General features: G+C 45.6%; 5 protein-coding genes and 1 pseudogene across 15 annotated transcripts; 1 reads left to right on the top strand and 5 right to left on the bottom strand.

The window, feature by feature from the left end:
- Nucleotides 1-10504: 10504 nt before the first annotated feature.
- On the top strand, nt 10505-61522 carry LOC136549944 (uncharacterized). Of its 2 annotated transcripts, XM_066541377.1 has the most exons (6): nt 29875-30004; nt 30074-30272; nt 30347-30493; nt 60137-60420; nt 60542-60769; nt 60874-61330. In XM_066541377.1, the coding sequence occupies exons 1-6, from the start codon at nt 29927-29929 to the stop codon at nt 61324-61326; spliced, it is 1389 nt and encodes a 462-aa protein (XP_066397474.1). In that variant the 5' UTR covers nt 29875-29926; the 3' UTR covers nt 61327-61330. The 2 variants fall into 2 exon arrangements, with proteins under 2 accessions (XP_066397473.1, XP_066397474.1); XM_066541376.1 differs by lacking the exons at nt 29875-30004; nt 30074-30272; nt 30347-30493 and adding an exon at nt 10505-11447 and having other exon boundaries at nt 60874-61522.
- LOC136549943 (IRK-interacting protein-like) lies at nt 61491-63889 on the bottom strand. 2 transcript variants are annotated; one of them, XR_010782097.1, is made up of 3 exons: nt 63455-63889; nt 61680-63305; nt 61491-61633 (listed from the first exon to the last, which is right to left on the bottom strand). XR_010782097.1 is itself a non-coding variant. In XM_066541375.1 (2 exons), the coding sequence occupies exons 1-2, from the start codon at nt 63722-63724 to the stop codon at nt 61803-61805; spliced, it is 1773 nt and encodes a 590-aa protein (XP_066397472.1). In that variant the 5' UTR covers nt 63725-63889; the 3' UTR covers nt 61626-61802. The 2 variants fall into 2 exon arrangements, 1 of the variants encoding a protein (XP_066397472.1); XM_066541375.1 differs by having other exon boundaries at nt 61626-63305.
- Nucleotides 63890-69361: 5472 nt separating this feature from the next.
- Nucleotides 69362-74179, bottom strand: LOC136552017 (lysine-specific demethylase JMJ30-like). The gene is made up of 6 exons (XM_066543562.1): nt 73503-74179; nt 72532-72741; nt 71395-71526; nt 71174-71317; nt 70605-70697; nt 69362-70074 (listed from the first exon to the last, which is right to left on the bottom strand). The coding sequence occupies exons 1-6, from the start codon at nt 74160-74162 to the stop codon at nt 69886-69888; spliced, it is 1428 nt and encodes a 475-aa protein (XP_066399659.1). The 5' UTR covers nt 74163-74179; the 3' UTR covers nt 69362-69885.
- A 6631-nt stretch (nt 74180-80810) lies between these two features.
- On the bottom strand, nt 80811-91770 carry LOC136552018 (bZIP transcription factor TGA10-like). Of its 4 annotated transcripts, none has more exons than XM_066543567.1 (11): nt 91029-91770; nt 89677-89795; nt 88273-88325; nt 87907-88128; nt 87659-87700; nt 87425-87484; nt 87162-87239; nt 86918-87008; nt 86536-86807; nt 82265-82504; nt 80811-81422 (listed from the first exon to the last, which is right to left on the bottom strand). In XM_066543567.1, exons 1-11 carry the CDS (start codon nt 91163-91165, stop codon nt 81249-81251), a joined length of 1488 nt encoding a protein of 495 aa, XP_066399664.1. In that variant the 5' UTR covers nt 91166-91770; the 3' UTR covers nt 80811-81248. The 4 variants fall into 4 exon arrangements, with proteins under 4 accessions (XP_066399664.1, XP_066399662.1, XP_066399661.1 ...); XM_066543565.1 differs by having other exon boundaries at nt 80815-81422; nt 87659-87703; XM_066543564.1 differs by lacking the exons at nt 89677-89795; nt 91029-91770 and adding an exon at nt 88459-88830 and having other exon boundaries at nt 80821-81422; nt 87659-87703.
- Nucleotides 91771-92954: 1184 nt separating this feature from the next.
- LOC136549945 (ETHYLENE INSENSITIVE 3-like 3 protein) lies at nt 92955-101069 on the bottom strand. Of its 6 annotated transcripts, XR_010782099.1 has the most exons (7): nt 100862-101069; nt 98559-100512; nt 98280-98481; nt 95398-96207; nt 93787-95323; nt 93334-93389; nt 92955-93240 (listed from the first exon to the last, which is right to left on the bottom strand). XR_010782099.1 is itself a non-coding variant. In XM_066541378.1 (3 exons), exon 2 carries the CDS (start codon nt 100392-100394, stop codon nt 98565-98567), a length of 1830 nt encoding a protein of 609 aa, XP_066397475.1. In that variant the 5' UTR covers nt 100395-100512; nt 100862-101069; the 3' UTR covers nt 97210-98481; nt 98559-98564. The 6 variants fall into 6 exon arrangements, 1 of the variants encoding a protein (XP_066397475.1); XR_010782098.1 differs by having other exon boundaries at nt 93787-96207; XR_010782102.1 differs by lacking the exons at nt 92955-93240; nt 93334-93389; nt 93787-95323; nt 95398-96207 and adding an exon at nt 96292-97197 and having other exon boundaries at nt 98413-98481.
- A 19850-nt stretch (nt 101070-120919) lies between these two features.
- Nucleotides 120920-124164, bottom strand: LOC136548772 (uncharacterized; annotated as a pseudogene).
- Nucleotides 124165-144179: the final 20015 nt, after the last annotated feature.

The following is a 144179-nucleotide window of genomic DNA, read 5'->3' on the forward strand; positions in this document are numbered from 1 at the left end:
CTCATGGCAACAAGCAAGAGGAAGATCTCTAGAGATTGGTGCAGTAGAAGGACAGAGCAGTGATAACCCTGCTATGAGCGCCATGTTCATAGTGATGAAGGCTTTCGATGGAGTAGAAGGTAGCCTGAGACGTGTGTCTGGTGCTCTTGGTCAGGCCTACGATGACCGACGTCAGCTTCAGAGGGATCACGATGCCGAGATTGAGAGGCTTAGTGTAGAGATGGCTCAGTTGACTCGTCAGAGGGATCAGGCGACCTAGAGGACTAGAGCCTATGTGGGAGACGTACGTGCACTGAGAGAGCAGGTTGAGCGTCTGACTACCACCAATAGGAGCGCTGAGCGCATGTTGATCCATGTGCTCCACCAGAGGAATGAAGCCTGGTCCGCAGAAGATGTTCTAAGAGCTCGACAGGTTGAGCTGGAGCAGCAGCTGGCTAATGCAGAAGAGTACAACGACAACCTACATGAGGAGGTTCATCAGCGGAATAAACAGCTCCGCCCTTATGTTTCGCCTGGAGCAGCAGAGATGGATCTAGATGAGGACGAGGATCCCGAAGAGCCTGAGGCACCAGCTGATGATGACAACGATGATGTGGATAGTGACAATGTCGACATCTCCGACTTAGACAGCGACCTTGATGAGTAGGCTAGTAGTTGTTGCGCTAGCTACTAGGGTTTCGTTTGCGATGACCTTTTGCATGGTTGACATGTCTGGCATGTAATCATGAGTAGAAAGACTAAGACCTTGATGTAATGTTGGAAAACTTGGATGTGTTTGTGGCGATATCTGAACGTCAAAAGTCCAGTGTATGTATGCTAGCAATTTGGTTGTAATGGACATAATGTGTGCGCTTAAGTAATCTAATTAGTGATGTTGTGTTAATTGGAATGACTTATTGTGCTCCTATTTTATTGTATGAATTTATTCTCTCCAGTGAATTCAGTATGGCATAATTTTTCATTCACCTGCAATTTCTACAACATCGTCTAATAATTACTGTTGCTAAAATATGCAGATGCCGAACACTCGCCGTACCATGTATGATGCTACTAAGGCAGGTGGCAGTGCCGCCGGGAATTAGAACCGTGATCCACCACCACCACCTCCTCCTCCACCATACACCACAGAATAGTTCTTCGCACAGTTCCTTGGAAGTCAACACAACATGGAGGGCATGCAGCAGAACATGGAAGCTGCATTGCACCACATTGCTGACAACACCCGCCGTGGGTTAAACCTAGGTGGACATAAAGCGAATCAGCATAGCAGTTTCAAGGACTTTATGGACACTAGACCACCAATTTTCAAAGAAGCGGCAGAGCCATTGGATGTAGAAGAGTGGGTAAACACCATGGAAGATAAGTTTCATGTTCTAAGGATGACAGAAGTGTTGAAAACTGAGTATGTGGCTCATCAGTTACAAGGCCCAGCAGGAATGTAGTGGAAGCACCACCGCACCACTTTTCCCCCCAATGCCCACATTACTTGGAGGGAATTCACTAAGGCTTTTTGTGGAGTTTACATTCTACCTGGTTTGATAGAAATGAAGTTTGAAGAATTTCTAGCACTGAATCAAGGCACCAAGACTGTGACACAATATCTACATGCATTCAACAATCTAAGTCGCTATGCCTCTGATATGGTGAATACCAATGCCAAAAAGATCACTAGTTTCAAGAGAGGTCTGAATCCCAAGATGATGAAGCACGTGGGTACTAACACCAGAACTAGTTTCAATGACTTTGTTAGTGACTGCTTAAAGTAAGAAAAGAACAACAATGTATATGCTACATCCAAGACTCGCAAGAGGGTTTTTGAGTTAGGTCCGTCCCAGCCAAGGGCTTCAATGGCAAATTGTTCTGTGTATCGTCCACCTGCCCCTGGTGCAAGGTTCAGGCCACCCCAATGGAGGAATTAGAATGCCCAGCAACCTCAGAGGAATCAGAAGCCATTCAAGATGGCGGTGCCACAAGTCAAGACCGGACAAGGCAGTTCATCTAGAGCTGCTACTCAAGTAAGAGGACCATGTTTCAACTGCAATCTACCTGGGCACTTTGCGAAGTTTTGCCCATATCCTAAGAAGCAGCATAATCAGTACCAAGCTCATGTGCACCACACCACCATTGATGACATCCCGGAAGGAGAGCCCATGGCAGCCGGTATGTTTTCTATCAACAATCATCCAGTAGTCGTTTTGTTTGATTCTGGATCATCTCATTCATTCATAAGTCAAGCATTTGTAAGAAAGTATGAGCAAAAGATAGTTGAATTGGAATGTGTTTATCGGATCAGTTCAGTTGGGGCTGATCTGTTAACTAATCAGATAATCTGGGGGGTAACCCTGAGTATAGCAAACAGGCAGTATAAGCTTAACTTGATAGTTATGCTAGGGCTAGTTCTAGATATGATTATGAGAATGAACTGGATGAATAAGATGGGAGTAGTAATTGATGTTGGAGGAAGAAGCATTTCTCTCAAAGAACCTATTGGAGAAGGTACATTTTAAGTACCCTTACCTCAGAGAATAGATCTGGCCAGTACAACGTGTGCAATCCAAACTACTCTTCTAGCCAAGATTCTAGTAGTGTGCGAGTTTCTGGACATGTTTCTAGATGAGTTACCCGGTCTTCCATCGGACTGAGATGTTGAGTTTGCCATTGAGTTAATCCCTGGAACACCACCAATCTCAAGAAGGCTTTATCGGATGCCTCCAAATGAATTAGCCGAGTTGAAGAAACAACTCCAAGATCTATTGACTAAGGGTTTAATTCGCCCAAGTTCATTGGAATGGGGATGTCCCGCCCTGTTCGTAAAGAAGAAGAAGGATAACTCCTTACAGATGTGCGTGGACTACCGACCACTGAATGCGGTGACAATTAAAAATAAGTATCCTCTACCTCGAATTGATATCTTGTTTGATCAATTGTCAAAAGCCAAGGTGTTCTCCAAGATAGATTTGAGATCAGGGTACCATCAGATCAAGATTAGACCACAAGATATACCCAAAACCGCGTTCTCCACCAGATATGGTTTGTACGAGTATCTTGTCATGTCCTTTGGTTTGACAAATGCTTCTGCATACTTTATGTATCTGATGAATTCGGTCTTTATGCCAGAGTTGGATAAGTTCATGATTGTGTTCATTGATGACATTCTAGTATACTCAGAGAATGAATAGGATCATGAAGAGGATCTAAGAATTGTCTTGACTAGACTCAGAGATCACCAGTTGTATGCTAAGTTTAGTAAATGTGAGTTCTGGCTGAAGACAGTTCCTTTTCTCGGTCATGTGTTATCTGAGAACGGAATCTCAGTGGATCCTAGTAAGGTACAAGAGGTTATGGACTGGAAGGCACCAAGCACAGTTCATGAGGTTTTGAGTTTTCTTAGATTAGCCGGTTACTATCGTCGTTTGATACCGGACTTCTCGAAGATTGCGAAGCCAATGACAAGTTTGCTACAGAAGGATCATAAGTTCATTTGGACAGAGGAGTGTGAGGTAGCTTTTTGCACCTTGCAGAATTTGCTAACCACTGCTCCTGTTCTGGCGCAATCGGATATAGAAAAGTCGTTTGATGTGTTTTGCGATGCATCAAAGAATGGTTTAGGATGTGTTCTAATGCAAGATGGAAGGGTCATTGCTTATGCCTCACGTCAGTTGAGGAAGCATGAGGTTAACTATCCTACGCACGATTTAGAGCTTGCGGCCGTTGTGCATGCTCTAAAGATTTGGAGACACTACTTGCTTGGGAATGTGTGCAATATCTTTACCGATTATAAGAGTCTCAAGTACATATTTACTCAGTCAGAGTTGAATATGCGACAGAGAAGATGGTTAGAGCTAATAAAGGATTATAATCTGAATGTGCACTATCATCTGGGAAAGACAAATATAGTAGCAGATGCCTTAAGTAGGAAGTCACATTCTCTTGCTGTGCAACCGTTGTTTGAAGATGGGTTCAATTTGTTGCATCATGCTGTGTTGCATAATATCCAGGTTAGTTGTACCTTGGAGAGCAAGATCATTGAGGGTCAGAAAACAGATAAGGGAATATTCCATATCAAGAAGAAAATGAAGAAAGAACCGCCTAAACACTTTAGAGTGGATGAACAAGGAGTGTTATGGTTTAAGGACCGTCTGGTTGTACCTAAGGATCGAGAGCTCAAGAACAAATTGATGGATGAAGCTCATCACTCTAAGTTGTCTATCCATCCTGGAAGTAACAAAATGTACCAAGAATTGAGACCTCGTTATTGGTGGACGAAGATGAAGGAGATTGCAGTGTATGTTGCTCGTTGCGACATGTGTTGTAGAGTGAAAGCTCTTCACATGAGACCCACAGAAATGTTGCAACCTTTGTCAGTACCAGATTGGAAATGAGATGATATAAGTATGGATTTTATCACCGGTCTTCCCACCACACCAAAGGGGAATGATTTGATTTGGGTGATTGTAGACCACTTTACCAAATCAGCTCACTTTTTACCAGTCAAAACAACATTTCGACCACCTCAGTATGCTGAGAAGTACATTGCAGAGATTGTCTGATTACATGGTATACCAAAGACTATCGTGTCTGACCGTGGGTCATAGTTTACCGCTCATTTTTGGGAGCATCTTCATAAAGGTTTGGGTACTAGCTTGATTCAGAGTACAGCTTACCACCCACAGATAGATGGGCAGACAGAGCGAGTTAATGCTGTTCTTGAAGATATGATTAGAGCTTGTGTGTTATCGTCTAGGGGTTTATGGGAATCATGGTTACCTTTGGTAGAGTTCGCTTACAACAATAGTTACCAAGAGAGTATCAAGATGGCTCTATTTGAAGCATTGTATGGCAGGAAATGTAGGACACCACTGAATTGGGTTGAGCCTAGAGAGAGAAGGTTTTACGGAATTGATTTTGTTGATGAGGCTGAGAAAAAGGTCCATATTATCCAACCAAAAGGTCCATATTATCCAACAAAACATGAAAGCGGCATAGTCACGCCAGAAGAGTTATGTCGATAAGAGAAGGAGACCGCTTGAGTTTGAGGTAGGTGACTATGTTTATCTGAAGGTTACTCCAATGAAGAAAGTACAACAGTTTGGAGTAAAGAGAAAACTTGCTCCTAGGTTTGTAGGACCGTACAAGATCATAGAGAAGAAGGGTCCCGTGGCTTATAAGTTATAGTTACCAGAAGCGATGGGTTCGATCTTCCCAGTCTTCCATGTATCACAGTTGAAGAAGTGCTTGCGTGTTTCGGAAGAGAGAATAGAATCTCAGAGCATTCGGCTCAAATCAGACTTGGAATACCATGAGCAACCGGTTCGAGTTTTGGACACTAAGGACCGAGTCGCTCGGAATAAAGTGGTGAGAACATATAAGATACAGTGGAGTCATCATGATTTTGGTGATGCGACGTGGGAAACAGGAGAATATCTACAAAACGCTTATAAGGATTTTTATAACAAATGGTTCGTAACTCCAAATCTTAGGACAAGATTCTTATAAGGGGGGAGGACTGTAACACCTTGGTGTTAAGCATGCATTAACATTTTGCAAATCATGAGCATAATCCCCACCCTGCATTCATAAGCATGACATGAAATATAGGATTAAACCATGTATGTTGCATTACTGTTTAAATGAACTTGGGTCGTATTTGTGCTTGTAGTGATGTTTAACATGTTTGTTTGGGAGTACAAATGACTTAGAAATGTTTCACATGCATTTTGGAGCAAGGTTGATATTCAAAGTTTTCTCAAATTTTGCTTTTGAAAATAATCTTCCAAAATACGGTTTTGAAATTAAATTGACCTTAATTTTGTAATTCAAAATCTAGTGGGAATTAGCCCTAGCTCCTTTTGACAAAGTTGTAGAGAATAAATTTTAGAGCAACTTTTATTTTTGGGCCAAAGTTTGAAACTGCTTTGAAAAGGTTCAAAATTTCATTTGAATGAATTTGGAGAAGAAATAAAAAGGAAAATCACATTTTTCACCTTAATGGGCCGTCGCCTCCCTTTCGGCCTAGCAGCATAGGCCGGCCCGGCCTGCCTCCGCGCCGCGCCTCCCGTTCGCCCGTGCCCATGCTCTGACCGCGCTAGGGCACGCAAGCCGCGTGGCGGCCATGCGCCGGTGAGCTCGCCACGCGGCACCACCGGCCTGCCCCGTCCCGACCGGCAGCGCTGCCTTCAAGGCCCCGACCAGCCGCACCCTGGCGCCGCACTCCAACCCCCCTACCTCTTGCTCGGACAGCAGCAGCAGCAGCGCACGCGCCCGCCACCGCCCGCACCAGCTTCCTCGCCGGAGTTGGCCGTTCTGGCTGCTCCAGATCGCCTGAGCTATCTCCGTCTCGCCCTGAGCTCCGCCTTCACCTCGCGCACCCCGTGCTCGCGTTGGTTCACCGTGGTAAGCCTTCACCGACCAGGAATCCCTCGCCGGAGTGAGCTCCTCCTCGTCGGAGCTTGGCTCAGCACGGACAGCCCCGCTCTGCTTCCTCTCCCTCCTCCCTTTCTCGCACACGAGCACTGCACTGCGTCACTAAGTCTCCCGAGCACCTCCTCTCACTGTGCCATGGCCAGGGACGCCTCACCGGCGATGACCTGCGCCGCCGCTCCACCATTCACGGCAGCAGCCGGCTTCCCGAGCTCCTTGGCCCATGCCATGGACACCGTTGGGTTTGCACGAGGGTGGGGAGCACGTTGGTCACCTTCACCGGGCCAGAGACCTCGCCGTCGGCGAGATCTCGGCGGTCCGCCGCCTCCTCTGTCCCGTGTGGCTGCCAGGTGGGGCCTGCCTGACGTGGGAGCCCACCTATCTGTCGCTCGGTGTGTGTGTCTGTGTTCAGATCCGGGTGGATCTAGCATTTTTTAGCTGGGATTTTCAGAAAGAAAAAAGAAATGATTTATAGATTTTGTTTAAATGCTTTGGAAATTCATAACTTGCTCAAAACAGCTCCAAATTTGTTGAAACAAATTTTGCTAGGTTTCTTGTGACTAGATCTATCTGTTAAAAATATTGCATGTCAAATTTGTGATACTTTTCTGTGTAGCTTTATTTAAATTGAATAAATACTGATTTCTTAGAAAATGTCTAATAAATAGAATATATATTAGAAAAATATGATTCCAATTTGGTTGATCTATTCTTGAGATGTACTTTCTGTGAAAAATATATGTCATGCATGTTCTGTAGAGAAATATTGATGTGTAGTTCAAGTGCCTTTAATTGATGATTTTTGTTATTTTTAATAGAGAGCAAAAATTGTATAAAACGTGTGTATGATAATTTTTGTGCAGTGATTGTTTACTGTGTAGAACATAGGAAAAATATTAAATCTGTTGTTTGACACTTTTTATAGTACAAAGTATTTTCATGCTTAATTATTAACCATAGCTTGTCATTTTTGTGTAGGCTATTTTACTTATGCAAATGCCATGAACATTTTATTGTAGTCTACTTAGAGTAGTACTATGCTACTGTAATTTTCTTAGATTTTTATGAGCACCAGAAATATATGTTGCTATTGTAGCCCTAGTTTAAAATAAAATAAAATAATATTCTTTAATGCATGTTTAGTTAATGGTGTTTGCTTTGGTGTATCTTTGAAGCATCTTAACTTGCTGTGGTGACTTGATATGTTAGTACAATGGTTGTATTAGTAGTATAGTAGTACATGTTCTTGGATGATGTTGGCTACCTTGTAGAAGAGCTTACTTCTACTATGTCCAATAAAGTTAAATATGTTCATCTACATTTCATGCATCATGATCATTACATGTCATCTCTCCGATGCACCTATGCATTAGCACTTATACATCTACATCATACAGGATCGTAGGAGGAGTTGCTAGTAGTAGTTCAGAAAGAGCAGACCGAGACAGATCCACAAGAAGTCCACGCACAGGAGGTGCCAGAGGAAGAGGAGCAAGGAGAGGACTTGCCCGAGTGCATGGATCATGAACCTAGGTCGTTCGAACGAGGCAAGCCCCGGAGCATTCTAAGTCTCCTACTTTATAAAAGCAAATTCTTTCTATATATGAGTTTATATATTGTTTCATTAAGTTGTAGGAGTTGATTGAAACCGTTGATGCATTTATTACTATCCTTGCCTACCTTATTACCTTTTTACCCTGTTAGGTCAGGATCGAATAACTACTTAGCATTGCTTAGACCGGCAGCGATCGATGATTTCTGGTCACTAACATTATAGGTGGTTACTGGAAGAATTTAGCTATGGAAAGAATGATATCCTGTAATTAACCATGTGTGATGGATAATTGGAGATCGGACGGAAAAAGTTGGAGGCAAGCAGACTGGATTCTGGGGTGCTGTTAGTTTTCCGTCTGTGTCGATTAAGGACCGATCGTTGCTCGTCCCTCTTGTCATGTTGAACGCATGCCTCACATTTAGCTGGCCGAATAAAGTATCTTTCGACCGCGAAGCTAGTGACACTATTTGAGCCGGGATAAACTCAGATTGGTAGACTGGTGCTGAAGGGGGTATAACGGGGACGCGAAGAGTGAGCCCAAGGTGCGTCCTGGCTGTCGGGCGATTCCTGGGTAGTGCGGTCCCTGACTGTTATCCCGCGGCTACTTGGAAAGTGTCATTGGTGATCTGTAGCTCACTTGATCGGTGAGTGTGGTTTGTGTTAGGAATAAATCACCAGCTGGCTAGGAATCGATTCGAATCGCCATCGCTCCTGGATAGTGAGCACTTGACTCGAGCTACAGCATCGTAGTAATTATGATGGAACACTAATGGTTATCTAGATGGTATGGGATATGCTAAATCTAAGTTGGTAACTAGATGTTAATGGTTAATCAAGTGGTTGCTATAGTACAGGTGCTTACCTAGATGGATATGTCATAATAAAGATGATGCAAAATACTTAAAATGGTTTCTTCATGATAGCTTATGCTTTTCGCAAATAAGTCAGCTAGCCCACTAAAGAAAGCCTTACATAATCCTTGGTGTCGCTTTATTTTGATTTGAGACGGGTAAGTCTAGCTGAGTACCTTCTCGTACTCAGGGCGTTGTTCCCATTGTTGTTGCAGATGGTTAAATGTACTATGGTTATTGCATTAGCTGTCTGTACCCGGCGATGGGTGACAACTAGGACCAAGGGCAATGGTCACTCCGTATTTCTCATCTGATGCTTTTGTTGGAGATGACTACCTACTGGCACTGTATCTGAACCAAAAGTGTGTTTGTGGCTTTAAAACTATTTGCTTCTGCTATTTTAGTTTGAAGTTGGGTTGTAATAACTTATGTTCTAAACTCTGATGTATCCAACTGTCATTGCGAACTTTATATAACATGTGACGGTAATTGCTAAACTTGTACGATCTTGGTTTGTATGTCGATTGGTTTGAAATCCTTCGTGGTTTCACGGACTACCAGGTTATACGGGCTTAAGTTTGCTAAATTATCTGCTTCGACGGAAGATTTCCTTATTTAATCTCGTATAATTGGTCGGTTCTGTTACAGCTATGGACCTAAATGATACACCATACTAAATTTATGGACCCAAAAAGTCACTTTGAAAGTTGATGGACCTAACTGAAACCACCTCACAGGTTAATGGATCTCTGGTGCATTTAACCCAAGCTTCAATATAAGGGCACTCCCAATGCAGAAACCACCGTAGTTTTTATGGACATTAATTGTACTGTCACTTAAGCGTTTTGCTGATGTAGCAAGGTAGTTATTAAAGAGAGAGAGTAAAAATCATAGAAATTGGGTCTAAGTTAGAAACCATATCTAGACGAGAACTAGACATGAAGGGATGCGATTGGTAGAGAATGAAGAGAGAATATGTGATTGGATAAAACATTATTCTGTAGAAACTATCCATTAAGACCATGATTTTTATATGTAGTGTCCTGAGACCTGTTTGCAGTTTTTTTTTTGAGCAAAGAGAAATTTTATTAGCTACCCACAGGCGGAATACAATCGGCATCAAGGAAGGTCCAAGCACACGCAGACGCTTGTCCTAACTAGGCCGCAAAATATTTACAACGTCTAGCTAGTAAGGCTAAAATATTTGCTATTTGGTTGCATTCTCTCTTTGCCTGGGAACACTTCCAATCACTCGTCAGCCGAGCCAAACCTCTCGCCTCCTCTATGGTTGGGCCAATTTCTGACCTGTCCACCAATTGGCTGACCTGTTCGCAGCTTGTACGGATCATTGCAGAATTTCAGCGTTAGAAACTAGAGACAGGATCGGTGATTCATATGTACGGAACTACGGATCCGAACAATCAATGCAAAATGGAAACAGAACTCTTGGACCAGCGCTCTGCTCTGCCGGCCAATGCTTTTTTTTGCAAAAAAAAAAAACAAAGTAAAAAGAGGCCTTTGCACGAGCATGAGCACAAGTTCATGAGCGACCTGAAAAGGACCCGAGATGGTAACAAATCCATCAACGAGGCGCTGCATCGCTCACGTAAGTGCTCACCGTTAAGGCCGCGGTCCACACGCCCTGGGCCCCGCATGGCAGCCGGACGACGCGCGCGCGGGGTCGGCTCGTCACCACTCCATCAGATGGAAGCCGCGCGCCACTGGATGCCACGCGATTGGTCGGGTTCGTCCACCGTGACGGGCTGACGGCGATTTGCCCGCCGCCCCCTTCTTTAAACCTCCCGCACCGTGCACCGAGAAAAGAGAAGCTCTCCAGCGGTCCGCCAGCGCCCGTGGAGGCGTGGACCGGAGCGAATAGAGTAGGAGGAGACGAGAGGAGACCGAGGAATCTCGGAGCGTGCGCGCTGCCGAATCGATCGGGGGCTCGAACCCGCCGCGCCGGCGGCGCGTCCGAGATCCCGCCACCACGAGCGGAATCCAGCCTCACTGCCTCAGGTGTGTCACGGGCGGCACGTGGGGGCGCGTCCCCGGCTGCCGTCCATCCACTCGATAAAAGCAACCGAGCCGAGGGCGATCCTTTCTCTGGGCTCTGGCAGGGGGAGGGGAGGGGAGGAGCAGAGCCGCGAGCCGGGACCCGGGAGCCATGACGGAGCCGGGGGACGGGAGTAGGAGGCGGCGGGAGGCGGAGGCGCCGGTGGTGGCGCTGGAGTGCGTGGCTGGGAGCTCCAAGGCGGAGTGGGGCGGCGGCGCGGGCGTCGTGCAGGAGGGGGACGTGGTGGAGGCCGTCCGCGTGGGCCGCGGCTCCGGCGGCGGCGGCGGCGGGGGCACCGCGGCGGTGCTGGAGCTCGAGGCGCCGTTCAAGGGCGGGCGCGCCGGGCTGCACAAGGCGCTGCACGCGGCGTTCAAGCGCGGGGATACCTCCGTGGAGGTGCGCGTGCGGGGCGGCAGGGAGCTGCAGGCCTGCATCGTGCCGCACCATGCCAGTCCCGGCGCCGGCGGCGGAGGGGGCAGGAAGCAGTACGTTCTGCGGTCGCTGCACGACCCCAACTACTTGCTCGGATTCGTCGACCGCCTCGAGAGCGAGTGCCTCGTCTTACAAGGTAACCGACCACGGACTGCTCTGTTCACCGCTCGGAACAACTGCTTCTTCGTAGTTGCTGCATCTGAACGAACATACGTGAGAGGAGGGGCGCCACGGCCATGGCGTTTCCCCCTCTGCGCTGCCTGCACGGCGCCTAGAGCTAGAAGCGCAAGAAAGCGTGTGAGTCCATGCCCTCAGCCGCGCCCATCTCTCTCGTCCCCTTCCATTCTCTCTCGCCTTGACGCCTTCTCTTGTGAAGAATGCTCTGGCTGGTGGTCGTGCGGTGAGCCGGTGGCGCCGTGGCTGCTTCAATTAAGCACAGTATGCATGTCTGGTGCTCCGCACGCGTCACATGCGAAAAGACAAACTTCTTGTTAAAGCTGATCTTTCAGTGCATTGTTGCAGGCGTTATTCCTTTATAAATACAAATGCTGATATGCGTGACTGTGGCCCGTTCGCTTGTCTTAAAAATGACTTGTTCGATTTTTTTTTTCGTCAGAACAGTATTTTTCTATCTTTTGTCTCTCCGAGATAAAACTGAGGAGGTCATGGCCATCAGTGTCAGATTGACAGCTACATAGCAAAAATTAAATGTAGCAAAAGGATAGAAGTATATGTGAACTACGGAGAATGGAAGAAAGACGCTTCCAAAACAATGCCAAGTGCGTTGCTGTCATAGAAATAGGTCGTCGTCTAAATGTCAGTCAATTCTTTCTTATAGACATTATTGTAATTTTCACTCGTTTTCTCGTCTCATCTGGGGACTATTCGACTATTGACCTCACCTAAAGGTCGTTAGACTTACTCATCATTTTATGGCTTCTTGATGTTTTTTTCCTTTCTTCTGTAAAATGAAAGTTTGCATCTACATCAATCATGAATTTGGGACGTAAGAGTTAAGAACAACTAAGAGCATCTTCAACGGATTACCTATCACATCCTTAATAATATAGAAAATTGCAATATAAGCATATCCCCGATGCCTACAAGTTTAAAGTAGTTACTTAAAATCCGCCCCTTCTCTCTCAAATATAGAGGATCCACCTGATAGAGAGTGGATCACCTAGACATAAATCTAGCATGTACAACCTTACATACAGGATAAGACTTCCTAGAACATGATTTAGATAGAGAGAGAGAGAAAAGTAGGTGAGATGTCACCGACCATCCGCGGGCTTGGAGGAAGAGCTCGACGTAGCCATGGTGAAAGTGATGCGGTCCGGGTCGGCGGTGTCGCGGTGATGGTGTTGATGTCAATCGCAGTGCAGTGGTGGCGCAGAGGCGGCGATGAAGATGGCAGTGGAGCTTCCTGTCGCTGTCTACGCCCCTCACTAGATTGGATTGGGTTTATCGGTAGGTGTGGCGGCTCATGGTGAACCTCGTACTTAGAGCCGTCGGCCCCCACCTCTTTTTATAGCGTAGTGCGACGGGGGCCCACCAACCATGTAGGGTTAGGCGTCTCGATCAGGACACGAGGTCAAGGCCCAACTCGGCCGTTGGGCCGAGCTGGAGAGATCAACACTAACAATCTCCCCCTTGATCTCATCGTATTACTTAAACTTAACTTACTTTATCTTTTTCCCATTCCATCACAGATCAGTGCATAAAGCGTGCCTCATCGTCACGGTCAGTGCCATTAGATTAACAACTACAATGCACCTCTCTGTTTTGAAATAGGTTCTCAACTAGGCCCTTATTGTCCAGGAATCATAGGCTTTCCCTTAAACCCATGCCGGCTAAGTGTTCTCGGAACACGTTGGGTGGTAAGCCATTTGTAAACGAATCTGCGAGCATCTTTTCTGTACTGATGTGCTCAAGACTAATTATATGATCCCGGACTTTGTCTTTTACAACATAATACTTTATGTCAATGTGTTTGACAGCACCACTTGACTTATTGTTGTGAGCATAACATACTGCTGGATTATTGTCGCAGTACAACTTGAGTGGCTTATGTATGTCGTCTACCACTTTCAACCTGGGTATAAATTTCTTTAGCCAATTTACCTGCCCCGTGGCCTCATAACACGCTACAAACTCGGCATACATCGTAGACGATGTAGTGACGGTTTACTTAGAGCTTTTCCATGATATAGCTCCTCCTGTGAGAGTAAATATATATCCTAACATGGACTTTCTATCATCTCCCATATAATCTGAATCTCAATACCCCTCTATATGTAGGAAATCAGATCTTTTGTACGTTAACATGAGGCCTTTTATGCCTTACAAGTAACGCAAAACTTTCTTTACTAGTCTCTAATGTTCTATTCCTGGATTACTCTGATATCTGCCAAGTAACCCGATAACAAACGCTAAGTCAGGGCATGTACACACTTGAGCATACTGTAAACTTTCGACAGCTGAAGCATACGAGACCGCTTTCATTTGATCGATCTCATATTGGTTCCTAGGACATTAAAATTCCTCAAATCTATCGCCCTTGACTATGGGAGCAAGTGAAGATTTATAATTTTGCATACTGTATTTCTTTAGAACTGTCAGTGCATAAAGTGACCAACACATAAATATTTGTAGTTTTGCCGTACGTTGTGATCGGATATGGCCTAGCACTCAATGACACAGGGTTTATACTGGTTCAGGCAACGTGCCATACGTCCAGTTTGAATCGGTCAGTGACTTTATTCCTGAGTCTAGGTGCTCGAAGTTTTGAAAGGACCTTGATGTCGCCTAGGAGGCCTAGAGGGGGGTGAATAGGTCTGTAAAAATTCAACTCGAAACTCTGTTAGAACAAAGGGCGGCACTGCCGGCCTTATAGGGCGGCACTGTCGCTCTTCAAAAATAAAGCAGATAGTGTTGAGATTTCACAGATAGTAACCTGACCCTCTCAACTACTCAATCCTGCAACAGAAAGACAAAATCTAGTTCGAAGACTGGATACCACAGAAATCTCATACAAGAGAGGATCGAGCTATGAAACCCTAACAACAGCTAGCAAAGAGTTGAACCAATAAGAACACAAAGTTAAGCATGCGAGACACAAAATTTATCCCATGGTTTAGCTCGCCACCAAGGCTTGCCTAAGTCCATGTTGTTGAGGCATCCACAAAAAGATTGGCTCGCCACCAAGGCTTGCCTTGCCCTCGTTCTCAAATTAAGAGAATGAACTCTTGAAGTGAGGGATAATTTCTTAGCTGCAGGATGAGGTTACAAACCTCCCAAGGCTGCCACACAAGTTGGCAAGCACAAGGGCGATGCCTAGCCGGCTAGGAGCAAGCTCCAAGAGTAACAAACCCTAAAACCACCGGCCAAACGTGAACCAAATGCTCTTAGACTTTGAGAATCAGTTGGTCTTCTCTCCAATCAAGTTTTGCTACCTTTTCTCTCAAGTTTTGATGGTGGGAATCAAGGATTTGCTTGAGGGATGAAGGAGCAACAATGGAGGAGAGAGAGGTGAGCTTTGGTCTGTTTAGTTTTGAACTAAACCATTGGAGAAGAAGGCTCTCCATTGTAAGCCGGCCCAAATAGTATTTATACCTCTTGGGTCCCAATGGTTGTTTATGGGTGGCACTGCCGCCCTAGCCAAAATAAGTAGAATCTGGAGATTTTTGGCTGGCTACTTTGGCTGGGTAAGAGGATATAGATCTATAGTTTTGAGCATCTGGTTGTACAGTTGACCAACTGTACTAGAATCCCTCTTTATAGTACGGCTTTTCCTAAACTCAAATTCAAAGCATAAAAGAATGTAAATGCCTTTGAGCTTGTTGCCACTTTATTTGGCAATTGAAAACTTCTATTATCGAATAGGTTTTCCTTATTCTCATTATACCTTGATTATGTGACTTGAACCATTTCCATACTTATGAGTTCACCTTCACGGCTTCAAGTCACTTCCACTAATGATTTGATCCTCAATACAATATGACTCCTCATAGCTTGATTAGTACCTCGACTCAATGCAAGTACTCTCTTCTTCACCTTAGCCATGGTACCTCGATCGCCAAGCCGTCGCTTGCTCTTCACCTTCGCTTAGTACCTCGAAGCCCTTTCCTTGCTATCTTCACCCTATCAAGCCATACTTAAGTCACATTATATTAAGCATCCATTGAAAAACATTTCTTCAATATTTTGATCCTTGCTTGAATATTTTCTAGATATGAATGTTGAGATCAATCAAGCTTCAGTTTGTCTCACATAGAGACATACATGGATCAACATCAATATGGTCAAGCTAATTCATGATTTCTTATTCCCTTCTTATTTTGGCTTGACATTCCAATTGATCTTTTATATATTTATCCATGTAAGCAAACCAATGTAGAGACCGACTTATATCCACTATACATTATCATTTACCAAGTATGTTTGATTTCACATGATGCTATGATATCCCACAACATAGAAGCCATTTCATTGATTCTATTTACATTGTTGTCTTTTGCTTTAACTAGATTGCTTCCAAAAACTTCCAATACAACAATACACAGTTTGACATTCACTTTAACACAATGTGGCATATCATCAAGTTTGCCTACTAGTTGAACCTTATATATACTTGTTAATACACAACTCACAAGTATATGCAATAGACTCAATTTTCTGTTCAACACTTAGCAAACTTATTAGACCTTTAATTGTGTTGTCATTCAATTTACCAAAACCCACTAAAGGGCTAGATGCACTTACAATTTCCCTCTTTTTGGTGATTAATGACAACACAACTAAAGCTTATAAGAGATTGATAAACATTAAGATTTTGAATCCTATTATATAGTGAGCTCCCCCTAAATATGTGCATTGAAGGAATTCAAATTTTGGCCTCAAATGCCAAATACACATATTTAAGATGAAGTGTGGAAACTCCTCTATATCTTAGCATCCATGGGGTGCAAGGTGTAACATGATAACCGTGATGCTCATGATAGTTCATGCACTCAAAGATTGCTGACTAGCAGAGGGTGGCACTGCAGCACCTGCCTGACCAGCACAGGAGAATACAAGCATCACTCAAGACATGAATGCCACACGCTAGCATAAATGGTCCTTATCAAGAGCATCAATTTAAACTATCCTTGCACACACCACAATTTATTTATTTATATTTTTTAAAAAACCTTATATGTATGCCTCTCCTTTACCCCTTTCCATCCTCATATCAATCTCTCTCCCCTTACATTCTCCCCCAATATTTCTCCCCCTTTGGCATTAATCTCCAAAAAGGATCTCTCCACCAAAAGGAAGAAATGATGGTTGACAAGTGAGGGCAAGAGTAGGTAAAAGTTTAGCATATGAGATTTCTCACCTATTTTCTACCAAACAAAGTATGCAACTTTTAGGTCAAGATTCTTGAGAGGTTAGAATATTTGGCTCATACCTCACTTAGATGACAGTATAACATGAGACAAACTCATGCCATCACCACAAGAGGTATCAACCAAATATCTAAAGAATTCTCTAATCGCCACCACAAGAATAAACTTATGGTGTGACTCAAAAATTGCATACACATGCACACACTAGCATGTAAAGGCCTAGATGCACAAAGGTAACACATGAGTTCGTGGAGCGATATACCTTTGTTCTAAGCCTCATAATCTCCACCATGAAGATGATTTCAATACTTAGATTTAGTGCTTTGATGGGACTAGTACTTCTTTATGCAAGATAATTTCATTTGTGTCCATCTCTCATCATCATTATTTTCAAGGAGATATCATAAACTTGTGCTTGATATCAATTGAAAGTCCATTGCTAGCTCTTGTTGTCATATTGAGATATCAGCTGAAGACATATTTCTTAATATACCAAGTTAAAGATTATCAATCAATACCAATTGAAATATGATCTTCATAATTTTGACACCAATTGAGAGAGTCTTCACAAGGCCTTGTAATGTTTTGGTTGTCAGCAGCTAGCCCAGGGGCCATGGGATGAGTATATATATACCCAAAACCAAAACTGACCATTGGAGTTCAAAAACTAGCCATCAAGACCTGTACAGGTGCGGCACTGCCGCAGCTCTCAGAATCAGCATAGGTCACCTCATGGAAAACGTCATATCTCTTTACTCCGAACTCTATTTTAGTGATCTTGGACTTTCTAGAAAGCTTGTTTCAAGAGCTATCCAGCCCAACCAAGAGAAATCCCAAAGATCAACAATTGCGAGTGTTGTTCAATTGAAAGGATCTTCACTAGTTGATGCCAATTGGGATGAATGCCCGTATCTCATAATGTCACCTAGGAAATGCTCATAAAGACAAGAGATAGCATTAAATTGCACAAAAGAATTTCACAACTAGTGATCATTTTGGATGTGGAAGGCATGTAGATCACTAATTGCAAAACCTTATAACATAGACTAAATTCCCTTTTTTTGATAGTGCATACATATACATGTGGAAGGCAAGAACATAGGCACTTTTGGTCAATTAAGTCCAAACAAGGGAATTTAAGCTATATTATGGAGAGTAGCTACTTAAGAGATAAAAAATACAATCCAAATGAATATGAGAGATAACCAATTTGGATTGAGTCAATATAGCATGCTCATGAGAGACTCATTCTCAGCAAGAGACTACACAAATTCACTAGAAGAAAAGGTTAGTCTTAAAAGACACATGGCATAGGATGGGCTCCCCCTTAATATGTGCATCAAGTGCTTGAATTACTTGTGAAATGCACTAGAATCGGTTTAAGAGTCAAGGGAAGTTCATCCTATATCTTGGTAAAGGCATGATAAATTTGCAACAATTGAAATTATGCCAAGTAAACATACCACCACCAAGGTAGATAGATCACCACATAAATTGTCATCGATATGACCATCATAGGTGAGACTTCAATGATTTGGATGGCTATAGTTCTCACTTGATGAAATGTAGTAAAACTGAGCTCTTGTGATCATCCAAGATCCATATTAGTTTTCTAGTTCTTTCTTTACCTAGAGCAACTCACACAGAGAGCAAGGGTAAAATTCATGAAATTTGCAAGTTATGAACTAGGAGTTACCACTCTTTGTTGATAAGATCATGGGAGATCAATGGGATGGATCATAGGTACTTGATGAGCACTTAGAGAGGAGAAATAGCAATGAAAGCCCACTCTTCAATTATTTTCTCCATCTCATCCAAATCTAGGTCTATTTAAAGGATTAGGACATTCAACATTTAAACTAGGAGCACTTGTTTTATAAAGACCGAGACCTCCTAGAATAATTATGAAACACCTAGAGAGTCCAAAGGAACTACCCATCCTCCTTTTTCCATGTGTGTGACTGCACATCAAACACTTGAAAGAAACCAATAATCCCACAAGATATAGGCTAAGCTCTCCCTAAATTTGTGCTTACAAGAGTACACAAAGTTCACTTAAGCACATTAACAATATGAGGTCAAGGGAGTGACTTGAACTATACTTCAACTGATTTGAACTCCTTGAAACTGCTTGCAATTCAATAGTCTCAGCTGATTACTTCTTGTTCCAACTAGTTGCAATCACTTGTTGCTGCTTGTACTCTGATTGCAACTTATTTGGACCCTTATGTGAGTTCTTTTCTTCCATTGAAACTCCTTTAGGTCAAATTTATATTTCTCATATTTACTGATTCTTCATGACCAACTTGAGAGCTAACTCAATCGTGTTGCCACAATACAATCCAATTCCATTCAGTAAGTTTTCAGATTCTGTCATCCTCAGAAAGGAAAAAGAAATCCGTATCTCTCAGACCACTAGCCCAATATGCATAAAATTTGGTAGAGATCTTCATCTATGAGTCCTCTAACTTCTCTAAAAATTTAGCTCATTTGAACTCCATTTGGTCTGTGAAAATAATTTTCTACCAGAACTGCTCAAATCTAAAACTACACTGTTGAAGCTAACAGAAACCAACTCAAAACTGATTTTTTTCAAAACCAATCTTCATACCAATTGTACAGCAGCAAGTACTAGATGTGTATAGCATGCTCACAAAGTTTTAGGTCAATTTATCAGTATTTGAATCTCCAAATCCATGCTTGAAGGCAGTCAACTCAGATTTGTAATCTTCTGGACAGATTTGATGATCGATGATTCTTCTTCTTTTCCTATCCAATCTTTGAGGTAATTTCAGTTGAGAATACATACAAGATGTTATATCCATTCATTCCTCTCATCAACACTTGTAATCTTGTGAATTCTTCTTATATAGCTTATTCAAATCAACCTCAAACTTGATTCAAGCGAAACTGGAACTTTTGATCTAAATGGCCTTTAGCAGCAACATCTTTCTTTAGGTGAAGAATAACCTTTAAGCTTGTGAATTAAATTAGCACAACATCTTCTTATTGATTTTCTATGAATAAGCTCAATCACAAGAAGACATTAGTAACACAAGCACTAGTTTTCCATTTAGTAACCATTTATATGTGGATGACAAGTGGGTTACCAAAATGGAGAAACCTCATAACATGGACTAAATCTCCCTTAATGTCTCATGCACATTCTTTTGAGTGGAATGGAAATGTAAATGTGCATGGTTGGTCATTTAAGTCCAAAGAGCAGACTTAAGCCATATTATGGTGAGTGGCTAACATAGACAAATCTAATCCAAATTAGCTAGAGAGAAAATACATCACATGGTTTTGGATTGATAGCCTTCATATAATAGCACACTCTATTTGAGAAACACATTCTCATTTAGTGAGACTACATAAATCACTTAGAGAGAAAGATTAGTCTCACAACTCTAGCCATAGATTAAAGTCTCCTTTTATAAGTGCTCTAAGTATTTGAATTTCTCACATAGCACTTTATTCATTTAAGAACTTAAGATTTTCACTCTATGTCTAGGTCATGGCAACAATAGTGTAATCAATTTGAACTATGCCAAGAGATACTCACAACCATTATAGCATGTAGATGCCCATAAGATGAGAATGAGAATTTGACAATCTAACATATGACAAGATTCCATCAAGTAGGAAGTTCTTGACTTGTGAGTAATAAGTCCTTTTACTTTACTTGAGCTTGATTCTTTATTCTTGGCCATTTTGAAATCTATGTTGCTTGATGTGGATGATCAAATCAATATTGATCATATTTCTATTCTATGACCAGCAACCACTGAATATCCTCAAGTGCTTCTATTATCCTAAGTGGCTACACAAGACACAAAGGAGTTTAGTTTTAAATAAATTGCACTTGAGATTTAGATGTTACCACCCTTCTTGATTGTAATGGATGAGGTGGTCTTTTCATCTTCATCTTGCACATATGAAGGTTGTAGATTTGTCCACGAACTAGAGTGGAGTCAGCTGCTACTATGTTGGAGGGACAGCACTGCCGCCCTTGGGTGCGGCACTACCGCCCTACTGATTTGTAGCAGGGGTGTGTTGCACCTCTATATCAGAGTTGTCAGCAAAATTTGGTACATCAGCAACTTGAGGAGCTTCCACTTTTGTAGCATGTACTTCTTGTGGTCTTATATCATCAATGGCCATTTTCTTGATTGCCCCACAAGGTGGTTCCTCATTACCTACAACATGAATAAGATCTTGCTCTACTAGAGAGCCATTAAAAGCATCATATGGCAAATGGTTCATTTAGACTTGAAGTACTCTAGCCACTCTTAATAATTCACAAACACACATATATTTGTGAACTATTAGAGACTACACATGTCAAGTGGCTAGCTAGCAAGGGTTAGGTACTAGTTACCGAGGTGAATATGAAGTTTGAAGTATTTCTATTGATTCATCTTCGGGTCAACCATATAAGAATATGCAATGTGAATTGATTGATAGCTTGAGTGAGTATTTTCAATCAACTTGCTCAAGCACCCCGAAGCTTCATATCACCTTCAAGTACCTACAACACTTACTAAGCATAATTTGGTACCCAAACTATGTTGGGTCCATTATGGTTAGTCACAAGAGACTTAGGCACCCAAATGGCATGTGTGCTAGCACATGGTGAACCAATCACCTTTCTAGCATAAGTGTCATTTTTGGGCATCCTAAGCATATTTAAATTAATTGACAAGTTGAGCTTAGAAGTGTTACGCATGGGACAATCCTTACTTAAATGTCCCTTTCCTTTGCAAGTGTAGCATAGGCGGTTCTTATTCTTTCTAGCCTTCTCTTCTTGCACTTTGCTTGCTATCTTGCTAATGAACCTCTTTGTTGATGATGACAAGCCTTCACTTTTCTTATTAGGACATGAGCCAATTTCATGTCCCTTCTCATGACAACCATAACACTTCCTCTTGCTTCTTCTTGTCTTGTTCTTTGGAAGTGTGGCTTGATCATCGACCGTGTTGGAACACATAGAAGCATTGTGTCCCATGTTGGAGAACTTGACATGAGCCATCTTCTTCTTCTCTTGGATCTTGCTCACGCCCTTCTCTTCTTTCTTCAAGGGGCAATCTCTGACATGGTGACCTTCTTTCTTGCACTTGAAGCAAGTGATGAGAGTCTTCTTTGATTGACGTTGCACCTTGATGGCCTTGGGAACTTTCCTGTTCTGTCCAGATGCGGCACTGTCGCCCTTGGGGTGCGGCACTGCCGCAGTCTGTGCAGCTGGCTGAACTACTGCATTCTGGATAGATTGCACTTCTTTAAGTATCCCCTTCACTTTACCATTGTTGGACTTGTAACCCTTTTGATAAGGCTTGATGCATGCATCGGTTGATCCCTTCTCAAGCTTCTTCACCATGTCTTCATGGTTATCTTGAGAAGGTTGAGCATTGCACTTGCCCTTCCATTGAATCAAATCCCTTTTTAGCATTTCAACTTTTTCCTTGAGCTATTCGTTTTCTTTTGTAATGAAATCATCACAAGTTTCTATAATTACATGCTCAACGGAAGGTTGGCTTGCTTGAGAGCAACACTTGTTAGCACATGATAAAATAGATGAAACTTGTGTATATGTGCATTTGTGAGTGTGAGGTTGGTATAATTTTACCGTTGTTACCACAACCTCATGAGCCACTTCTAGCATGAGATGAGACTCCATAAGCTTCTCATGAGAGCACAAAAGTCCATCATGACTTTCTTGCAAAGTCTCATTTTTGCTAGTAAGCCTTTCCAACTTGTCTTTGAGCATATAATTCTGATATTCTAATTGAGCAACACAAGATAGCGTGTTAATAGTATGAGTTTGCTCAATTAACAAGTTTTCATACCTTTGGACCAAGCTAGCATGAGAGCACTTAAGCTTTTCATGCTTTTTGGTCAACTTCTCCAAGCATTTGATCTTTTCAACGAGAAGCTCTTTTTGCTGGTAGAGATCTTCTTCTTGCTCTTGAATCTTCTCTATGAACTTGATCACTATCAACTTGTCTTTCTTGCTTAGATGTGCAAGGTGTTGATTGATCTCATCATCATCACTACCACTGTCATTGTCACTCTCACTTGCCACTTTCTTCTCTTTCTTTGCCATGAGACCGATATGTGAAGTGGTACAGAGAGCTGAGCTTCTTGGTAAGGTGGATTCATCATTTGGCTTCCACCGATCATAAGCTTCTTCTTCCTTCAAAATGTTAGTCTCACAAGAACTAAAGAAAGTAGAAGTACCACATGTAAAAATATTGTTCTCACCAACTATTTCATTATCATCCAATAAGTCATATGTTGGCGAGGAAGTGGATGTGGCATGATCAAATAGGCCTTTTGAGAGAATCACTTGAGGCTCATCATTTGTCGATGAAGTTGAGCATTCCTCAAGTGGTTTTTCCAATGAGAGGTTGCTCTCTTCACATTTGGAGTTGCCATACATTTCCTTGAGCGTGGTCCAAATGATATGACCATCACCAAGTGGTTTACCATCTCCAAATATGACAACATCAAGTACATCTTCACTCAAAGCACTAAATAAGACATTAGCAGCTTAAGCATTGAGTTGTAAGCATTTCACTTCCTCTCTAGATAAGTAGATCAAATCATCATGAGGAGGTGAAATGCTCACATCTATAATCTGCTCTATTTGAGGACCCATGGTCCTAAAAACATCAAGCACACTAGCAGACCAAGATGTATAATTTGAGCCATCTAAAAGTAAAAGTTCTAGAGATACCTCCTCACTTGTCGACATCTTTCTCTCAAGGCGGTTAAGCCCAAAATTGAGAGCCAGGCTCTAATACCAATTGAAAGGACCTTAATGTCACCTAGGAGGCCTAGAGGGGGGTGAATAGGCCTGTAAAAATTTAACTTGAAACTCTGTTAGAACAGAGGGTGGCACTACCGGCCTTATAGGGCGGCACTGCCGCTTTTCAAAAATAAAGCAGATAGTGCTGAGATTTCATAGATAGTAACCTGACCCTCTCAACTGCTCAATCCTACAACAGAAAGACAAAATCCAGTTTGAAGACTGGATACCACAAAAATCTCACACAAGAGAGGATCGAGCTACGAAACCCTAACAACAGCTAGCAATAAGTTGAACCAGCAAGAACACAAAGTTAAGCACGTGAGACACAAAATTTATCCCGTGGTTCAGCTCGCCACCAAGGCTTGCCTAAGTCCACGTTGTTGAGGCATCCACAAAAGGATTGGCTCGTCACCAAGGCTTGCCTTGCCCTTGTTCTCAAATCAAGAGAATGAACTCTTGAAGTGATGGGTAATTTCTTAGTTGCAGGATGAGGTTACAAACCTCCCAAGGCTGCCACACAAGTTGGCAAGCACAAGGGCGACGCCTAGCCGGCTAGGAGCAAGCTTCAAGAGTAACAAACCCTAGAACCGCCAGCCAAACATGAACCAAATGCTCTTAGACTTTGGGAATTGGTGGGTCTTCTCTCCAATCGAGTTTTGCTGCCTTTTCTCTCAAGTTTTGATGGTGGGAATCAAGGATTTGCTTAAGGGATGAAGGAGCAACAATGGAGGAGAGAGAGGTGAGCTTTGGTCTATTCAGTTTTGAACTGAACCGTTGGAGAAGAAGGCTCTCCGTTGTGGGCCAGCCCAAATGGTATTTATACCTCTTGGGTCCCAATGGTCGTTTATGGGCGACACTGCCACCCTTATAGGACGGCACTGCCGCCCTAGCCAAAATAGGTAGAATCTAGAGATTTTTGGCTGGGTAAGAGGATATAGATCTATAGTTTTGAGCATCTGGTTGCACAGTTGACCAACTGTACTAGAATCCCTCTTTATAGTACAACTTTTCCTAAACTCAAATTCAAAGCATAAAAGAATGTAAATGCCTTTGAGCTGGTTGCCACTTTATTTGGCAATTGAAAACTTCTATTATCGAATAGGTTTTCCTTATTCTCATTATACCTTGATTATGTGACTTGAACCATTTCCATACTTATGAGTTCACCTTCATGGCTTCAAGTCACTTCCACTAATGATTTGATCCTCAATATAATTTGACTCCTTAGAGCCTGATTAGTACCTCGACTCAATACAAGTACTCTCTTCTTCACCTTAGCCATGGTACCTTGGTCGCCAAGCCGTCACTTGCCCTTCACCTTCGCTTAGTACCTCAAAGCCCTTTCCTTGCTATCTTCACCCTATCAAGCCATACTTAAGTCACATTATATTAAGCATCCATTGAAAAACATTTCTTCAATATTTTGATCCTTGCTTGAATATTTTCTAGATATGAATGTTGAAATCAATCAAGCTTCAGTTTGTCTCACATAGAGACATACATGGATCAACATCAATATGGTCAAACTAATTCACGATTCCTTATTCCCTTCTCATTTTGGCTTAACATTCCAATTGATCTTTCATATATTCATCCATGTAAGCAAACCAATGTAGAGACCGACTTATATCCACTATACATTGTCATTTACCAAGTATGTTTGCTTTCACATGATGCTATGATATCCCACAACATAGAAGCCATTTCATTGATTCTATTTGCATTGCTATCTTTTGCTTGAACTAGATTGCTTCCAAAAACTTCCAATACAACAATACACAGTTTGATATTCACTTTAACACAATGTGGCATATCATCAAGTTTGCCTACTAGTTGAACCTTGTATATACTTGTTAATACACAACTCACAAGTATATGCAATAGACTCAATTTCCTATTCAACACTTAGCAAACTTATTAGACCTTTAATTGTGTTGTCATTCAATTTACCAAAACCCACTAAAGGGCTAGATGCACTTACAAGTTTGCAGTGGGGTTACAAATGAGAAGGAGAAAGATGGGGGGTACAAGAGGTCCGGTTGAACTCTGGTCTGAGGGGCCAAAAGTGACGGGAGCTCCGCTATGTGCTAAGTGTTCAAGTATGTGCTCGAGGTATGAACCTGGTGGTTCTATTGTTGTGTACTAGTGAACTCTAGGGGATCGATGTAAGTGAACTGATGTCTTTTTTGGGAGAGATCGCATCCCCTTTTATAGATGAAGGGAGTGGCCTTACAAGAGATAGAGAGAGAGTGTACGTGTGCTAAGTCTTGTTGCATACGCCGTCGGGTACAAGATGATTGTAGACGCCCATAACACTGTTATTATCAAATACATATGGGAGGTTGCGTCGTCTTCTTATAGTATGGCAGACGTCAGTGCCTGCCACACTGTTGATGTCGACGAAATATGGTCGGCAGTGTACCTAGGGGTATGCCCAAGGTAGTAGATTATCGACAGACAGATGTGCAAGCCCCAAACAAGATGGTGACGCAAGACAGACATGAGGTTTTATCTAGGTTCGGCCGCCAAGAAGGTGTAATACCTACGTCCTGCGTCTGATTTGTATTGCTGTATGTCAATGAGAGATGTTTTTTAGAGGGATCCCCTGCCCGCCTTATATGGTCCGGGGGGTAGGGTTATAGATCTGGAAACCAATCCTAGTTAGTTACAATTGCCATATGTAGCCGGATAAGGATTCCTATTCTAACTGACCAGGATCCTGCTTGATCGCCAAATCCGCCTTGACTTCTTGTGTGGGACTCTGATCAGGTTGGCTGGGCCACACGTCGTCTTTCGGGTGGACTAGACCCATTGATCTGGGCCAGCCCAAGCTTAGCCATAAGGGTATAGGGGTTAATACCCCCACAGCTAGTCCTCGAGCATCATGCATTATGCTACGACACGCCATTTTAACCTTCTCCGACAAGTAGAGCTTGAGTCCTTGACGTCTCTGACCACCATCATCACAGGAGAAGTAGGTTGTCCGAAGAATGTATGGTGCTCTTAAGAAAAAAGAAAAATATTTCTGTCCTGAGAAGTGTGCCCACTTGTATTTATGAAAAGAAATGTAAGTGGTCTTGAAACATAGCGTCCTTGAACATCAGAGGCGTAGGGGTCAAAAAAACAAACACATTCACCGCAAGGTGAAGTGTGCCCACTTAGTCCCTGAGCCTAGTAGTAGGTAACGTAGGCACGTGGTGCCAGGGTCTAAAAAGAATTCCCAGTTTAGTTGAAAACCCAATTGCCGTACAGGCAAAACGAGATGCACCGACAGGTGCATCGTACCGACGTAGTCCCCAAGCTTGCTGGAAGGCGAAGTATGAGCCTTGTAGCAAGGTCTTAATAAATGTCTCTCAACTGTATGTGAGTACAAATCACATGTAGCCAAGGAAAACCATTATTCAAGCAGTGGTCGGGACAGTCCCCGAGCACATTAATAATCCTTACAATCATTCAAAGCACAGGGGTCGATTAAACAAACACTTTCACCACAAGGTGAAGTGTGCCCACTTAGTCCCTGAGCCTGGTAGTAGGTGACGCAGGCACGTGGTGCCAGGGTCTAAAAAGAATGTCCGCTGAAGTTAAGAATCCAATTGCCGTACAGGCAAAACGAGATGCACCGGTAGGTGCATCATACCGACATAGTCCCCGAGCTTGCTGGAAGGCGAAATATGAGCCTTGTAGCAAGGTCTAAATAAATGTCTCTCAACTGTATGTGAGTACAAATCACATGTAGCCGAGGAGGACCATTTTCCAAGCAAAGGTCAGTCAGTCCCCGAGCACGACAGTGGTCGAAGCAGTCCCCGAGCACGAAAGTGGTCGGAGCAATCCCCGAGCACGGTAGTGGTCTTGGTAGTCCACGATCACGGCAGTGGTCTGGGCAGTCCCCGAGCATGGCAGTGGTCTTGGCAGTCCACGAGCACGGCAGTGGTCTGATCCATCCTTGAGCACAAGACAAGCACTAAAAATACAAACGCCATTGATGTATTTATTTATCTCCTTTCTCTGCCAAGTCCAGTCTGACACGTCTGGTCAAAAAAGCAAACGGGTATAGTATGTCATTCTGTCTTCTTACTCTTTTCTAGCAAACAGTCGCTTGGCACCTGTATGGAGGTGCGTCAGTGTGGGCCCTCTTACACTATCAATGAAAAGGCGCGTACACTGGTAATGAAGGGGCGCATTTATTGGCGTAGATCTTGAGGTTGTGTGAACAACCGTCTGCGGCGCGCGCGCACGTCTCCCAATAATCTCGGGCGGACGAAACAACGGAGCTCTTTGTTATTTATAATGTAGATCTGGTAAGTTACTCATACCGTTCCCCATTGTCATTCACCGCCGCAACCTTCTTCTTCCTCTTGCTGAACCCTATTCCTCCAAAAATCATCGCCAACCCCCTCGCCACCGCATCCACCCCCTTAGTAAAGACAGACTAATGGTGAAGAGAGACGCCCAGAAGAAAGGCAGAGTCATGGCGAAGGAGTGGTGGAAATCGCGGAGCAATGAGCAGACCATCGAAGACCTCATCGCCATGGGAGTGCTCCACAACAAGGCACTCGCGGGATGGCGTGTGCCGGAAGGAGAAAGCTTTCCCGATCCACAACTAGGTGAGATTGTGGTGTTTGAGGATTTCTTCAAATGGGGTTTCGGGGTTCTAGTGCACCCTTTCCTTTAGGGTCTCTGCTTGTACTACGAGATTGGGATTTGCAATCTGCATCCCAACTCGATTCTTCTTGTCTCCACCTTCATCCATCTCTGTGAGGCTTATGGTGGCTTCCAGCCCCATTTCGACCTCTTTCGCCACCTATTCTATCTGTGAAAGAAAGGGAGCGGCGGCTCGAAGATAGCTGGAGGTGTCTACCTCAATCTTCGTGATGGCATGAAGACCCAGTACCTGCACTGCCCCTGGAACACCTCGCTGGATGAATGGTATAAGAAGTGGTTCTACATCCGTGAAGAGCCAAACACAATCACCCTCTGTGATGTGGGGTTGATTCCGGAGAGGAAGAACAGCTGGTTGGAGAAGCCCGAGAACTTAGAGCAGATCGCAGAGCTGCTCAGGATGATCCCGTGGAGAAAACTGGATGGTCCAAGCGTGGTCGGGAACTTTGTCAGCCGAAGGATCCAACCCTGCCAGAAGAGGGTACATCCTGGCTTCGAGTACCAGGGAAGCGTAGACCCAACAAGGACCAGGAAAGAGGCACTCGACAAGATAGAAGTCAAGGCTAGGATTGGGGAGCTATCCAACCTGGCTGATCCCAATTACGTCAGGTTGAACGACATCGAGCACACCTTCAAGCGGGCCCGACCTCCCCCAAAGGTAAATGATGCTTCCTTTTAACTGTAGAATCATGTTGTAACAAGAAATTGACTGTTGTCTCCGTTATGTGTCTTAGAGTAATGGTCGTGACCGGGCAGCAGTGTTCGTGTCTCCGCCCCCCAGTGTGGATTGGCCACAAGTTGCCGGCCCAGCTGCCCCGACCAGCGCCAGGACCGACGACGTCCACTGGGTGGCACTCAAGGCTATGGAGGATGCATCGACCAGAGCCGCTGGCAAGCGTCCGGCTGCCAACAAACGACGCCAAGCCATCTTCCCCCTTTCGGACAACGAAGCAGAGGATGCGGACATCTTTTGGCTCGTCCCTCGAAAGAGGAGGAGACAAATGGGGTCGATGGAGCAGGGTACCTCCTCTGTGCCAGTAGTGATCGCATCACCGACCACTGCAACACAGAGGACAAGCAAAGGAAATGCCGAGCATCAAGCCCCGACGCCTGTACCGGTGGTGGAAAGAGTTCCGGTGGAACCTGCCGAGCACGCGGAGCAGGGGCGGTCGAGGAGACACTCCTTCGCCACATCATTCCGTGCTTCAAAGCTGTAAGTATCTATAACTTTGATGTAAGCTTGTAATTTGTATTGAATACTATTATCTTCTGAACTTGTCTCTGATAAATTATGTCGACGTCCACCGAGAACCTCGACCAGCTAGCCGGGTGCGGCACAACTTCGCCAGCAATGGCAGAAAAAACTGCCCGGTAGCCAGCCATGGAGGAGCCTATAGAAGGAACTCCATTGGGACCTCAGAAGGCGGACGACCAGAAATTAGTCCCTGAGCGGCTGGTCGAGAAGATAGCCAAGCAGAATACCAGTGCTCCGAGCACGAAACCTGCTGAGGCGGATACCTTGGCGCCAAGGGAGCCGCATCAAACCGAGGAGCAGCAGCCGGAAGTGGCACAGAGCACTCTTGCAGATGCAATGGCTCGTGGAAAAGCCTTGGTGGTCGTGGAGACTACAGACTCTAGACCAGCGTCGCCCCCCAAATAGGAGGCTAAAGAGGACAAAGTAGAAGAGGTCCTGGCCATCCCCAAGATAAACGACAACATGTATATGTGTTGCACCGGTGGAACGACAAATGGGTTATGCACGAAGAAATCCCAGAGGTCGAAGAGACCCTAAGAGTCGAACGGGCGGCAAAGCGTCTGGTGACAGAAGTCCAGGTATGTTTAGCTTGACCACTTGACCCTGTTATGTAGTTGATCTGTCTGACTTAGCTTATTTATGTGCAGGACTTGATGAAGACCGCGAGGTACCGAAAGAGGTGCTTCGATCAGATTGAGGGAATCACGGCGAATAATAAAGAACCAGTGGCTGAGGTGGAACACTTGCGTCGCCAACTTGAAGCTGCCGACCAGAAGACGGCAGAGCTAGAGGCACAGAACCAAAACCTGGTCGGCCAGCTTAATAACAAAGAGCGGGAAAGAATAAGTAAGTTGTCACTTTATCACAGCAAGTGTGTAACACGTATTGTTGTGTTGTTGGTAGTGACAGCTGTAATGCAGGCTTAGAAGCTGAAGTAACCTACCTCCAAGAGGGGAATAGCCGCGTGACCGCAGAGTGTGGTCGTCTGAAGGAAGATAACGAGAAACTGGCACGTGGCCAGTCTCAACTCCAGGACCACACCACCAAAATGAAGGAGGAACTAAAAAGTAAGCATTCCAGACCACCTTTCTCATTCTTTTGCCCGCCTTGTCTTGTCATGCAATAACATTTTGATGTCTCATACGGTGTTCAGTTTTAAAAGTCAATGCCAAGAGGCATTTGGAGGCCGTGATCAAAGAGCGTGACGCCTAGAAAGCACGATGCCTCGTGGCCACCGAGGAGCGGGACACGTGGAAGAACCGGTGCCAAGAAGTGGCAACTGGCATTGTCCCCGTCCTCGACCTTATTGACCTGGCGCTCACAGAGGAAGAGCCAAAGACGCCCCAGCTCGGACTGGTCAAGAGATGCAGACAAGCGTGGGGATGGTTCCAAAAGTTCGTGAAGGAGGCGGGTGAGTACACGGGTGCCCATGTACTAAGCATGGTATGTGCTCACTACCCCCTGATCGATCTCAAGCGCCTAGAGGCTGGGTACCCAAAGGAGGTAGACCCAGACAAGGTGGAGGAGCTTTGGACGGCCTAGCTGGACTTGTCGTCAAAGATAATTGGCGACTTTAACCTGTGTGGAGGTGGGACAGCACCTGTATAGGGTACGCCATCAACAAGTCAGTTGGAAATGCCATCAGCTGCAAGCCAACCAACGAAGCCTACGGTCTCGACCAGCTAGGCACTGGTGGGGCCATCCCCTTCAGCTCGACTAGCACAAGAGTCCTCGAGACTCGAGTAGGATGTCGGAATCGGCGAGCAGTAAGTGCCACGCGCCCCGACCAGCCAATGTAAAAGGCTTAGAGCTGTAGAAGGAGGACATAGTTGTGTTATTGTAAACTTGAGCCTCTTCAGGCAAGCTTGTAATAATGTGACTGTATATCATTATAAGCTTGTTTGCTTTGTATGAAGCGTATTTAAGCTTGAAACTTTATGTTGGTGTAACTAAGTGAGAACATGTTAACGTTCTGTTTAGTTGTACCGTTTTGCTCGACACATCATCCTGAAAAGTTTGTGCGGCCCTAACTTGGCATGTGGTCGGAGTGTGAGGTACAGTGACCTGTGCACACATAGATGCGGACAAGTCAAGCCAAGGGGGACCTATCGATCACCCATAACATAGAGAGCGGATCCCATGCACGCGTTGGGAGGAACCGGAGACAGGGCCTGCTCCGAAAACCATAGAAGGAGTGGTGGTCGGCTTTTACTGGCTAAGTTAGAAAAACCATAAAATTCGAAGTGACACATTAGAGTGGTCGGGTTAATCATACTTTATTGAAGTAAATCGAAAGTACAAGAGGAGTACATATCTCAGTAGTTAAGCGTAGAAACGTCTAAGCTTGTCGATGTGCCATGAGTTTGGTACGTCCGTACCGTCCAGGTGGGCTAACCTATAAGACGTTGGTCGTGTGATTTCTTTGATCATGAAGGGTCCCTCCCATGGGGTTGCGAGTTTATGGACGCCAGCCTGGTTCGTCTTCCACTTCAGGACTAGGTCCCTGACCACGAAAAAACACTCTTTAACGTTCTTGTTGTAATACCTGCGCAAAACAGCAAGGTACTTGGCCGTTCATACACAAGAGTCAAGCCTTTTCTCTTCTGCGCTGTTCACTTCTAGCTCCCGTACTTCATTGACCTTGCCTTCGTCGAAGTTCTCTACCCGTGCTGATCTGAAAGCTATATCTAGTGGGAGGACTGCCTCAGCGCCGTAAACCATAAAGTATGGTGAGACGTCGGTGTTTCGACTGGGCTGAGTTCTGAGGCCCTAGACCACAGCTGGTAACTCTTTGAGCCATCTTCCGGGAGCTTTGTCGTTTTCTCTATACATCCTCTTCTTCAATGCGTCCAAGATCATGCCATTTGCCCGCTCGACTTGTCCATTAGCTCTAGGGTGCGCCACCGAGACATATTTTACTACTATGCTCCTTTCATCGTAGAAATCCCAAAAAGCGTTCCCGGTGAACTGAGTACCCAGATCGGTGATGATGCTGTTGGGTACGCCAATGCAGTGGATGACCTGGTCAAGGAACGTGACAGCCTTCTCTGAGGATGCCTGTACCAGAGGCATGTATTCTATCCACTTAGAAAATTTGTCAATCAACACGAAGACGCATGTAAATTTCCTAGGAGCCGGTTTGAAAGGCCCGATCATATCCAGTCCCCAGCATGCGAAGGGCCAAGAGGCTGAAATCGTCTGTATCTCATGTGCTGGTATGTGGATTCTCTTGGTGAAGAACTGACAACCCTCACAATGGCGGACTAGCTTCTCTGCGTCGGCTACTACTGACGGCCAATGGAACCCTGCTTGGAAAGCCTTACCGACCAGTGTTCTTGAGGCCGCGTGGTTGCCGCAGGAGCCAGAGTGGATTTGGTCTAGGAGATGTTTGCCTTCCTCCTGGGTTATACACTTCATCAAGATTTCCTCCTTTGCGTTTTTGCGCCATAACTTACCATCGACAATCAGATACTGCTTACTGCGATGCATCAGGCGCTCATTTTCTATCCGATCAGTATAACCACTGCCATCTGTTAAGTACTTGATGAAAGGTGTTCTCCAGTCTGGCTCATGAGTGGTCGGAGGCGGCTCGGTTGTGCTCGACGCTAGAACCGCAGCCACCAATTGCTGGTCTAGAGCTTTGTCGACCGTGGAATCTTCCTCTTCGATGGAAGGCGTGAGCAGGTCTTGGACGAATACGCCATGTGGGATTTTGGCTCAGGATGATCCTAACTTTGATAGCGCATCCGCTGCTTGGTTCTTGTCCCGGACCACGTGTATGTACTCGATGCCATAGAACCTGCCTTCCAGCTTTCTTATCGATTTGTAGTATGCGTCCATCTTTTCGCTGGTCGTGTCCTAGTCCTTGTTGAGTTGGTTGATGACCAGAGCCGAGTCTCCGTAGACATAGAGACGTTTAACACCAAGCTCAACCGCAATGCGTAAACCATGCAGGCATGCTTCATATTTGGCGGCGTTATTAGATGCCGAGAAATAAATCCTGAGGATGTACCGGAGCTGCTCCTTGGATGGTGACACGAAAAGAACTCCTGCTCCCGCACCATCAATGTTGAGAGAGCCATCAAAGTACATTGTCCAATATTCGTCGGATCCCGGAGAAGCAGGCGTGCTTAAGTCTGTCCACTCGACGATGAAATCGATGAGTGCCTAAGACTTGATTGTAGTACGGCTTGCAAATTCCAAGGAGAAGGGGCATAGCTCCATTGCCCATTTGACGATGCGCCCATTCGCATCCTTATTGCGAATGATGTCCCCCAAAGGGTACTCAGTCATGACCACCACACGATATCTGTCGAAGTAATATCTCAACTTTCGGGATGTTATCAGTATGGCATAGAGCAATTTCTAAATCTGTGGGTACCTGGTCTTGGATTCGTTGAGTACCTCACTGATGAAATAAATTGGCCGCTGTACCTTATAGGCATGGCCCGGCTCATCGCGCTCGACCACCATGGTAGTGGAGACCACCCGATTGGTTGCCGCAATGTAAAGTAGGAGAGTTTCATCTTCTCTAGGAGCCGTGAGGATCGGAGGTGATGTAAGGTATTGTTTTAGCTGCATGAAGGCAGCGTCTGCTTCCTCCGACCACTCAAACTTCTCGGATGCTTTGAGCAATTTGAAAAACGGTAGCCCTTTTTCTCCTAATCTTGATATGAAATGGCTGAGAGCAGCCATGCATCCGGTAAGCTTCTGGACATCCTTCACCTTTTTGGGGGGCTTCATGTCTAAGACAGCTTTGACTTTCTCTAGATTAGGGCCTATGCCATCATAACTGATGACGTTGCCTAGCAATATACCAGAAGGAACACCAAAGATGCACTTCTTTGGGTTTAACTTCCATTGGAATGTATTGAGGGCTGCAAAGGTGCGCTTTAGGTTGTCAACAAGGGTATGTGCTTCCTTGGTTTTGACAACTACATCATCCACATAGGCCTCTACAAGGTTGTCTTTTATCTCGTCTGTGAGGCAGGCCTGAATGGCGCGTTGGTATGTAGCCCCAGCGTTCTTGAGCCCAAACGACATAGTCGTGTAGCAGTAGGCGCTGAAAGGCATGATAAAAGACATCTTGATCTGATCGTCCTTTTTGAGAGCGATCTGGTGATAACCAGAGTAGCAATCGAGAAAGGAAAGGAGCTCGCAACCGGTGGTTGAATCTACGACCTCGTCTATGTGAGGTAAGCCAAAGGGGTCCTTAGGGCAGTGTTTGTTGAGATCAGTGTAATCAACGCACATTCTCCATTCATTATTCTTTTTGCGTACAAGAATCGGGTTGGCTAACCACTCTGGATGATACACTTCTTTGATAAATCCGGCTACTAAAAGCCGTGTCACTTCTACCCTAATCACCTCCTTTTTGTCGCGAGCGAACCATCGTAGCTTCTGCTTGATAGGTTTGGCCTTGCTGTTGACATTCAAGGAGTGCTCGATCAAGTTCCAAGGTACACCGAGCATGTCGGCAGGTTTCCATGCGAACACGTCCACGTTGCTCCTCAAGAACCCGACGAGCACGTCTTCCTATTTGGGATCCAGGTTGGCCCCGATAAGGGCCATTTTGCTGGAGTCGCCGTCGACCAGCTGGATCACCTTGTGCTCCTTTGACCTGATGTTCTTGCGTGGAGCCTCGAGCTCTAGGATCTCTAGGTGGTCGGCTGAGGTCTTCTTAGCATCGAGCATGGTCTCGGCCATGCGAATAGAGAGGTCGTGGGCCTCTGCTATTTTGAAACTGTCGTCCTCATAGGTATAAGCTGCGTATACGTTGCCCCTGAGGGTTAGGACTCCTTTCTCAGTAGGCATCTTGAGCATCAGATACCTGTAATGAGGTATGGCCATAAACTTGGTGAGCGACGGTAGACAAAGAATAGCATGGTAGATGCCGTCGAAGTCAGCGACCACAAAGTTGACGTAGTCGGTGTGGAAGTGGTCTGGAGTCCCAAATTGCATAGGTAACGTGATCTGCCCGAGAGGTGTAGAGCTCTATCCGGGGAGAACGCCTCAGAACTGTGCCTTGTACGGCTTCAGGTCCGCCTGGGCTATTTTTAGGGCGGGCAGGCTGTTTTTGAATAGTATATCAATGGAGCTGCCGTCGTCGATCAGTACTCTGTCGAACTGAACCTTGTTGATACAAGGGTCGAGGACCAGGGGAAAACGCCCTGGCTCAGGTACGGTGGCCCATTGGTCCTTCCTGCTGAAGTAGATTTCGCGGTGAGACCACGGAGGGAGCCGCGAATCAGTGAGAAGGTTGTCGGTTTTTGCCACGTTCAAGCAAGCGCGGGCGAGCAGCTTGCGTTCTCATTTGGTCTCAATGGACACCTTGCTGCCGATGATGGTGTGCACGCGATCGGTTGGCTTGATGTATTTATGACGAGGGTCTACATCGTCATCGTCGTTATCTTCGTTGCGCTGTCCCCCTACGTCGCTAGGCTTGTCGAATGTATCCGGAGCCTATTGACGCGTGTAGATAGTCTTGAGGACGCGACAATTCTCCATGGTATGGTTCGACTTAGGATGGAGCTGGCAGGGCCCCTTCAATGCTTTGGCATAGTCGTCTTCGTAGTTACGATGTCCGCCGCCCTTTTTCATGGTATTGACCTCGCCGTCGTCTTCCCAAGCACGCTTGCTCCTGTAATCGTCACGGTGGTTGCGCCGCTGATTACGCTGGTCGCGGTGGTCGCGGGAGTCATTGCGCTGGTTGCGGCGGTCAAAATTGTCGTTCCGACCACGATTGCCGCGGTAATCATCGCGGTGTGGAGGGTGGTCAGAGCGTGGAACCCTTGCTGCTACTTCAACGATTATCTTTTTAGCGTCGTCGGCGTCCGCATATTTCTTAGCGGTGGCCAAGAGCGCTGTGACTGATTCAGGTCTCTTCCAGAGGAGCTTGTCTCTTAGGGCGTCATGGAAGCGGAGGCCAGTGATGAAAGCCTCGAATGCCTCGTTGTCGGAGATTGATGGGACCTTGATGCGCATCTCCGAGAAACGCCAAATGTACTCACGCAGTGGTTCATCTTTCCGATCTCGGATCCGTTGTAGATCGTACTTATTGCCAGGTTGTTCGCAAGTAGCGATGAAATTGTCGATGAAGGCTTGCCTAAGCTCCTGCCAAGAAGCAAAGTAGTTCGCCAACAAGCTGACCAGCCATTGGTGACCTGTATGACCAACAGTGACTGGGAAGTAGTTAGACATGACATGCTCGTCAGCCATGGCTGATCTGCATGCAGTTTCATAGAGCATGACCCATAATTTGGGGGTTTTCCTTGCTGTCGTACTTCTGAAGTTTCTCGAGCTTGAAATTCTTGGGCCATATGACTTGGCGAAGGTGTGGGGTAAACTATTTCAGACCCGGCGGACTGTGGGTGGTGTCATACTCCATACAGCGATGGCTTTCGTAGGATGCTTGATCATCGGCTCTCTGGTTAATGCGAGCGCGCAGATCGCGTCCACTGAGGTAATGGCAGAGATCATTATTTCCATCGCGACGATCTCGATTGCCATCTGGATTAGCCCTACGACCGTGGTTATCGTGGCGATTGTCGCGGTTGTCTTGGCGGTCATTGTCCTGACGGCGGTTGTCATTCTGGCCACCATCATGGCCATCGTTGTTGCGCGAGCCACGTTGGTTGAGTGGCTATGAACGACTTGGGTGCTGGCGGCTGTGGCTTGACTCGACTAATACGGATGGAGCCCAAGCTTGGTTTGCAATCTCCGTGGTCTGGGCCATAGCAGCCGTCAGATAGGCTTGTATTTCATCGCGAACTGCTTAGGTTTCTGAGGTGTTTGGTAGCCATTGCATTGTTGCCATGGCGACGGCTACGTTGGCACTTGGAGTCCTGAAGACTTGTTTGTCTCCCACCCTGTCGAAAGCATCGTTGAGGTCACGTGGCTGGACCCTTGTGCGCCGCGCCTCCTGGTCTGCTTCGGCTTTGATTTGCCGATGATTAAACCGGTCAATGTTGCGTGCTTCACGTGCAGTCCTTTCTTATTCTGTTTCGCCAACTGCTGGTGGTTCATTGTTATTGACAACGTTGATCAAACCCCCTTGCCTTGGTGGGAAAGACAGGAATTGCGGGAACCCTGGGGCATGATCTGGGATATCCAGATCGTATTCGACGCCTTCATCTCCATGATGCTAGAGCTTGGTGTGGACAGAGGCATCAGATGCGGTGCCAGACAAGGAGCTAGAGTCACCCTCTTGGACCGTGTGGATGGATCCTTCACGATAATCTTTAATCCGGATCATGTTGATGAAGTTGCGTGGCTTCGGCCGAGGTCAGCGCGTAAAACACGGATCTGAGCAGCGTTGTAAGTTGTACGCATAGCTGGAGGCAGCATTTCATATGTCGTAGGGCTGGACCTGGTGGTTCTCCATTGAGGCTTCGTACTCGGAGAGTCGGAGACCCATTGCGAAGGTCGGCTGGCGATGAGCGGAGCGCCCCTCAGGAGTAGATATGACCACGAGATCTATTCCAAGTCATGTAGGACGACTGGTCCGAGCTGGTCAGGTAGATCTATTGTGGGGAGCGGTTACCTGCTCGTTAGGTTGACTTTGAATCGTACTTACTAGAGCTAGGGTTTCAGCGAGTTTGGCGCTAACCCGATCGATGGAGTTGAGCAGGTCGATGTTGTCGATCTGCTTCCCTTTGTAGCGGGGAAGCAGACGACGAGTCATCGGCGTGGCTGAAGATGATGCAGGCGTGGTCGGAGCTAGATGTACCATGGTCGGAGCTAGATCCATCGTGGTCGGAGCCGTACCCATTGTGGTCGGAGCCATAGCCGATGTAGGTGGAGCAGTGGTCGGCGCAGATTGAATCCACGCCTCCTCCGTGGTCATGGCGATGAAGTCGTTGGAGCTAGTGGTCTAGGTGATCTGGCCAACGGTGAACGTGAGGCCATTCGGCGTAGCCATGGAGGCGAAGACGATGACCATCTTGTTTGCTTGGAGAGTAGTACGCACACCCCTACCTGGCACGCCACTGTCGACGAAATATGGTCGGTAGTCTACCTAGGGGTATGCCCAAGGTAGTAGATTATCGGCAGACAGATACGCAAGCCCCAAACAAGATGGTGACGCAAGATAGACATAAGGTTTTATCTAGGTTCGGCCGCCAAGAAGGCGTAATACCTACGTCCTACGTCTGATTTGTATTGCTGTATGTCAATGAGAGATGTTTTTTAGAGGGATCCCCTGCCCACCTTATATGGTCCGAGGGGCAGGATTACAGATCTAGAAATCAATCCTAGTTAGTTACAATTGCCATATGTAGCCAGATAAGGATTCCTATTCTAACTGACCAGGATCCTACTTGATCGCCAAATCCGCCTTGACTCCTTGTGCGGGACTCCGATCAGGTTGGCTGGGCCGCACATCGTCTTTTGGGTGGACCGGACCCATTGATCCAGGCCGGCCCAAGCTTAGCTGTAAGGGTATAGGGGTTAATACCCCCATAGCGCACACAACACTGTTGATGCCTAGAGGCACATGAGGGGAGCCTTACCGTGTTTGTCTGGTATGGGAGTTGATGGTGCCCATAACACTGTAGGAAAAATGTCGACGCCCGCAACAGTGCTTGGATCCTGACATGCCACGAAGGTTGTAGGGTACTGTCCTGTAGGTGTACAGGGTACGGTCCTTGGTATTGCGGTTGAGTTGAGTACCCTGCCTTACTTATTCCATTCGTTTCCTAGTCCTCACCGAGCGGGCGTCCCTGGTCGGTTGGTCCTAGTTGGCTCTGATTGCGCTAGTCGGAGAAGAACTATAAGCAGGGGTTCGGTGCATTCCCGGTCGGAGATGCGGTGTCAGAGTCAGAGGTGGTGTTTGGCCAGGCCTTCCGGTCAGAGGGGACGTCCAGAGGTGGGCCAGAGTTAGAAGCGAGCGCTCCGATCAGAGAGGCGGGCCGGAGTCAGAAGCGATGCCATTCCTCCTCAGCCAGGCCTTTTGGTCGGAGATTGGATTGCCCCTCTGGCCTGTCGTTTAGGTATTTGAGCTAGCCCAGGAGTTGCGCATCGTTCGCAACGTTGTCTACTAGGCCAAGCCTTTGTTGGAAAGTCGGTCCATAAGGGACCCTAGGTTTATGAACCCGACAAGAACCTTTTCTAAGTATGCCTTTTGTGATGATCCTAAAAACTCATTTCTTCTATCTCGGTGAATCTCTATTCGTAGAATGAACGAAGCTTCTCCGAGATCCTTCATATCAAAATTTGAGGACAAAAACTTCTTCGTTTCTAGTAGTAGATTAACATCACTACTAGCGAGTAAGATGTCATCCACATACAAGATTAGGAAAATGTATTTCCCATTCTTGAACTTTGCATAAACATAATTGTCCTGTATATTTTCTTGAAACCCAAACTTCCTTATTGTACTATCAAACTTTAAATACCATTGTCTTGATGCTTGTTTTAATCCATAAATGGATCTTTTCAGGCGGTATCCCATACGTTCTTTTCCTTCCACAACAAAACCTTTTGGTTGTGCCATGTAAACATTTTCCTCCAAATCTCCGTTTAGGAATGCCGTCTTTACATCCATCTGATGTAATTCTAAATCATAATGTGCTACAAGCGCCATTATAATTCTAAAAGAATCTTTACATGAGATTGGAGAAAATATCTCATTGTAATCTATGCATTCTCTTTGCATGAAGCCTTTCACCACAAGTCGCACTTTAAATCTTTCTACATTCCCTTTGGAGTCATATTTAGTTTTGTAGACCCATTTACAACCTACTATCTTAGCTCCTTTAGGAATTGTTTCTAAGTCCCAAACACCATTGGTATTCATTGATCTCATTTCATCTTGCATGGCTTCAAGCCACTTTGATGAGTGAGCGCTTCTCATGGCTTCTTCAAATGAGGTGAGATCACCCTCCATTTAAGATTCTTCACATTCATAGACTTCGTAGTCATCAAGAATGGCTGGTTTCCTGACTCTTTGAGACCTTCTAGGGGCCTCATTAGTTGACATTTATTCTATATGAGGCTGTTGTTGCTCTTTCTCATGTGTGACAACGGGTTCTACAGGATCCTAAAGGACAGGTTCCTCATGTTTATTCATTATCGCCACGCGAGAACTAACAATAGGTGTTGTTACTACAGTGTCTTGTACTGTTGGTGCAGCAATAATAGGTAGTGTGAAAAATGGCTCCTGAACTGTCGGAGTAGGCACATGTACCCGCTTCTCCTCTAGGTTAATTTCTTGCACTATAATGCTCCCCCTGACCATATCATCCTCCAAGAACACAGCGTGTCTCATTTCTACAAACTTCATCTATCTATCAGGACAATAGAAGCGATAACCTTTTAACTTTTTGGATAGCCAATGAAATGGCAACTGACTATCTTGGAGTCTAGCTTCCCTATGTTTGGGTTAAAGACTATAGCCTCAACTAGATAGCCCCACACACGTAAATAGTTCAGTGAGGGTTCCTTTTCTATCCATAACTCATATGGTGTTTTAGGCACCAACTTGCTTGGCATTCGATTAAGAATATGAATGGCGAGTTTTAACACCTCCATCCATAAACCTATCGATAGAGTAGAGTAACTTATCATACTTCTCACCATATTCATTAAGGTACGGTTGCATCTTTTAGCTACTCCATTCTGCTGAGGCTTGCCCGGTGTAGAGTACTGGGCAACTATGTCATTTTCCTGTAAGAATCTTGCAAAAGGTCCAGAAACTTGGCCATATGGGGTGTGTCAATCATAGTACTCCCCCATGGTCAGATCTTAATATCTTAATCTTTAAATTATGCTGATTTTCTACTTCAACCTTAAATATCTTAAATTTATCCAATGCTTTTGATATTTCCTTAATTGGATAAATATAGCCATAACGAGAATAATCATCTATGAATGTTATAAATGAATCATAACCATCCACACTTTTCATAGGAAAAGGACCATAGATGTCTATGTGAATTATTTCTAAAATTCTTGCACTTCGTTTGGCATCTTTCTTTATTTTCTTAACATACTTTCCTTTTATGCAATCTATGCATTGTTCTAAATCTAAAAATTCTAATAGCAAAAGAATTGATTTCTTAATCAATCGCTCTATTCTCCCTCTCGAAATGTGGACTAAACGACAGTGCCATAATTTCAATGATACATCATGAACTCTCTTCCGCTTATTTCTTGCATTCATAGACGAGGAGACATTCTCATTCTCAGTGCTCACAACATTCACATTCTTACAAAGTGATAACAAATAAAGCTTGTCTTGTCGGAAGGCAAGACCAACACACTTATTATTAAACACAATCTAATATTTTTCATTACCAAAATGGCAATCATATCCATCATCGTCTAGACATGAAACACTTATCAAATTTCTACGCAAAGAGGGTACATAAAAGGACATCTAAAAGCTAAAGTACAAAACCATCATCTAATTCTAGAGAGAGATCTCCAATGGCTTCAGCTTCAGCTTTAACTCCATTTGCTACTTTAATTCTTCTTTCTCCTCTTTGCAGGGCCCTCCTCATATGGAATCCCTATAATGGATTTATAACATGAATAGTTGCACCTGAGTCAATCCACCAAGTAGATTTTGATTAACTTAAATACAAGAACTCATCTATGAATGTAATCATGTCCTCACCTCTCTTCAAAAGGCTCTTAAGGAAATCTGGACAGTCCTTCTGGTAATGTCCATACTTCTAGCACCATTTGCATTGATCCTTGTCAACTTGGATATTGTTGTTCTTCTGATGGTGATCATTCTGAGGGGCTTTTCCTTGAGGTTTCGCATTCTTGTTAAAGTTCTTCTTTTTATAGTCCTTCACATGGTTAGCAGAGTCATCATGTGAGCTTTTAAGTCTCGCATCTTCTTGCACACACATGCCAATGAGCTTCTCAATGTCCCATTTATCGGGCTACATGTTGTAATTAACAACAAAAGTTTCATACTCTTTAGGTAAAGAAGCAAAAACCAAATGAATCAGGAACTCTTCTTTGAGCTCCAAATCCATTGGCTTGAGCTTGGATGTCATGTTTCTCATCTTCAATATGTGCTCTCTTATTCCTCCACCAAAATATTTCTCATTGAATAACTTCTTGATCAGGGTGCTTGCATAAGCCTTTGAAGAGCTAGTAAACTGACTCTTCACTTTCTTGAGATACTCGGTGACGGTGTCACAATCTGGGATTGATCCCCTTATTGCATCTAAATAGTGGACTTAGCCACCATCAAGCACTTGTGGCTCGAAATGTCCCACTTCTTACAATCAAGATCGTATTTCATTCTCACTTCTGTATGATCTCGCTGCCGAGCAGTAAAATTAGCATCATTTTCATTCTCTGCCCTCACCGGGTCCACTGGCTCAAGAGGACACGGAGAGGTAAGTGCTAGGTCATTCTCGGACAGCGCAAGTGCCAACACATACTTCTCTCGCCATACGCGATAGTTGCCCCCTTCAAGAGGCAGAATGTGCGAGATGAATGCCATAGGGTTGAGTCCTGAAAACATCATCAGAGAAAGTGAGAAAACATTACATAATAATTACATCCGTAATTTAATGTTGGTCAAAATTAAAACATACAATATGCTTCTACATTAATTCTATATCACCGTTGGACAGAAATAGAACTAATGCATGGAAAAACTCATGAATAAAAAAATATAATATTGCTATTATCAAAGTTGGTCAGAAAAATAACAATATCATAATTTATAGAATACCATAACTACTCTTCAAAATTAAATCCTCCCGTTAGTTTGAATTTAATTAGAAGATAATAAACATCAACTTTGCAGCGGAGACAGGAAAAAAAACTTTTTCATAAGCATTATTGTGGTAGAACCGCCTAATCTAATGCCTCCCAGGGGTATTTGTCCTCCATTAGACACTAAGTACCCAAGAGAGGACACTAAACTATGCAGTTCCGTCGACCACACCCCATGGGAGAACCCAAAAATCCATATTTTTCAACAGGATCATAAATGGGAGAATAAAGCTTACAATATTTTAGCCATTTCTTACATCACTTTCTATGCAACATTAGAGTATAATATTAATTGTTTATAGCAGAATTTAATCATGTTATTAGAGTTTCAGTGGAAATAAAATCATTTAATGACAAGTTAAACATTAACATGATGATCTGTTATATACATCATAACAGGTTATAAGTTTTTCCATTGTAAAACATTTTGGATGGAAGTTTCAAATAAACTCTATGTCCACAACGTTAAGGAAATCCTCGTTGAACCCACCAGAAGGTTTCCACACACAAGTGTCAGCTCCACATATTCCTGTCACCTACAATAGGGTAGAACAAACCCTGAGTACTCAATTATACTTCGCAAGGCTTACTCGTTAGGAGGAAAGAAAAGACTCCAAGGATATGTAAGGCTATCTAGCTTGTGGGTTATTGCATCTGCAGGAAGCATTACTAAGCGTGTATCCTTATATTCAATTTTATTAGCAGTCACCATTAGTTCATTAACTAACCAGTCTATGTAAGCACATGTACTACTTTCAAGTAGGTGGTAAGCAATCAGAACCATTTTACCATCTTTTATATTCTAGTTCTTACTATGGCTAGATAATAGCCAAATCGTATCGTATCATACGATGATTCATGAACCAATGTATCCCAGCTGGGTATTCTGAAACACACACCTCGCTTATACCCTAGGCACAAGCAAGACTAACCCACCACTATCCTATCAAGGGGTCTAGGTTCCCATCCAAACTTGGACTCTAAGCCCCCACTCCTGAGTCCCGGACTCAGTGTAGTGCTTAGACCTCCACCATCTCCACCTCCAATCAGTTGGTCTAGAAGGAGCCGAAACCCAGGACAAGACAGCAACGAGCCTTCCTGCTCCCATAAGCAAGTATGTGCTTAGGATAATAAGTTTGTGACATGACTAGAATCCACAGCAATGGACGGTCCTCAATCGACACAGGCAGGACAAATGCAACCAGAGCCTCGCTCGGTTACCTAACCAAGTCCGAATCCAAATCCAAAGTATGGACCCACCCGGTCTCCAATTATTATCCACATATATTCCATGTGATAGTAACATGATAATAGTAACAATAATATATTTCCTATCTCTCATGAGTGACAGGCAATGACTCGACTTCTACCGGAGTCCTGTAGCATAGCATTCTACACGATCCTGTCATACTAGTAAGACTCATAGGATAAGGATATATATGCAAGTGGTTTTCATTTAACTCCTTAAAACTTAATGCATAAGCATAAAATAAAGTACAGAATAATAGGGGTTATGCACCGAGGCTTGCCTGGGTAAGATATAACCAAATATTAGCATTCCATCATGGCGACACGATCAATAAGGCACCATCTTTTATGTTACTCTGGTCGACTCTAGATCCATCATTGTTCCTATTATGACATTCGTGGATACACGCGGAAAACGTAATTAATCAACGGCAACCGCAACGCTTAAAATACGATTACACCACTAGGCTAACGGGCTAGCTCTGATGACTAACGTACTAGGCCACATATCCACATTGTCGAACAAGGCGCTAATTTCCCACAATGTTTTAGTTATAAAATCCCTAGGTGTTTCTTTATTTTCTTTTATTTACTATATGTATAAACTAAGGCTCATTAGTTACCTCAGCAAACTAATTATTCAGAAGCTACAAAAACTACAGTGAGCACCTAACAATAAGAGGAACTTACGGTGAAATTTCTAGGGTCAACACTATCACCAATTTATTACAACAATTCTTACAAATTCATATTTAACAATAGTGCGTATCTCAAATTAATTAACTAACTCCTAAAAATATCATGAAATTATGTGAACAAGATATACTAGCAGATAGATCATGATTTTAGGATTCTAACAAAATTAATTTCACAATTTTTGAATCTCTACACAAATTTATATTGAATTTACAAATTTACTCTAGAGACTAAATTGGAAAAGGCTTAGAAAACAAAAAGGGCTGGCGGCGATAATTCCAGCCCAACAACCCAACACGGCCCATGTGGGGCGACCGCGCGCATAACAGGCAGGCCCAGCCAACGGCCCATGGAGGAAGCCCGTGCGCGCCCAACACATTTGCAAAAGAGGGCTCATACTCTCATGATTTTAACTATGCCGTGCTACACTATTCCACCAGTCTCAACTTTTCACAAAACACCCTGGGAAACGCCGTCTTCACAGCGACCGGGTCCCCGTTGCACCCACGCGCGCCGGCGCGACTCCGGTCAGCACCGCATGGCCACGCTAGCCTATAGAGACCCCCATCTACACGCCTGTGAAGCCGACCAAGACATCCAGACCTACGCGTGGCAGTAGAAATCGGTAGCACGTCCAACTATGCACTAATTTCACCTACCCACATCGACAGAGAATCCGTGTGGCGGCGCAACTGGTCTGGTGGGCCTACATGCTAACGGAGGAGTAGCGGTGGCAGAGAAGCATCCGGAGCTTACCGCGGTCCACGCTATGGTGGCGGTTTAAGCCCGGGAGGGTTGAGGTGACCTGGCCACATGAGCCCAAGCACGTCGGCGACGCTCCACAATGGTCTCATCGCATCACCGCATTACCAATGAGGGTCCTAGCCAAGACAATGCAAGCACTAGCTAAAGATGGTCAAGGTGAGCCAAGAAACGCCCCCAATCGAACCCTTACCTCCGAGTTGGGGACTTATCCCTGAGCGGTGCTCTATTCCGGAGATAAGATGACCGGCGGGTTAGCCATTTGTCAAATTGACGGTAGGTAGGTACTTGACCGAGAATGGGGAAGGTTGGGTGTCTAGCTAGCTCCCTAAGCCATGCACGGGTGCAGGCAATCAGGCCAAGGAGCCACGTGCTAGCAGAGCCTACCGGTGGCGGCAAGGAGGTCTAGCCATGGTGGTTGCGTGAAAGAGTAGGTGAACAAACGCAAGAGGGTTAAGACGATGGCCTCGGCCACTAGCTGCCATCAACATGTGCACCCAGGCGATGTGACAGACAGGCTTGGCACGACGTGCATGACTTGAAGCAGCCAGACCCGAGTGGCGCGCCAATGTCGGCTAGCTGATCAAGGCAGGTAGGGAGGTGTCACATAGCCACTAGAGCCAAAACCGATGACCTAGACATGACGAACATAGGACGGCTCGATTGCTCAATGTGGTAGGAGGATTGAAGGGTGAGACGGGCGTCACGTCGGCCAAGTCCAAACTACTAGGGCAACGACATGCGCCGCGCGCGGCACCGTGGCCAGTCGCCTAAGCACAACATGCGCAAAGCAGCAAGCCAAATTTCAGTCGATGTGCGACATCACCCCTGTGCATGAACTAGGCAATGATAGTGGTCCGACCATGGCCTATGTGGCGATAGCGGCGCACGTGGGTGTGTGGTGATCGCACCCATGGGGCTGATCAAGCATAAAAATGATGAGCATGGATTTTAAAGCTAAGCGGAAACGGCTAATTACTTTGCCTAAAGTGCGACCGCTTAAACTCATCGATAGTTCTTGCTGCTTGGTTCCTAATGAGACCATGGTTATGATCAATGAACAGCTACGGAGGGAGGTCAACGAGCGCCACGTTAAGCTTATCACCAAAATGTCGGTTCACGCACAGAGAGCCAAAGACATGTCCTCAACGCGTTCTAGTGAAGTTCAGTCAATTTTTAGAGGGCAACGTGACACCCAGCTCAACCCCAACCTATGCTATGCCAGTGTTTACTGCAATCAGTGGTGCAAAAACACGAAGCTGTTGTTTAGATGCTTTTGCTAGAATTTGAATGGCGAAATCGCATTGTCTACTCTTTTAGACTTAGGAAAAACTAGGGTTCAGTTCGGGATAACAGTCATTAGCACTTTTGTCTTAACTTTTGAATGATCTAAACCCTAATAACTTTAACCATCAATTATTTCATGCAAAATCACATACTCCATACTAACCCATAGGAGCAAAATATTAAATCACTATCTAAGTATGTTTCACAAAATAATTTACCAAAGATAGCATTCTAAACATAAGTCATTAGGTTGCCAACTTAACCATGAAGAGTGGATTACATTTCAATTTGATTTCCCTCCCCATCAAATGAGACACTCAAGTTGGTTATCATCCCCTACGAGTTTAAAATTTTAAAACCCGATAATTTGTTTTTGTTAACTTCTTTTAGACCTTGATTCTAGGTTCTAAACGAGCTCATAACACCAGAGGTGTTACAATTATGTATTGATCTACTCTCTAAACAATATACACGTTGGTGCAAAAAGAATAGAGATTTAAACATCCAAATTTGACTTAAAACCATCAAATAAATGCTTCTGAAAATTCTAAAAGTAAAGCTCTTCTACTACTGTTCATAGGGCCCATTCAGGAATTAGGCCCGCGGCCCTCTCATGCCTCACGCGCTTGTGGCCCAGCAGCCCATGCACGCTGGTGCGCTCCCCCGTGCCTAGGCCACAACCTGAGCTTGGGCTAGGAATTCGTCTTCATGCCTGGGCTAAATCTAGCCCGGCTACTCTCAGCCATTGGATCCAATCAGTGAAAGGTCCTAATGGCTAGAGAGGGGGTGAATAGCCTAATAAAAATTTCTACAACAACACTTAACAAAATGGTTAGACAATTATGAGGCAAAGCAAGAGTTGCGCTAGCCTACTCAAAATGCAAGCCACCTACCATAATTCTAGTTTAGATAGTATCTATTCACACAATAGCTATGACACTACCCTATGTTAGTGTGCTCTCAAAGGCTAACTAAAGAGCCACACCAACCAAGCAAGCAAGCTCTCACAACTTAGCTACACTAAAGAGCTTGACAACTAGTTTGCGGTAATGTAAAGAGAGTGATCAAGAAAGTTATACCACCATGTAGATGAAGGAACCAATCAATCACAAGAGTGAATAACAATGAAGACCAATCACCTCGGAATCAAAGGATAAACACAATGATTTTTACCGAGGTTCACTTGCTTGCCGGCAAGCTACTCCTTGTTGTGGCGATTCACTCACTTGGAGGTTCACGCGCTAATTGGCATCACACGCCAAACCCTCAATACGGTGCCGCACAACCAACACAAGATGAGGATCACACAAGCCACGAGCAATCCACTAGAGTACCTTTTGGCACTCCACTGGGGAAAGGTTAAGAACCCCTCACAATCACCACGATCAGAGCCGGAGACAATCACCACCCTCCGCTCGATGATCCTTGCTGCTCCAAGCCATCTAGGTGGCGGCAACAACCAAGAGTAACAAGCGAATCCCACAGCGAAACACGAATACCAAGTGCCTCTAGATGCAAACACTCAAGCAATGCACTTGGATTCTCTCCCAATCTCACAAAGATGATGAATCAATGATGGAGATGAGTGGGAGGGCTTTGGCTAAGCTCACAAGGTTGCTATATCAATACAAATGGCCAAGAGAGTGAGCTTGAGCGGGCCATGGGGCTTAAATAGAAGCCCCCATGAAATAGAGCCATTGTACCCCTTCACTGGGTACAACGCGGGGTGACCGGATGCTCCGGTCATACTGACCGGACTTAGGACCCAGCGTCCGGTCACTCGATGTCAGCCATGTGTCACTCTGCTTTCAATAGGAGTCATCTGATCTCAATGATCATCTGTTGATCGGACGCTCCGCTACAACTGACCGGATGCTTAGCCTCCAGCATCCGATCGTTTCTAGTAAGGTTCCAGAAACGATATTTCATGACCGGACGCGTCTGATCATGCTTGACTGGACCCTGCTAGCATCCGATCACACTATGACTTCTTACTATGCCACCCAACAACACGACTGGACCCAGACCCTTAGCGTCCGGTCCATCCATGACCCAACGTCCGGTCATTTACCGATGCTGGCGTCTTCACTACCATACATGGCCGGACACGCCGGTCCCCCAGAGATTCAGCGTCCGATCACTGTATAGCCAGTGACACTAACTCCTTTTCACCTTTAACTTCTTCACCCTTGCTCAAATGTGCCAACCACCAAGTGTATCACCTTGTGCACATGTGTTAGCATATTTTCACAAACATTTTCAAGGGTGTTAGCACTCCACTAGATCCTAAATGCATATGCAATGAGTTAGAGCATCTAGTGGCACTTTGATAACCGCATTCCGATAAGAGTTTCACCCCTCTTAATAGTACGGCTATTAAACCTAAATGTGATCACACTCTCTAAGTGTATTGATCACCAAAACAAAATAGCTCCTATGGTTTATACCTTTGCCTTGAGCTTTTTGTTTTTCTCTTTCTTCTATTCCAAGTCCGAGCACTTGATCATCACCATGGCATCATCTTCATCATGCAATGATCTTCATTTGCTTCACCACTTGGAGTGTGCAACCTATCTCATGATCACTTGATAAACTAGGTTAGCACTTAGGGTTTCATCAATTCTCCAAAACCAAACTAGAGCTTTCAATCTCCCCCTTTTTGGTAATTGATGCAACCCTTATACAAAGATATGAATTGAAATTCAATTGAATCCATGTTGCTTGTCCAAGCATATTTACCATGTGTAAAAGAATACGGACAAGTTTTATGAACTCCATATGGTAGCAATTGCTCCCCCTACATATGTGCTAAGAGTTTGGATTGTAGCTTGCACATATACTTAGATAGGAAATATAGGAGACAATATCTACCAAATGATGCTAAGGTATAAGAGATGGACCTTTGAAGCATGATACCAATCGGAGTGCACCATTACACCATCCTTAGCACCATGGTTAGCTAGATAACACTTGAAAAATACTTCAGAAGGATAGCTAGATACCACTTGTAAAAACTTTGTAAAAGATACTACTTGAAAATCTATTTGGAATAGATATCACTTGATAATACTTGGAAATGATACCACTTGTGAATAAACCTATGCATGCTAGATTTTCATTTCATCATTCAAGTTTACAACTATCATTCATCACACAAGCATGGAAATTTAAATAAAAACTTGTGTTATGCAAGCAAACATATGAAATGCACATTCAAATGCATCATACAAGTTCATGAGCTTGCTCCCCCTACTTGTGTGCTCAAAATTTTAATTGATCCCTTTTCTTTATTATATCTCTTCCTTATTTCAAGTTTTTCCCCTATCACTTATATCTTTATTTCTCTCTCCTTTTTCACTATCTTTGTACACTAATTTCTCCCCCTTTGTCATCAATGACCACAAAGGTTCAAAGAGTAGGTAATACCATTTGTAGGGTCGAGATTATCAATGTTAATCCATGGGGTGAGGATCATTTTCCCAAATTTGGTTCAAACTAGAATATTTGTCAAAGATATTTAACTCGGTTTGATCCAAGGACAAGCTTCTTCACACCTCCTAATAAGGGTTATCTTGTACCATGTTGAGTTAAACACTTGGAGCTCATTTTCTAGATTAAACACTAGGTTTACAAGCCTACAAACATGTCATATGCTATCACTAGATCAAGTCAAGCATAGAAGCAATAGTGATACCATATAAACATCAAATTCATCTGATTTTCATGAATGAGCCTAATAAAATGGAGAGATGACTAGATGCACTAAACATGTCCTTAGCAAGAATGTATGCCATGCCAATCAACTTTTACCTTGGATTACTTGAAGGAGAGGTATGTCATATAAGTGGGGGTGCATCAACACATATTTGAGAAATCCAATATGTTCAACTCATTCCTAAGCTTACAAAACCTTTTCTCATCCAATGGCTTGGTGAATATATCGACAAGTTGATCTTCGGTGCCTATAGTCTCAATGCAAATGTCCCCTTTTTGTTGTTGATCTCTTATGAAATGGTGGCGGACATCAATGTGCTTTGTTCTTGCATGTTGAACCGGATTGTTGGTTAACTTGATTGCACTCTCATTGTCACATAGCAATGGCACTTTCTTGAACTTGATTTCAAAGTCATTCAAGGTGGCCTTCATCCAAAAAATTTGTGCACAACAACTATCAGTGGATATGTATTTGGCTTCGGTGGTTGATAATGCAACACTATTTTACTTCTTTGATGACCATAAAATAAGTGATCTTCCCAACAATTGACATGTGCCTGAGGTGCTCTTTCTTTCAACCTTGCATCCCGCATAATCCGAGTCGGAGTAACCAACTAGCTTAAACTTTGCTCCTTTGGGATACCACAAACCAACATTTTATGTATGCTTCAAGTACCTCAATATTCTCTTTGTAGCCTTCAAATGACTTTCTCTTGGTGAGGCTTGAAATCTTGCACACATGCATACACTAAACATGGCATCCGGCCTTGATGCGGTCATATAGAGTAGGCTTCCAATCATAGACCGATACAACTTTTGATCCACCATGTTTCTACTTGCATCACTATCCAAGTTGCTATTGGTTCCCATTGGTGTGCTAATGACTTTGCAATCACTCATGCCAAACTTCTTGATCATGTCCTTGATATACTTGTCTTGACTTACAAATGTACCATTCTTCAATTGCTTGATTTGAAGACCAAGGAAGTAACTTAACTCTCCAATCATGGACATCTTAAACTCATTAGCCATCATCTTTCCAAACTCATCACTAAAGTCTTGATTGGTTGATCCAAATATGATGTCATCAACATAGATTTGCAACATAAACAAATCTTTTCCAATTTTCTTGATGAAAAGAGTGGTGTCAATCTTGCCCATTGTGAACCCTTTAGAGAGTAGGAAGTCCCTCAATCTCTCATACCATGCTCTAGGTGCTTGCTTTAGACCATACAATGCCTTTTTCAACTTGTACACTTGGTTGGGCTTCTTATCATCTTCAAAACCAGGAGGTTGCTCAACATATACTTCTTCATTGATGTAACCATCGAGAAATGCACTCTTAACATCCATTTGATAGAGCTTGATGTTGTGGGCACAAGCATAGGCTAGCAAGATCCTAATTGATTCCAATCTAGCAACCGGGGCATATGTTTCTTCAAAGTCAAGACCTTCAACTTGTGTATAGCCTTGTGCTACTAATCTTGCTTTGTTCTTTACTACTATCCCATCTTGATCTTGCTTGTTTCTAAAGACCCATTTGGTTCCAATCACATTGTGTCCCTTTGGTCTCTCTACTAATTCCCATACTTGATTTCTTGTGAAGTTATTCAATTCTTCATGCATAGCATTCACCCAATCAACACCCTTCAATGCTTTATCTATCTTTTTTGGTTCAATGGATGACATAAAAGAGAAATGCTCATAAAATAATGCCAATCTTGATCTTGTTTGTACACCTCTTAAAATATCACCAATGATAGTGTCTAATGGATGATCTCTTGCAACATTGGTTGATTGGAGGATTGGAACTTGATTGCTTGCACTTGCTTGATCATTGGATTGAGATGATGTACTAGCCACTTGATCTTGTTCATTGTCATGAGAGCCACTTGCACTAGCTTGATTTGTATCATCTTGCACATTTGAGTTAGAGAGCACTTGCACATGATCATCTTCATCATCATTCACTTGTCTAGGCCTCAATTCACCAATATCCATGTTCTTTATGGCATTTGAAAGTTGAATGCCTCTAACATCTTCCAAGTTCTCATTCTCTATTTGTGAACCCCTGGTTTCATCAAATTCAACATCATGAACTTCCTCAAGAGTACCACTATCCAAATTCCAAACTTTATATGCTTTGCTTGTAGTGGAATAACCAAGTAGGAATCATTCATCACATTTCTTGTCAAACTTGCCCAATCTAGTGCCTTTCTTCAAAATATAGCATTTACAACCAAAGACCCAAAAATATACAATGTTGGGCTTTCTACCATTCAAGAGCTCATATAGTGTCTTCTCTTTCAATCGGTGACAATAGAGGCGGTTGCTACAATAGCAAGCCGTGTTGATAGCTTTGGCCCAAAAAGATTGACTCACATTGTACTCACTAAGCATAGATCTTGTCATATCAATAAGTGTTCTATTCTTTCTCTCAACAAGGCCATTTGATTGTAGAGTGTACTTGGCCAAGAATTGATGTCTAATTCTAAATTCATCACACAACTCATCAATTCTAGTATTCTTGAACTCACTACCATTGTCACTTCTAACTCTCTTGATGGTTGTTTCAAACTTATTGTGAATGCCTTTGACAAATGATTTGAATGTTGCAAATACATCACTTTTATCCACTAGAAAGAATACCCAAGTGTATCTAGTGTAATCATCCACTATCACAAAGCCATATTTGTTACCACCAATGCTAGTGTATTGTGTTGGCCCAAACAAATTCATATGCAATAACTCAAATGCTTTACTAGTGCTCATCATGCTTTTCTTAGGATGGATGTTTCCAACTTATTTTCTGGCTTGATAAGAGCTACAAAGCTTATTCTTTTCGAACACAATATCTTTCAAGCCTCTAACCAAGTCATGCTTAACCAATCTATTCAATTGTTTTATTCCAACATGACCAAGCCTTCTATGCCATAACCAATCCATACTAGACTTAGTAAACAAGCATGTAGATAATCTAGCTTCACGAGCATTGAAATCAACCAAGTATAGATTCTCATATCTAAAGCCTTTGAAGATCAAATTAGAGCCATCTATACTTATGATCTCTACATCATCTACCCCAAATATGTATTTGAATCCAAGATCACACAATTGAGCCACAGATAGCAAATTGAAATTCAAGCTCTCTACTAGCAACATATTGAATATGCTCATGTCATTGGATATTGTAATCTTACCAAGCCCTTTGACCTTGCCTTTGCCATTGTCACTAAATGTGATACTATCATAACCATCATTGCTATTGGTGTTGATTGAGTTGAATATCCTTGCATCACTAGTCATGTGTTGAGTGCACCCACTATCAAGAACCCAATGCCTTCCTCCGGCTTTGTAATTGACCTACAAAAGAAGATCAATTCTTTTTAGGTATCCAAACTTGTTTGGGTCCTTGAAGGTTAGTCACTAAGCTCTTTGGTACCCAAATGACTTTCTTCTTTGAGCCCATCCATGGTTTACCAATAAACTTAGCCTTCACACCATTTGTACCCATAATAAGCATATAGCATGAATCAAGCTTAAGGGAGGATACATTAGCATTTTTACTCTTGTTGGTGCATTCATGCTCTTTATGACCCACTTGCTTGCAACTAATGCAAAACCGACCATTGTTCTTCACAAAATTAGTCTTGTGAGGAGCAAAGGCCGTCTTGCCTTTCTTGGGGATATAGCCCAATCACTCTTTGTAGAGAGAAGCTCTTTAGCTATCCAAGCACATAAGCAAGCGGTCCTCACCACCATAGGCTTTAGCCAAACTGTGAGTGATCTTGTTAACCTCCTTCTTGAGATTCTCATTCTCAACCACTAGTGAGGCATCACAAGTGAGACCATCACCACTAGATGAGGTGAAAGTGGAAGTACTACAAGAAGGGTTAGTAAAAGAAACAATGATAGGCATAGATAGTGATTCATCAAGTATATCATAAGTTAAACCTACATTGCAAGTTTCAACATGCTTCTTTTTATTTTGCTCAAGCAAAGAGGAATGAGTCTTTTTAAGCTTTTTGTGAGCTTTGCCAAGCTTCTCATTGGCTTCCTCTAGCCTCTCATGAGATGCATTGAGCTCATCAAAGGCTTGCTTAAGGGCTTTTAGTTCCTTACGCAAGTTTTTGCATTCCCTTCTTTTGATGTCAAAGTGTTCTCTTGCATCTTCTAGCATGTCAATTAATTCATCCTTAGTAGGTTCATCATCATCACTATTACTATCATTTTCATTTTCATTGTCATCATCATGTTCTTCATCACTTTCATCATCACAAGTTTGTACCTTAGTGGCCTTAGCCATGAAGCATGATGAAGAGTCGAAGAGAGAAGGCTTCTCATTGATAGCAATGCTTACAAGAACCTTCTTCTTGGTGGTCTTGTGATCATCACTATCATCATCATCATCACTTGAGGAAGCATCACTATCCCAAGTGACCACATATGAACCACCCTTCTTCTTCTTGAAGGCCATCTTGTCCTTCTTCTCTTTCTTTTCTTTCTTGTCCTTCTTCTTGTTCTTCTTGTTGTCATCATCATTGTCGCTATTGTATGGACATTGAGCAACAAGATGATCTTTGCTTCCATATTTGAGGCACCTTCTTGACTCTTCTTTGTTCTTGGATGAAGACTTCTTTCTTCTAGCATGATAGCCCTTCTTCACCATGAACTTGCCAAATCTCTTGATAAAGAGAGCCATCTTCTCATCATCATCATCATCATCCCATGAATCATCTTCTTCACTTGATGTTTCTTGCTTGGCTTTGCCCTTGGATGATGTGGCCTTGAATGCCATGCTCTTCTTCTTGTCATCCTTCTTCTCATCTTTCTTCTCCCTCTTTTCTTCCTTCTCATCATCATCTCTATATATATCATCGGTCATTATATCTCCCAACACTTGGTTTGGTGTCATGGTGTCCAAACCACTCCTTACTAGAATAGTGACCAATGTGCTAAATCTTGAAGGTAAGCATCTCAAAAACTTGTGAGAGAAGTCCTTGTCCTTCACCTCTTCTCCAAGTGCTTTGAGATCATTGACAAGTACTTGAAGCCTATGAAACATCTCTGGCACACTCTTATCCTCCTTCATCTTGAAGCTTGCAAACTTTTCTTTGAGAATGTATGCCTTTGCACCCTTTATGGCTTGAGTGCCCTCAAATGATTCTTCCAACTTCTTCCAAGCCTCATAAGCCATCTCAATATTCTTGATTTGCTTAAATATTCTCTCATCAATTGCATCATGAATAGCACTTAGAGCAATATCATTGTTTTGGAGAAGCACTTCTTCTGCCGTGGTGGGATTCTCTGGATCTTCAATCTCAATTTTGATTTCTACCACATTCCACACTTTTCTATTGATTGACTTGATATGTGTGGTCATCTTTGACTTCCAATAAGGATAATTTGTGCCATCAAATTGGGGTGGCTTCTTTGTGTTGTTGATTTAAGCCATTTTTACACCGAAGGTTGTTAAGCCTCAAATCATGGTGACCTTAGCTCTGATACCACTTGAAAGGTCCTAATGGCTAGAGGGGGTGAATAGCCTAATAAAAATTTCTACAACAACACTTAACAAAATGGTTAGACAATTATGAGGTGAAGCAAGAGTTGCGCTAGCCTACTCAAAATGCAAGCCACCTACCACAATTTTAGTTTAGATATTATCTATTCACACAATAGCTATGACACTACCCTATGTTAGTGTGCTCTCAAAGGCTAACTAAAGAGCCACACCAACTAAGCAAGCAAGCTCTCACAACTTAGCTATACTAAAGAGCTTGACAACTAGTTTGCGGTAATGTAAAGAGAGTGATCAAGAAAGTTATACCACCGTGTAGATGAAGAAACCAATCAATCACAAGAGTGAATAACAATGAAGACCAATCACCTCAGAATCAAAGGATGAACACAATGATTTTTATCGAGGTTCACTTGCTTGTCGGCAAGCTACTCCTCGTTGTGACGATTCACTCACTTGGAGGTTCACGCGCTAATTGGCATCACACGCCAAACCCTTAATAGGGTGCCGCACAACCAACATAAGATGAGAATCACACAAGCCATGAGCAGTCCACTAGAGTACCTTTTGGCGCTCTGCCGGGGAAAGGTCAAGAACCCCTCACAATCACTACGATCGGAGCCAGAGACAATCACCACCCTCTGCTCGATGATCCTTGTAGCTCCAAGCCGTCTAGGTGGTGGCAACCACCAAGAGTAACAAGCGAATCCCGTAGCGAAACACAAACACCAAGTGCCTCTAGATGCAAACACTCAAGCAATGCACTTGGATTCTCTCTCAATCTCACAAAGATGATGAATCAATGATGGAGATGAGTGGGAGAGCTTTGGCTAAGCTCACAAGGTTGCTATGTCAATGCAAATGGCCAAAAGAGTGAGCTTGAGTCGGCCATGGGGCTTAAATAGAAGCCCCCATGAAATAGAGTCGTTGTACCCCTTCACTGGATACAGCGTGGGGTGACCGGATGCTCCGGTTATACTGACTAGACTCAGGACCCAGCGTCCAGTCACTCGATGTCAGCCACATGACACTCTGCTTTCGACAGGAGTCGTCTGATCTCAACGGTCATCTGTTGACCGGACGCTCCGCTACAACTGACCGGACGCTTAGCCTCCAGCATCCGGTCGTTTCCAGTAAGGTTTTAGAAACGATATTTCACGATCGGACGCGTCTGGTCATGCTTGACCGGACCCTGCCAACGTTCGATCACACTATGACTTCTTACTGTGCCGCCCGACAACACGACCAGACCTAGACCCTTAGCGTCTGGTCTGTCCATGACCCAGCATCTGGTCATTTACCGACGCTGGCGTCTTCACTACCATACATGGCCGGACGCGCCGGTCCCCCAGAGATCTAGCGTTCGGTCACTATATAGCCAGTGACACTAACTCCTTTTCACCTCTAACTTCTTCACCCTTGCTCAAATGTGTCAACCACCAAGTGTATCACCTTGTGCACATGTGTTAGCATATTTTCACAAACATTTTCAAGGGTGTTAGCACTCCACTAGATCCTAAATGCATATGAAATGAGTTAGAGCATCTTGTGGCACTTTGATAACCGTATTCTGATACAAGTTTCACCCCTCTTAATAGTACGGCTATCAAACCTGAATGTGATCACACTCTCTAAGTGTCTTGATCACCAAAACAAAATAGCTCCTATGGTTTATACCTTTGCCTTGAGCTTTTTGTTTTTATCTTTCTTCTATTCCAAGTCCGAGCACTTGATCATCATCATGGCATCATCTTCATCATGCAATGATCTTCATTTGCTTCACCACTTGGAGTGTGCTACCTATCTCACGATCACTTGATAAACTAGGTTAGCACTTAGGGTTTCATCAATTCTCCAAAACCAAACTAGAGCTTTCAATTGGGCGGTCCTCCGTGGCTTTCGGCCGATCAAAAGCGCGACCTGGCCGCTCCCCTGAAACCCTAACGCATTCTCCCCTTTCCTTTTCTCTCTCACCGTCGTAGTCGGAAAAAGGAGGAGCAGCGGTGACGGCCACCTGTGGCGGTCGGAGAAGGGTAGCGGCGCTACAGCTGGTCCCCTCGCCGGCATGCGCGCTCGCCCTGGGCTGAGCGCGTCATTGTCGAGCGGTCTGGGCGACGGTGCCTTAGTCACCCACGCACGCTGCGGCGGGGCTCGCTCGTTCTGCCCGCGCGCCGTCAACGGATGGCTGGTGGTGAGAACTCTTCTTCCCACACGACAGCGGTGGCGACGGCGGTGAGGGAAACCCGGGTAGGTCCGCTCGTACCTCTCCATCCTGTCTTCTATGGTTAGGGTTAGGGTTTGAATCGAAAACGCAAATCGATTCATCTCCTTCTACTTTCTACCCCAATCTAGATCTACACACTAGGTAAGGCTCAACTGATACCAATGATAGAGATAGTGGATCACCTAGACATAAATCTAATAGGTACAACCTTACATACAGGATAAGACTTCCTAGAACATGATCTAGACAGAGAGAGAGAGAGAGAGAGAGAGAGGAAGGGAGGTGAGATGTCACCGACCATCCGTGGGCTTGGAGGAAGAGCTCGACGTAGCCATGGCGAAAGTGATGCGGTCTAGGTCGGTGGTGTCGCGGTGACGGTGTTGAAGTCAGTCGCAGTGCAGTGGTGGCGAAGAGGCGGCAGTGAAGACGACGGTGGAGCTTCCCGTCGCTGGCTGCGCCCCTCACTAGATCGGATTGGGTTTGTCGGTAGGTGTGGCAGCTCACGGTGAACCTCGTACTTAGAGCCGCCCCCCTCTCTTTTATAGCGCAGTGCGACGGGGGCCCACCAACCATGTAGGGTTGGGCACCCCTAATCAGAGCGCGAGGTCAAGGCCCAACTCAGCCGTTGGGCCGAGCTGGAGAGATCAACACTAACACCACCATCTCCCTTATCCACTTTAAATGTATTAGTCATATGTTGGTGGAGAAAGAGAAAAAGATACACTACCCATAATAATAGGAGATCACCTATATAGACTTTTAGGAGATGGAGGATCGATAATCTGCTAGAGATTCTCTAATTGGTTTCAAACTAACCAATCCTCATTTTCATTTGATCTGGAATCTGAAATTTTGTGACTTGCATTTGAATAAAGTTGATACTTGTTAGCATTTTCATGTAATAATGCCTTCTTTCTTACATGCTTCTGACTGCCTTGCTGGCTGTGCTTCTGATCACAGATGATGGTGCTTTAATTCCTGAGTACATTTCACATACAATATGAGCATGCTAGTTTGTGGACTTCGAACTTTCTAATACAGAAATGCTATACAACACACATATGTTTTAGCACTAAAAACACATAAATTTTTTAGCAAAAAAAAAAACACACAGCGAGAGCACGCGGCAGCGCAGCACCAGCAGTGAGACACGACACCGGCAGTGCGCTTTCTGCACCAGCAGTGCGACGCGACACCAGCAGTGCGCTTTCTGCACAGCAGTGCGGCACCAGCAGTGCGACGCGATGACCCATGACGAACGGGCAGACAGTGAAACCAACCGCTTGTAATTTGTCCTTTCATAGAAAAAAATTATTTTCTGTGATATGTGATCTATAATCTGTGATCTTGTGATTGTCTGAAGGTAGAAGAAGGCTAGAGGTGGAAGAAGGGTGGAGGCTGTTAGATCTTAATCTTATAGTGCAAAAAAAATTATGTGTTAAAATTGCATAAAACACATGGTTGTCCAGTAGACATACTCTTCTAATAAATGAAATTTACATCCCTCTCTCCATGAAGGAACGAGGAGCACAAGAGTTGCATCAGCCTTGAGCAAGGCACAACTCCAGGATGGCTACGTCGCATACCCATGGGACAAGAAGATGCGTGACACGCTGCGCGCAACCAACTCCAGCTGCTACTTCTCGATGCTTGTCCTGCCCAAGGCTTGGGACAACAATGCTTGTCACTATGAGTCCTTCGATGATACCCTGGCGCGTGCCAATGCATGGTTCTGCTCTTCGCAGGCCTCGGGGATACCCATCGATCTCATGACTGTGCAGAGTGAAGCTCTTCTCACCAAGGTGCAGACACCAAGCCTAGAAACTGGGCAATCAACTTGTTCAAATCCTCTCACATCGTTTCGTATTTGAAAAATTTTACTCACAGTTTTGTCTTCGCACTGTCACATTCTGAAACATGCAGATATCTGGAGAGACAGCGTCTGCATCTGTGAATTCAAGTTCATTATCTGATCTGTCGAACGTCACTAATGCGACGCTCTACGGTTTTGAAGATTACCATGGAGTGGATATTGGTGTGGTAAAGGCAGCACGGCTTTGGTACAGCTGCATAGGAGGAGAATTGCTGCTGGAAATCCCACTTGAAGATTGTGACACAAGGCTTGGCTTTGCCATCAGCCGAACTGAAGAGGTCTTGTTTTTTACTAGCACTCTACGCAATACTCACAGTTACTATGTACTACTTCAGCAGTTAGAATCATCCATGGAATCTTCTGACATGCTTGTTTTTGTTAGGGTTTTATCTACATATCATCTGTAATCGAAGATGACAAGGAAAGCGAGGCACCATCAACGCGATCTGGGCTCTGTAATCTGTTCAACCTGGCCAACGAGGCGTCGAAACTTCTGATCATCTCAAGGGTGTCCAATGAGAAGGTCCTACCTTGGATGATCTCCAGTTCAGGGGCAGTCCGTTGCTTCGACACCACGTCCCTCAGCCAGAAACTCTCCTTGCACCGCCTCGCAGCGCGCCCCATCCAGCTGCATTTGCTTGCTTGGGAGAAACCTTCTGGTCCAGCAGAGAGGATCATGTGTTCACCGAAACTACCCCCGGCTTCAACATTGCTCCCTCAGCTACACCAAAACCTTGTGGAGACCATTGAAGGTAGAGTAGATGTTGAAGAGGATTATGTTGGGGATTTGTCGTTTCGGCTCGATGATATCTCATTCGAGTGCAGCTGGGTATGATTCCAGGTTTCAGTTTTTTCATATAGGCATCTGATGTGCATATGTATGTTTTGGTCTTGTCTAGTTCTCTACGGTAGTGATGCTCAGTTTTGTGCTGCAGAAATGCAGATGCTGGCTTGAAAATGTTCAGAATATTTCTTGGTTTCTAGCCAAATCAGGGATCAGGCTTTCATAACATCTGAAAAAAATATATTGTAATGGAACATTTTTGTTGATCATAACATAACAATGGAGTAATCCAAATCTATTGGTCAAAGAAAGCTCAGACTTCACTTTGTTAGTTGTTTACTCCAAATCTACAGCAGAGCTCAGACTTCACTTTGTTAGTTGTTTACTCCAAATCTACAGCAGACATGCGGTTCAGCACCTGAAGTTTCTGCACCTTTGGCTCAAGACACACAAAAAAAAAAATGTTACACGTGGAAGTTGACACCACACTAGCTGTTGGTCAAAGGAACCTCAGAAAAGAGACACAATTATGCTGCTGATCTGGTTGTAAGGACCCTGCACTTAAGCACTCTATCTTGGACGTAAAACCCCGGCATCACCATGATCTTTACTTGACAAGGACTCTGCACCTGCTGCCTGTCATGTAGGATGTCTTCCATGTACATCTCATCAAATGTGCGGCCGTCTTGGATGCGCAGGATCGTCAGCGGCGGGCCGAAGGAGAAGGCCAGCAGGTGGAGCAGCCAGACGCACTTGGAGGCGACGAAGAAGCACTGCAGCAGCTGCTCGGGCCACGGTCGGGACCAGCCAAGCGTCGCCACGACGCCGCTCATCTTCCGGTCGCAGAAACGGCTGAAGTCCTCGCTGTAGTACTTGGTGCCCTTCCGCAGAACCTCGTTCCAGCTAAGGTTGCGCAGCGCCACGAAGGCGGCGAAGCTCTGCCGGCGGTCCTCCGCCGGGTCGAGGCACCTCGGCGAGCCGTTCCGCTGGAACGCGGGGTTCTCGAAGTCCTGGAACATGGCCTGGTTCATGATCGCCTCGAGATGGTACAGCACGGCCTTCGAGCAGTGCTTAGCAGTGCTGCCGATGAGCGCGAGTTGGTACGGCCGCAGGAGCAGGTTCAGCTTGTCGGACAGGCCGTCACTGGATTCTTCGTTCACCTGCTGGATCAGCGCCTTGCAGAGCTGCTTCACAGAGAGCCGCGCCTCGGACGCGATCTGCAAGAAGCCTTCCACCATCACCTCGTGGCTCACCGGCATTGGGAGCTCTCGGCTTGCTTCGATTGATCTCGTCGATCTCCGGGAGACGGACGGCGAGTTGGTGGCCTGCCGCAGCGCCTTCTTGAGCTCCGAGCAGTACGCTTCCACGCTCACCAGTTTGGTGGCCAGCTCCCCCAGCGACGACCTCACCTCGGCAGCTTCGCGCAGCGCGGCGTCACGGTGCGCGTTGGCCTCCGCGAGCTCTTTCTTGAGGGACTCGAGTGACAGCGCCCCCCACTCGGTCAGCAGCTGCGGCATGTTGCCGCGCTCGATGGCCGTCGGCGACGTCATCTCCGGTGGCTTGGCTTTCTTCCTCGACTTGGGGAAGAGCCACGAGAGGATCTGCGGCGGCCCTCTTTGCTTCGTCCGCAAGTGCGCCGACGGGGGTGGCACCCTGCTGCTGCTGATCGTGGCGGGCCGGAATGCGTTGCCGCACGTCGCCGGCGGCAGCTTGAGCTCGGAAGTGTAGGCCGCCCGACCAGCGGACGCGAGGAAGCGGTCGGCCGACGGCGCCGAGTGCATGAAGGCGGGGTGGATCTTGTACGCCGCCGTGCCTCTGTTCCGAAGACGGTGGTCGTTGGAGGAAGGGAAGAGCACCTCGCTGTTGGAGGACGAGAAGGTGTGGTGGAGGCCGTCGTAGTCGGACATGGCCGCGTCGTCGCTGCCGCCGTGATCCAGGGCGACCCCGGTCCAGTTTTCCGACCGGCTTCGGTTGTCCTGGCAAATGTGGTTCAGTGTAACGGCAGCTACGCGCTCCTCATCGTCGTAGGCCTAGCCGAGCCCGGTAAGCAAGCAAGTTCGAGACGCCATTGTCAGTTACAGACTTACAGTGAGCACGAGGCCTTAAGGTCGCACACTCGCACAGCACATCCATGATCCATATAGCTAACAGTCTAACACGTGTTAAGAAGCTAGCTCACCGGAGTAAACACGGGGTACTCCTCGTCTGCCGCTGCTCTGGAGCGCGCGGGGGACGCGCCCGGCGGGAGGCGGATGACGGCCGGGCTGCGGCAGGCGCCGACGCCGGCGCGGGCATTGGGCGCGCCGCGCTGGAGGAGGGCGGCGTGGAGCTGGCGCAGCTCGACGCCCTTGGCGATGGCTGCCTGCACGTCCTGGCGCGACGCCGGGGCGCGGGACGGCGAAGGCGCCGCGGGGTCAAAGGCCTCGGCGCTGGCGGCGACCACGGCCATGGCGACGGTGGAGGGTCAAAGGCTGCCTGCCCCTTTGGCTCCAAAGCTGCTGCTGCTGGGAAGGGAGGGGCTTCTTTGCCTTCTTGGGAATCTGAAACGTAGTGGGAGCGGAGGCGGAGCAGGGTGAGAAGGAAGGAAACAAAGGAATGGGCGAACAGTAGCCGAGGCCGAGGGAGGGAGGTGGGTGAAGTGTGAAGTGGTGGAGGGAACAGCACATTTGAAGAGATTGACAGTGCCTGCAGCGTCATTTGAGCAATTCTTTAATAAATCCTTTTTCTCTGGACTACGGCTTGCTGTTGTTGCTTTATTTTTCAAGAGACCAGCGGTAGTAATCCCTCGTTTGAAACACAATTCTTTTATTTGAATAGTACTGTGTAAAAATGGAACTTTTTTTTGTCATTACACAGACAGACTGTTTGCGGATTGGTTTCTAAGCTGATAAGTCTAGCTGATGCTAGTTTATTGTAAGAGAAAAATACTATTGACCGCCTAAAACCAAGCAACGAAGAGTCTGACAGTAACCTTTCGTAATTCTGGAGTAGTAGTTGGCGGTTGGGGGTGGGCCAAACAGTGGTCATGCTTCTCTCTTCCGCATTGAGTTTAATGAACCTGCTGTAGTGATGCCCTGCAGGCTCTCCTGCCTGCCTGGCTGCCTGCCTGCCTGTTTTGTTGATGCAGGGGTCAGCCAAAAGCTCTGGACGTGTTGTCTTAAAAACCTGGATTAAGGTCCCAAAATATATACTCTCTTGCTTACAAAGGGCTTGTTTGGATCAGACTCTGGACTACTTTTGCCTGAATTTGCAGCTGCCTGGAGTCTGCCTGTGAGGTGTTTAGTTGGAGCCCTCAAATGAGGACTGGACCAGGCAAGGGCAACGTGAGACAGGCGACCGAATTCGATTGCCTGGCATGGAAACAGTGATCAAGGTAAAAGGGAACCATATCATATCACCGTGTAGTTTTTGTTTTGTATATTTTATGTTTTCTCTATTCTTTATCCCTTTCGTTGATCATGTTCACGCTAAATTAGCATTGTGAGCAGTGTCAATTATATTCCTTTCTCATCCGTTTTTTCTTGTGATGTTTTTTTAAACAGCTAGCAAATCTATTAAATTTATTTATAATTTGAAATATATTATTAATTGAGAAAATATGTGGACCATTTTTATTTATTTATTTATTTATTTATTTATTGTTTATACATTATAAAATTAACGTATGTTTTAAAGATGGTATTATATCTTTATTAGTCTATCCAGGCACAGGCTTCCAACCAAACAGACCTTCTTCAGACTTGTCTGGCTAGGTAAAAATCATCAACATTCCAGGCAACACTTTTTATCAGGCAAGTCCTGTAGGTCTCCAATCAAACATGCCCAAAATCTGAAAACCATTTGCCTTCAATTTGGCACCTGGTGAAACTCACGATTGAGAGGCCCCTGCAAATTGCAACCACCTGCCACACTACAGAGCGTATTGCAATTCTTTTCTCCATGACCTTCTCCATTTGACAGACATTCTTATTGTTCCTCAAAGACCTCCAAAGTTCACTTTTTCTTGATTTGTCTAATGGATGGGGAGGATCTCAAGGAGCCTGTTCTTCCTGGCACTGTCTTGAGCCTAGTGATTAGTCAAAAAGGTTAACTGCAAAAGGTTAACAAGATCCCAAGCCATCAGTAAGTTAAATTAGAACCTTGGAACAAGGTTACTAGTAGTTCATAGCAGATGCGAAGCTCGAGGTCCTAGCATGCGTGGCCAATAATGCAAAAGAAGTTTCACGGATCACAAGTCTGGATAAGTTAAAGTGGTAGGTTAATCATGGTTACCTTTAGTCCTTTACCACCCAATGCAAAAATCTAAGCAGTTTTAGACAAACATTATCAAAAGATCACCGATTTGGAAAAGCTCGGTTAGAGACAACAGAACCAACAAAAAGGTGATCTATCCTTTCTCTTTCTCTTTGCAACTTTGAGGGCTTTTCCAATGGCCCCTAGCTAGATGCCTAGATGGATCTTACTAGCGTTAGCGTGCGTGGGGAGAGCACGATGGGACGTCTCTTTGCCAAGCCACAGCCCACAGGGCACTGGCACTGGTAAAGCCTAGAGAGGCCCTAAACCAAACACTGGGCGTGAATCTTCATGCATTCTTGCTACATTCGCAATTTTGCATGTAAACAAGTCTGCCCACCATTTCCTTTGTTTTAACTACTCCTATTTTTCTGATTTCAGTTGTTGAGTAAGTTTTTTTGCCCTTAACTGTATAAGTTTTTCCAATAAACATCTACTACACGTGTAGGTATAGCACTGATTTAGCCCCTCTTTGATTTTTTTTTTCCTCACCCAAAGATTTGGAACAGTAATCAACTTCAAGTTGTAGCACCCCGTGGTTATTGGTTAACATGAAGATTTTTCTTCTAAAAATACATGCACATATACTGTGTTAATATTTTGTGCCTGCAAAAGATTATGAGAAAATATGTTTGTATTTACAAAAGCAATAATTCGTCTTTGCGTTAAAAAGAGAGAAGCCTCGTTATAAAGAGAGAGAGAGAGAGAGAGAAGCCTTAGAGGCCTAAACCAAAGACCTTTGATGAGCGTATCTTCCCCCTTTATACTTTGATGTGGACCTCTTTCCTTGTCTTTTTGTCCCTTTTTTTATCTCCATTTTGCTCTTTGTTTAAAGGTATATGCAAAGAGGCCAGTGAGCAAGAAAACGAAACCAGGTAGGCAGCCCCAAGGATGCCTTTGTCTAGGCACAAAGCAAGGAACAAAATAACAGCTTGGAGAGCAGGCAGAGCCATGCGGGTCTGCAGAATGTTCAGAGCATTCATATACCTGGCTGGAAGGATGTCTGTCTGTTCCAGCAGGATGATGCAAAATTGTTTATTAAGCCCTTGTTTACTTTCTACCCAACATTGAATGTTTGATACATACATAGAGTATTAAATATAGACTAAAAAAATAACTAATTGCACAGTTTAAAATTAATTTGCGAGGCGAATCTTTTAAGTCTAATTAGTCCATAATTCGACAATAAAGTCCTACAGTAACACATTTGCTAATGATGGATTAGTTAGGTTTAATAAAATCGTCTCTGGTTTACCGACGAATTTTGTAATTTGTTTTTTTATTAGTATCCGAACACCTCATACAATATCCCCATGTAACATCCGACGTGACACCCCAAAACTTTACCGGCTGGATCTCAACAAGGTCAATTCTGGTGTCCACTCAGGCACGAAGCCAGCGGTGGGGCTACCCCTACCCATCCTGAGCACGTGGAGTTCTCTAAGCTCTTTCTTAAAATTTTATGCATACATATATTAGGTAGGAGGGGCTAAGATTAAGAGAAGATAAAAAAAAGCCTCTATTCTTTCAGCCTCTCCTAAATTTTTTTCTGGCTTCGTCACTGTGTCCACTGTATGCTCGGGATGTGTGTTTGAATTCTTCGTTTCGGAGGATGTAGGTTTTAGAGGGGGTGACGCTTTTGCTAATATTTTACAAATCACAACAGGAGCATATGTATAGTCCAAGATAGGTGGCTACAATGTAGTTTTTGTCTGGGCTGTTGTTCAGGATCACAAGATGTCAGGTGTGGTATTAGAAGGTGGCTTAGCCCTTAAATTAATCGAGCATATCAACAGATGCATGTGAACTCATAGTCCTTTGTGTCCACCCAGGTTGGGTTAGGTTACGTTAACCTAATCATCCCTTGCTCTGATTAATCATCGGTGTGTGTTGCTGGCTGCAGTAGCAACTCCAACGGCTAAGCAAGGGTAAAAAAAAGAGCATCCGTATTGCAGGAGCATGACTCTGGATACAAGAATCCATGAAGCCAAGGGCTGAACCGTCTGCCTAGTAACAGTATACTTGTCCGAAAACGAATGCTAGCGAAAAACATGTTTGGAATGGAGCATGTGGATTTTGCAGCAAGGGATATGAATACAGGCTCAGCAAGCCGCTCTTGCACAAGACGGGAAAACTTGCCGAGCAGCGTGTGACCAGGCCACAGGCCACAGGGGTGACGCCGGCCCTGTTTGTTTCGCTAAAATTTGGTTGACGTTGATGCTTATGCTGATTTATTATGAGAGGGAAGCATTTTTCATTCGCTAAATAGTACTGTTGAAGTAGTTCAAGCCAACAGAGCCAGCTATTGCGCGAGCGATTGCGAAGTCGAGCGGGGAGCTGGAGCCACGGCTGACAGGCACAACTAGGCCGTAGTACCGGCGGAGGCGAAGCTATGCACCCAAAAAAATGTAAAAACAGTGATTAGGTCTAAAATTTCATCATGTATACACCTTTCATGGAAGATGTATATACATCGGCAAGCTAATTGCACCACCCTCTAATTTGCTCTCCGGATGGCGTATGCTCGCACGGATGCGGGCGTCGTATAGATCACACGTCACATCATTAGAATTCAGAATTTCAGATGCAAGAATCAGGCCCTGTTTGGTTACTCCTCCTAAAAGCTTTAGGAGCTAAAATCTGGATAGAATCTGTCTAAAGAACCAAACACCTCCTCCTAAAATCTTCTAAAAGTTTTAGGAGGCTGGTTTTTCTTTAGGAGCTCCACCCCCTCCTAAAACCTCCTAAAGTCCTTCCTGGACCCTCACTACCCCTTATTTATTGCCCCCTCCCTCTCTCCCTCTCCTAAAGAAGGGTAAAAGTGTCTTTGTTCAACAACATTTACTGTTTTTAGTCAGTTTTATGAGGTGCAACCAAACACTCTTTTAGGAGGTTTTAGAATGCTGCCTAAAACTTTTAGGAACTAAAGTTTTAGAAGGTCGAAACCAAACAGGGCCTCAGTCGGGGCGGTGGCGCCGCGCCGTGCGGTAGGCGGTAGGCCGGTAGCGGTGCCATGGCATGGTGGACTGGTGGTCACGCACGCAGCGACGCATCGGCGATCGGCAGGGCAAAGCAGAGGAGGCCGGCGGCCGCGGCCGGGTCTGCGGAGCTTCTTTTCCGTGGCGCCATTCGCGCGGCTAGCTGGTCCAGCAGCGGATGCAGCAGTAGGCACTAGGCACTAGCGGTCCGGGAAGTTGCTCAGAGATTGACGCCAAAACAATTTGACGTAGATGCCTGTCTTTTTGCGGCCACATACGCACGCCTAGGATACTGTTGTGCTGTGCAAAGTAAAGTAGGCTTTTCCTTGGATAGTTGGATGCAACAACATTTTTTGCTTTGCTTGGATTCCACACGCACGGCACGGTCGTGCTCCGCGCCACGCAGCATCCCTCGCGTCCGCTTTCACTTCGCAGTGGTTGTGTGTCTCAAGGATGAAGGTTCAGTGCTTTATTGGAAACCGTGAGGTGATGCAGGTGATGCTGGAGTGTCTTGCCGTTGACTGTTGCCCCTACCCAGTTTCTGAGGTCACCGCATCTGATTGAATGACTTGTGATGCTTCCCAGTTTTTGAGGTCACCAACGTCTGAAAGGAACTGTGCAGCACTGCAGCTTATGGTACAAACCATACTAGTTTAACCTCACTGATCACTTCAATAGTCATACTCTAGTGTAGTACAGACCTGATGACAAAGTGTTGGAGTGCGCCGTAAACTAATATCCTACTGCTCCAGTCAAAAAAGAATGTAATTATAGATTTAAATTGAAACATACTTCCTTAAATTTGACTATATGGAACAGAGAGCAGGAAGGTCCAGATACACTGCGGATAGCCTGCACGGTCCACATGGAACTTCATGTACAGGCCAGGCCGCCTAGCACAAGCAGTGCCAGTGATTCCTGACAAGCAAATGGGCAATGGTATATTCCTCTTGGTACAGAAACGGAATGTGTGGTTGGTGGCCACAACAGTGCGTCTAACTTTACAGTTTCAAGAATATGACATTGTGGCAGTGAGGACGACACCCTCCAACCTCAATTTTGCTTCGCTGATAAGCCAGGCTGAAAAGTATTGTTCGCTGATTTGTTTTGAAAGAAAAACATTGTACCATAACAAATAAGTTAAGCGAACAGGATAGTACAAACGGCATATAAGCAATTTCAATATTTTAATCACTGTGGTAAAAGTAAAACTAACAATGACCATCGGTGATGACATCCATTGAAAAGCGGACGTCACCTGAAACGAAGGGTCCTGTCAGGTTACTTTGGTTTTCTGCAAATTGATTCTGATAATATGGGAGATATATAAGAATTGACGCTATGAGCCGCCTGAGGGTTGAACTGCTGCCCACCAAAAGCTAACCGAGAAACTGGTGGAGAGAGATCTGACGTAGTGCCACCATTTTGGAGGGATGTAAAGCAGGTCACCCTCCTCCAATATACAGTCCATGAATTCCAGGTTTTCAGCCCTTGGAAACTCCTTCAAATCAATGTTGTCAAGATCTACCTGCAAAACAACAGTGCATTCTGACTATATTGAGCAGAGCCCAACGAGATATAGAAATGAGAATTTATCAGCCTATTTGGCAGGCAGTAAACGATCGTATACGATTGTGGATTATAAGTTGGAACAGTATTTTTCTCTCACACCAAACCAGCCAAACCAGCCAGCACCAAATAATCCACGATCCAGCCCAGCCAGCCGAACAGCTGTATGTGGATACATGTACAATAAACTGTAGAAGAATAAGACTCATGAAAGTTCTGAGAAGCAAGATGAAGAAAATAATGACCGAGAGATTGGAAAGTGGAAACCTTTAATACATAAAACCATCAAAATGCACTAGGAAGTAGGTCCAGTCTGGAATGCAAATTATGCAATATAGAGTCACGAGGAGAGTATTGACAATCAAAATCTGGAAATTCGTTATTTCAAACACTTAGCTGCCAAAACTACATGCAACATCATGACGATCCACAATGGTAATTCCGTATATTTGCTTGGAAATATACAACTACCGGAATAGATATATGTACCTGACTGGTATTGCATAGCATAGTCTCTGTGTGTGGATACAAGTCCTCAGATATAAAAGCAGGATAGAGTCTAATATACTTCCTGCCCAAAACCTGTAAAAATATGTGTCAACCATTGCTGATAAAATTTAAGGAACAGATGACATTGTCAGAAAATTTTAAGTAGAACGATGGATACAGGCAGTAAACAGCAAAAGCCATCTGCCAAGATCTTTAACTGATATATTTAATTGACTGTAAGCAGCCATTATGACCAACTTAATAATCTATTTTTATGAGCCCTCATAGATGTCACGTTGAGATAACATCTAATTCAAATTCACAAAAGATCAAATTGGTATAGCTACTACTATACTAACTGAGAACTAAAATAAAGCAGAGTTAACTTGTTAACATAGTCAGATAACAGATCAGTAGAACACTGCATGTTATAATATTTTTTTAACAAAACAAAGTTAATGATTGGAGATATCTCCTTGCAAAACTACAGCTTCAAAATTTAACATTTGTTCATAGCACAAATTCTAAGTTATGGGTACACCAACAAGTTAAATACACACGTGTTTTACCTGAGCGAAGATGTTGTGATGTGGGTCATGATGCAATGGTGTCACTGTCCACTGTGGACCAAACCAAGCATTAAGTGATTGGAGTTCACCTCCACCAGCATAACAGTATTCGGGAACAATTATGTCTTCACTGAGCTCTTTTATCTGCCCAATCCAATGAAGTAAAATGCACAACTGAACAAAGGCAATCTACTGAGAATCAACATTGAAAAATCAGCTACCTGCTCAAACAATGGATGCTGAGCTAGATATGTCAACTTTGATGGGCAGACAGTTGACCACATTCTATCCAGGAACTGAGAAAATGTGACAAGCTCCTGCTTCCACTCACTACACACATAGTTTTTTCCAACCTGACAAGAAATAACTTCATAAGTGGATCAAGAATTATCATAATGCAAAACGAAAAATGCTGCTCAGTATATTCTTCAGCTAACGAGCGGTCCTAAATCAATACAAAGCAACAATCTGTTACAAAATTCAAGACCATGTGGTGCTCGGAGTTGAAATATCTCTGTTTTGCAGTTTAACAAGTAGCATGTCTATCATTTGGATATTGCATTAATGAACTACACAGCTTTGAGACTCGACCCACATTTTTTTGAAGAGTGGTTCCATTGTATGCAACAGCTAGATACTTCATATGGTTAAAGAAAGAGAGCAATATATACTAATAGTAAAGTAAAGCTAATTGAACATGTTGAAATGACATGATATCACATTACCGAATTCTTTCAGCATAATAAGTATTTACAGCTAGAGTTTTAATAACATGGTGTTGAGACTGAAATGTATACACGAAGAGGGCAGTTTAGGAATTGAGCCTATTTCAGTTAGTGAGAGGTTTGCATGTACACCTCCACTTCCCAAGCTCAAGTGCTCTTAGCTCGAATTTGGGTGCCTATTTCTTCTCATTTACAACACCACCTAGTTCCACCTAGGTTAGTAAACTTCTTTTCGAAAAGAGCAATATAAAAGAGTTCCAATTTACCTAGTATTTTGACTGCCAAGGCAAAAGATCAATGTTACACACCTGAATATTAGTACAACCAAGACAAAATACTGTTACTTATTGCTACTTAGACTGATTGAGATAAAATGTCAATTTAAATACCTTATACAAACAATGAAACAAGTAATATTTAGAGACACTTATTTACTTTATATTTATTAGCTTAAAAGAGAAAGGGTGTTGAAATGAGCTGTAATTCTACTATTTATTTCCTTGATCTTTATATTCATTTGTGAAGCTAAAAAATGGCAAACACATACTCAAAGTGACACAGGAATTAAGTTAATGGAATAGAAAAGCCTGTTTCCAAAGTCTTTGAATGTTTAGTGTAAAGAGAAGCATTTACTTCAACAGGAACAGTACGATCTCCAGCGATCTTCTTGAGGTATTTAATGTCCTTCCATTTTGTCCTTGCAGGCCAATGATCGATGGCGCCACTAATTATGACGGGGGAGTCGCGTAAAAAGTAATTACATATAAACTCCTCCAAGGAGATGCATGATCGCCTCTCAACTTTCTTACAGGATAAAGAGTTCGCTGGAAGAACTTTGAGTGCCTGAAACAAATTATTGTTAACAAGTGCAAGATGCAGAACAAGAAATGAAATGCAGGTTTTTCTATCAGCACAACTTCAGGGGAAAAAAACTAAGCATTCATTTAACTAGAGGTGATATTTCATTTTGTTCGACTAGATATTTCCATTCAATGCATACAATACAAACTGCAATTATCTTTCTATGAAGAACAGTGTAGAAATTTGAGTTACCCACAGTACTTTAGCCCCTAATAATTTATGACATGATTCACCCACAGCTATGCCAAAAACAATCAGAATGTAACCTCTCATTTCCAACTCATTCTATGATAGTATTGCTTGATTCGTCTAGTTACACGGGGGTTTTCAAAGAATCAAGTCCATCCAGTACTCTAAGCAAACCCAATTTCATCCCCAATGTTGTAGCTCACGGGTGCTAAGCCTAGTCATACACTAAGCAAATAGTTTTAAAAAGGGCGTAACCAGTGCAGAGAGCTCCCGCGCTGTGCGGGGTCTGGGGAAGGGTGTTAGTGGCAAGCCTTACCCTCGCCTGTGTAATGCGAGGAGACCGCGACTCAAACCCGGGACCTTCCGGTCACAGGCGGTAAGACTCTACCGCTTGCACCGTGCCCGCCCTTCCTACACTAAGCAAATAGTATTAAAAATGGAAAAAAGTAATCATACTTCAGCAAGCCCCTAAAATTTCAGCGCAGTTCTTGTGCACGTTGTCTGGTAAGCACAGAAACAAACACGAATTCTTACGAAGGCAATAGCGATCTCACATCAGCGATGTCTCTGTTCCTGTCGAGCGCCTCCCTCCACCTCTGGTCCTCCTCATCCACGACCCCCGCGCCACCTTCGCTTCTGCCGCACGCTTCCGCGGAGATGCGCGCCAGGGCCGCCTCGAGGTCGGCGCGCAGTAGGTTGCCCCCCATGATGAGCCCCATGTCGAGCGCCCGAAGCGCGGCGGAGCGGTCGCCGTCCCCGCCCCCGCCTCTGGCCCCGCAGCGGATGCGGAGCCGCGCGACGTGGAGGCAGGCGAGCGCGTATGCGTCCCTCCAGGCGGTGCCGACCTCGCTCCAGGGGCCCGAGTGGAGCTGCTCCCACGCCATCTCCCGCGCCGCCTCCGCCGCGCGCAGGTCCCCCGCCCCCGCCTTCTCCGCCGAGGCGACGAAAGCGAACCCGCCCTCCCCCGTTATCTCCCGCAGCAGCGCTGACACCCGCTCAGCCTCGCCGTCGCCGGCGGCGGTCATCAGGGAAGAGCGGCGTGGTGCGCTGGTGGTGCTGGGGTGCGGGGGGAGGAGAAAAAGCGCAAAAGCGCAGGAGCGGCGCAGATATTTCTGGCCCTCGTTGCTCTGCTCCGGATGCGTGTGCGTTTCCCTCTTTTGGCCGCAAATGATGCAGGCGAAACCTTCCCCATTTGGCGTAACCGTGATTTCCATTTCCCCATTGGAGACCGCCTTCGGCTATTTCGCGACTACGAGACTGTCTCCAGATCACGGCTATACGATATTCTTATTTATTATTCTATTTCTATATTTACTCATATTCTAGTTTCGTAAAGCTATACTTTAGCGAAAGACAGAAAGATTCTAGGACCACTTGCCCATAAGAATAAGACCGAACCACTCACTAGTTTACAACATGGAAATAAGCGATTCTTTTTGCAACGTGTCTCTCAGCGTTTTTTCCCTCCTTTTTCATTATCATTTTCCCTCTCAAAAAAAGATCGAAAGGATTCACCCCGGTGCTGCTTGCCTCGAAACTTGACCTCCTCGATTCGATGGGAGAAAAAAAAAAAGGTTATGAGCGACAGAGCGGATATCCAAACCCAAAATGACTGAAATAAAAAATCAGCCTCCAACAGAGTACCTATACGGGAGACCTATTTTGGATTATTCGAGAGGCACAACCCAAATATGAGTATCCTCTCTCATGAAAACCCATTTGCAGAAAGGATTCTCTTTTGGGTCATGTTGTTGGAGAGAATGTCGAATATGTATTGAACCCTTTGACTGTAGCGCTACTCAAACGTTGAATGGGTCTTGTATTTTGGGTGGTGGTGTTGGAGATAGTCTAAGACCATCAGGGTTGGGTTGGGATATGGTTGGGCTGATTTGAGGCCCATTGTCCAGCCTTGATGGCCAACGGTGGGCTTGCTTGATGCTTGGGCCAAACACTTCTGATGGAATTGGGATCAGGCCCGTGAGGACTGAAAGATTTTAGACACATTTGAGTATGCACACAGCACAAGATAGGCTGCTGAAAAAGGTGCAGAGGGTCTGCCAAGGCGGGCTTCTAAGAGGAGTGCCACCAGGAACAATAAGTTGCCTAAGCTGAAATTGTCATGGCTTGGACAACTCCGCGACGGTCAAAGAGCTTTGCAATTTGGCGAAGAAGGTTGCCCTCACCTGTGTTGTTTATCCAAGAAACTCAAGTTTATAAATCACGGGTGGGGAATCTTAGAGAAACATTTGGTTTTGATAATGCTTTTGCCGTAAGCAGTAGTGGCCACAGTAGTGACATTGGTATATATCTTTTGGAATATAATACGACTAAAGTCGATATTTTGTCGTACACCCTGTATCATATAGACATAATTATTACAGAGGGAGGATGTGAGCCATATTGGTTTTGATGAAACGATATGGGCTCAGTGGCCCTGTACGCTTGGAGGAATTTGAAGGAATCTGAAGAAATTTGTGAGAGAGAAATAGTGTTCCAAATGAAAAAAAGAAGCGAATCAAGCCGAGTTTAAGAGCACGATAACGGGGCCAGTGCAGGTTCCACCCTTTTCCCAAGACCTTGGAAACACTGCCCAAACGTTTCATCGCGATGAAACTATTACCACCTCTTTCCTTATAAATACAATGTCACGTCATCAAATTAGTTGATATAGCACTTCATTTAATGCCTATGAAACTCCTATTAAGCCCTTGTTTAGTTCGCGAAAAGTTTTCCCAAAAAGTGCTATAGTACCCATCACATCGAATCTTGTGATACGTGTATGGAGCATTAAATGTAGACGAAACTATTACCACCTCTTTCCTTATAAATACAATGTCACGTCATCAAATTAGTTGATATAGCACTTCATTTAATGCCTATAAAACTTCTATTAAATTGCCATTGAGACTAGCCTTATGTAGGAGTCTCATGCTAACTTTTTGTCTATGCTCAACCGGACGTGGCAGGAAGGAATTAAGGTCGGAACTTTGAAGGAGCTTCATGCGGAAGTTCAAATGATTAGATATGCCGCCATTATATGTTGACTCTCAACCTCCACAGACTTTCATGCCTACTTAACTAGTCTCACTATGTACTTGGATTGATCATAGCTGACGAGAAAGGGTGTTGATACCTTAATTACATGTGCCTAATTTTTTTTTTCAAACTTCAAGGAACCATATTATGAACCACATGATCGTGATGGAATGGTTGAAATGTTTCCTCAACACCTCTAATTCTTAGTTCTATTGTATCCTCTATGGTGTGTTCTTGCCTCCACCTTGTGTCGGTCTATGTCCACCCTATGCAGTTTCTTGACCGCCATAGATCCCATCTTGCTAGTATGGCAAATTGCTACTTTTGCCATCACACTTCCCATATAGAGCTCCCCTCCCTCCTCCTACACCCCACCCACCAAAAAAAAGAAAAGAAAAAAAGGCCTCCTCCCTAAGTCGAGACTCCAATTTTACCCGTAGCCCTAGAAACCATAACCATTGAATCATGAATTCTCAGTACTCAACAACTCCGTTGGCGGTGTTGTGTGTTCTTCCATTCCTAAAATCTCTACGGACATTTCACCAGGCATTCGAAGAATAAGAGATGTGCATGAAAAATGTACTGTCACCAAATTTCCCCCCAAGAAATATGTCAAATTTCTAGATTTCGTATGGAGAGTCACGCTGAACTTTTTTTTTTCCGGGAACACGCATTCACGTGAATTTCATTAAGAAGAAGCAAGAGTGCCGAAGAAACGGCGTACACGACGCGACTATGGGAGAACCCATAGCACAGGATACAAAACCACAGAGCGAGTGGTTTAGAACAAAAAACACAAGTGAAAGCAAGAAGGGTGGCAGGGGAAGGGGCCTCCACCACAACCTAGCTAGCTGGTCCTGCAACTAAAGATAACGACGCGAAGGCTGCCGACAAGGGAGGTGAAGCCTCGGTGACAAAGCATTCACCGAAAAGAATGTGGCAAAATCCACAAGCACAACGCGGCAAAGCATTCGCGGGCTGGTAGTGACTATCGCGGCAAAGCACCCGCCTAGGCAGCAACGACGACAAAGCATCCGTCGAGTATCCGTAAGCGACCAGGTGGCCGCTGCGAAGAAGATGACCAACGATGGAAAAGCATCCGTCGAGACGACTGCAGCAACACCAACATCCAAGGTGGACAGACCAACGCGAAGAGGAAGCTAAAGCATAGGCAGAAACATCACAGCTATGAGCGGCTCCGGCGAGAGGAATAGGACGGCGGCAAAAGTGCTCCAACGAAGCGACTACAGCAACACAAGCAAGGAGCGGCTCGGAACCAACGAATGGCGTGGTGGGAACAAGCGAAGTGCATCAACGAAGCCTTCAAGAAGGTGATGACGTTCGCGGACGCCAACTTCATTGTGAGGATCACCCAAAATGAACTTTTGTCCCCAAACTTGCCCTAGCTACCTCCAACGCCTCCAAGAAGGTGATGACGCTGGCGCGCCTTCATCGTCAGCCCAAGGCACGAAGCCTGGCGGGGTTTTCACCCCTGTCCTTCGTCGGCCCCAGTTGCCGTCGAAGAGTAGCAGGCCGGCTCGGCCAAGAGCAGCTATCGAAGAGGAGTCCAACCACCCCCCCCGGTCGCTCGGCAGGTTCGCCATCGCCCGCCGTCGAGGGTCTAGGACACCTCCAGACGACAGGATGCAGTCGAGGGCCCTGGATCCGGCCAACAGCCACCGGCCAACGTCGTAGGTGAGGCCAACCCTACTGTAGTCCGCCGCCGAGGGAATCTAGCCGCCGGCTCGCTAGATCAGACCCCAAGAGGGGCGAATCCGGCCACCAGAGATGGAGAGGGTGGTGCCACCCAGCCCGGTAGCCAGTACAGGCCTACCCGCCCTCATTCCATCGCCGAGGGAGGAGGGGCGGCCATCGGTGTACCAGATCCGGCCAGCAGCCGCCGCACCCCGCCAGAGGAGGGTGGAGGGGGGGTGACGCCCGCCGCCGCCCTGGCAGTCACCCGGCCCGGCACAACCCCTTCCCAACGCCAAGGGAGGAGTGCCGGCCATCGGCGTGCCAGATCCGGCCCTAGGGGGGTGGATCCGGCCGGCCGCTGCCGTTCCCTACCGGAGGTGGAGAGGGTGGAGGGGGGAAGGTAAAGGAGCGAAGGTGAGGGAGAGGGAGGTGCGAGTGGAACACCTTTGTTCGGGTCTGCTGCTGGCCGCTGCCACTGCGCGCTAGAGGGCGACGACGACGGCTAGAGAGGAGGCCAGGAGGGAAGGGGGGGGGGGCGCTTGGATGGTGGTGAGGTTTTGAAAGGTCCTTGTTTGGTTTTGGTAATTGAGTGACAACTTAGGTGGACTAATTGTGTTTATGTGAGATACACAGGTGATTAGTCCACAGGTACATGTGTTGTGAGCAACATATGCCATGAAGGTGAAAATGGCTTGGAGATGTTGCAAAGCTCACACATGTGATGATGAATGAGCTTAAATGCACATGAGACATGACATTGAGTCATGTGATCAAGGTGGTGAAGATCAAGACAAGACTTGGCTTGATGGACCGGTTGCAAGCGTGAAGGGCAAGTCGAAGGCTTTGGAGTGATGGACCGCGTGGCGGTGAAGCTTGAGCAAGACTTGGCGCCGATGGACGATGGCAACGGTGAAGAGCAAGTAGAGTCAAGATCGATGAACCAATATGATCATGTGATGATATGAAGTGGATCATATCATTGTTGATCGTGTTGGTGCATGTGTTGCATCGACATTGGAGGAGATGGAATGGAATGCGCAAGGCAAAGGTATAACCTAGGGCATTTCATTTCACCGGTCATAGGTGTGTAGAGAAGTTTATGACCGGGTTTAGGATAGATGGCCGTACTATCAAGAGGGGCAAACTTGTTTGCATATCGGTCATCTAGTGCCACTCGAGTGATCTAACTTTGCATTGTCGCTAGGATCGAGTGGCGTGGCAAGTTGAGTGGCTAACATCCTTTGGGAAATGATTGTGAAAATGCTAACACACATACACATGGTGGTGTACACTTGGTGGTGTTGGCACATTTACAAAGGAGGTGGTGTTTGTAGGGTTGAGATGGAATGCCTATTTTCTATTGCGCTGGATGCAAATTCTGGTGGTTAGCACATTGGTGCAAGGGTGAAGAAGTTAAAAGTGAAAACGAGTTGGTCGTGAAGATGCCGGCGTCGGTCAACTGACTGGACGCTGGATCTGAATGCACCGGACGCTGGAAGGCTGCGTTCGGTCAGGCTGACGTACGGTGATGCAGAAGCTGGAGTGTGACCGGACGCTGGCTGCGTCCGATCGCGTTCGACCGGACGCGTCCGGTCATACTCAGGAGCTTACTGGAAACGACCGGACGCTGAGGGTCCAGCGTCCGGTCAGTTATAGCTGCTGCGTCCGGTCAGGTCAAGTGACCATTGGAATCGGGACACGTGGTCGTCTGCGAGCGACCGGACGCTGAGGTCCAGCGTCTGGTCAACACGACCGGAGCGTCCGGTCGGCCCGACCGTTGCCCAGTGAAGGGGTAACGGCTAGTTTAGCCCTTGGGGCTATAAATAGAAGTGGCCCTCGGCCATGGCTGGTGTGGAGCACCTCAAGGGACTTAGTGTCCATGCTTGTGAGTGCTTAGGAGCCCTCCATCACACATATACTTGATAGTGATCATTCGATTGTGTGAGTGAGCGATTCTAGTGCGATTGCATCGTGAGGTTGCATCGAGTGGCACTAGGTGATCGAGTTGCAAGCCGGTGGTGCTTGTTACTCTTGGAGGTTGCCACCTCCTAGACGGCTTGGTGGTGGTCTCCGTCGAAGCGCGCAAGAAGCTTGTGCGGCGCTCCGGAGAAGTGCTTGTGAGGGGCATTGTGCTCGCCCCGCGGGAGCCGCGAAGAGCAACTCTAGTAAAGCGTGTCATTGAGCTACCCTCACTCAAGGGGTAGGTTCTTGCGGCGCCCGACGTGCGGGCTTAGCAGGTGATGCTAATTAGCCGCCGAACCACCAAGTGAGCGGTCGACACAACGGGGACTAGCGTGTTGGCAAACACGTGAACCTCGGGAGAAAAATCATCGTGTCAACCTTATTCTTCCCGTTGGTTTGCATCCCCGTTACACAAGCTTGCAATTACTTTTATACATATTAAGCTTGTGTAGTTACTCTTGTAATTAGATAGCTTGTGTAGCTTGCTAATTACCTTCTTGCTTATGTAGCATAGAAGTTGCTCCCTTGCGTGACTAATTTGGTTTTAGTAACCTTGTTAGTCACATTGCTTAGTTTGTGTAACTAAGTATTTGCGCTCTCTAATTAGGCATTGGTTGCCTTGTTATTGAGCATTGCTAGTGAGCTTAGTTATCTTTGTGCTTTTGCTTACTAGCATGTGTAGGAGCTCCCTTGTTGCTTAAAGTACTAGTGGCATAGGTTTGTGTGACCTTGCTCCTAGAATTGTTTAGGAGAGCTCTAGCTAGCCCGGCACCTTAGTTGCATAATTAGTATCTTTGCAAGGTGCTAGTGAACATATATAGAGGGGTATAGTCTTGGCTAGACCGATTGTTTTAATTCCGCATTTATATCGGTTAGCTGACGCGATTAATTTTAGAAAAGACTATTCACCTCCCTTCTAGTCGCCATCTCGATCCTTCAGGTTTCCCCCAAACCGCCCTGCTGAGGACGCTCGGGGGAAGTCGGGAGAACAGGTGGTTCCCTTCTATTCACGTTGAACTTCTTCTCCTTCACCTAAATGGCAAGAAGATAACTTAGATAAGGGTTGGGTGAAAGGAGTAAATTAGCAGTTCCCATTTGCAGGGTGTCTACCAAGATTCTCGCGTTGTGCCCAGCATCGACCCGCGGTGACACTAGTTACGACACTTGCCTAAAACCCCACATCTCCAACTCCAAATCATGACACGATGAAGCATACGCGCGCATCCGGTGATCATGAGAGAACTAATTTAAAACATCATCTCAATCAGCCGCGTCGTCGACTGTGTGCAGCACAGCAACAGCCGAGCGATAGATCGCGATCGAACGATCACGTACACCTAGCTATAGCTACAAGCAACCAACGACAGTCGTCGTCGCTAAGATTAACATCATCCTTTGGTTGATTCCTCGACCTCACTAGCTCTCTCCCACTGCCCTAGCTGGCTACTACCTGCAAGTTCTATTCTTGTCTGGTCTGTTCCTTGAACTGATGACGGCGAAAACGACGACGAACACACCATGCATGACTCATACATGCATGGATGATGGACATGCGTGCGGCGCGCGGTCATCAGCGCCGCCGCCGCAGATTGACGACGACGCCGCCACTAGCTGTGGCCCTGCTGCTGCTCCTGCGGAGCCCTGGGACGTGTGACCCAGAGCGAGCTCAGCGTGCGGAGGCGGTGGAAGTAGTCCGACACGGCCAGCAGCGACCGCGCCATCTGCCGCATCGTCAGGATCTGGTGCAGCCGGTGCAGCGTCTGCTGCCGAAGGTTCTCAGCCTGCGTCATGCATCCATGATGTTCATAAGAATGAAGCTGATAGTAGATAGTTAATTAACTCAAATAAAACAAACACCACACACACAAGGCTACAACAAATTAAATGATTAGGGACAGATCATATATATCATTATTGTCAGTACTGCCTGACGTTTTGCCATCGTCACACACGAATCAGCCAGCACTATTTGCAGTGGCCTAATTAACTAACACAGTCCACGCACGTAACTAGTATGAGGGCCGGGCCATGGACATATATATATGTATATCCATTGATCAACTCTGTTTCTGGCAGCCATGGGCAGGTGAAGCCGGCCTAAACAATGTCGGCATCAAGGTTACCTACCCAACATGGAAAGCTGAATGAGCAAGCAAAGGGTTGCTGGCACTGTCTTATATGTATCCTCCCACAACGATGTTCAATCTGTTAGCCCTGGAAATTGTACAATAGTGTGTTGGCTCTCCAATTTTGGGATGGCGACAGTTCGGTGCTTTTTAGTAGTAATGTTATATTCACAACCTAATCCGTGCGTCTGCTCTGCCGGCCTGCACCTGGCGTGGATGCTCAATGTATCTAAACCACTGTTTAGTCTGACTAAAGAACTGCACTGTCGATCTCAAATAATTAGGTAAACCATCCTAGCTATCCAATGTACCTTGCTTCAACTAACGATAGATTATGGAGTGCTACTATATAAAATGCTTGATAAATCTTTGTTTTAGTTGCAGCTATAACTAACCCATTACAGCGACAGCGAATTAGCTGGGAAGAGTAGTGATGCTGAAGCAAGCAATGCAAGTTATATGAGCAACAACTGAATCGACCAGTACTTTGTACTTACTTGTCTGACGAAGCCCTCGAGCGTGGAGAGCTTGTTCATGGCGGCGGCCATCTGGCCCATGTAGTTGGCGACGTTGGAGGGGCAGCTGAGTGCGTCGGAGACGACGGTGTCGGACAGCGACTGGTAGAGCGCCTCCAGGCCCTGGCTCAGCGCCTCCTCCGTCTCCAGCGCCGACTGCTGCAGCCCGTACACGCCCACGATCTGCTGCTCCGTCAGGGGCTCCACGTGGCTCAGCAGCATCTGTGTATATATACGTGCAATTACTTTAATTAAGCATCTAAACGACATGCTCACATGCATGATACATGCAGCAGTTCATACGTGACCTGGGCCATGTATACGTACGCACTCATTATGCAGATGTGATGGAACGATAATGAGCCGATCGAATGTACTACCTCCATCCAAAAAAAAAAACAATTCCAGTTCTATAACTTCAGTCATTAAAGTTCGACCAATTTTATTTAAAACATCAATATTTATGGCACTAAATAACTATACTGTAAAAACACATTCCATAGCGAATTCAATAATGATATTTATTTAGTACCATAAACATTGAATTTTTTTATAAATTTAGTCAAACTTATAATAGTTTGACTTAGTACTATGTCATAATTGAATTTTTTTTTCAATGGGGTGGTGGGTGAGGCGGGAGTATGCTGCATGGAGCAGTCACTCCAAATAGGTCAATAACATAATATATAAGACAAAAGGGTATTATATATGTTAGCTCACATGCACTTATTTATGATACCAAATAAGTATAGCTAAATCTATCATTTATGTTTAGCTCATTAATCATAAATGTTGACAATCTTCTCAATTACCTGGTCAAAGTTATATAGTTTGACTTACTCCCTCTTACCAAAACAATTGCACAGCTAACATCTCGTTTTTCAAAGAGACAAAAATTTAAAGCTTGACCAAATATATAAATAATATGAATATTTATGGTGTGATAAGTACCATTAGAATAATAGTTGAATATATTTTTCATAAATAAACAAATCGGGAGATATAAATGTGATTATATTTTTCTTATAAACCTAGTTAAATTAGAAAAAAAAAACTGACTTGAAAAGTGAGAAGTGCGGTTATTTTAGGACAAAGGGAGTATATCACAGTTAGAACATTAGGTTCTTTTAGACAAATGTACAGAATATATAACAATATGTTAAGAGAGGGGGAAACAACATAAAGGAGGGAAGAAAGAAATTTCAAAATTTGTTCAATTCAACATTGATGAGAAATTAATATGGATCTAGAAAGTGTTTAAGTTAGGAGGTGGAGGTTGGATGCAATGACACATCAAATTAATATGGGTAAATTTATTTTAGAACATCTTTCAATGTTGGTATTTGCTATTGGACACTACTTAATATTGTTTTTACTTAGAAAACACTCTTCAATTGTAGCAATTGGCTCCTATACATTACGGCTGTTAAAATAATATTTTTAGAGTGAATAGGAGAGAAGTTAAAAGTGACCACTATGCCCTGACTATTATTCCACAACCATTAATAGCTATCAGAAAACTTTATAAGTTTTGCACATGAAGTTAAATGAAGACATATTTTATATCAAAATTATAGAGCTCAATGAGATGTATACCCTTCACTCTAAATTATAAGATGTTTTACTTTTTTTAGATACTTTGCTTTTACTATATATCGAGACAAAATGTATATCTACGTACATAGCAAAAGTTATGCATCTAGAGAAAAGTCAAAACATCTTATAATTTGGAATGGAGGAAGTAGAACTTTGTAGTTAACAAGTTTTTTATTTGAAATTATTTATTACATCAAAAACTTGTTTTAAATTCTCATATTTTTCAATTCAAAATTTTAATTTTTTGAACGACGTTAGATGTTGATGTGGTCTATACAAAATTATTTAGAGGGCAAAAAAATTGAATTTATCAACTACAAAACTCTAGATCGTAAGTGCAACTTTTGTATAGACCTTGTCAACATTTGAGGCTGTTCAAAAAAATTAAATTTTTAAATTTCAAAATCTGAAAATTTAAAAGAATTTTTGGGATTTTAAAATTTTAAAATAAGAAACTTGTCACGTATAAAGATGTAGATCTTAATGAGCTCAACAACTGTAATAAAGTTATGAATTTTTAGATAACTATTAAGGGTTGTGGTATAATAGTCAGGTGCATAGGGTCACTTTTAACTTCTCTCGCATCCACTCCTAGATATTATTTTAATAGATATAGTGTCAAGGTATCAATTGTCACAATTAAAGAGTTTTTCTAGCAAAGAAAGTAGTGTCCATACTCCATAAGCGAATATCAACATTAAAAGATCACTCAAAACAGTCATCAATAACAGAAATTGAAATCAGGTCTGGCCTTTCTCTGAAATCAAAGCCAATCAGACCCATAAGTGCCTTGTATGGGAGTGGAGATCTACTTTCAGCAGCCATGGCCTAAAAAGCCTCATTAATTTCCACAAATAGGAGAAAGACAGAACGGCAGTTTCTCGTCTCCGCCTTCAATATGCTCGTGGATTTCACACCTACTACTACTGTATCATGCCCTTGTTTAGTTTTCACTCAAAACTTTACACCATGTCATATCGAAATATTGAACATATGCATGGAGTATTAAATATAGATTAAAAAATAACTAACTGCACAGTTTACGACTAATTAGCGAGACGAATCTTTTAAGCCTAACTAGTCCATAATTTGACAACAAATGCTACAGTACACACATGTGCTAATGACGGATTAATTATGCTTAATAAATTCGTCTCGTGTATAATTTATTTTTTTATTAGTATCCGAACATCTTATGTAACATCCGATATGACGCTCCAAAACTTTACATGCTAAATCTAAATAAGGCCTAGATCGTCCAGAGTTGCACAGCACCATGTGTGCATTGCATGCGCTGCGTATATGTCGGGGCATGCCTGCAGCCCTGCACGGCGCTCGATCGACGGAGATTTGACGAGGGCCCCGGCCGCTTCAATGCCGCGCGCGGAGATCGCCCGGGCGCCCCGGTTCGCAGCTGGGGAAGCTTTCATGAGCGCCGCCGAGAAGGCAAGACTGCCACTGCCATTATCGGCAGCGGTACCCCGGGCCCGCTGGGGAGGAGGATTTCGGCTGCCGTCACCCCGCTGCGGGAACGAACGCTCATGATTTACTGCTACTTTCAACCGCTGCACAGGTTGCTATTGCTACATCGGAGCTGGGGCATATATACGTATGTACCAACTCCTCTCATAAGAAAATTTTGTTTGGGGCATTTTGTTTCTTTTTTTCGTGCATGTTTATGTGTGTCACAAATTCACAATCTTGTGAAACGACCAGTGATCTGATCTGATGAAAATTAATGTGATGCTGCAGAGCTAAGGTCGTACTTCTGATAAGAAAATTTAGTTTTTTTAAATTTTTAATCTAAAATTCTACATTCTACAGTAAAATTCTAACTATAGGACTGCATTTTTTTGTTACCTTTTTCCCGATGGTTAGCATAGCTACCTCTCCTGCTTTACCACTACGGCACTACCGCACACAGCGCAGGTTACTACATTTCAGGCCGGCCGGGTCCAATGCAAGCGTTTGACAAAATTTAGGGATTATAAATATATGCAATCAATCTGGAATGGCCATCCTCCTAGTTAGTCCAAAGTGACTTGGTCAATCCCCAGTTATGACCTAACAAGGTGGATTATGAATCTGTACATGTAGCAAATTTCAAAAATTCGGTGAAATTTCATGAATTTGGGTAATTTTGAGGGAGACCGAAATAAAAAACCAAAATTTTGTATTACACATGTGCTTTTGTGAATATATAACTCTAGACTAGACTCATTTTTGATTTGCTGTTTAAGTCCCATATTTTTCTACTGATCGAGATGTGTAGTCATATTTTGTTTAGATCTTAGAAAATCATATCTTCTGTTAAAGTCTCCAAATAAAATTTTGCTGGCTGAAAATTTTGGAATGTTGAAATTGAAAACCTTGCCTGTAGCTAGTCATGCATTGCCTGAAATTGCTATAGCAAAAATTTCAGGATTTTACATGCATATTTCCACCCACCAGTTTCTAGAGAAACAACCTTTACTCCTCACCCGTGTCTACCGACGTCGCTGTCAATTGGCATCGAGGTTCAAACACAAATCAATCACGACACGGCAACCATTGACTGTCTAGGGTTAGGGTTAAGCTAGTCGCGGGTTCGTTCCACCCTGATGAGGAATATATGCAGCGCTAGTAAGGGAGGGAGGGAGGGACACGTGTGCACGCACCTTGATGACCTCGGAGGGGCGGAATCCGCCGAGCCAGAGGAAGCAGCGCTCGGCGGGGCTCCTCCAGACGCCGGAGATGAGGTGGAAGACGTCGCCCTTGATGGCGCCCTCCTTGATGCCCACCATCTCGTCGTGGTGCGCCAGGCAGCTCTCCACGTACATCTGCAGTTCCCCCTCCGGCAGGTGCTGCTGCAGCGCCGCCCGCAGCTCGTACATCAGCCGGTAGTGCTCCTCCTGCCACCGCCCGTACTCCACGTCGAACATCGCCGCCTCTGGAATCCATAAATATATGTGGCCGACGTTAATCAGAAAAAGAAATATTTGCGAACTTATCGATCCAATGGAATGCGAGGAGAGGTGGTTTAATTAATTAATTAGGTACCTGAGCTGAGGCCGTCGATGCCGCCGATGGGGACGCCTTTGCCGGCGACACCTTGGTCAGCGAGGATGCCGCTGTTGGGGAAGAAAACTCCCTTCAGAATACATATTTATGCAAAGATCAGTTAAAATTCAGCCTTCACCTTCAGGAAGCCAAGGGCTGAGACAATCACAAGATACAAGCACTACGTTTCAATTTTCCTTTTTCTCTCCTTTTGTGGTTATTGTTAATCGGTTACTAATCATACCTGAGCTCTTGCAGTGTGCAGTTCTTGTTCGAGCTGAGCTAGCCTGATCCTGCTGGACTCCAGTTGCTGGATGTAAGCCTGTTGCAGCAAAGAGAAGTAAAATAATATAAATCTACGCTGACATTGGATGATGGGGATAAGAATTTGAACAATGTCAACTTTTAAAAAAAAAGGAAACAATGTTAATCCTTTGACATTTTATTTTTTTTCTCATCCTTTTTGTTCCAATCTTGGTGTAGGTCATCAGCTGTCGACTCGCTCACCTTCTTCCTTAGCCTGCTTTTCCTTGCAGCCTCCCTGTTCTGGGCCAGCCTTCTCAGTGTCTGCACGTGTTCATTACAGCGTGATGCATAAACAGTAAACCAAGTTAGCGCAACAAATTAAACATTGATGACTAATAGTGTGTTCTTTCCAAAAGTAGTACGTAGAATCAGCAGTTAAATAATACTAGTCATCAATAATTGACACTTGAGAGTATCACACACACAATCCATTACTTTTGGGTCGCGTTCACTGGTCGATGTGCCTCTCCTGTGATCCTTCTATACATCAACAAGGAAAAAAATAACCGAGAAAAAATTAATAAAAACCATGGGAATTAAAACAGCTACACGTACATAATACATACAACGAAAATGATCAAATCGACAAAAAGAAAAGGCATCAATCAATTTAGCAGCCTTGTGTACTACCAAATTGGTATTCAAATGGGGAAGCACTGCAATACTAGTAGTTAACCACTCACCTTGGCCAGTGGCTTGACATCTTTGATCATCCCGGGTGCTGCCGGTTCAGCAGCGGCAGCGAAGGGTTGGTGCTGCAGGTGGTGGTGCTCCTGCTGCCTCCTGCTCCCCGCCAACTCCTCCATGGCCACCTGCTGGTGCTGGCCGTGATGGTGATGGTCCGGTGACCTAGCAGGCTGCTTGGATCCCACCGGCGCCGGGGACAGGACTAAACTAATCTCCCCCTACCAATCGCATCAGAAATTAAAATCGTCCAGTTTGTTAAACAACCGAATAAGTTGCAATCAATCATCCATGGCAGCAGTTGTGCTGCGCATCAGAAAAGACATTGAGTGCTTGAACAAATCTGAGATACATGTTTGCTGTACCTTCGGCGACGGCTCCACATGCATGGGCTGGGAAGGGAAGATGTTGAGTGTCTCTGCATCCATGAACAAGACAAGGAACAAAGGCGAAGGCCTGGTGAGATGAGTCTGTCTGTGGCTCTACTTGCTAGCTAGCTATAGAGTGGGAGGAGAGGAGGAGAGGGCATGTACTCTTCAGTCATCACACACATATATATGCCTACTGAACTCTGAGGAAGAGGCTGAAACGCTCTCTGGTGTCGCATGCAGCACGCAGCAGGAGTTGCAGTCTTCAATCATGGCGGTACTACGACTAGCTGGGCTGGCCGGCTGGGCAGTGTAGTACTAGCTAGTACAACGGGCAGTAGCACGAGAAAGCTGGAGATCGATACGGGACAGCAGGGATTCGCACAGGCAGCCACGGCTAAGGCGTGCCTTACTGAAACCGAAAGATAGGTGGATAGGATCGAGTCAAACATGCATGCATGTACAGATGCTGTGCTTGGCTGCTTGCTTGCACCTGCGCTGCTGCACAGCATGCAGGAGAGAGAGAGAGGAAGAGAGAGAGGAGACGAGTAGCCTGTGTAGCCAGCCAGCCACTGGCGTACTGGCCGACGGAGATCATCCCGTCTGCGTGTACTGCTCTGCCGCGGGCACATGCAGCTCGATCGCGGGGAAATCATTGAGCAGTCCGTTACATGTCACAGTCCGACCGGCCGGAGGTAGGGGAGAGAGAGAGAGAGATGAAGAAGAGAAGATGCATGGGAAGAGAGAGAACGGAGAACAAGCAACAAGAGAAACAAAAGGCCAAAAAGCTAGAGAGAGGCTTGTGTTGGCTTCGTGCATGGACTTCGAGCTTGCAGCATGCATGTTCTTGCCGATTCCCTGGTGCCCTGGTCCGGTCCTCTCCAAACCGCGCTAGCTGCAGATTTGCAGCAGCACAGCATCCTGGTGAAATGGAGTACCTGAGAATCTGCTGCAGGCAGCAGGCCAGCCGTCCGGCCGTATCGCCGTTCTTGATCTCACATGCCTAGCCCCGGAAAAGGATGCGCGTTTCTGCACTCTACTGAGTCTATCTGATTGCATCGATCGAGAGGACGATCGATATCGGATCGGAGGAATCCCTGCAGCTATTGCTATCCCATCCATCCACTACGAGTCTACGACGCACATATGTTTCAGGGCCTAGCTAGTATGCCATTAGTGGAGTATTACCACTAATAAATGTAAATGCAGCCAAAAAAATGCTAGTAGTACTAACAACTGCTGCTGCACTAGTCTACGAGTACGTTACTACTGCTGGTCAGTTGCATTTGACTTGCAGCAAAAACAAAAACACTACAGCTAGGCATTCAAAAACACGGCAACTGCACAGTTGAATTTCGGTCGGTCGTCAGAGAACGACGAAGTGCATGCGTACACACTTACGCCTTTGCTCTTGCTGCGTGCCGCCATGGCCATGGCTGCTGCCGTGATCCAGGTACATGAACAACGCCTGGTCCAGCTCCCCCAGATGGTCATACGCACCTGAAGCCTCCTTGCCGCTCCTGCTTGTGAAACAGAAATACATATGTAACGACACTGATGTGACACTGATATAGACGCTTTTGCACGGGATTTGAGGACTGAAACTCTGAAAGCAGGCCGGCACTACTACCATACATCATCATGAAATCATGCTGCTCTAAGCTTAGCCTATGTATGTGTGACTGTGTATGATGGCTATTATTTATCTCTGGTACGGTCCAACCTCTGCATGCAGGATGGGAACAGGAGAATAATATGGAATCTTCTCTAGCCTGTAGCATTTATCTGGCAGCCCAGAGAAAAATATGGCTACCTACACATGTAGTCTCGAAATTTCATGTGTGCAAGCAACCTATAGCCTCAATGCTCACTGAAGGAAATACAAAAGATAGAGGTAACAATATATCAGCTGCATGCACTAATTAATGTAAATCAATATTGTTTTTGTCCTTGTCCACAAAACAATTACTGCCCAGCTTGGATCCGAGATCTAAAAGAAAGACTAGTTAGTGATTTGTTAATCAATTCACTGCAACTGAACTATCTGGCTCCAATAACTAATGAAAGCAGCACCAGATTTTCAAATCGATGTTTGGTTTGGTAACCATCTGCCACACTTTTGTCCTCTTGGAAGTAGGAAGGAAGAACAAGACATCGAAGAATCAAATCCGGTATGTCATATCAAAGTCAGAAACAGTCTAACAATCACACCCAAACGTATTTTTAAGGTATAGCAAGTCAGCAGATATATGGTTTTGTTGCATAATCAAGAACCAGAAAAATTTTCATATAAAAAGAAAAAGGGGAAAACCAAAGAGGATCAGTGCAAAGGCAACAAGTAAATGAAAAATTCAGTGCAACAGAAAAGAGGAAAGGCGCAATAAATCAATTTTCCACCAGATAGCAATAGCATAGGCAAAATCATCATCATGCAAAATTCGGCGCCACATATCATCAGGTCGGCACCCTACCTTCCTATCTAGATAGAGGCGGTTGCTACTGCTAGTGGATTTGCCAAGTAGAAAGCAGAAAGCACAAGGAAAAAGAGGAAAGCAAGCTCAGAAGAACCGAAGTCAGTGAAAGAAAGACGATCAGAGAATCAACGACCAACCAGATCAAACCCAACCCGGCCAAAGAAACCAATCAATCGATCGATCGAGAATTCAAGAACAACACCCAAACAGCACAAACAGACTAGCTGAATCGAAGAAATTAACCAGCAAGGTACGGTGGAGTTAAAAGAAAAACATTACATGAAGCTCGCAGCGGCCGCATGCATGGAGGAGGAAGAGGACGAGGACGGAGGCTGCTGCTGCTGGTGGTGGTTCATCATCCCGAAGGAGATGTTCATCTCGTGCTGCTGCTCCTTGATGCTGCCGCCGCTCACCATGGACGGATGATATGATGGACCGGTCGACGGATCGTCGCTGCAACTGCGGCAAGCACAGGCTGCTAGCTGCTGCGGCCGCAGGCGCACGCCGACACAAGCATACACACAGGCGGTGTACTACGTGTATATATCCCCGGGTCGGCTGCAGAGGACCTAGAAATACGGTTTGACTCTAGGGACCGGGGGGTGGGGTGGGGGTGGGGGGGAGGGCTAGCGGCCAAGCAACACCTCTATCCCTCCACACTAGCGAACCACCCCATGACCCAATCTTTCTAGGACGCTAGTCATTTGTGGTGACCCTTGGACCCTAGCTATGTAATACTAACAAACCACTAACTAGTTGTTGTTGTGTTCTAGTGCTCTTCCTTCTTTCCTTTCATCTCTCTGTCTTTCTCTCTCCTGTAGTAGTATCAGTCTCTCTCTTTCTATCCATCTAATGATATCCAAGCCCTTGCTGATGATATCTGTGGGTTCTCTTGTGCATCTGTCTCTATGGGTTCCAGGGAGGGAGGTGCTGGGCCATTAATGGCGAAACAGATTTTCAGTTTGGCGCCTTGCTCGCTGCATCTAATGAGGCGATGCAAACAGCCCCGGCTTTTCTCCTGTCTTCCTCGCCGTTCTTCGCTTTAGAGAGAGAGTGAGAGAGAGAGCAGGTGGAGAAGACGTTGCTGCCTTTAATTTCCTCTCTCCCTTTTGCACCGAGGCCCGGCTATTTCCCTTTATTTCGTTTCCCATCCGAGCATATCCGATCCAGTGCATTCTTCATTTTTTTTTTTTTTTTGCGAATGCGCACGAGAGTGCGTATCTTTGCATTAGAAGAAGGAAGATTTATGTTACAAGAATACCGTAGACGGCAGTGACAATTGTTTGGTCTGGATTATTGGAATTTAGAAATACCAGAGATCTCGCAGGCCACATAATACTGTAGAGGAAGAGAGTTAGAGAGACAGGGAGGATAACATATTAATATCCTGCAAGATATAAGGCCATTTTTTTTAAAAAAAGAAGGGGACGGCGGGGTTCGTCCCATTTTTCACTTGGATCCCGTGGTGAAAGTCAGCCTGTGTTCTAGGCAGCAAAACAGTTTTTCAGTCGGCGGTGGCACAAAAGGTGCCTGGAAAGCCAGTCAGAGAAGGCACCTAGCAAAAAAGGCAGCAAGGCACGGTGAGAAGTAAACGAGCAGGACAAGGCGGGTTAACTGATCGATCTCGGCAGCTTGACCGGGGGATCGACCTGCATGCCGACGAGCCACGACAAGAACCGCCCGCGCCTGGCCGGCCATGGTCCAGAACCGAGAGCCGCATGCACGCACGCGCCTCAGCAGGCTGGGAGAGAGATCGGTGGGGAGTTTGTATGTGAATGCTTCTGTTGTGTGCAGCGCTGTTGCTTTGCTGCTCTCGAGGCACGCATACCGTCCCACCTCCCAAGATCATCAGTCTGTGTCTGTTGAATGAACCCTCCCCCACCCACAATTTACGTTACGTGGCCCATCCTCCCATTCTCGCTCCTACCGCTCCCAGATTCCCCACAAATTCCCTTCCTGCTAGAGCGCATGGAATTGGGTACAGGTGCGGCATTTCACAAGAATTCAGCAAGGATCAGTTCAGTTCCCTCAAAATTCAGGGTGGGGGGGGGGGGGGGGGGGGGGGGGGGGGGGGGGGGATTCTCATGGTCCAGAGTAACCCTCCCTCCTCCTTCAACATCTGAATCACCGTTCATCAAGAAGAAAAGAGAGTAAATTTTATTAATTACTATCATGTACTCCTACATGAACTTGGTACAAAGCGAATGGAGCCTTGCTTAAAGTATTTCCCTGGCATACACGGGGTGATCAGATAACTGATGGGCGAGAAGAGGAGGAATTCTGAAGGAATTTAATGGGCGCATGACATCTTGACATTGGCGATCTCGAGATGCCAACTCCTCTGCGACTATAACTATTCTTCGCCTTGGTGTAGAGAATTGAACCTTTCTCAGTCGGTTGAATGGTTGCTTGCTGCCCATGTCAGCTGGAGACTTGCGAGAGTCCGTCAGTCTGGTGTGTGTGGTCACAAACAGGCTCTTCAACTTGCTGCCTGATGCCGAGGAAACAGAAAATTCGTCAGCTTGCTAGCTAGAAAATACCATTATTATATAAGCTGCAGAACAAGCTAAGAGGATGTTGTTACCATGGTGTTCGTGGTGTTTTTTTGGTGCCGAAAAGAGTTCTCCAAAAGTTTACAGCCTGTGTAATCATAGTTACAAAGGGTCAGAGACTGACCTGACTTGTAACATGCTCGTTGCTATTGCAGAACTTGTAACAGTTCAGTATACAGTTATTAAAAAAAAACTGGTTCAGTGAAACACGGAGCAGTTACAGAGAAGCATTGAAGCCTTAGTCTGACCAGTATTCAAACCGAGGTTCCTTCTTTTGCTATATAAAGGATTAAAAAATAGTTATTGAATGTCCCAAAACGGCTATTCACGTGCTTGAATCTTGATGGCTTCTGCTGGGTTTCAACTCTAGCCTACCCCAATTTGTTTGGGACTTAAAGGCTTTGTTGTTGTTGAATGTCCCAAAAGGTACACTAGCATCATTCATCTATAAAGAAATATATATATACAAGAGTTTCTGCAGTTACCAAGAAATGTTGTCACTGGAGGTGAAAAAGGTTCCAGACTTCCAGTGCTCTGGGTTTTCATGCATCCTTGGGTCAACTTGTTTTCTGCAAGAAACAAAACATAGCATGCACGTAACGACGGCTGTCGACGCAAGCCAGTGCAGTACAATATTTCCCAGTAAAAGTCAAACGGGTGCCTGACATCCCGTTTGACAGGTAGATATTCTGCTGGCCAGAGCTCTTTTTCTGGTCCAGCCTTTCTGAATTCTGAATCCCTGATGATCTCTTGAGATGCTCCAGGCCTGCCACTCATGTGACAGACTTGCTGCAAAGGGATTATGATTAGAGGACCCCACAAATATTGGCTCCTGCCAATTTTGTGCACAAGGAGGCAGCCCGCAGTCCAACAACCCCCATGCCAAGAGATATGAATCTTGTATCTTTCACACAAAAGAACATAGCAAAAGGAACAAAAGCTAAAAACACCCAAATCAGACTGATTACAGTTTCCATATCACAAATTACCAACAGCAGTAACACAACGGGAGACAAACCAGGCTCAATGGTATAAGTATACACCAAATGCATGAGCTAAAACTCGAAGCTGCCAAATCTAACACTTTACTTACAAATTGATACACTGTAGAAAATATATATTGTTCGCCTCCCAAAAGTACAGAAAAATATCTCATCAGCCATCAGTCATCACAGTGACTGCTCCAACATGGCCAAGGGTAATTTTCCTTTGACCTTTCATGAAAGCAAGCAGAATCGTCTAAAAAGAGTAACAATCACAGTCATGGCATCGCTTGATCTCTATTTTTATTATTGAACAACAACAAAGCCATGTCAGCTTAGTCACTGGATGTAGAGACCACAACAATCAAGGTATTTAGAAAAATAAAAATGGCCGGTTATCAGAAGAGAGTTTAAGAGTTTACACTCAACTGGTGATGATGGTAAAGGTTTAGTAGTAAACCAAGCAATATATTTCTTGTTTACTTGCAAATAGATCCCAGTTGCAGGTCACCATTTGTCCTGGCATTTCTTTACAAAATATTAATCCGATCATTTCGACTTCAAACACCTACTCCCACCTTTATTTTGTCCTACTGTCGCAATCAAAGTTGTTAAATGCTATCTGCTTATGTTTGGACATGTATATCAAAACTGAAGAAACATCTACTTGGTCCAATCCATTGGTTACAGTTGGATTAGGTGTCTGCACCCAAAAAGCCAAAGACTTGATGGAAGCAACATGGTTAATTTTAAAATGTCTCATCTACAATTTATAAGAAAATTTGAAAAGGTAAAATATACTGCTTCAAGTTTGATATGTATCCATTTAATTCGGACCACACGACCATAGCGGAAAAATGCTAGAATAACCACATCCAGGATTGTCTATTGTGCCCATTTTAGCCCTACAATTTAAGAAGTTATTGATGATGTGTTTCCACAAGTGTGTTATCCATAACTAATGCAATAATGCTAGCACCTGTTGATCAGTTTAGTTATTGATGATGTGTTTCCATGAGTGTGGTGTTGTCTACTGTTTCTGCAATGTATAAACTATTATCAGACAAAAACGACATACATCTTAGTTCAGAAACTGTTGATCAGTTTAGTTACCAGGTTTTTCAATAGTCATGAATTTGACATTACACCTGGAGCTTCCATAGACACAATAACATGTTAGCACATGTTTGTGAAATGTACATTGATCTGCAGGAGAGGACATGACAAAAAGTTACGGAGGATAAACAAACAAAATAGCAAAACTAAGTGAATGTAACTCTACTTTAAGATAAGCATCATTTCTGTCAGCGAGACCAGTGGCCAGGAAACTTACAGATAAGCTTCAGAGGAGACACCAAAGCACTGAAGAACGCTTATACAGTTGTACTTACATGTTACATCACTCAGGGAAGCCAGGATGCATGGTTTTCAGTAAGTAAAAAGCCACTGGAACTTTTATCTTTCCTTTTGGATTTCTTGGAGACTATATTTATGTAAAATTGAGATAAGTCATGAATAATCAAACACACCGCCCATACAAATTAGTGGGATGATGTGGCCAGGTCGGCGAGGTGTGCACAAGGGAGATCACGGCAGTAGATGGGATTGAGGAAAAGACAGGAGAGGGTAGCGTGGCAATGACCAGTTGTCCTCTACAGTGGCTGGACCGAAGAGGACTCCTGATGGGAGAGTCTTATACTCTTATTCTTCTTCGATGGTTCTCCTAATACAAACTATTAGCCTTTATAATCCAGGCCTTCCACAAATATCTCAACTCATCAAAACAGATCTCATCTTTCCTAACCTCTCCGTAGATTATGTGGAGGACTCCTGTTGTCTCTTTGCGCCTGTAGGTCCCACCCACAAAGGAATCCACAACAGGTATGATGTCATGCTAATCAACATCACAAGAGAATTCACATCCTGAATGTCATGCAAATAGAAGGTTATTCACCATTTACATTTTGACATGAGATAAATTAACTGGCTAGTCAACAAAAACATACATAAGCAAAGCTGATAACGATGTACCCTAGTACCCCCTCCATTTCTTTTATATGGCACAAATGTATTTAAAGATTCAAACCTCATAATTTCCAACAATCAATTAGCCTTACATGATGTGATTTTTGTTATACAAAAGAGACATCATTGGATTTGTAAATGAAAGTATGACCTTATTGTTATAATTTTGTTGCTACAAGCATGAGAGAAATCATGGGTCCAATTCTAATTTTGGAGACCATAATAGGGGGAGTAACAGGAGCCTCAGTTTAGGGCTACCTGCTCAAGATGGATGATCTCTTGTCTTAAAATCTAATAAACCAGCTAATTAGCTCTCTGATCCAAGAGCTTAGCTGGAGATTTTAGGATAAAAAAAAAGAACTTCAAATTCTGGTGTGGAACTGTATCACATTGAGAAAAAAAAAGAATGTGACATTTAACATTCTTAGGGCTTCTGAGTGTGAGATAGTCTGCATGCACATCCTTTGAACGAGAAGCGGTTGGTATGGGTCCTTTTTAAATTTTGTCGAATACACATGAGAGCTGCATATCTTTGCATTAAGAAGAGAAAACATATTTACAAAAAAGCCCAACACACTACTTGTTCAGGAACACATGAGCAGATGAGCCTATTATATATATTATATACATGTTAGCAGCCATAAGCTGCTCCAAGCACCTAGCTCCAACCATGCACTAGCGGTATTCTTCCTCCCAAATTCATCTAAGGACAAGCTGGACAGTGGACACTCAGTGCAGCACCCTTAAAAACAGTCATTCTGATGCTTCCATAACATCCAGGCTCCTAAAGTCGTCAGCGAGTTGAGACCCCATTTCCAGTTTCCTATGATCAAACTGGTTCTCAGCCACCAATCATAGAACACATTATCCTTTCCTTGTGATTGGATCCTAGATTGGCGAATTCAGCAGACAACATATTTTGAGTGCATAGTAGCAAAATCTTCCAAAAAGATTAGACAAATAGAAAAAAAAAGTGTGAACACGAAGTTTGTCACAAAAGATTATAAGAGAAAGAAGGCGCCTAGAGACAGAGCATAAGCTTACGGGAGTAAGAGGCCTAAAACCACACATTTTGAGTGTCCAATGCAAAATTTCCCCAAAAGATTTGCCAGATAGAGAGACCAAAAAAAAAAGGTGAACTACACGTTTGTCACAAAAGAAATTTTACAGGACGAAAGAAGCGCCTAGAGGCAGAACATAAGCCTAAGAGAGTAAGAGGACTAACTTTTGTACTGAAAATCATAAATCTACAAACACTGTTTCGAAGACTTCTAGTACAATGGATAGATCCCTAATAGAAGAAACACAATATCTAAATTCTTATTTAAATATGGATGTGCTATTGCATGAATACAACTTTGAAGAACCACCAGCATGGCAAGTAACTTTTCGCAGGCACTGAATTTGTACCAACAGTCACACCAAATGGTCAGCAAAACAGCCTATCGTACATATGTTCAGGGTTATCTCAGCCATGATGAAGATTTGACAGTGCTAAATAATACAAGAGAACAGTATAGGTTAGTAGCCTAATGTCACTTGCAGTTTAGTTATAATAACTTATTGCTACTACTTTGGGACAAATCTGAACCTTAATGCGCAAAGGTGGTTATCTCAATTTTATATATTTTTTAAAGTGTAATAACAACAATTTTGCTGCGCAACTACAATCAGCAGACGAAGCTAGCAGTGGACTTTGTTATGCAACAACAGCATTTCTGAGGGGACATTGAAATCAAACACAAACACAACAGAGAGGATGGCAAAAGCAAATTTTTCATTTCTTTATTACATATACAGTGTTGGGTTCCCAATGTTTTTGTAGATGGCAAAAGCCATAGAGAAAGATAGAATGATAAAGAAGAAAACAACCATATCTCATCTCAAGGATTCTAAAATTATAAAAAATCTAGTCCTTCAACAGATATTATCTCCAGAAAGATATCATATTTAAGTGAGGCCATGTTCACCTTCCACATGTACAATTGTGTCACTGCATGATACATTATTGCCAAAGTATGCAAGTCATCACTCAGCATACAACAGATGGTTGGTCTCAAATAACAAGACCGGCAACAAAATGAGAAGTTTAGCCTTCCATACTCAAGTTAGGATGATGAATCCGGCGAGACTAAATGGATGAAAAACAAATGCTAGCAACCTCATCCTGACCTGAAAACGAAATGAAAAAAGAACTAAATTACCATACAGAAAGAAGCAGCAAATAAAAGGATATGTAATGGAATTACCTAATGTTATGTCCCCAAGTATTCCATTAAATCATCATCATGCAGCAAGTCATCAATATCTGGGATTGGACTACTGATACTGATATAGTCTAAAGGCAATCCCTCAAAGGAACTGCCAACAAACTTATCTTGTTCACCATAGAAAGGAAAATCTATGAGCTGCTGCATATCTCCAGGAACAGAAGTTGAATTTCCACCACCTAGTATATGATCACCATAAGGAATGCTATCAGTAGGTGCCCTGATACCCATGGGAACCACATGATGATCCATCATGGAAAGTGGTAGTGATTGTTTCAGAGGTAAGTTCTGATAACCGCTGGGCAGATTATTTAAACCAGGATGAGCATCTACTGGAAAACTATTTTCAGATCTCGACCTTGTGCTGTCATTATTTTGATAAGGTAAAGGCTGGTCACCCATATATATGCTTATAGGAGTAGGGTTTGCAGTTGGAGCACTATTGAAGTTATTAACCTCAGCACCAGGAAGATGGACCTGTACTTGAGCATCTCCTCTGTGTTGTAAAGCTTCAGTTGTGGTGCCCCCATGGTCAAAGATGACAATCTGGTTAGACATGCCTTGGATTTCTACTTGATCCAGTCTATTCATATCAGGAATCAAATTTCTAGAGTTTTCTGGGGCATCAACAACTCTATGTGCATCTGGCTTGGTAACAGTGGAGCTGTGGCGTGCTTTTTTTCTCTTTGGTGGTTCTTTTGCCTTACCAGGAACGATCTGATTAGGGTGTTTATTGTAAGCCCTTTCCCTTCCTCTTTTTGGGACATGCTCCACAGCAGATTGTGCAACTGGAGACACATCTTGTTCATCATCTTTAGATGATGTAGAAACAGGAGCATCCTCAAAACCATAGACATCATACTCATTACTGCTGCTATTTGTGTCCCCATTTCTGTCCACTGGCATACTGTGCTGAGTAATCTCTGATACACCATTGTCGGTTCTGTGAACAAGGCTTTCTTCTCTCTGTAGAACTCCCAGCCAGATCAGGCTTTCTTTTGCAGTCATTTTATCCTGCAAACATTTTGATTTCCGTACATGGTTTCTTATCTTATCAAAGTTGGGAGACATGTGCTTGATCACACCAGTAAGCACACCAGCCTTACAAACCTTCTTAAGATCATGTGGTTTCTTGTATGGAGGAATTTGGCCGCTTGGAAGGCCCAGAGCAATCCACCATTCCTCCTTCCCTGAAGGCCACCACGGGGGCGGAGCACCCTTCTCCAATGGGTACTTGCGCTGCGGTGGATCACAATGCTGCATCAATGAGGAAAGCAGTGAACCAAGAGTGGCATCTTGGAGATCCATCAAGCTGTGCTGGTTCTTACTTCCACCACTCTGGGCATTAGCAGTTACTAAGTTCTCAGACTCGTATTTCTCAATCGCCGCAGGCCCATTCTTATCAAACTTCACCTTCTCCTTCCACCAAGCTCTGATATTATCGGAAGCGCCACTGACAGGCTTCCCCTTGTCCGGGATGATCCCGTACACGAACCCACGTGCATTGCACACCTGCATCAGCTTGAGCATGTACTTGAGGATCCCGTCATGCGCCCTTGACATCTTCTTGCGCATGGCCTGGTCGGATATCGGCTTGGGCCTCAACTTCTCCAGCTCTGCCTGCTGCAGGGCAAGCTTCTGCTGCCGCTCCTTGATCCTCCTCAGCCTGACTCTGTCCTTCCACATTCGCCGCGCCAGGTCCTCGGGCTCAATCTCCTCATCACTGACATCATTCTCAGTGAGGTTCTGGATGCCCTCCACCTCAAAGTCCGACGAGTCACCCAGCTCCGTCGCATGCATGGCAAGTTGATCCATAAGAACTGCCACTTTGGTAGCCCGATTAAATTCAAATCTAGGCAACAACCTCCAGTGGCTAGCTGCGCTGCCCCATCCACCACAGGATCAAAGCAACCTGTCCACACGAAATTGGGCCCTGCAGTATCAATCAACACACCCCCAAAAAATGTATAGTCAGTACGCGAAAAAAAACTGACGGAAATGTCAAAACACACAATTCTATCCTCCCCGGCCCCCGCTACTCCATTTGCTAATTCTGTACCCCAAACAGGAATCCGTACCTCCCACGTTGACCCTACCGTCGCGATTGAGGCGCCAAAACTAATCCGTATCAGAGTATCAGACAACATCCCCAAAACGGCAACGAGAGGGACGATCAAGCCAGAAAATCCATCCCCCTATCCCCGTTAATCCGCGAGCGCACGGAGTAAGAACCCTAATCAGAGCAGCAATCGCCAACCGGAGGGGTGTCAGTGCGTTCGTACCTGGCGGCGAACGGAAGAGCCAGGCGGGGGCGATGGAACGATAATTTCTCGCCGAATTGACGCTCGAACGAGCGATTTGCTGGGTTGATGGAGGAGAAGATTCGCTTCTCTTCTGGTTATTTATTATTTGAGATTTGGAAATCGGAAGTGAAAAAAAGAGAGGAGGAAGCAGGATGGAAGGGAGAAACGGGGCAAGCAGGAACGGGCAAAAAGCATACACGAGGCCTCCGCTGGGTATTTCGGTGGATCGTCTGCTCCGTTCGGTCGTGTTGGACCCATGTGGTGTCGGAGAGCTTGGCTGACTGGCTCTCAAGAGTCAAAGCTAGCGAATTACCAAACGAAATTCACACTGCAAATAAAATAGAATCGAAAGAGACGCAAAAAAAAAAAGAATCGAAAGGTACTGATTTCAACATCGGCAGCACTAGTGCGTCTGTCCGGACGCCCACAGCTGCTCCGCCATGTCCGACCGGATTCACGCGCAGCCTATGTCAGCTCCGTTTCCTGCGCTCATATCTAAATCGTCCGCTTTAGATCCGCTGGCCATGTTATTTGGATGACTCGCCCCCGCCTCTTCCACACCGGAGCGGCGTCCCCGTCTCTTCCAGGCCGCCCAAAAGACTCGTCCTTGCCTTTTTCACAACAGCACCGTGCGGCCTGTGCCTCCTCCCCACACCGCGGGCGGCGGCCTATGCCTTCTCCAAGTGTCGGTGGCCACGGCTTGGCCCCTGCCCGCCCTCATGGACAGCAACGCTAACGATCTGCACTCTGCAACATGAAACACTTGAATGCAACATACATTTGAAACAGATAAAACATTTGGGGCATACTATGTGAAACATATTGCAACATTCAGATAAAACACTTGCAACATGAAAAAACACTTACAACAACATAAAACTTAAACAGCTGAAATATTTGGAACATACTGTTGAAACATATGTGTGAAACATATGCAACATCCGGATAAAAAACGATTGCAACGCAAGTCTGGAAGCAGACGAAACATTTTGAACAAATGCTTAGAACATGCTTCTAAAACACTTGCAACATAAGCAACATCCTCAATCTACTTTTGCAACATCCACAAGAAACAACTGCAACATATCTTTGAAATGACTGAAACACCTGAAACATATATTTGCAACATAGGGGAGAGGAAGCCTGGGCCGGTCCATTCCAGTCGTCAGGGTCAGAGCTGGTGGCGAGCGACGGCCCACGAGCACCATCAGCAACCCCCATGCTCGTGGGTGCCACTGGCTCGGCCGAGAAAGACATGAGGCGCCACGGCACATGCACCCTAGCGGCCATGGCGGGATTAGCGACGTGCGCGATGGCGATGGGAGATGGACAGATGGCGAGGGAGCGAGCATCACAAGTGTCTGGGATGGGCACGGGGCGCAGTCAGCAATGGGGCACGGGGCAGTAGGGCACGACGCGGCAGCCGAGAAGCGCGCGGTGAGGAAAGGGGCGCGGACAACTAGCAGCCACGCTACTTCGGGGCCGGACGGATAAGTACGAAAGCCATTTTGTCTTTTCTAGATACATAGCCTTTACTATGTATTTGATATGCACTATAATGCATAATAAAAGCAATGATCTAAAAAAAGCTAATAACGGCATATAATTTGAAATAGAGCGAGTATTATTTATGATGTATAATAAATATTACTAAATTAATATGCAATATATTTTTATATAATAAACCTATTTAAAGATATAAGTATTGATATTTTTTATAAACTTAGCCAAATTTATGCTTGTTTAACTCATTTGAGATATTTTCATTCTCTAAGGAATGGAGGAAGTATATCTAGACATGATATATATTTAGAGTGGAGGTATTACTAATATAAAGTCAAACGCTTATATTTTCCCATCAGGCCAAGTTTACAGTAATATTTAACTATCAAATGCTAGCTTTTGCATATATTTAATGGTATATAGCTATTTTTTCTTTTGATTTTGAAAAGAAATATTATAGATTGTTGCTACTATACCATTTTTTCTTTTAAAAAAAAGGGACACTCGCAAGTCGCAACCTTCTGACTTCTGTTTTCAATTGCGCAGGAGATTCGCTCTGACTTGTGTTAGTTTTTTATTTTCCTTCGTGAGCTATCGTTACAGGACGTCATGCAGTCCGTTCGTTTCGTCGTAAACTATCGTGGATTATTTACTGTTAGCTGGTTTAGTGTGAGAGAAAAATATTATTCTAACTTATAATCTACGATCGTATATAAACAAACGAACAGCGCTAAGAACCTTCTGCACTATTCTACTCGTCCGTATCAGACTATCAGTCTATCTCTATCACCGTTGTTCAGATTCAGATAAGCCCGCACCCGGCACCATGACCCGTCGTCGTGGCTCGTGGAGCATCCAACATCGGCATCAGATGATCCGTCAGTCCAAGAGAGCATCTCTCTCGGCAGGGCCACAGGAAGTGCACCCTCCACCCCCTCCGCGCAGGAGGATCCGGTTCCCCTGTCAGCAGTGATGCATCGATGTCTAGTAGGAGTATCTCTATCACCGTCCTCCCAAAGTGCGCCGAGCTTTTCCCCGTTTCTGCCCATAGCCCGCGGCGCTACAGCCTACAGCCTACAGCCTATACGGCTACGCCCGTGCGTCCCACTGCTCTGCTCAACAGGCCACTGAACTTCGGCGCCGCCGCGACGAGCCCGCGTTTTGTTCGTACGCAGCGGCACGCCGGCGCAAGTGACCCGTGGTCCATGCCGCTTGCCGCTTGGGAGTCGGGACTATGCGATGCGAGCAGGGGGCTTCCACTAGTACCAGTATTTGTGGCCTGCCGACTTAATTTTTTATAATTTGGTTTTTTTAACAAAATTTACGTTTGACTTTCTAGGAGACTTAGGATCCGTTTAGTTGGACTTTTGATTTTGGCTTTTGGCCCCAAAAGCCAAAAGTTCAACTGAAGGGGCTGTTTTTTCAGGCTGTTTTTTCAGAAGCAGCTGTTTTTTCGTAGTATAATTTTGAAAGCTGGTTTGATCCTGCTTTTGGCTTTTGGCTTTCTGCTTTTCGAAATTGGTAGAATAAAAAACTCTTTCATAGTTATTTCAAGAGAGATAAAGATAAAAGGTATATTTTATACTTGTTTAACCAAACAGCTTTCAGCTTTTCTACAGCTCACAGCCCACAGCAGCTTTTTCACAGCTCACAGCCCACAGCAGCTTTTTTCCACAGCCACAGCTCAACCAAACACACCCTTAAACTCATCTTTAGACCCTGGAAGTCGCCGCCAGGAATCAACACGTCTCGGCGCCATGCCTGGCCGAGCACAGCAAGCCATCCTAGGTGGCATTCACGTGGCCGGCACCTCGGCGCCACAGATCTCGACGCTATGTATTCTCTTACCGACGCTGCTCTCATTTCTTCATCCCCTCTCGGTTTCTTCCTCTCCCTGCCCCGCCCAATCTCTTGAATCGACGGATTTGACTTTAGATACTTGGATTTAATCCATACATCTTCGCGAGCAAGTTATCCTCTCTCTCCCCTTATCAAATTTTACGTATTGATTTGGTATATATTACGTCTATTTTGTAACCCTAGATACGTTAGTACCTAATGTTTAAAGTGATTTTTTTTTTATTTTTGGTATTATGTGACGGTAGGATACCAAGGCGTGGTAAAGCTAGTAAGCCAAGGTAATCTCTTATCATCGTGTTATATTATGTTTTTATTTTTTGTATTATGTTTTATTTTTTATATTTATGTTCAATTGTAGTTATGGCCGGATGACCAGAAGTGCCTTCGATCCGTTGCCTCTGCCTAGTGGTGTTCCAGTGCCCATGTGCTTTTACAGCGATCCTTGCAAGGTAACCAAGTCCGATGAAGAGGACACGTATAGGCAGAGATATTGAATGTGTGCCAATTTTACGTTTGAGCCTACACTTCGTTAGCGCCGCATTAACAAGATGGTGAGAAATTAATATTGTTTAATATTTATTGTGTCGGGTTCATAAACCCGGGTCCCTCGGGGACCGGCTTCCACGCCAAGAGTCTAAAACAACAGACCGGAAGGGCGGCCCAGCCACCGACCGGAAGGACTGGCCGAAGAGGAACAACGCCCTCTCGTCGCGCTGCTTCGGCCCACCTCTCCGACCGGAGCGTTCGCTTTGACTCCAGCCGCCACCGGATGGCCTCTCCAATCGGAAGACCCGGCCCAAAACACTACTTCCGGCTCCAACCTTGCGTCTCCAATCGGGGGATCGCAGGAACTCTGCCCACCGCTCTTCTCCGACCGGTGCACTCAGAGCCAACTAGAGCCATCTGACCGGGGACGTCCGCTCGGTAAGAACCAGAAGACGTGCGAAGAAATGCAAGGCAAGGCTCACAAGTCAAAACCACTGTACCAGAGACCATACCCTGCACGAAACAGTACTCTGCAGCCACCCTGACACAAACAGTATTGTAGGCGCTGACATCTCCCTCTACAGTATTGTAGGGGCCGCTAAAACTCCCATACGGTAAGGCCCCCGTGTGCCTCTGGACATCGATAGCGGTATGGGCACCAGGATTTACCGTACCGGGTGAACATAGCGAGACTCCTCACATACCTCTAGGCATCAAACAGTATTTGCAGGTACCGACGTCCATCATCCTTGAAAAAGCAGCACGACCTCTCTGCCATTCTACAGTGACATCAACAGTGTTGTAGGCGCCTACCATTATCTTGTACCCACCAGTGTGGGCAACAAGGCTCGGTAGGCGTGGACAACAAGGCTCGGTAACATACGCACCCTTTCCTTCTCACTTGTAAAGCCGTCCTCTTCATCTATAAAAGGGGGTGCGCTTCCTCCAATAAAGGGGGACGAATTCCAGTTGATCAGAGTTCCTTAGATTGATAGCTCACAACCACAGAACCGCCAGGTTCGGACCTCAAGCACTCGCTTGAACACTTAGCTCATAGCGAAGTTCATGTCACTCTCGGCCCTTTCGACCAGAGCCGACCGGACCTCTTGTACATCCCATCTTTCTCTTTCTCGTTTGTAACCCCACTACAAACTTCGAGCACCTAGGCTTAGGAATAAAGTCACCGACCGACCCCGACTAGACATAGGGCACGTTGCCTAAACTAGTATAAATCCTATATCATTGAGTGCAAGGACACCTCCGATCACAACGTGCAGCAAAACTATAAATATTCACTAGTTGGTCACTTTCTGCACCAACAGTTGGCGCCGTTCATGGGGAGGACGTTGTACATTCAACAGTTTTTGGTCATTGGATGGCCCACTTTTCCGCCACCCTCGCTATGGCGGGCTCGGGCGATACGATTCGCTTCGGCTCGCTAGAGTTTTTCGCACTCTCACCCGCTGGGATACGGGTTCCACCCGTCTTCGAGCCATCCCAGGCCTTCCTTTTTGGAAGCCTGAACTTCGTCGCTGACCGGCTCGACATGCTACATCTCCGCGAGGAGGCTCACGTCCCGGCACCCGTTGGAGGAGCGCCCTCCATCAACTCCGGGACGCATGGCTTCGACGATGCGACATCTGCGCTTCTTTCCGAGCAAACTCTCTGCTCAAACCCCGCTATGAGTAATATACACACTGTTATTTACTTACTATTCTCTATCTTCTACCGATTACCCTGCGGAACCCCGTTATCCCCAATGCAACCATCGTACGACTGGTTCCCCTATGGCCTTGCGTCTTCCACGGACGCATATGCCCGGGGGCTCCGAAGGATGCTTGCGCCGCCCCCTCTCACATCTGAATTTATGGGAATGGCGAGCTATGCTCCCTCCTATTTCCTCGACCTCATGGATGATGATGGCGAGAGTGACGGCTCCAGCATCGACGACGTGGCACCTAGCCACTGTCTGTCCTGAGAGTGCACCGTGGTGGACCCTCTGGGACACCCACCGGCAAAAGAGGAGTCCTCATGGACTCACCTCTCCGGACCCTCACGTAGGGATCCCTGAGCTCACACTTGAGCACGGGGAGGAACTACGACAACGATGGCTGCATCAGCCACCAACTGCGCTGGCACACTCGGCGCACCACACTACGCCCCAGGCGCATAGACTGGAGAGCGGCGCCCGGAGGCGCACCCGTCAGATCCAGCACAACACCATGGATAGGGGGAACGATCCCCACACTTTGCTCGGGCGAACCAGAACATCACCGCCATGGCAATGCTTCTGCGTGGCCTGTCCGAGCCGAACGACCCTTATGAACAGGCGATCCACCGAAACCTCTAGGCTCTAGTGGAGACCATCGCCGTTCAACAAGCGGAGTGCTCCATATCACGACGCCGATACGCATCCTCGCTCTCCGCTAGGGGAATGAGAACACGGCAGATGGGTAGCTCCACCCGATCGCCGCTACAATCGCCAAGTGCGACACAGGAGGCCACACTAACACCTCATCTTGACCTAGCAACCACTCCGCACTGACCGCCTATATTCACGTGGCTCGGACCAAATCGAGACACACGCAGCAGTACCAGAGTCCCAGCCCTGATGGCCTAGGACCGCGGACCTTTGTCCAAAACCCCCAACAAACACCACTCCCGCCGTGCTCCGATGGAGGCCGGGGCAAGGGCAAGGCCAAGGGCTAGGATCAGGACGAAGGCCCCTCCACATAGAGGGGGGAAAAGAATAGAAAGAATCACCGCCGACTAGCCAACTCCACGTTGGTCGCCATGACTGATCATATGGGAACGCAGCCCCATCAGGGCCCTTCCGGCCACTTCCACAAGCTCATGGAGAGCCCATGCACCAACCATGACTACCCTATAAAACACCTCTACAAGGACTGTCAGCTCCTCAAGCACCTTCTACGGCAGGTCGGCAACCCGAAGGATGAAAAAGATAAGGAAGCAACAACCAAGAAAGGGGGCGTAGCAGGCTAGGATGTGGACGACTAAAGGATGAAGTGATCTGACCGGACGCGCATATACCGAAGGACGACAATGACGCCCTTCTCTCCGAATGCCTGGAACAGCTATGTCACTTTTTCCCTAAGCTTCAGTCTTACCATTTGTTTACTTAGTATATGCTCCTGTAAAAGCACCCCGACCCGAACACTTTTTGGCCCGGGGTGCTCGAGGGCTCCACTAGGATACACTACTATCATTATGCTTAATGACTACCTTCCTATTTTGTTTACATATGGTGGAATTCCTTCCTACCCAACCAACGGGATAGTTTGTTCCTTAGTTTTGCTTTACGTAGCTTTGCTTTAAAAATGTTCCAACCGATCGCACCCCGCCTTTCCCTACGGTTACGAGCAGCTGAGCCTCATGGGCCATGCCCCGGGCTCCCAAGGTCACGACCTATGGGACAAATGGGCAGGTACGAGAAAAAAGAATAAAAAACAAAATTATGCTAAGGGAAAACTAAGGAACGAAAGGGAATAGGCTCCCCCGAACGGAGCAATTCCATCATAGAAAACAAAACCGACGGTAGTCATTAAGCACACAGTAATATTTACACGGGGGCTCCCCCACAAACTTAAACTTCTACCTTCACTAAACTACTTATATTTTGCAAGCTATTGGATCGGCCTGGCGGCATCTGCTACTGGAGCGACCGATGGAGGCCAATGCTACTCACTCCCCGATGGCACGACATTCGGCTCGGTCGGGGCCGAGGCAACGTTCGCCTCTGACCCAGGCTCCGCGCCGTCTATAGACTGGACAGCGTCTTCTCTGCGCATGCTTCTGGCCATGTCTTCATGGTGGACATCCATCACCCACTAGGCAGAGACTTGCTCCGCCACCGACCTTGCGTGCGGCAGCAAGCCCTCCCAGATTGACTGGATGTCCTCCATGCTCAAGCCTTTAGCATATCCGCTGTAGATGGCGGTGAAGTCCTGGTTCAGATGGTGCATTGCCACCGATGTCAGCACCCCCGACGCCCCGTAAAATTGCTCGCTCCTGATAAGGTCCCAAACTGCATCTAGGACCTCCGCCAGCTGGACCACGGGTGTGCTAGTGCTGGGCACCGACCCAAAGACGTCTGAGACGACAAGCTGGGCAACGTTGCGGATCTGGTTAAGATCCCCCTCGAGAGCACGTTGCTCTTCAAGGGACTTGGCCAGTTCCTCCGCATTCCGACTGAGCATCACCTTGATTGCTTCCAGGTCCCTCTCTAGCGTCTTCACCTTTCCACCCAGCTCTGAGAGAAGAGTGACGAGCTCAGAAACAGGCTGAAGGAAAAAACCAACAACAAAGAATAGAAAAGGCACGTACCAACATGGAAGTTCTTAAGGATGGAGAGATCCTCTACCTACTGGGCCGTCTACTCACGTAGCTAGGCACTCGCGTCCTCCATCCCCATCATGTAGCCTCGGAGCACGAGCACCTCCTGGTCCACCTCCGACTGGGCCTTCCGCTCTGCCTCTAGGGCCTTCCGTGTTGACTACAGGGCATTCTGCGTCGACGCCAAAGCACTCCGCTCTGGCTCAAGGGCCGCTAAGGCCTCCTGAAGCACCGCCTCGGTGTTCGCTAGGGATGCCCGTAACCCCACCTTAGTCTCCGCCTAGCGGGTCTTCGTCACCTCGAGCCCTTGCTCAGCGGCAGTTGCCCACTTCGCTACACGCTATCCCTCTACCCATGCCATGGACGCCTCGGCCACCCAGTCCTGGGACTCGTGATGGGCGGACGCTAGCTAACGCTCGAGCTCAGCCATCCGGACGTGTTCCATCCGGAGGAAGCAAGACTTGCGAGATGACATCTCCTTTAGACTCTATAAAAAACAGGCGTGCTAAGGCAACCAACAAAAGGTTCAAAGGTCAAGGACAAAGTACGAAAAACTCACCGCCATGGCAAGCTGCAGATCGACCTCCACCAACTGCTGAGCAAACCTAACCTGCCTCTGGGTGTTTCCAAGCTTCTCGGATAGGTTGGTGAGCTAGGACACCGCAGCATGCCCTTGCAACCCAAGGATGTCCCAGAGCTGACGCTCTCGGGAATCCCAAAGGACAAACCACGCCTTCGCTTGGTCCTCAGGGTAGGCCCACTCTAGGTCACCCTTCGGTAGCCCATCAGAGGGCCCAGCCTCCGATTGGACCATCGCTAGCTCCCGCGGCGACACCAGTGGCCTCGCCGTGATATCCACCTCGTCATCAGACGGGATGTCCACCACTTCATTCACGTGGACCGCCACTAGGCGTCCCGACTCCTTCCTGGCCGCACTTTCCTCCAACGCCTTCGGCCCCGGCTACAAGGATGAGCCGAGCGGCCCTCCACCCGGCGAGGCCGGGAGCTCGGTCTCCCTCTCCTCTTCCGTCATGACCGGTGGAGGAGGGACCGCGAGGGTTACTTCTGATGTGGCCCCCACTGTCGGCATCAGAATCATCACCAAAGTCGCCACCGCCACCGCCGTTGCTATGGCAGCAACCGCCCCCAAAAGGGAAGGGCTCGCCGCCACCACCCTGCTGCCCTCGTCGCTCGCCACAGCACGCTGCAGGGTGGGCCTCCAGGTCTCCTACATGGGAGTCGAGGTGATGCTCAGCCCCATCATCCCTTGGCCACTGACAGAAATTGCAGGTAAGTCACACTCCAAAAAGACTCAACCAGCAAAAGATCGAAGAAACAAACCAGAAATGTATCGAGAGGCAAGCGGCACAACTCTAAAACCAAGACCCGGCGGGCCTGCAGTGCATGGGCCGCTCCCAGGCTGTGACCTGCGCCCTGTCACTTCGGCGGGGGACAGAGTCGTCCCAACCGGCTCATGCCCGACCTGCGGGGCACCACGACCCTCGACTTGGGACTCCCTGACCAGAACAGCGGGTGGGACCTCCTCTGGCTACAAGTCACGCAACGCGCGGGTGCTAGTCTACTCCTCAGACCGCCCGGCATCCTCGACCACATCCACGGTAAGCGGGGCCTCCCCTGGCTGTGAGTCACGTGTTGGCACTGGTCCCGATGACGTGCAAGTGCCAGTCTGCTCCTCGAACCGCCTGGCTTGCTCAACCATGTCCACCACAGGCGATGACGGGACCGGTGACACCACCAAGGGGTGCAGTGACCGCGTCTGTTTTGCCACCCGTTCACCAACGGCGTCCATGCTCGCTGCACGCTTCCTTGGTGTGGGAACCACCGCACGTCGCGTGGCCTCATGCTCCTCACCAGCGGACGTCGCCGCATGGTCACGACGCTCCGCCGAGGTCACAACGACCTCCCGACTCTCCTCCTCGTCAGAGAAGACCATGTTGTCCATATCTGTAGGATCATCCAATGGAAGTTCTGACTTGACATCACTCCTATGTTCCCCGGCCTTCACGCGTCAGGTGACCTCTCGCTCCTTCTCCTGCTTCCGCCGAACCTCCCTGGTTCTCTTCTTCTTCCTAGCATCTGCCGCCTCCTTCTAGGCGACCTGTCGGGCCACGCCCTCTGGTCCCTTAGGAAGGTGCGGCCAGGACTTGTACTTTTCAAGCCCCTACGGAATGGATGGCTTGAAATCAAGAAATAGGAAAAGCAAAGGAAGAGACACGAATGGAAAGGAAGGGATCATACCAGTCTGGATACGACCGAGGCATTGAACGGTATGGGTTTCCCCACAATCGTCTCCTTGGGCCTCAATTGCAGCACCTGGCCCTGGTGACTCCAGACCTCATCGTTTGGCAGGTCCTTCAACGACGCATGGTCCGGATCCGACTGGCCGCTGTACCTCCACATCGACCGCATCCTCTCCACCAACGGTGCAACCTGGCAGTGGTAGAGGGTGTGGAACACCCGCACCCTATCAAGGCCCCGCTTTACGAGCCCCCAGAGCTCCTCCTCATTGACTCCCACCTTGTGCTTCTCCATGTGGGCGCAACCCCATGACCAGCTATCTTGCTTCTCTAGCCTCCCACCGGTGAACGCCGGGAACAGCACCGCCGCTAGATTCCTGATGTAAAACCACTCCCCATGCCACCCTCGGTTGGAGTCATAGGGGGTGTACGCAGGGTATGAACCTCTCGTGCTCAGCTTCCTCTACAAGGCAAAACCTCCCACCGGCGCGGTTTTGGTCGAATTCCCCGTCGTCAGGGTCCTCCTGGAGAACAGCCATCGGAAGAAATCCACGTGCAGCTCCATCTCGAGGAAAGCATCGTAGACAGTGACGAAGCCAGCGATATGCAGCACCCCCATCGGATTAAGGTACTATAGCTCCAGACCCCACTCATTAAGGAGTCCACGCAAAAACTAGTGCATGGGGTATCCCAACCTGAGGCTATGGAAACTCCTCCCCCCTAGGAACCCTCCAGTGCATCACCTCCTGCGGTGGTAGAAACCCCTTCTTGACGAAGGCCTCCAGCACTGACTTCCTCATGGTGGACGACCTCCAGTTCGACATTTCGCTCTAGGATCACAAGAGGATTGGTGAGTTCTTCTCTTCCCCTCGCTCTCTCTCCTTTCTTTCCTAAAAACCTCCGTGGCTCTCAGGAACGCTCACGGCAAGAAGGAATAGGGAAGGCGGCGGCAGATGAGGAACAGGCAAAAGAACAGGGCAAAAAAACCCCTCTCCCTTCTCCTACTTAAGGAAAAAGGAAACAACAGTTAGGGAAGGGCATGCCAATCGGGGAAGACGGAACGGCGGAGCGAGGAATTCTCTCTCTCTTTCCCATTTAATGCAGATAAGACACACCCCGACCGATGAGACATGCCCTGCGTGACGGAATGGCTCCTGATCAGAAGGGACGTGGCCTGGCCTTGGCCCACCACTACCGCATGACCAACCACCACCGCACGACGGGCATAGGAACTAAAGCGCCACCACACGCGGGTGGCTCCCTACTTCCCTAGGCCAGACCTAGAGGAGCCCAAAGCAAAATCTTCCACAAGAAGAAATCAACCGACCCCTTGAGTCGATCGAATCACTTAGGATAGACACCGAATGACAGGTAAGGAAGTGAAGGGGCGCCCCATGTAGGCCATGCCGACTCCATCATGAACGACAAAGCACGGGTCCCGGTCGGACATTTCTGACTGAAGCTCTCTGAACCCCATCACTCAGGTCATCAAGGTGAGCACGTGTTCATTAATACAAAAACTGTTCACACAAGGACTCACCCACGATTGACGAGCGTGGGTCCCGGTCGAACATTTCTGACTGAAGCTCTCCAAACCCTATCACTCAAGCCATCAAGGTGAGCACTACCAACCCCCTCTATTTCCTTACAATCATTTCATACATCCATACGCGTATTCATTTCATATGCCCGAATCTCCTGGATGATTCGGGCCCTAAACCGCCTAGGGGCTCAGGAACTAAGCATCGCATGTGCAGCAAAATGCATCACAACGTTCCATGTTGTGTCACAAAGCGGCGGTTGCCTCATTTGACATGAGCAACCAACAGAGCTAGGGGAGAAAAACATAGATGAGCCCCATGCGGCTCTCGCTCGATCAGGCAGACCGGGTCATCTCAACCTTTCCTGAATCTCTCGCCAAGCCCATAGAATCTCCATTGAGGGGAGGCCGTTAGGCCACTCGGGTCGGTCTTCGGAACGACCTAGGCATCTGCCGAGTTGCAGGTAAAGGAGTAGTGGAATGACACAAGAGGGCTATGCCGACCCCGTCATGAATGACGGACTCGGATTCCACTCAATCATACCCGTTAGCGAACTCACCGAGCGACGTCGTTTGAGCCCGAGCGATCGGGAAAGGCGACAAGACTCAGCTGCTTTGATTGTGAGGAACCGAGGATGGGGTAACGCACACAACTCACATCGACCCCTACGAAGGCCCAACAGGGCTCGGGGGCTCTAGACAAACGCCAGGGACTATGACCCCAAACTCGCTAGGATCCATGACTCTGACTCACCCGGTCCCACGGCGCGCACCGACGCCAGGATCCACGAGCACCGCCTCGTTCGATCTAAAAACTAACCAACTAACTACACTTTCGACTGCGCTCCAAAAAACCAAGGACCGCGACTCTGAACTCGTGTCGACTCCAAACACACGTCATCCGGCTACACTTTCGACTACGCTCCAAAAACCAGGGACCGCGACTCCAAACTTGCGTCGACTCCAAAACACGACTTCGACTCGCTCGATCCCATGGCATGCATCGACACCAGCATCAGTGAGCTCTGTCTCATCTAAGACTAACTCCCTCGCTCGATCCCATGGCACGCATCAACACTAGGATCAGTGAGCACTGTCTCATCCAAAACATGACTTTGACTCGCTCGATACCACAGCACGCATCGACGCTAGGATCAGTGAGCACTGTCTCGTCCAAAACACGACTCCAACTTGCTTGATCCCACGGCACGCATTGACACCAGCATCAATGAGCTCTGTCTCGTCCAAGACTGACTCCCTCGCTTGATCCCATGGCGTGCATCGACGCTAGGATCAGTGAGCACTGTCTCATCCAAAACACAACTCCGACTCGCTCGATCCCACAGCGCGCATCGACGCCAGCATCAGTGAGCTCTATATCATCCAAGACTGACTCCCTCGCTCGATCCCACGACGTGCATCGACGCCAGGATCAGTGAGCACTGTCTCATCCAAAACACAACTTCGACTCGCTCGATCCCATGGCGCGCATCGACGCCAGCATCAGTGAGCTCTATCTCATCCAAGACTGACTCCCTCGCTCGATCCCATGACGCGCATCAACGCTAGGATCAGTGAGCACTGTCTCGTCCAAAACATGACTCTGACTCGCTCGATCCTACGGCGCGCATCGACACCAAGATCAGTGAGCTCTGTCTCGTCCAAAACACGACTCCAACTCGCTCGATCCCTTGGCGTGCATCGACGCCAGCATCAGTGAGCTCTATCTCATCCAAAACTAACTGCCTCACTCGATCCCACGGCATGCATCAACGCTAGGATCAGTGAGCTCTGTCTCGTCTAAAACTAACTGCTTCACCCGATCCTATGGCGCGCATCAATGCCAGGTTCAGTGAAGCTCCATCTTGTCCAAAAACCTTGACTGACTCTCTCGCTCGATCCACGGTGTGCACCAACGCCAGGATCCACAAGCTCCCTCTCGCCCAATCTCTCAAAACAACTAAAAACGCCTTGGTTGTGCAATGACGCCTTGGTCAACAAAAACTTCGTCTTAAAACAAAAAACTCCCCCACTGACAACATAGAAAACCCCCCAAACAGTTCTGCCCGAACCGCCCAGGGGCTCGGGGGCTACACCTACGGGTGCGCTCGCGTGCACCCGTCGACAAGCTAAAAATCCCCCGGATGATTCTACATGAATCATCCGGGGGCTCGGGGGCTTCTGTCGGGTTCATAAACCTAGGGTCCCTCGGGGACCGGCTTCCACACCAAGAGTCTAAAACAATAGACCAGAAGGGCAGCCCAGCCACCGACCAGAAGGACTGGCCAAAGAGGAACAACACCCTCTCGTCGCGCTGCTTCGGCCCACCTCTCCGACTGGAGCATTCACTTCGACTCCAGTCGCCACCAGATGGCCTCTCCAATCGGCAGACCCAGCCCAAAACACTACTTTTAGCTCCAACCCCACGTCTCCGACCGGGGGATCGCAGGAACCCTGCTCACCGCTCTTCTCCGACCGGCGCACTCAGAGCCGACTGGAGGCATCCGACCAGGACGCCCGCTCGGTAAGAACCAAAAGATGTGCAGAGAAAGGCAAGGCAAGGCTCACAAGTCAAAACCATTATACTAGGGACCATACCCTGCATAAAACAGTACTCTGCAGCCACCCTGACACAAACAGTATTATAGGCGCCGACATCTCCCTCTACAGTATTGTAGGGCCGCTAAAACTCCCATACGGTAAGGCCCCCCGCATGCCTCTGTACATCGATAGCAGTATGGGCACCAGGATTTACCGTACTGGGTGAACATAGCGAGACTCCTCACATGCCTCTAGGCATCAAATAGTATTTGCAGGTACCGACGTCCACCATCCCTAAAAAAGGCAGCATGACCTCTCTGCCATTCTACAGTACATCAATAGTGTTGTAGGTGCCTACCATTATCTTGTACCCACCAGTGTGGGCAACAAGGCTCGGTAGGCGTGGGCAACAAGGCTCGGTAACATACGCACCCTTTCCTTCTCACTTGTGAAGCCGTGCCTTTCATCTATAAAAGGGGGTGCGCTTCCTCCAACAAAGGGGGATGAATTCCAGTTGATTAGAGTTCCTTAGATCGATAGCTCACAACCACAGAACTGCCAGGTTTGGACCTCAAGCACCCACTTGAACACTTAGCTCATAGCGAAGTTCCTGTCACTCTCGGCCCTTCCGACCGGACCTGTTGTGCACCCCATCTTTCTCCTTCTTGTTTGTAACCCCACTGCAAACTTCGTGCACCTAGGCTCAGGAATAAAGTCACCGACCAACCCCGACTGGACGTAGGGCACATTGCCTGAACTAGTATAAATCCTGTGTCATTGAGTGCTAGGCCACCTCCGATCACAACGTACAGTAAAACTACAAATATTCACTAGTTGGCCACTTTCTGCACCGACATATTGTGTCAAATAAAGTCTTGCATGATTTATTTCTTTTATAACAATTGCATTTGTTGCAGACCCCTCCACCGCTCTGTGATTTTGAGCAGTGGATCGACACTGAGATCAAGCCAGAAGACAAGGAGTGGATGCAGAAACTGTTACGGTGTGAGGCAGAGGACAAGGAGATGATGGAGAAGAAACGTAGAGAGGAGGCTCTAGAAAAGGAGCACAAGAAAGAGGAGGAAAGGAGGTGTGTTGCTTCGCACAGGGAGGAGAGGGAGAGGAAGCTTGAGCATGCGCAGCGAGCGAAGGCAGCGATGGAGGAGAATCCCGATGCCCAGAGGAAGGGAAAGTGGCCTCGTTGCACTAAGTAGTCTTCATGACTTGCTATTTCTATGGTATATTCACGAACAATGTTGTCTAATCTTGGACTTTGCATTGTGTTGTCATGTAATTGACTTTTAGTTTGTCGTCATATACTTCAAATGTTGTTATGTTGATTAATATGCTCTATTATTGGACCTTTCATAGTGTTGTTGGTTTCATTATTTGTTGTTATAATATTCAGTTTAATATTGCATAGGTAGTGAAACGAGGTCATGTAGTGCAAATAAAACGTAACGAAGTAGTGGATTACCTAATTCAACACACACAACACATTAAATGGCATGTGATAACATGTACCAAACTAGGGTACAGAGGTCCTGGACTAAACCTAACATGCCTTAAGTAAATGAAGCAAACAACAAGCACATGAAATGGCATGTGAGAACATGTGCCAAACAAGGGTACATATTTCCTTCGACTAACCCTAACATGCCTTAGATGGTTAAAGCAAAAAAAACAAACACATGGATGTGGCCCGTTAAAAAGATTGGTTTGCCCTAGTAGTGTGGCCATATAGCAAATTGTGTTGCACCTTCTCCAAAGTATCCTCCCATTGTTGGTGGCGGCGGCGGCGGGGGTGGCGGCGGAGGACCCTTGTTCCTGTGATTAGGGCAGGTGCAATATGGATCATTACAGAGTGCCTCCTGTGAACTGGCACCATTGTTGTCGTCTTCCTGTTCGTCAACCTTGTAGCCACTGCTAACTTCCCTTTCTAGATTGAAGATACGGTCCTGCAGGTAGTAGATGTATTCCGCATGCGGATAAATAGGCCGAGGATCAACCTACCTAGTGAATCCACAATTTTCTTTGGACAAGGAAGACTGCAATAAGTATGTCATGTAAGTTGTATAGAAGATGAACATATTGAAGAAACAAATAGTAATAGCAATTACCCATGCTCGTGGGCATTTGAAGAAACGTTGGCCTCCATCTATTCCCTCGGTGAACATCTGTACTAGGCAGTCCTCACCATGCATGCATTTTGGCCACTCTTCTTTTCGTTCATCGTATCCTCTCAGTGGTGCCTCTTTGGTGAAATCAGTTTTGTTCTCAACTAGGAACCTCTCATAAAGAGCTTTCTCAAAGAAATCAGGACCAAGAGGACCCTCCCACCTAATGGTAGTTCCCTTCCCCTTTTCTCTCCCTCTGGACGACCCTCTAGACATTGGTACTACAACGAAAGATAATGCTGAGGAGTGCTCTTCCTCCTTGTTGTGTGTTTGAATGAGAGGGAGTGATGGGTTATTTATAGGTTGAGATGAGGAATAGAGGCCTCTCAATGTGCCATGTCAGCGATCCGTGTGCCTCTTCTCCTCAGCCCTTGGATCAAACATTAATAAGATGGATGGTGGAGATGGAGTGGGGTTGTGCTTCCTTGCATGCCTTCGTACCTATAGGTGTACTATTGTCTGAAAAGCCTAGATTCGTTCACTGTTACTGAAAAGCCTATATTCATCTGCAAAGCATCTGTACGATACGATTGGACTATACATGTTGTACTGAATTTACATTTAATCTGTGTACTACATTTGTGCCTTTGTAGCAGTGAAGTATAATTAATGATTCACGGGAAAAATTCGCAAAAGTTTCTCTTGTTTCAGGAGCATCCACGGTTACAAGCAGAGACATCATTATATAATCCAAACATTGCAAGGTCTCATGAAAGTGATCCCAGTGGTCGATGTAGTCAAGGTGCAAGGTCTCAAAGTCCGTCTCCTTCTTTTGTTTCCGACGATCAATCCTGTAGGGTGCCAGAAATGAAATTTAAGTTAGTGGAGATGTAACTCAAATACCTTTCTTTATATTACAAATATACGCTACAAGTTGTTGTACGTCACTCCAGAGAAAATATACTTGCAACCATTAGATTCATACACTGTTGTTTCTGAGTACTGTAAGTTATCCAGCAATAATGTTTTCGAGATCAAAACTACTTGTCATGATTCTATTTTACTGACACGCTACAGTTAGTCTCCAGGATGTGTTTGCTTTCTACTTTTTGATCTCGGTGAGCTGTGTTGTTTCCAATTTAGACTAAAAAAAGTCTTATACCAATTTGTTTTAGCTTACAAGTTAAAGATCCTGCAAGAATACATGAGTTTGAACTCTCCCGAAACAGACCCTCTCCCTGGAATTTGCAAAAGACAATGCTATTTCTCCCAACCCATATGGTGCAGGCAACTACGGTGCAGCCAACTACAATACAGGAAGTTCCAGTGGTGGAACCTCAGGAGAATTTGGTAGCGACTATAGTGGTGGACGTTTTGGTGGCAACAACTTCGCTGGAAATGTGTCTGGTGGTGGCTACAGTGGCAGCAGCAGCACGGGAGAGTTTTATGGCGGCGGGGCAAGCTACGAAGCTAACAAGCTGCAGTACAATGGCCAAGACGACCTGATGGGCGATTTCTTCGACAAGGAAGTGGCAGAGGGTAAATGAGGGTGATGCGTACTTGCATCTCTCGCACGATGCTGCAGATCTCTTTTTCCAAGCTGCATCTGATCGGCCGTGCTAAATGGAGCAAATAAAAACTTTGCTTGAGCTTATTAGGGTATAGAACATATTCCTTTGTTCTTTTTATTCTGTTTTCAGACAAGGCACGTATGTTGTTTTTTTCACTAAGCTGGCGTTACATCTTATCTTGAGACAAGAAAGGTGGTTATATCCTCTTGACAAGAAATGATGTTGGTCTAAGGCCTACACTTGTTTTTTTTGAAAAATATCATTTACATGTGTTGTCTCAGTGTTTCTGTTTTTGAAAACTTGCTGGCAATTTTATCGAGTACGTGGTTGAGACAATATCAACTCACAATGATAAGTAAGGGGTATTGGATGCATCCAAGATGAAAACGTCCTCCTTTTTATTTTTTTAGGGAAAAAAGATGGTCAGTTCCAGCAACCACACATCAAATCTATGCAACCAATGAATCAGGAAACTTTGGGTCAGAAGATTAAGCCAAATGGTTAACATGGCATGGACGTCATACTTTTCCAAGGAGACTTTTCATTTTGTTCCATTCAAGCAGATAGGGGCTATTTGGATGACGCCCTGGCCCTGGCTGCCTACCAGGCAACGCATCCTGGCCACAGGCACAAGAAATCGGACGCCTAGCATTCTTGCCTGTCTTCTGTGTTGCCTGGCAGTCACCATCCAAATAGGCCATACAACTCTACAACACTTCCAGTTAGAGAACAGTGTTTGTATTCCATTTTCCCATAATAAAATATCAAAAGGCTGATGCAATCACAGTACTCTACTGCCACTTCAACAGTCTAAACAGACACAGACTACGAGTTTTGATAAGAGAAACAGAAAAACAAAGATGCCTTGCACAATAATTCTGACTAATATACGGCTTGTTGTGTATGCCTGGTTACCAGATACAAAAAATTGAGCAAAGCAATTCCACGATGAGGCGCAGGACAGAACATTCAATAAGGCTTGTAGGAATTTGAATTTGTAATATGTTTCAGAGCTATCAATTGGAAGTAAAGAACAAAGAAGAGTCACTCAACAAAAACTGTATATGTAAATTGATGCTTTTAAGGTACTATTTTAGCATTCTTATATGCTATCATTAGGCTGAAGAGAACTCCAAATTTCAGAGAGTAATAGCAGTTTAGTTTCAGTGGCAATTTTAAGTTCTATTGTAGCATATTGAATTCTTGATTATTTAATAAAGTTCAAAGACGCTTACTTGTGCAAGTCTATTGACGTCGAGAACGGCTCCACGGGCCACTCTTGCCTCAACCCAAACTGGTATGCAACCTGGTGTGGCAGGTGGAACTCAACCGCATAGAAACAGATCAACGGACACCGCATCAGGTACAGGTCTTCGTCCATCTTGCACATGATGCTGAACCCAATGTGCTTGTACTGTTCGTCCTCGTACGGCTCCCAAGTCACCTGCATTTGATTCTTCAGTCACTTAGTGGTTACATCGGGAAAACAAATTAGTATGTGAAATGCAGCTAACTCACCAGCCCTGGCGTGAGTGCGTTGAGCTCGTTCGTGAACTCGATGTAGGCGCGTTTACTCCGGGCGAAGGGACCCTTAACCTGGTCCCAAAGGTAGGCATACGTCGGCCGACGTCGAAGGCCATGCACCTCGAACTGGGGATGAGGATCACCAACTTGGGGCCGACCGACAGTAAACGAGACCACATCCAAAGCTGAAGCAGGTAAACACATCCTCCTAATGAAGAGTTCGCCGAACTCCGGCGGTAAGCCTCGCAAAGTTGCCGGTACAAGTACCCCAGCACTGCGGAACCCTAGCTGTAGCCCTCCGCCGTGTCCCAGTCAGTAAGACAGGGCAGGTACATCCATGACGCGGTGTCTCCCGTCGCGTTGGGGAACATAACACAACCAAAAAGATGCATGATCCATGCCCTGCAGTAGTAGGTAACTGTCTGCTCGTCTGCATGATCAGGACACTGACCAAAGTTCTGCCTCAGCCAACTAATGAGTACTCTAGAGGAGCGGGCACCCGATGTCTATGGAGGAAGCTCTCTTCCAAGGAAGGCCTCCACTCTACCTCTCCAACCAGCAGCAGTGCAGGGGCCGATAACTGGGCGGCCACTTATACGGACACCCAGGAACTTCTGCGTGTCCTGAAGAGTAACGGTCATCTCTCCGCAAGGTAGGTGGAAGTTGTGCATCTCTGGCCTCCATCTACAAAACAAGAAAGAAGTACTAAGGTTATATGCACATCGAGAACCAAAAATATAAATGGAAGTGAATCTGTTCATAATTTTGGTACCTGTCGACTAGAGCTGAGATCACCGTGGGGTTGAAGGAAGGCACCCCACGGCGAACCTGGAACGATACAACATCAAGTCTAGCCCTCTCAAGGAGAGGAGTGTACCTATCATCGTACCTCATATCCTCGAACTTATCGTGGGAACGAGGACGAAGAGGGTTGAGTTCCTACAAAGAATATAAATTATTATATTAATTCGTGAACACAAGTACATGTGCAGAGGAAAAATAACATGCAGAAGTAAAGTCGTTACCTCCCCCTCCGGGTGAGTCGTCCTCGGTGGTTCTCCTCGTAGTATGGCTCCAACAGGTGGAATGGCTCCATCCTACAAAATATAATGACAAAGTACATATAAGTTTTATATGAATAAATAAATAACTTTTTGGTACTAGTAAACATGCATGTGAAACATTAGTTATTTACACCTGACTAAGCGGCCAATGGCATGTACGTGAATTATGCCCAAGTCTACCACATTTGCCACATTGGTTCTGCTCGGGGTCAGTAAGAAAGGGGGTTGCTCTCCCTCGCCTCGTTCTACCGGAAACCTGGTCCATGACCATCTTGTGCCTTATCCTCTTCCGGGTTCCATGTTTGTCCCAACGGGTACCTGGATCCGCAATGTATTTCGGCCCAGTGTAAGGTGGCCACTGACCCTCGTCAAGGAAAGGCTCGAAACGGGGAGACCAAGTCTGTACAAGGCTGTCAACACTGAACTCCGATGGTATCTGGGTCTCGTAGGCAAAGTTGCGATGCTGAGATGCTGCAACATAATGAGAACAAGGGAAGTGGCACTGTTTGGTTTTCCCGCATCGGCATGAGAAATTACTAAGTACCACAATATAACTCCTTGATGGACGGACCTCACCATCGGACGTTGTACCACCCCTTTCTGTGACCAGGTACTTGCCGGTGCTATGGTCAAAGCAATCGATGTCATGTGTGACAACCCTTTCCTTTGCCTTGTCAAGATGCTTATTAGGTTTAGGTGCCCATTTCTGATTATTACTCTGTAGTGCCATTGCTTGAGTGTGTCTATCGTTAAACCATGCAACTAGCCTATAAAATGTGAATGATACAATGGCATTGACGGGCATGGCACGTAAACCCTTGAGTACACTATTAAATGACTCCATGTTGCTAGTCTGAAACTCGTACCTCCATCCACCATCGTCGTAGGCTCTTGTCCATTTCTTAGGTTCTCTCATCAATCCTCTTAGCCACTACCTACCTTCTGCGTTTGTTGCCGTTTTTAGCTGCTCCAACTTCTCCTCAAAGAACGACACCTCAAGCATGCGAGCAACCTCCTCGAATAGAGGAAAGTTGTCCTTCATACCATCCTTTCGAAGTAAATTCTCGGCAAGGTGTCGAGTGCACCAACTGTGGTGCAATGGTGCATACCCCAGAATCTGCTCTAGTACGACACTGAGTATGTCTTGGTGTCTATCAGATATGACACCTACCTCCCTATGAGGGCCAACAACATGGATCCTAACAAGCCACAAGAACCATCCCCAGCTATCTTTGTTCTCCCTCTCCACCAAAGCAAAAGCCAAAGGAACCAATGCGTTGTCTGCGTCATAGGAAATGGCTACCAAAAGTGTGCCCATGTACTTGCCAAGCAAAAAAGTACCATCAATGGATAACACTGGACGACAATGCCTGAAGGCCTCGATGCACTGGGGAAAGCACCAGAATGCACGAAAGAATATCTGCCTCCCATCCTTCCATTCATTCGGCTTCGGGATATACTCATAATGCATGCCTGGATTTACTGCTTTCTTTGCATTGAACATTGCAGGTAACTTCTCGTACCCCTCCTCCCAGTCCCCATATATCATCTTCTAGGCCCGTTGCTTTGCCCTCCATGCTTTCCCATACTTTATGTCATACTTAAATATCTCCTTACTCATCTCCATAATTGTCCTGACCTTCAAGTTGGGCTGACCCTTTAAAGTTGTGTATAACTTTCTAGCAATGAGGGTAGAGGTCAACTGTCTATGCTTCTGTTTTAGATCTGTCTGGGCAAAAGTGTGTGGACCTACGATTTTGGTGATCTTGAATTTCCCTGTGGCCTTCTGTTTGCGAGCATAGACCCTCCAATTACAATCTGCCATCTCGCACACCACCATGTAACGGTGCTCCACATGGGAGTGCCTCACCTTGAATGGTCTCTTACGTCTCACAGAATATTCCTGTAGCCACCTTCTTAAGGTGGGCAAGTCCTTGAAGACCATGCCCAACTAAATTTCCACGCTGCCATCGGCCTCAGGAGCCTCTGGCAGCTCATCATCTCTTTCTTCTCCATAAGCATGTTGAGAATGACTAAGGTCGCTGAATTCATGAACCAGTGGATCACGATCAGGACACAAGCGTCTAATGAGCTCCATTTCTTATTCACTCAAAGCTGCAACTGGGTGGTTATCATCAGAATCAACGGCCCTTGTTGTGCCATAAGGCTCCTCATCATCCGCAATATCAACATCTACACTGTTAGAGACCATAAACCCTAGGTCCATGTTGGTTGATGGAGCAACAGGAGCACAACCATCATTATCAGGATTATCTCCTACATTTAAAGCACAAATATGGATACCACTGAGACAAAGGAATGGAATGAACAAAGAATAAGGAGAGCCAAAGTGTTACTAAATCACTTACTAGGATGATTCTAGGTCAAAGGGATCTCCTAAGGGGCACCTACAATATCATCGGTCCCACATTCTACACGGACACCAGGACATACACCAACCTCATTACGGGTGGATTGAGCATCGGGCACCACAACCGCATCTTCCACATCCACCTCACGGTTGGGTAATAGAGGCTCATAGGGTGCTGGATTCTCTGGTGCTAGCGACAACCCATGAGGGGGTGCATGAACATTATGGGGTGAATACCCATGAGGGGTGGGATCATTGGACAACTTCCGCACAACCAAATCCAAATATTGAAACTCATTCTTCATGACAGTTTTGACATATTTGTCTCATTGAGCCTCTGATGCAATTGGGACCAACCACCTCAAAATTATCACTGACCTGCCATGGTGAAGTACCCCCTCAACTAAGATGGCATCTTCATTTGAATTGCATTTAAGCTCATCACGAGCCCTACCAAACAACTCACAAAACAATGGCCGATCATCCAACAAAACTAATATTACCAAACTCATCTTCCTCCACACTTCCTCCATGATACAGGGTGACTACGTTGTCCATCTAGTTGGTATGCACATCAACCAAGTTATAACGGGTATATTATTATAAGATAACTAACCATAATATCTAACTACATTTGCTAACTAAATTACCTAACTATCGACCTAAACAAATAAGTATCTAACTGTCTAACTATCTCTATAACAAGATAAGAGATTTGGTAACTACACTTACTAACTAGCTAACTAAATCAATAGGTAACTAACTCCCTTATTATGTCTCTAACAATCTAATGTAACTAAATAAGCTACATACATATATTCCTAAGTATATAATATAACTAAATAAATAAGCATCTAACTTTCAACCTATGTAATTAAATTTGCTAACTAAATTTGCTAAATATTCTAAAAAATTACTAACTAAATTATCTAAAGTACATTAACTAATTAACGTTAACTAAAAAATTACTAACTAATCTAAGTTACTTGGATGGCCTGCTCACGCACGGCCCGGAGGGGCAGGGGGCGTAGGGCTCGGAGCCCAGCCGGCCGACGGGAGCTCCGGCGAGCGGTGGTGGGCCGCCCTCGCCGCCGGACAGAGATGAGGAGGAGGGAAGGGGCGACGAGGGTGGCCGGGCTTCGCACGACGACGGAGGCGCGGCGGCGGCCTGCTGCGGGCGGTTGCGTGGGGGCGTAGGAGTCGGGAAAGGGAGAAGGCGCAGGGACCGGACGGCGGCAGGCTGCCGGCGCAAGAGGCGCGGTCGACGGCGGCGTGGACAGGGAGAGCTGCGGTCGACGGCGGCGTGGACAGGGAGAGCTGTGGTCGACGGCGGCGTGGACAGGGAGCGCTGTGGTCGACGGCGGTGTAGGAGGCAGAGATAGAGCGCGCGCGAGAGAGAGCTGTGGCCACGGGTTTTGAATCAATGCTCGGCGCCACAGATCTTAGCGCCGAACTCAGCGCCAAGATCTGTGGCGCCGAGGTGTCGGCCATGTGAACGCCACCTAGGATGGCTTTTGCTGTGCTCGGCTAGGCAGCTCGGCGCCAAGATCTGTGGCGCTGAGCTCGGCGCCAAGATCTGTGGCGCCTAGGTGCCGGCCACGTGAACGCCACCTAGGATTGCTTGTTGTGCTCGGCCAGGCACATCGGCGCCAAGATCTATGGCGCCGATACATGTTACCTCGGCGCCATGATTCCTGACGCCGACCGTCAGGGTCCAAAGATGAGTTTAAGTCTCTCAAGGAGCCTAACGTAAATTTTCTTCAAAAAAAAAAGACTAAATTATAAAAAAATTAGGGCCTGCCGATGCCTGGAGACCGGGTTGCATCCAATAATCAGCAGTTCGGATCTTCGGAGCAGTCATGTTTTCTTCTCTACTCTGAGCTGGGAAAAGTTTGCTTCAGCACATATTGCCAGCTCTAACGTTAATTCTGTTTCGAGAAAATTAGCTAGTTGTCATTTCAAAGAGCAGGTTTCACAACTTTATCATTCTAAAACAAAAGTTCGCAAAACCTGTTTCCCTTCATAATTTCTAAGAACAACCCATAAGAACACATGAGATAAATATATGTGGGAGGAAGTCATCTCTTCATTCATCTATTCCCGTATACGTTTAGTCCCTTTACATAGATATAGCCTTCGGGGCATATATGGGCCTACAGGGCATATATGGTATGAACCCATCAATCCTCTAATTGAGGAATTCTTAACACTCCCTCTTATATGGGCGAATACCATGACAAATACATACCTCGTTAAAATTCCAAAAAAAAAACCCAATGGAAAAAATATAGAGAAAAAGTACATTATTGTCACTTAATGTATTTGCACTTTGTTGCCTCATTAAAAACTTTACATGAGAAACTTCAGGAAAACTCATCAAGGAAAAAAAGAGTACAACATATGTCTTCGAGACAACTTATGACCTTTTGGACCATATCATTTTGAATTCTCAAGAATTCTGATCAAGGTTTAATATTCTAGGGAAGTTCTCCCCCGAACCTTACAGAAATGTCCTGCTATGCCAAGAACGCTTTCTACAAGAAGCATATGCACATAGAGACTTAACAAGTATACTGCATACATTACAAGGATCATTTCATAATCTTAACCTCATCTTACTTCTGGAACTCGTGAGGTAAAAATATGAAGTGTACATAAGCAATAAACCCACTTTCATAAATGGTGTCACGATAAAGCCTTCAACAGAAGTTATAAAGTCACCATTAGAATAACACCTTCTAGGTATTGTTTGAGACTTCTAGAGTCTCGTGAATGACAATCAAGATCATGTAAATACTCCCCCTGATGACAACAACTGTTGAAGTAATTCATTCCCATGACATTAACCATTATTTGGAAATAAACATAGACTTGGATAATGCAAGTGAGATTACAAGATTTCCACAATATTTAATCTTCATGATATTTGTCTCGCTATTCTTCAAGAACATTGAGATAGAGAATAATGCAGAGGAATTTATTATATTCTAACATGCATACATCAAGATGCATATTTATACACTTGAAAGTTGCAATGACACGCATCTTCGAGATGTGATTAATAATCATTATTCTTTATATCATTATAATTTTCATAATTCATAGTCGTGGTTCCTTCTGGGATTGATTACAGATTCTTCAAGAATCTTTAATACATAGTAAGACATCACAAGTCTGTATTTCTCGCATAACAGGGAAAGTATAGCTAGTAACACCAAATATATCATATCGATTTTCAGAGGATACTTTAATTCCAAATCTTCAGTGGAGAACACATTATATCACAAGTATATATACACTCATAGTAAAAGCTCATGAAATGCTCATGTGCTTATATGGTATACCTTTGTTCCTTTCTGTTTCTCTTTTCATTCTTATCTCTCGGGTCTTATATGGGTCTTTATTTCTTCCAAAGAATTCACTTATTTTGGTGCATTTAGACTTATAATTAACCATATATTCCTTCAAGGATTTGTTATATTTGTGGGGCGATCATTTCACATAAAAGACAATGTTGGTATGAGATTTCGATGTTGCTCTTCATGGATTTTCAGAATCCCATAACTGCATATTTTAATTCATGCCATTAGCCAGATTTATTATATAACAGAACATATTTTTGTAAAACTTATGTCAGAACTGGTCTCTGTTAGGACCTTTTGAACCATCGCTTTTCACCACCATTATTCAATGATGACCCATAATTATCTGAACATCATGTTCAAGATATTCACTTAGCGATTTTTGGTTCAGCCTCAACTGCATGTTTCATTTGATCCGATATGAGAGCGTCAAGCACTCTTGCCATGGACTTTGTTCCGGATTCGGATTCTCATAAAGAGACTCATTTAGCAATTATAGAGGCAAACAAGTGTCGACACATTTTTTTGACTTAATAATGATGTTCGCTATTTCCCAAAACGATAGATCCATAGTTTTTCCGTTTTCGTAGCTTTATAGTACGCGCACATTGCTAGGATTTTCATCTCCAGGATGAACCTCATCATGAGGTAACTCACCAGCAGGGTGATTTCTCTACGGGAGTAAGAGAGGAGTTTTATCACACATGATGTGAGTTTGCTTCATGAGCATATGCTTTTGACTTAGGCCTCTAAATCTTATTTGTAGGCGTCCCTGCATAATTTGATCAAAATGCCAAGGTCAAATGGATATAAAATTAATCCCAGGTATATCCACATCTACTTCGGGTAGAAGCATTCATTTATATTTTAACCAATATGGTTGCTCCTCATCAATGCAAATAGCTATCTATAGTAACTCCATGCTATAGAATAGAGGAGTGTAACTAAACAACTAGTCTAGTTTGGATTTGTGCTTTTTGATTCATAAATATCAAGGCATTCCATAATATGAGCATTCATCTTCCCCCAATGCCGAGATATTTAATAGCATACTAAAATTTCCCATTCACCAACTTCTAGTGGTGTATATGTATGCTTTAGTGGTGATTTATTTGGAAAATATTACGCACTTTATTAGGGGGTCTAATATAATTTTTGTATGCAGCGAGCTTGGACTTTATTAATGTAGTTGCATGAATACTACGAGTATTTCCTACTACAGGAGGAGTATCCTCAACTTTTGTTGAGTCCATAACTTATGGTGGATTATAAACTTTTGCTCTGTATGTTCTTGGTTTCAACAAATGCATATGCAACCTTCTAGACTTAACACCTGTAGTTACTGACGCAACCCATAATTTAGCCATAGCAATCCTTCAGGGGCTAATGCTCACCAATTGTTGTATAATTGACAATCAATCTGTCGTATATTAACCTTCTAGGTCATATGCATGAGAAAAGACAACTAATGGTGGCATTGCGCTTTTAGGTTCTTTAAGATTGGTGTGCATAAGTATGATATCATGAATATGGCATTTAGCCATGGTTTCCAAGCATAAATTTTGGATGCAGAGTTATTTCATAGTCCAACTCTTTTGTTTATTGCCCAAATTTGACCCAATTACTCATACCATATAGAAAAAATTGAGTCATTATATTTATTGCAACATATTTCGTGTTTTATATAAAGCATGGCGTGGGTCAATTCATTGTTCATCATGAAGAGAAGCCAAGAATTTTAATTTATCTGGGAAATATTATTTTAATGTAAAGTCATTGACTTAAGCAAAAAAAATGGATGTTCGCAACAACAATAGTGACCAATATCCTTCTAGGATAAATTCTCAACTGATAGCGCAACTTTCGTAGGAAAAAGATACATGTAAGAAATATCATTATTAGCATTGTAGTTGTCAAGATCCCTGTAGCCTTTCAGAGCCTAGGATAACTACTATAACCAATAGTTGGTTAATACCACATGTTAGCTTCTTGCTCATTGTGATGTGGGATTCAAACTTATTTACCTGCTTTCCATCTTCTGGTAATTGGCAGGTAGACCTTAATAAATTAGGTGAGGTTGGCATATACTGGGCTACTCGCCAGTATATTGTCGCATAGAGTAGTCACTCCACCCATATCATTCGGCTTACTTGTAGACAATACAATGGTTTCCCGCCATAATGCCCAATGTCATTTCAAAGACTGTGGGTATCTCTAATTCTGAATTCTAATATGCACTTCAAGGCTTAACTAGTCCAAGGAGGGCATGCAATTTTCTTCACTAGGAAGAAGTATTGTGTTTTCGCACTAATTATAAAAAAATCTCAGAATATCAATTCTATTGGTATTTTGTAGCAACTTCGTGTTGCCAATAGAGATGTATATCTATTAGCTTAAAGTCAGGAAATGTTGGATTAAAACAAACCTCAGTTATGATGACATCTCATGCTGGTTCTGCAGCAGAGAGGCAAGGGCAACATGTTGATTTTAGATCTTGTGTTGACCCGACTAATGTTGTAAGCCTATATTATCATGTTTAGAAATTATACCTAGACAAGGTATTAGCTCCCCTCGATGGAAGTTACAAATGAATCCCATATTCTTCAGGTTACTTCGGGTAAATAAACCAAAGCAAAAGAGAGCGCTAGAGAGGAAAAAAATAGTCTTATATATAATCATACATGTTTCATTTACTTCGCAGAATTTTCCAACCATGCATGTTTTTCTAGGGTATTTATATTGGTCTTAGGATAATACTTCAGGATTATATAACCCATAGAAAACATAATCATACATAAACATTGCAAGGAAAAAAAACCATATTAAATTCAAAGGGGGCTAACTATCTTAGCACAATCTTACGGAAGCTTAAAAAAAATCCGAGAAAAGTTGTGTAATATTACACTGCACAAAAATCGTGGCATGCATGGTACATGTCAACATGGAAGTATATGTTGCTCTTATGCTAAAAGCGGCGGCTCGACAGCAGGCGAGCGCGTCACAACAGAAAATCCATAAGACGGTGTACTGCTCTTATTTATGCTGGTGGCTTCAGGCCACACGCATGAGTTTGCGGGCTCTCAGAAACAATGTAGACCACCATGAAAATGTTAGCAAGTGCTTGTACCAGTTGGTAGAGGCGCGACGAAGCCATGCAGTTGCAGGCCGCAATAGGATCGCATTATCATGGGTACGGATGCACACACGGCCGCGACAATAGACGGGGCGCGACTAGTTAGTGGCACGACAGTGAGCGACGGTGTTTTAGCCTGCTTCGGACATCCGAACGAGGTTGCGCACAATGTCATAGTGTGACCACAGTTAAAAAAATGCGATGCACGTGTGCAGAAAAGCGACGAGCATGATGCATGGAGCTTCTGCCTAGAGCCCTAATGCGGTTCTAGAAACATCCCGACCATGCATGTACTAATCTCCTTATGAATCCATCTACCAGTGTTTATCTTCGAGATTCAAACTAGTAGAAAATAAATTAAAGGAGTAATGTGCTTGTGGCAAGACCGGCAGCTGGCGGCGAGCGCACGTTTCGGTTTTAATTAATAGAAACATCAATTATAGACCATAAAAAAATAGTCTATGACGGACTAATAATTGCCCAACTTTGGTGTTCAAGACAAATGTATTCTTCCAGATGTGATTTATTCATACCTCGTAGAGGATGCCAATTTGATCTATACCACATATTGCATAGGACAGTGATTAGTAGATACATACCGCGTAGGGTGTCTGTAGATCTGCCCGCTTGATGACGACGACACATGCCGCGTGGCCTCCATGACAATGCGATGCAGCAGAGAGACAAGAAAGGTTGCCACCGTGGCCTTTGTTCCTTCATGCGGACTAGATGCAGATCGCATCCGTTGTAGGCATGTTCTGTTGATGTGCAAGCCAACCGAGGCCAATCCTTTCCCCGCGCAGAGGGCGCGCGTGGCCGATGCTGCGTGCGTGCCCACGGCCGGTAGGCAGGCGCAGCGCTCGGCAAGATGTGAGCGAGAGCCAATCCGTTGGAAAACATAAATCAATCCATCGTTAGCACCAAATTTCAAGATCCATAATTAATCAACAAATTAAGAACGTCTCACGGTTTGCTAGATCTGTTTTCCCATCTCCAATCTCAAGAAAAAGACGTATAGAAGTTGTAGATGCCACTAGTACACTGGTGATTTCTTCTGGCACCACCTTTTTTTCACTGGCATTTGGAAAAGAGATGACGCCAGGAGAGAGAAATATATGGGCCAGCCTCAAGGACCGTCTGTGTAAAAGCCTTTACACCGGTGGTTCGTGTAAGAAAACCGCTAGTGTTAACGGCCTGTTTACACTGACGGTTTGTATTAGCCAACCGCCAGTGTAAAGCCTATTTACACTGGCGGCTTGTTTACATAAATGGTTAGACATTTACACTGGCGGTTGAACTATGAGAACCGCCTGTAATACTCATTTTCAGTGGCGTTTTTTATATGAACCGCCACTAATACATGTGCTATAAATACTCCTTCCTTCCCCGACCAGCACGGTTCAGCGAGCCGCCTTACATTGGTGGCGAACTTGGAGGTCCAAAAATCGTAAAATACAAGGGAGATGTTTTGCTCTTCATTTCTTCGGAGGAGGTGGCTTAAGAAGGTTAGTTAATGCCTCTTATAGCTCTTTTTGCATTAGTGCTTCTCACTTTGAACTTAAACTAGGTCTAGCTAGAGAGAGAGAGTTTCATGCTTGTGTTTTGAGAGAGAGAGATGTTTTGCTCTTTATTTCTTTGGAGGAGGTGGCTTAAGAAGGTTAATTAATGCCTCTCATAGCTCTTTTTGCATTAGTGCTTCTCACTTTGAGCTAAAACTAGATCTAGCTAGAGAGAGTGTTTCATGCTTGTGTTAAGAGAGAGATAGAGAGTAGTAGTAGATTTTTGTTTAGGATTTCTATACATGGTATTTTAGAAGGTTGGATTATAGTGGTGCACCTCTCATAGTTGATTCTCCATTATAAATTTGATTCAAAACTAGACCTAGGGTTTCATGGGGAGAGAGAGAAAAATGGTAGTATTATAGAGAGAAAATTGGTATTATCACTTGCTTTAATGGTTGTTATAAATAATGTGGGAGTTAAAATATGTTATGAAAAAATAGAGAGTGAGTGTTTCATGCTTCTGTTTTGAGAGAAATATTGTTTAAAAAGATTTTAAACAATCTAGTTTATTCACCAAACTAGATGTTTTGAAATTACAATAATTTTTAGTTTATTCAAATAACTACAATAATTTTAATTTTCATCAAATAATTTTAAATGTATCCAATTAATTAGACATTACCATTATAATTTTTGTACAACTGAAGATGAAAAGATCGTTATGGATATACAGCTTATCATGATTACACCCGTCATACCATTTGGAGGTTCATAAATTTATTGATGTCGTTAGGAGGCATGCATGCAGTCAGAAGACGAAGTACATATGTTGTCCTTGCATCAAATACAAAAATGTTGCTGTATTTGAGGATGCAGAAGAAATTAGTTCTTATTTGGTTCACCGCGGTTTTATGAGGGATTACTTGATTTGGGTGAAACATGGAGAGGGTAGTTCCGCGCCTTCTGTAGAAGCGAACCCAATTCATGCTGATAAACTGAATATGGATGACGGGACATGACACCATAGGCCCCCGACTGATCCTGTTATGGCGGATCTTAGTGATGATGATGTCGGCATCCAAAATGAGCGTGAAGACGTCGACAAAGTTCAAGTCGTCGATGAAAGTGAACAAGCAGAGTTTTTCGAGGCCTTGTTGCATAGTTATTCTGATCCTTCTATGTTCCTGCTTATGTGCGTAAAGACAGGGAAGAAGCAAAAGAAGACCCAAAAGAAGACCAAAGAGAGTTCAAAAACCAATAGCAATGAAGAAGTAGACTATTACGCGTAGAGAAGGATTCCTGCTTTGGTGATGTGGTACCTCCCCGTGGTTGATCGGTTGAGGTGTTTGTTCGCAAACCCTAAGGATGCAGAACTTATGTGCTAGCATGCTTCTGATGAGCACAAACATGATGGCAAACTTTGACATCCATCTGATGCCAAGCAGTGGCAAAATTTCAATGACACATACAAGGATTTTGCTGATGAACCGAGGAACATATGGTTCACGCTAAGTACCGATGGAATGAATCCATTTGCCGAGAGGAGCAGCAAGCACAGCACGTGGCCGGTGATCTTGACCATATACAACCTTCCTCCATGGTTGTGTCAGAAGCGAAAATACCTTTTGCTAACCATTCTTATTTCTGCACCTACACAACCTGGTGTCGATATGGATGTGTTCCTAGAGCCCTTAATGGAGGAAATGAAAAAACTACGGGAAGAGGGCGTGGCCAGGTGGGATGCGTTTCGCAAGGAGACATTCACACTAAAAGCAATGATTTTTATTACCATAAATGATTACCCATCTCTTTTTTCATTATCAGGGCAGTTCAAAGGAAAGGTTGGTTGTGTAGTATGCCTTGACGAAACTGCACATGTGTACCTTACTGCATCTAACAAGCTAGTGTACATGAGGCACAAACGCTTCTTACCGAGAGGGCACAAGTACCAGTTGAAAAGGATGGACAAGTACTTCGACAATAGGGATGAATCAAAATCTACTACTCCATTAGGTACAAGTGCAAGTAAAAGAGTGTTTCTAATAGTTAGCAAAGTCACATTTGTTTTCAGGATGAAGACCAAAGATGGAAAGAAAAGAAAGGATGTCAAGGCATCGGAAGGGGACACATTCAAGAAGATATCAATTTTTTTCAAGTATTTGCCATACTAGAAAGACTTAGACATACGACACGCGATCGATGGTATGCACGTCCAGAAGAATGTTTTCGATAGCATAATTGGGATCTTGCTCGACGTAAAGGGTAAGACAAAGGAAGGACTCAGTTCACGTTTGGACCTGGTCAATTTAGACGTCAGAAAAGAACTTCACCCTTGTGGGGGTATTAACCCCTATACCCTTACGGCTAGGCTTGGGCCGGCTCGGACCAGGGGGTCCGGCCCACTAGAAGACGACGCGCGGCCCAGCCAATCTGCTCGGAGTCCCGTGCAAGGAATCAAGACAGACTTGGAGATCAAGCAAGATCCTGGTCGGTTAGAATAGGAATCCTTATCCGACCACCTATGGCAATTGTAACTGGTTAGGATTAGTTTCTAGATCTGTAACCCTGCCCCCCAGACTATATAAAGCGGGCAGGGGACCCCTCTCAAAAACACATCTCATCGACATACAGCAATACAATCAGACGCATGACGTAGGTATTACACATTCACGGTGGCCAAACCTAGATAAAACCTCGTGTCTGTCTTGCGTCACCATCTCGTTCGTAGCTTGCGCACTTGTCTGCCGATAATCTACTACCTTGGGCATACCCCTAGGTAGACTGCCGACCATATTTCGTCGATAGTGGTGTGCCAGGTAGGGGGTGTGCGTACTGCTCCCTAGAAGAACAAGATGGTCATCATCCCCGGATCCATGGCTACGCCGAACAGCCTCACGTTCACCATCGGCCAGATCACCTGGACCACAGGCATCGACAACTTCATCGCCATGACCACAGATGAGGCGCGGATCCAATCTGCGTCGACCACTACTTCACCGTCATCGGCTACGGCTCCGACCACATTACACCTAGCTCTGGCCACACCAGCATCATCTTCAGCCATGCCGACAACCCATCGTTCGCTTCCTCGCTATAAAGGGAGGCAGATCGACAACACCGACCTGCACGACTCTATCGATCGGGTCGGCACCAAGCTTGCTAAAACCCTAGCTCTGGTAGATTCAATTCAAAATCAACCTACCAAGCAGGTAACCACAACCCACAATAGATCTACCCAACCAGCTCGGGCCAGTCGTCCTGCACGACTCGGTACGGATCTCATGGTCACGTCTATTCCTGAAGGGCGCTCTGTTCGTCGCCGACCAGCCCCCGCGACGGGTCTCCAGCTCTCCGAGTGCGAAGCCTCGATGGAAAACTACTAGGCTCAGCCCTACAGCCTGCAAAAAAATGCTTCCAACTACGCGCACAATATACAACGCTTCTCGGATCTGTGTTCTATACATCGACCTCGGCCAAAGCCACGCAACTTCGTCAACATGGTTCGGATCGAGGAGTATCGAGAAGGGTTGGTCCACACAGTTCAAGAGGGCGGTTCAAGCTCCCCGTCCAGCATCGCATCTATTGGCTCTGTCCACACTAAGCTCCAGCGTCATGACAATGGAGAAGTTGAATATGATCTGGATATCCCAGACCACTCCTCGGGTTTCCCACGATTCCCATCTTTCCCACCAAGGCGAGGAGACTTGATCAATGTTGTTAGTAATGACAAACCACCGATAGTTGGCGAAACAGAACAAGAAAGGCTAGCACACGAAGCATGCAATATTGACTAGTTTAATCGCAGACAAGCTAAAGCCAAGGCAGAAGAGGAGGCACGACGCATAAGGTTCCTGCCACATGATCTTAACAATGCCTTTGATAGGGTAGGGGAAAAGTAGGTCTTCAGGACTCCAAGCGCCAATGTAGCTATTGCTATGGTGACAATGCAACGACTACCCAATACCTCGGAAATCTAGGCAATTCATGATGATGTACAAGCCTACCTGACGGCTGCTATAGCCCAGACCGCAGAGATTGCAAACCAAACGTGGGCTCCGTCCGTCTCAGTCGAATCAAGCCGCAGTCGCCAGTACTCAAGTCGCCCACAATCACCCAACCAACGTGGCTCGCGCAACAACGACCCATCAGACAACTGTCAAGGCGGGAATGGTGGTCATGATGGTGGTCGGGATGACAACCGCCGTAACAACCGGGACGATAATTGACGAGACAACTGCAACAATCGCCGTGGTAACCACGGTCGTAGGGTCAACCAGGGTGGCAATCGGGATCGCCGTGATGGCAATAACGATCTCCGCCATTCCCTCGGAGAACGCGATCTGCGCGATCGCATTAACCAAAGAGCCAACGATTATGCATCCCATGAAAGCTATCGCCGTATGGAATATGATACTACCCATGGCCCTCCGGGTTTGAAGCAGTTTACTCCTCACCTTCGCCAAGTCATATGGCCCAAAAACTTCAAGCTCAAAAAACTCTAGAAGTACGACGGTAAGGAGAACCCCGAGTTATGGGTCATGCTCTACGAAACCGCGTGCAGATCAGCCATGGCTAACGAGCACGTCATGTCTAATTACTTCCCAGTCGCCGTCGGCCATGTAGGCCACCAATGGCTGGTCAACTTGCTGGCGAACTACTTTGATTCTTGGCAAGAGCTCAAGCAAGCATTCATCAACAACTTCATTGCTACTTGCGAACAACCCGACAACAAATATGATCTGCAGCGGATTCGAGATCGCAAAGATGAGCCACTACACGAGTACGTCCGACGCTTCTCGGAGATGCGCATCATGGTCCCATCAATCTCCGACAACGAGGCAATAGAAGCTTTCATCACTAGTCTCCGCTTTCACGATGCCCTAAGGGACAAGCTCCTCCACAAAAGACCTGAATCGATCACAGCGCTCATAGCCACTGCTAAAAAATATGCAGACGCCGATGTTGCTAAAAAGATAATCATCGAAGAAGCAGCAAGGGTTCCACGCTCCGACCACCCCCCACACCGCGACGACTACCACAACAACCGTGGTCGGAGCGACAATTTTGATCGCCGCAACCAGCGCAACGATTCCCACGACCACCACGACCAGCGTAATCAGCGGCGTAATCGCCATGACGATTATAGGGGCAAGCGTGCTCGGGAAGATGACGGCAAAGTCAACACCGTTAAAAAAGGTGGCGGACGTCGCAACTATGAAGAAGACTATGCCAAAGCATTGAAGGGACCCTATTAGCTCCATCCCAAGTCAAACCATACCATGGAGAATTGCCGTGTTCTCAAATCCATCTACACGCGCCAACAGGTTCCGGATAAATCTGACAAGCCTAACAACACAGGGGAGCAGCGTAATGAGGACAACGATGATGAAGACACAGATCCCTGTCACAAGTACATCAAGCCAACCGACCGCATCCACACCATCATTGGGGGCAAAGTGTCCATTGAGACCAAGCGAGAGCGCAAGCTGCTCGCCCGCGCTTGCTTGAACGTGGCCAATGCCGACAACCTCATCGCCGATCCGCGGCTCCCTCCTTGGTCTCACTGTGAGATCTCCTTCAGCAAAAAGGACCAATGGGCCGCAATACCTGAGCCAGGGCGTTTTCCTCTGGTTCTCGATCCTTATATAAACAAGGTTCAGTTCGATAGAGTGCTAATTGACGGTGGCAGTTCCATCGATATATTGTTCAAGAATAGTTTGCCAGCCGTAAAGATAACCTAGGCTGATCTCAAGCCATACGAGGCACAGTTCTGGGGTGTTCTCCCTGGATAGAGCTCTACACCTCTTAGGCAGATCACGCTACCTATGTGATTTGGTACCCCAGACCACTTCCGCACTGACTACGTCAACTTCGTGGTCGCTGACTTCGAAGGCACCTACCATGCTATCCTTGGTCGACCAGCACTCACCAAGTTCATGGCCATACCTCACTACATGTATTTGGTGCTCAAGATGCCTACTGAGAAGGGGGTTCTAACTCTCAGGGGCAACATATATGTAGCTTACACCTACGAGGATGACAGCTTCAAAATAGCAGAGGCTCATGACCTCTCTATTCACATGGCTGAGACCGCGCTCAACGCCAAGAAGACCCCAGCCGATCACCTAGAGATCCCAGAGCTTGAGGCCCCACGCAAGAACATCAAGTCCAAAGAGCACAAAGAGATCCAGCTGGTCGACGGCGATCCCAGCAAAATGGCCCTTATCGGGGCCAACCTAGATCCTAAATAGGAAGACACACTCGTCAGGTTCTTGAGAAGCAATGTGAGTGTGTTCGTATGGAAACCTGCTGACATGCCCGGTGTACCTCGGAACTTGATCGAGCACTCCTTAAATGTCGATGGCAAGGCCAAACCTATCAAGCAGAAGCTATGATGGTTTGCTCACGACAAAAAGGAGGCTATTAGGGTAGAAGTTACATGGCTTTTAGCACCTGGATTTATCAAAGAAGTGTATCATCCGGAGTGGTTAGCCAACCCGGTTCTTGTATGCAAAAAGAATATGGAATGGAGAATGTGCGTTGATTACACTGATCTCAACAAACACTGCCCTAAAGACCCCTTTGGCTTACCTTGCATAGACGAGGTCATAGATTCAACTGCCAATTGCGAGCTGCTTTCCTTTCTCGATTGCTACTCTGGTTATCACCAGATTGCTCTCAAAAAGGACGACTAGATCAAGACATCCTTCATCACACCCTTCGACGCCTACTGCTACACGACCATGTCGTTCAGGCTCAAGAACGCTGGGGCTACCTACCAACGCACCATATAGGCCTGCCTCAAAGATGAAATAAAAGATGACCTTGTCGAGGCTTATGTTGACGACATAGTTGTCAAAACCAAGGAAGCATATACCCTTGTCGACAACCTAGAATGCACCTTTGCAGCCCTTAACACATTCTAATGGAAATTAAACCCAAAGAAGTGCAACTTTGGTGTTCCATCTGGTATACTGCTCGGCAACGTCGTTAGTCACGACGGCATATGCCCTAACCCAGAGAAAGTAAAAGCTGTCTTGTACATGAAGCCGCCTAAAAAGGTGAAGGATGTTCAGAAGCATACCGAATGCATGGCTGCCCTCAGTCATTTCATATCCAGATTAGGTGAAAAAGGACTACCATTTTTCTAGCTGCTCAAAGCATCCAAGAAGTTTGAGTGGTCAGAGGAAGCAGACGCTGCCTTTACATAGCTAAAACAATTCCTTACATCACCTCCGGTCCTCACTGCTCCCAGAGAAGATGAAACCCTCCTGCTTTACATTGCGGCAACTAATCGAGTGGTCTCCACTGCCATGGTGGTCGAGCGCGATGAGCCTAGCCACGTCTACAAGGTACAGCGACCAATCTATTTTATCAGTGAGGTGCTCAATGAATCCAAGACCAGGTACCCACAAATTTAGAAACTAATCTATGCCATACTAATTACATCCCGATAGTTGAAACACTACTTCGACGGATATCATATGGTGGTCATGACCGAGTACCCTCTGGGAGACATCATTCGCAACAAGGATGCGAATGGGCGCATCATCAAATGGGCAATGGAGCTATGCCCTTTCTCCTTGGAATTTGCAAGCTGTACTACAATCAAGTCTCAGGCACTTGTCGATTTCATCATCGAGTGGATAGATTTAAGCACACCTGCCTCTCAGGGGCCCGCCGAGTATTGGAGGATGTACTTCGATGGCTCTCTCAACATCGACGGCGTAGGAGCAGGAGTCCTTTTCATATCACCATCCAAGGAGTAGCTCCGATATGTCCTCTGGATTTATTTCCCGGCTTCTAATAACGTCGTCGAGTACGAAGCATGCCTACACGGTCTGCGCATTGCGATCGAGCTCGGTGTCAAGCGTCTCTATGTCTATGGAGACTCGGCTCTGGTCATCAACCAACTCAACAAGGACTAGGATACGATCAGCAAAAAGAGGGATGCATACTGCAAAGCGATCAGAAAGCTGGAAGGCAAGTTCTATGGCATCGAGTACACACATGTGGTCCGAGACAAAAATCAAGCAGCAGATGCGCTATCAAAGTTAGGATCATCCTGAGCCAAAGTCCCACATGGCATATTTATTCAAGACCTGCTCACGCCCTCCATCAAAGAAGAAGATCCCACAGTCGACAAGCCTCCAGACCAGCCATTGGTGGCTATGGTTCCGGTGTCAAAAACCACCAAACCACTTCCGACCACTAAGGAGCCTGACTGGAGAGTACCTTTCATCAAGTACCTGGCAGATGGTAGTAGTTACACCAATCGGACAGAAAACGAACGCCTGATGCGTCGTAGTAAGCAGTATCTGCTCGTCGATGGCAAATTGTGGTGCAAGAACGCGAAGGAGGAAATATTGATGAAGTGTATAACCTAGGAGGATGGTGAACATCTCCTAGACAAAATCCACTCTAGCTCCTACGGCAACCACGCGGCCTTGAGAACACTGGTCGGCAAGGCTTTCCGAGCAAGGTTCTATTGGCCATCAGCTGTAGCCGATGCCGAGAAGCTAGTCCATCATTGTAAAGGTTGTTAGTTTTTTGCCAAGAGAATCCACATACCAGCACATGAGATTCAGACTATACCAGACTCTTGGCCCTTCGCATGCTAGGGACTAGATATGATCGGGCCTTTCAAACCAGCCCCTAGAAAATTTACATGCGTCTTTGTGCTGATCGACAAATTCTCCAAGTGGATAGAATACATGCCCCTGGTAACGACATCTTTAGAAAAGGCTGTCGCGTTCCTTGACCAGGTCATCCACCGCTTTGGCATTCCCAACAGCATCATCACCGATCTGGGTACTCAGTTCACCAGGAACGCTTTTTGGGACTTCTGCGATGAAAGGAGCATAGCAGTAAAATACATCTCGGTGGCACACCCTAGAGCTAATGGACAGGTTGAGCAGGCAAATGGTATGATACTGGACGCACTTAAGAAGAGGATGTACAGAGAGAATGACAAAGCTCCTAGAAGATGGCTCAAAGAGTTACCAGCCGTGGTCTAGGGTCTCAGAACCTAGCCTAGTCGCAATACCGGCGTATCATCATACTTTATGGTTTATGGCGCTGAGGCAGTGCTCCCAGCAGATATAGCCTTCAGATCAGCACAGATAGAGAACTTCGACGAAGACAAGGCCAATGAAGTGCAGGATCTAGAAGTGAATAGTGCAGAAGAGAAGCGGCTCGATTCTTGCGTACGTACAACCAAATATCTTGCTGTTTTGCGCAGGTACTACAATAAGAACGTCAAGGAGCGGTTCTTCATGGTTGGGGACCTGGTCCTGAAGTGGAAGACGAATCAGGCTGGTGTCCACAAACTCGCAACCCCATAGGAAGGACCCTTCATGATCAAGGAGGTTACACGCCCTACATCTTACAGGTTAGCTCACCTAGACGGCACAGACGTACCCAATTCCTGGCACATCAACAAGCTTAGGCGTTTCTATGCTTAGCTACTAAGATATGTACCCCTATTGTACTATTGATTTATTTCAATAAAGCTATTATGATTTCTCCGACCACTCTAATATGTCATTTTGAAGTCTATTGTTATTCTAACTCTACCAGTTAAAACCGACCACCATTCTTTCTCGGGTTCTTGGAGCAAGCCCTGTCTCTGGTTCCTCCCAACGCGTGCATGGGATCTGCTCTCTATGCTACAGGTGATCGGCAGGTGCTCTCTGGTTTGACTTGTGTGTTTCTACGTGTGCACAAGCTACGCACCTCACACTCCGACCGCAAGACAAACCAGGGCCATACAAACTTTTTAGGATGACGTGTCGACTAAATTGGTACAACTAAATAGAACGCCAACATGTTCTAACTTAGTTATATCAGCACGATATCCGAGCTTAAACATGTTTTCTACAAAACAAACAAGCTCATGTTGATATACAATTACATTATTACAAGCTTGCCTGAAAAGGTCCAAGTTTACAATAACACAACTACATCTTCTTCTATAGCTATAGCCTACACTAATGGCTGGTCGGGGCACGCGGCACCTGCTGCTCGCTGGGCCTGACATCGTGCTTGGGTCTCGCGGACTCTGGCATTGATCGAGCTAAACAAGATGGCCCCACCGACGCCTGGCTGGTCAAGACCACAGGCTTCGCCGGTTGGCTTGAAAATAAAGGCGCTCACAGCTGACTTGTTGACGGTGTTCCTTGTATGGGTGGTGTCGCACCTCCACATAGGTTAATATCGCCAATTATTTTCGCTGACAAGTCTAGCTGGGTCATCCGTAGCTCCTCGGCCTTGTCTGGATCTACCTCCTTCGGGTATCTAGCCTCTAGGCGCTTGAGATTAATCAGGGGGTAGTGAGCATGTACCATGCTCAGCACATGTGTGCCTGCATACTCTCCTGCCTCCTTCACGAACTCCTAGAACTATCCCCATGCCTTTTGGCACCTCTCGATCAATCCCAGCTATGGCGTCCTTGGCACATCTTCTGCTAGCGCCGGATCGATGAGGTTAAGGACCGGCAAAATGCCCTTTGTCACCTCCTAGCACTGGCTTTTCTAGGTGTCACGGTCCTTGGTGATCTCTTGGCATTGCGCCTTCCAGCCGTCACGGTCTTTCATCATGGCCTCCAGATGCTTCTTTGCATTGATTTTTATAACTGTAAACCACACACACTATTAAAACGTCAAACCACGCCAAACTACGGTAGGCAACAAAAATGAGCAAAGGCGGTTGGACAACTTACCTTTCAGCTCCTCTGTCATCTTGGTCGTGTGGTCCCGGAGCTGTGACTGGTTTTGTGCCAGTTTTTTGTTGTTCTCGTTCAAGCGATCACACTCCACGACCGCATGACTGTTCTCCTCTCGGAGACGGATCACTTCAGCTTCTAAGCCTGCACTACAACTGTTACTACCAACAATGCAACAGCACTTGTCAGTAGTCGGTATGATAAAATGGCTATCTACTTGTTCTTTCCCGCTCTTTATTACTGAGCTGGGTGACCAAGTTCTAGTTCTGGGACTCTTGCACCATCTTTTCATGATTGGCGGCTTCAAGTCGCTGGCGCAAGTGGTCCACCTCCACTGTCAGCTCCTTGTTGTTTGCAGCGATCCCCTCGATTTGGTCAAAGCATTTCTTGCGATACCTTGCGGTCTTCATTAAGTCCTATGTGCAGATAGCTAAGTAAGACAACTATGACTTGACAGCAAGACCAATGGGTGAAGCGACGCTTACCTGCACTTTCGTAACAAGCCGCTTCACCGTCCATTCAACTTTCTTGGTTTCTTCGACCTCCGGGACTTCCTCATGGATAACCCATTGGTCGTTCCGCCAATGCGACACATAAACATGTTGCTGCTTGTCTTGTGGATGGCCCAGGACCTCCTCCACCTCCTCCTCTTCGAGCTCTTCTTCGAGTCCTGGTGCTGGCCTAGCGTCGGCAGCATCTGTGATCACCATAGCCTTCCCACGAGCTACAGCGTCGGTAAATGTGGTCTGTGCTCTCACCTCCGGCCGTGGCTCCTCGGTCTGCTCCATCACCCTCGATGCTGAGGTGTTGCCCTCAGTAGGTTTAGCGCTCAGAGCACTCATGCCTGGCTCGGCTGGTCCCTCGACCAACTGCTCGGGGACTGTTGTCTGACTGCTCGCTTGCTGAGGCCCCAATGGATCTTCTACTATGGCTTCCTCGGTGGCTGGCTACTGGGTAGTCTGCTATGAACTTATTGGTGGCGCCACGCTACTTCTGGCTAGCTGGTCCGAACTTTCTATGGATGCCGAACTAGTACATCCGAGATAAGTTTAGAAGGCAATCATATTCAATCCAAATTGCTAACTTGCATCAAGGTTACAAATACTTACATGTTGGAAGCACGGAATGATGTGGAGAAAGCGTGTCTCTTCGGCCGTACTTGCTCCACATGCTGTGCGGATGACTCCTGGTCTCCCTCTACATCCAGCACTATCGCTGGGCCTTGGTGCTCAACCCCCCGCCACTCGTCCTTCACGTTGTAGTGGTCGGTGGCGTGCTCGGTTGAGTTGTCGCTCCCGTCGCCAGTCACGTTCCTTGCCCAGGTACTCTCGAGGTCAACCCGGCTGCATCCTTCACTACCATCAGTGATGTAGGTCCCATAGGCATAGA

The sequence above is a fragment of the Miscanthus floridulus genome, chromosome 4 (assembly GCF_019320115.1).
Source record: "Miscanthus floridulus cultivar M001 chromosome 4, ASM1932011v1, whole genome shotgun sequence".
In the NCBI taxonomy this organism is placed as follows: Eukaryota; Viridiplantae; Streptophyta; class Magnoliopsida; order Poales; family Poaceae; genus Miscanthus; species Miscanthus floridulus.

Coding starts and splice junctions, on each gene's coding strand:
- LOC136549944 (XM_066541376.1), top strand. CDS start 10,991: ATGACGGAGCCGGGGGACGGGAGTAGGAGGCGGCGGGAGGCGGAGGCG. Junction 11,448..60,136: donor CGAGTGCCTCGTCTTACAAG/GTAACCGACCAC, acceptor CTCTCCATGAAG/GAACGAGGAGCACAAGAGTT. Junction 60,421..60,541: donor GTGAAGCTCTTCTCACCAAG/GTGCAGACACCA, acceptor TGAAACATGCAG/ATATCTGGAGAGACAGCGTC.
- LOC136549945 (XM_066541378.1), bottom strand. CDS start 100,394: ATGGATCAACTTGCCATGCATGCGACGGAGCTGGGTGACTCGTCGGAC.
- LOC136552018 (XM_066543565.1), bottom strand. CDS start 91,165: ATGGTGAGCGGCGGCAGCATCAAGGAGCAGCAGCACGAGATGAACATC. Junction 88,129..88,272: donor ATGTGGAGCCGTCGCCGAAG/GTACAGCAAACA, acceptor TGCGATTGGTAG/GGGGAGATTAGTTTAGTCCT. Junction 87,704..87,906: donor ATGTCAAGCCACTGGCCAAG/GTGAGTGGTTAA, acceptor GTTGATGTATAG/AAGGATCACAGGAGAGGCAC.
- LOC136549943 (XM_066541375.1), bottom strand. CDS start 63,724: ATGGCCGTGGTCGCCGCCAGCGCCGAGGCCTTTGACCCCGCGGCGCCT. Junction 63,306..63,454: donor AGTACCCCGTGTTTACTCCG/GTGAGCTAGCTT, acceptor GGGCTCGGCTAG/GCCTACGACGATGAGGAGCG.
- LOC136552017 (XM_066543562.1), bottom strand. CDS start 74,162: ATGGAAATCACGGTTACGCCAAATGGGGAAGGTTTCGCCTGCATCATT. Junction 71,527..72,531: donor ATCGTACTGTTCCTGTTGAA/GTAAATGCTTCT, acceptor ATTTCTTGTCAG/GTTGGAAAAAACTATGTGTG. Junction 71,318..71,394: donor AGCATCCATTGTTTGAGCAG/GTAGCTGATTTT, acceptor TGGATTGGGCAG/ATAAAAGAGCTCAGTGAAGA.